The sequence below is a fragment of the Sinohyriopsis cumingii genome, chromosome 2 (genome assembly GCF_028554795.1).
Source record: "Sinohyriopsis cumingii isolate HCF-2022 chromosome 2, ASM2855479v2, whole genome shotgun sequence".
Lineage (NCBI taxonomy): Eukaryota > Metazoa > Mollusca > Bivalvia > Unionida > Unionidae > Sinohyriopsis > Sinohyriopsis cumingii.
In genome coordinates, this window is record NC_142962.1 from 168649651 (window position 1) to 168793829 (window position 144179).

At 34.8% G+C, this 144179-nt stretch overlaps 3 protein-coding genes across 3 annotated transcripts in view; 1 reads left to right on the forward strand and 2 right to left on the reverse strand.

The window, feature by feature from the left end:
- Positions 1-6329: 6329 nt before the first annotated feature.
- LOC149806271 (uncharacterized) lies at positions 6330-51553 on the reverse strand. The gene is made up of 4 exons (XM_089951221.1): positions 51449-51553; positions 49554-50547; positions 14598-14756; positions 6330-11358 (listed from the first exon to the last, which is right to left on the reverse strand). The coding sequence occupies exons 2-4, from the start codon at positions 50431-50433 to the stop codon at positions 10751-10753; spliced, it is 1647 nt and encodes a 548-aa protein (XP_089807347.1). The 5' UTR covers positions 50434-50547; positions 51449-51553; the 3' UTR covers positions 6330-10750.
- A 42-nt stretch (positions 51554-51595) lies between these two features.
- Positions 51596-115068, forward strand: LOC149806272 (cytokine receptor-like factor 3). The gene is made up of 8 exons (XM_089951222.1): positions 51596-51679; positions 60495-60639; positions 69604-69811; positions 81078-81165; positions 85593-85770; positions 91610-91853; positions 99473-99715; positions 104437-115068. Exons 2-8 carry the CDS (start codon positions 60526-60528, stop codon positions 104715-104717), a joined length of 1356 nt encoding a protein of 451 aa, XP_089807348.1. The 5' UTR covers positions 51596-51679; positions 60495-60525; the 3' UTR covers positions 104718-115068.
- An 11220-nt stretch (positions 115069-126288) lies between these two features.
- The window catches only part of LOC149806273 (bactericidal permeability-increasing protein-like), an 18311-nt gene continuing 420 nt past the window's right edge, over positions 126289-144179 (reverse strand). The window contains exons 2-7 of the mRNA XM_089937630.1: positions 136079-136627; positions 130030-130143; positions 128680-128902; positions 128228-128291; positions 127547-127642; positions 126289-126771 (exon numbers count right to left, since the gene is read on the reverse strand). Coding sequence (XP_089793756.1) covers positions 126701-126771; positions 127547-127642; positions 128228-128291; positions 128680-128902; positions 130030-130143; positions 136079-136164 — 654 coding nt within the window. The 5' untranslated portion in view covers positions 136165-136627 and the 3' untranslated portion in view covers positions 126289-126700. The remainder of the gene's footprint in view (positions 126772-127546; positions 127643-128227; positions 128292-128679; positions 128903-130029; positions 130144-136078; positions 136628-144179) is intronic.

Sequence of the window (144179 nt, forward strand, 5' to 3'; positions counted from 1 at the left end):
CTACTATCTTGAAAAAATCTTATATTCAGTTTACCTCTAATTTAGCTGTAAGTAATATTTTGTAAAAACATTACAGTGCAACAGCAGACACTAAAGAAATAGCTATATACCATCTGAGCAGCTCTGATTATTTCCATCACTACACTAATTTTGAGACCACTCCAGTGGCCTAGTGGTTAGAGTGTCCGCCTCGGATGCAGAAGGTTGTGGGTTCACCCCCCCCTCGGGTCATACCAAAGACTTTAAAAAATGGTACAAACAGCTAACTCGCTTGGCGCTCAGCATTAAGAGGTTAGTGTTAGGGCTGGTCAGCCTAGTGTCGGAATAATATGACTGGGTGGAACATCATGCTACATGTCTGTTAAAGCTATGTTAAAAATCCAAATCACACACACACACACACACACACACAAACACCAATTTTTATAACTGGCTGAGGAGTTGAGGTAAATAGCTAATTCAGAAAAGCCAGACTTAATTCAAGTATATAAAATGCCCATGGCATCAGACAACAAGACCGATATATGGCTGACTCAAAGTATGCTTCAACGTATAAAAAAAGTTATGGCATGAAGTTTCCATGGTCAAGTGTTCATAACAAATTTAACTTAATAAACCATTATTGAGTCTTATCTTTCTAAAATAAATTATTTATGGAAATCCTACCAAAAAAAGAGTTTTGTTAACTCCTTGAAAATAAGTCCAATATGCATTACACATGTCCTATCACTCACACCACAAAATGTATGTTTAATCTGCCAAAACTGGCCTAATAGTATTTTGGGTCATTTACTACTATTCTGAATCAGCTTAGCAAATCCATTTGCCACTGACATATCTATGATACATGTATATGAAGAGCAATTCAATGAAACACTTGCTTGACAGTATAACATCAAAGAACACTTACATTATTAGAAAGAATGTCTAATTTCATACAATCATAGCATTATGTACTCAAAGTATTGTATTACTGTAAATATTTTTCATGAGATATTTTATGAAATAAACTAATATATATTTGGGAAAGATATTTCCAAAGGGACATTGTCTATTGTCAGGGAACCATAACTTGTGGACCCAGGTTTGATTCTCAGTATGAAAAGAATTATAATTCTCAAACTGGAGAAAAGAATATTAAACTTAGTTTTTGTCATTTAGGATCAGTGCTTGATGTGGTTGTTGTTTTATCCATATGGACTAAATGTGTGTATGCATCTATAACGACCAGAAAATCACACTTTTTGTACATGATCTATGTTTAAATAATGGCAGTTAATGAAAATTGTATGGGAATAATATTACCTGAATTCACACTAAATATTGTTGGCAAAAAGCACATATAATGGCCTAACTGCTATTGTGGAAACACATACCTGCATTTAAAGATTTAAGGATGTTTTGGTGGTTTTCTGGTGAATAATTTCCTGCGATGCATCACTGATGCCACTAAAATGGACATTTGAGATGGAAACAACCACTTACATTTTTAAATTCTTTCCAGACCATTTATTCCCATTCTAACAAATTTTGTAACATTTCATAAACAAAAAATACCAAAATTCTCCATGGCACAACATTAGATTGATAATCATGACATCATCCTGGTGTCAAACTTTTAGAAAGTTTATCATGGATTTACTGCCACAAATTTTGACTTCTTTTCAATCAGAAATCGTGTCACATATATTTGTATTATCAAATGCAATATTTAGTAACTTTTTATCAAAAAACATGGTAACAGATAAAACATGATGAAATGGTGTGAAATACATTTTTTCAAAAATAAAATGACATCAAATTTCAAAATCTGTACAACTAAAACTTTAAGAAATGTTCATGAAAAAGTTGGCCATGATTTTTGGCTTTGGTTCACACTCTACCTTCTAATATCTTTATAATAATTATTGGTATGTATCCTGTACATTGTATTATACCATTACACATTAACATTCTTTCATAAGCTTTAAAAATTCAGACATAATAACAACACTGGAATGTTCATTTCTTGTATGATCACTACAAAATAAAACTGAAGTATCAACAAAACAACCAGATTATTTAACAACACTGATAAAGAACAAAACAAACTGGAATTACTTTTTTAAAAGTCTCATCTTTAGTTCCATAGCAATATATTTGTCCTTCTAATTCCATTCAAAACCATCGATGAAAAGAGTCAAATTTATTACATACCCACTCAATCTCACATGCATATAATGGCATTCAATAGATATTCAATCTGTATTTCAGTATCACACACCTACATTCAAATTACTTAGGTTTCATTTGACTCCAAAATCAATAAGATTCTTCCTTCAAGTGCAATCTATTAACCAAGTTTGGTTACTGTAGATGGCAATAATACTAATACTAATACTAATACTAATAATAATAATAATAATAATATCAATAATATTTATTTAAAGAGGGAACCACAATGAGTTGAAAAACTTATCTACCTTGCGGCCATCATACAAAGGAACTTAATTAAATACACACATGCATAAATATGTATATAAAACAATATATTCAAATCTTTACTTCTTTACTTTCTCTGTGCCACAGGGTCCCTCGGTGGAGAACTCAAGATATTGTGCAGCTTTTACTTATAGGGTTCTTACTTACCCCAAGTAAAAGCCGTACACAAAGTTTGGTAACTCCCTAATGTGGACAACTAAAGTTATTGTGTGGTAATAGATGAACATTACATAAAACAGCCTGGTCTAGGGTTGATAAATAAAATTCAGATCTACAGCAAAGTTTCATATTTCTCTATCCATAAATACATGCATATTTTTTAAAAATCAGAAAAAGTCTTGTGCTGAATGTTTCGGACAATACAAAAATCAAATATGAAATACAAGAAAAGTGTCAGCTCTACTAAAATACAATGGATACAAGTTTCCAGATCAGAATAATATTATTTACCATAATTTTTTGGTTATCTATATTCATATATATATATATATATATATATATATATATATATATATATATATATATATATATATATTGGTATGAATATTCATGTTGGAGGGGAAAAATAACTTCAAAATATATATATATATATATATATATATATATATATATATATATATATATATATATATATATATGTATGTATGTATGTATGTATATATATATATATTGGTATGTATATTCATGTTGGAGGGGAAAAATAACTTCAAAATCTGTGAAAACAGGTACTTCCAAACAAAAGTGAATTACAATAAACTAAGCTGTGCAAAATCCACTTCTATCGGGAAAACAGTAAAACATTCAACAGTAATGAACAACAAAACCTGTCAGAAGGATGTTGTCACCATTTCTTGAAATGCTGTTGCTTGAATAAGTTAACAACTGTTTCAAGGTTTCTGGGTTTTTTTGTGGTATCTTCATGAAAACTGAAGGTACATTGTTTATCCGTTACTGAAAGACTCATATGACAGGATGTTTTCTGCCACAGTTAGGAAAATTCTGCCTTTTCATGAAAAAAGTTATTTAAATGTTAAATGGTACCCATATCTGGTGGCAGATCTGCATTAACTGTATAAATCTAAGAGAACCTAATGCTGCAGAGCTGCAATCAAATTTAGTCCTGCTCAGTTCAGTGGTTTTTGAGAAAGAGTAATTTCAAATGTTTTTTTTTCATCACAGTGGCATTTGATAGAGTATTGGCATCATATGTATCAAATTAAAAGTTCTTAACAAAAAAAAGATAAATAGCTTAAAATATGAAATGCAGCCTTCAACTTTTGTGAAAATCTACTCCAAATGTCTGAACATCATGAAATTTATTAAAATAACTATGATATTTGATTCATGAGAATTTATAAGTACAGCCCTCCATCACTGTAACATGCTTTTTTAAAATGTGATTCTATCAACAGAATTATACCAGTACATAACAATATGGTTTGAAAGCATCAAGCTTAATGTTACACCTTTATTTTGTTTATAAAACATTATTATTTGACAAATTTCAATAATTTCCACTATATTGAGTATTGGTACATAACAGTCTTCACTATACGACAGTTCAATACATTATGTCTCATTTTACCACAGTTCAGTACATTATGCTGTTCTCGTGATACCACAGTTCAGTACATTATGCTGTTCTTGTTATACCACAGTTCAGTACATTATGCTGTTCTTGTTGCACCACAGTTCAGTACATTATGCTGTTCTCGTTATACCACAGTTCAGTACATTATGCTGTTCTTGTTATACCACAGTTCAGTACATTATGCTGTTCTCATTATACCACAGTTCAGTACATTATGCTGTTCTTGTTACACCACAGTTCAGAACATTATGCTGTTCTCATTATACCACAGTTCAGTACATTATGCTGTTCATGTTTATACCACAGTTCAGTACATTATGCTGTTCATGTTTATACCACAGTTCAGTACATTATGCTGTTCTCATTATAATGCTACTCTCTACATGATGCAGTAAATAGATATGGCCCACACTAATTCAAGACAATGAGGGAAAGCTGTACATGAGAAAATAGTTAATTATCAAGAATGAGATTTTCATATACCAATGACAGGAAAATTAGTATGAAACATTGGTCACATAAAATCCAATCAAATTGTTTAGCTTTTACTGTGTACATTAGAAGATTGCATATGGAAAATATCATACATAAAACAATAAATATATCAGTAATAGAGTACCAACCTAAATGAATATGTAAAATTTTGCATTGAGAATCAAGACTAGCTTTTGTAAATGTAAACATTAAATGTAAACATGCTAAAAGGTGGTCATCTTAATAACAAAGTAACTGATTCAAAGAAAATTTCGTAAATGTTCAAATAAAGCAAAATATTAGAATTTAAAAAAGATAAATAACTTTTTCTCAGGCACACAAAACAAATCATGTAAATCCCAAATGTGGAGTTCAATGTACGAGTCAATAAGCATATACACCAATAAAAGCCCAAAAGAAAAGCATGATGTCTGTAAAAAGGTTATATCACTGTATGTCCTTAATTGTAGAATAATTACAGGGACAGAGTTAATATTGCCAGTTCTTGCCTACCTAGCCTGGTACAATTATTCACTTGAAATATCCTGTATGTGAGTGTAACAAACCGAAGAGCATTCCAACTTAATGTTGTTACTACTGCCTAGTTTTAGAGAAACTTCACAGAGATAGTTATTAAGTTTTTATATATCTCGATATGTACCTGGATATCCTAGACTCAAAGATTAAGTCTTGATATGTACCTGGATATCCTAGACTCAAAGATTATGTCTTGATATGTACCTGGATATCCTAGACTAAATTAAATCTTTATATGTACCTGGATACCCTAGACTCAAAGATTAAGTCTTGGTATGTACCGCGATATCCTAGACTAAAAATTAAGTCTTGATAGGTACCTGGATATCCTAGACTCAAAGATTAAGTCTTGATATGTACCTGGATATCACAGACTCAAAGATTATGTCTTGATATGTACCTGGATATCCTTGACTCAAAGATTAAGTCTTGGTATGTACCGGGATATCCTAGACTAAAAATTAAATCTTGATATGTACCTGGATACCCTAGACTCAAAGATTAGGTCATCATACATACCCAGATATCCAAGACTCAAAGATTAAGTCTTGCATTTTTAAGAACATATATAAAAAAAAACATGCTTTCAAAATATGATGTGACTGTAACAATAATTAACAATTCCTCATTACTGCTAAGTTATATATGGATGTCTAAGCCAGTCTTTACAGATAAAGCATCAACTGTTAGGCAAATTACCATCTATACTCACTTATAAGTTGGGTCCCATGGCAAACAATACAGACTTTTACCTACCTTTCACATAATGCACCAGCAGATCAGTGTCTTTGCTGTTTGTTCAAAATGATTACTCCTAAAAACTTCAGAGACCCAAATCTAACAATGCATTATGTGATGGCAGATGTGGATCTATTAGACCTGCAGTTGGATCTGGCTTTTTATATGTGAAGACCATAACAGACCTTGAATAATACAAAAGCACCAACAATCCAAACATAAAAAGCAAAACTTTAATGACCGTGACAAACAGAATCATGGCTGTTAACAATGGAAGCATGGACCATGCTGTGCTGGACTTTCAATAAAGGAAATTGTACTGATGTTCAGAAACACAAATTTGATAATGGGCACTCAGAGGTCCTAACTGCTTCACATGAGGGCATGGATAATAATAATAATAATAATAATAATAAAAATAATGCTTTATTTATCAAGGGTGACTTATTAGTCAAGGACTATTATCCCTTGAGGCCCTTTTAAGGAGGGTATAACAATGCACATCATATGAAGATAGCAGTAATTTGTTTATTTAACATGTTTAGTATTAAAATAGTAAATTACATTTTCTATTAAAAACACATACATGCTCAAGATATCTCTTATTAAATACTCTAATATTTTCAGCAGATTTTACATGTAGTGGAAGCTTGTTCCACAGAGCTGTACTAGAGTACTGGAAGCTCTTTTTAAACTGCTCTGTTCTTGGTTTTGGTGGAAGAAGGTTTCCATGTGATATTGATCTCAACTGGTATTGTGTTGAAAAAAAGCCTGAATAAGTCCTGAAGATACTCTGGTACAGTTCCATGTAGACATTTATATAAAAGAACTGCCTTGTGAAAATCTATCCTGTCATATTGTGAACCATCCAAGTTCTGTAAATAATGCTTTTGAGAGATGATAATAGATGCATCTAAAATTATGTGTGCTGCTCATTTCTAAAGTTTTGAAATCCTGTCAAGCTCAGATTTAGCACAGTATCCCCATACATTTGAACAATAATCCATTGCTGGAAGAATATCTGACTTGTAGTATAGACTGCGAGTTTCCATAGGTAAATATTTCTTGATTCTGCTGAGTAGGGCAATTTTGGATGACAGTATTTTATAAAGCTTATCAATATGGTCATGGCTGGAAATTCAAATGATTCAAGGTTTCATTAATATAAAGGTGTAAGGAAAATCTGTTTGAAATCCAACATATAAGGTCATATCATCAGGAGCCACAACTCCTGAAAAGGATGCCACAGAATGTTTCACATTCAACTTATTCAATCCAAGGTCTCATCACTAAAAGGCTTAATGCCAAACTGGGTTGAAATCCATGCATTCTTGCTGCTGTAACCAAAGTCAGGAAGATAGACAATTAATGGGGACATAACTCCTGTAAACGAACTTGGAATGCTGGAAGTCATACTCATTAAAAGTCTTATTGCTATAGAGGTCCATACCAAATCTATCAAAGTCCAAAGGTCCATTCCAAGTCAATCAAAATCCAACTATAAAGGTCCATACCAAATCTATCAAAATCCAACTATAAAGGTCCATACCAAATCTATCAAAATCCAACAGACCTCAGTAAAGTTATGCTGCAGAAAGTCAGACCAATCAGACAAACACATAGTATGTCTGACAATTATACATAAAAGGCATGCCTGTCAGACAATACACATAAAAGGCATGCCTGTCAGACAATACACATAAAAGGCATGCCTGTCAGACAATACACATACCCATATTACATCTGAATATGCTGAATAGTTCCTGACCTGTTACACACATTTTCTATAATGGAGATTATTAACTGATGGAAAAAGTGCAATAACTACATTGAAACGGAAGCTAAAGTTACACAGAAAAAAAGCTCGTCTATGTGAAATAGGAAATTCACCTATCAAAATGCCATTCTTTTATGCGAAAGGGCTACAAGCTGTGGTGGTACAAAAAGGGTGAATTGATTCTCAGACAGACAGAAAGATGAATGGAAAAGTTGATTATTACAAGACTCCCACATCTTGATCCAGAACCCTACTTATGCCTTTATATTAAAAAATTAATATTAATATTAAAGAGAGAAAACAACGAATTTAAGTTGAATGCAACTCAGTTATTATATATAACATTCCATTTCCATAAGTGTTTCCTAACAATTAATTTATTATGTTTAACACCTAATTATCAATCAATCAATCAATCAATAATAATAATAATAATAATAATAATAATTACTTTACAGTGATTGACATTTTCCTTAAAGAAAATGAATCAAGGGAAAATAAAGTATATTACTGTAGAACCTTTACAGTACTTTAATAATTATCATCATCATTACAGTATACCCTGTCTTCAAAATAACTCTAGCAAATGAAATAATGATTTCTCATGAGAGCTGGTATCACAACAGAGGTCATCACAATATATAATAAAAATGTCAACACAAAATATAACAAAGTCGACAGAAAGCATATAGTCTTAAATGTCTCATTATTGTTATTATTATTATTACACGTGATTGATATTACAACTGCAGTTATTCTGTGGCATGGCTAACTGTTCCTCTGCATAAATGCAGTTACCATTAATAATGAACATGGCAAAAATACATTCATTCCTGCACTGGTAAGTAACTTACAAAAATCAGATACAAACATAACCATAAAGCATTACATGATATAGAGCACAAAAATATCACAAAACATGTATAGTTACTTATTCGAATTTAAATATGACATAATTTTTGTTTCCTGATGTTTGAACAAGGGATCTGAATGACATACACAACCAGGTAGTTATCTCACGATAGAAATGACATACACAACCAGGCAGTTATCTCACGATAGAAATGACATACACAACCAGGCAGTTATCTCACGATAGAAATGACTTACACAACCAGGCAGTTATCTCACAATAGAAATGACATACACAACCAGGTTGTTATCTCATGATAGAAATGACATACACAACCAGGTCGTTATCTCATGATAGAAATGACATACACAACCAGGTTGGTATCTTATGATAGAAATGACATACACAACCAGGTCGTTATCTCATGACAGAAATGACAAAGTGAATGCATTTAGGATTAAGATGTTAGTCACTGTGAAATTATATACTGTATATACTCCATTATAAGTCGCTGTGAAATTAAATATTGTATATACACATTATAAGTCACTGTGAAATTAAATACTGTATATACACATTATAAGTTGAGTCAAATTACAAAGCTCATGATCTTTTATTTACTGATTATTCCTAACTGCACAGACCAGATCTAAATATATCACAAACCTAAAACGTAGTTAGGTATGTTGTGTCTTCTGAAGAACTTTACCAAATTAGTTTTGTCTCAGTTAATATAATAATGTGCACGGAAAGGCTCAGTTAAACCTAGCACTATGGGTTTACTTTTAATTTCATAAATACTTATTTGTTAGTTGCAAAGTGTGCCAATATTTAAATTTTTAAATGAAAGTACTTTCATGGGTCGATGCTCTAATGACCAAACAGAATTTAAGGAACTCATCATATGTCTATTTCTTTCCTCCCATTATCTTGTTTTTAACTGATGCGTAGTGAAATCATCTCAGATCTTATTAAGAAACTTTAAATTAGGTAACAAGTATATTTTCAATTTGTCTGAATCAACATATTCAATTATTTTTGAATTAGCACACAGTTATGTTTAAATTAGCATATTCAGTCAAGTTTGAATTACCAATTTCACGTGATTTTTTGAGATATTTCAACAAACTGGCCCAATCCCAATAAAATCAAGATCTTCAACATAATAGAGGGATGATGGACAGTTGTCAGCCACTCGGGGCCCCGGATGATGGACAGATAAAATGTCATGTTCTGTTGACCTTTCAATCACCAATCAGACTAGAGCTTTCACATTTATGAAAGTGAGAAACTTCATTTTAAACTTACTATTTCTAATTACAACACACACCCCACACCCCAAAAATATACACATTTATTGTGCCTGTTACATCCATGTATTAGAAGTAAATCTTGGTTTTCATCAAACTTCAAACTTGGTTTGACAAAAATCCATTCATACTATTTGTGTTATCATGCTCAACAGCCATAACACATAAGCATAAACAATTAAGTCAAGACCTATGACCTCGAAATCAGTGTCAGAGTACGGACTCTATACTTGTTTATTGAAAAACAACTAGTAAGTCCATTACACTTGTATGTGAAAGTCACTGTGCTAATAAGATCCATACATACAAAACTGGAAGATGTGACCTTTGACTTGATGTCAAATCAGTACCATTTTCATTTAGAAGTCATAAAAGTCTTTTAGTGGAACTCCATGTTGATAGGGCCATCCATTTTGGAGTTACAAGACAGACTTTTAAGATAACCACCATGGCACCATCAATTCCTCAGAATGAAATGTTTTGTTTAGTTTCATGACTTTCCATCAAGTAAATGAGTAGCAAAAACTAACAACTGACAGATGAATGATGGATGGATTCATGCCTATAATATAATCAAAATCACTACTCAATGTAGAAGGTCACTTCAGTGTCAATGAAATCATCTTGTTAAGAGAACTGTATCACTTTATTTCTATTTAACTTGAATGGGACCATTGGTAATTATTATCATAATTCACACAAAGCCAGATACAACAATTAATAGACTGCATTATTTTAAAAAAATCCTGAATCACAACCAATCAAAACTACATGATATATAGCATAATTCAAATGAAGGTGCATATTTAATTTTCTGCATGTCAAAATGTGTACCTGTCACATTTATTTTGCAAGATGATTAACAACAGTGAATATTTGCAAATATCCAAGTAATAACAACATTACTAAGATCTGAGATTATATCAATATAAAGTTATAATTTTGATCTATTATTCGACATAATAAATAGAAATGCATTATTTTTTAATTCAGAGTGCTGTCTGCTCTTTCCAATGGTCTTCCCCATCAATATTAGGCTGGTTGCCTCCAGATGTCTCAGTCAATGAAGATATAGCTAAATTAGATCCAGCAAGATGAGATGTGTTTCTGCTGTGATCAATTGAGATGACAACAGTGTGAGAGGTTGTGGCTGGACTTTCCGCACTATCTACTGAAGTTTGATTATCTACAAAAACATCATCATTATCTGCCTCCACATCAACTGGTCCTGTGAATGCAACATCACTGGGTGCTGTGGGATCAACACTGTCCACCTCCTCCCGTGGGAGTGAGGGTCGGGGATGAGAGTGTCCCAGTGTGCTGATGTGAGAACGATATGTTGGGGGCCTGGAATTGGGATGTTCATTGTTTGGTGGGAAGGTGATTCGTATTCCTGTACGGAGAGTGCTGGAATGGGATCGGTAAGAGGGTGGGGGTGAGCTGGGTAGGCTGTAATCCTCCACGGGAAGGTTGTCAGGGTCATAGGATCCTGACTCATGCCGCTGTTGGGCAAGCATTAGCTGATGTTGGTACTCTTGCATTGAAGCACTATATGTCGGAGGTGGGCGCCGATACTGGAACTCTGGGTATAAAACACCTGAAAATATTAAAGACATATGACTAGTTCCATTCAAAGTTATATCTACAATTCAAACAAAAGTGTATGTGTGTACCAGTAAAACTAGGACCATTAGCTACTGGTGCATTTACTGAGAGTCCTGTTCACTACAATTTTAGATGAACTAGTGTTTGGAAAGTAAAGTAAGAAGAATAGGTACTTGGTTAAAATCCAATTATTCCCAGTAGGGTTAGCTTCTGAAAACCTAACTTTCAACAGACAGGCAAATAGAATGGATGTACAGACAGATTAAAGGCCATCATTACAAACAATTAGGCTTGAAGAATGTTATTCTTTCCCACTTTTCCAGCAGTGAACATATGTTTTACTTCTCCAGCAATAAATCAACTTACCCAGCAAATAAACAGCAATAAATCAACTTACCCAGCAAATAAACAGCAACATAATCAACTTGCCAAGCAAATAAACAGTAACATAATCAACTATCTTTGAATATAATCCTTTCTCAAAAATCATTAAAACCTAATCCATATATTCCCCAATTTTTTAAATGCAAAGTACAAATTATTAAATTATTTAAGATTTCATTTTGGAGGCACCAAATTCACATGATTTCCATAAATAAAATGTTAAAAAAGTGCAAATGTTTAGAGTTAATAAACAGGAAGTCTTCACATCTTACTTTCTTTGAGTTTGGTCCATTGTTGTTTTTATTATTATTATTATTATTATTATTATTATTATTATTATTAATGTAGTTGCTGTTGGCTGTTGTTTATCCATGAACTACTAACTAATAATTTTATACTTTTTGTTCTGCCACTTCTTGTCATCAACGAGTTCTTTTCATGGTTCCCAAAAAGCGTATATTTTGATATTTACATTAATTCTGTGGCTCAGAATTTAGTCCTTTTCAAAGTCTGAAGATCAACAATCAACATGTTAACAATGGACCATGCTGTGCTGGACTTTCAATAAAAGTAAATGGCATGTAAATATATTATTTTAAAAGCAGACCTGAAATTGCAATAAATCCATCTTGTTTACCTGGCCTAGCAGATGTAAAAAGACTTTTACAATATATCACCTTAAAGGGGAAATAATCAATCACAGACTATTATATTATTATATAAGCACATCATGGACATGCAAAAAGACACATTTCAAAATTAAATGAGTGATCAAAATATGTATAGTTATTGCATTTTTCTATGGATAAGACTGACTTATGTTTCTGACTTTAGGTTATTTTTAAAATCGCCTGTTTGGGATATTTGGAAAGGCCATTGATTTAACCCAAGATGTCACTTTCAAATGAATCTTGAAATCATTATATTAGGAATAAATATGCATAAGTAAATGCAGTGACTTAAATAAAACAAATCACTCAAATAAATATAGTACAGTGCCATAAAGTTAGACACTGAAAGTTGGCTCAGCAGGGTAATGACCTCTGTCATAATCAAGTGATTTTTAAAAATAGCCTAGTCTAAACAGCAAGACATTCACAATAGAATGATGTAGTTTATAGAGACAACAGTCGACTGATTTGAATGTTGATGCATTCAATATATACTGAAAGCAAACCTTTTCAGGTAAAATAATCTTTGAATAATTGATGAGAACTGATAGGATGCCAGTATATGTTCTAAGACAACAAAAACAATGCATCAGAATCAATTCTGTATACATAATCAGACAATACCTCAGGCAAACTGTGATCTCAGCTTTCAGATCATCCTTTTGATAAAGCTGTGATCATCAACATCGCTCAGGGTCTTAATTTCCTTTTCAACTAATGTCTGTGCCTTGATAGAGTGAGCACATGTTTTCAGCCAAACTAAATATTGCTTGAATAATGAATAAATCCCATGTTAGGCCATCTGGTACTGAGCTAATAATTAATTGTACACATGTACTTCACTTCATAAGGGTGACTAAGTTTTAGTATATTAATCTACCCTGAAGCCCTATCAATGAAAAAAATATTGTGAATAGAAGAAAATGTTGACAAAGAGTTCTTAAATATCAAGGATAAAATCACACTGTATATGTGATAGGCATTTAAAATATTGGACTCCATGAATTTCAGTATTAACAAAGAAATCTGTCTTTCAAAATAATGGTTATACAATTTTGTTTGGAACACATTTATATTTGTTTGCATATATTTTTGCAATATAGTAAGAAAATGGGGTCATATCTGAATTGAAAACCCCAGTAAAGTTGTGAATGATTTGGTAAAAATCTGAGATTAAATCAATATATTTATCACCAGACTTGATATGTTGCATTTAATCTTGCCACAGTGAATCCACACATTAGGCAGTAAAATAAATGCACTAGAAGGAGATCAATCAGCATGTGCATTATATAAGGTCCTCAATTTGCATTTATTTCCTTGTCCTAAAATGGAAGATAATCCCATCTCCATAATCCAAGAGTAGAGCAAAGAGGACATGGACCTTGTTCAATCATTTCCAGCAATGTTACCCAGCTAAATTTGTTGTTGTTGTTGTGGGGTTTAACAAAATTTTTCAGCCCATGATAGGCTATACATGGCGGCCAGTACTAATGGTAGAGGAAGAACCCCAGAAAGAACCACCGACCCATGAGAAGCTACTGGCAAGCTTTCTTACATACCCACATTAGCCAAATCCGTGACTCGAACCCACGCAGACAGAGGTGAGATGGCAGTGACCTGTAACGGAGAGTGCTTTAGACCACTCAGCCACTCAGGGCCCCTGCTAAATTTGTAAAGAAAGCTATTACAACCTATCCACTGAAACAAAAGACAAGGTCATTTCCATAACCTTTAACTAATCAACTGCTATGGCCTGACACTGGACCACTTTGTCCTTACAATTTTTAAAGATGTTTCATGTCCCAAGGAGAACTTCTGATAATGTCTGATACCAATAATCCATTGAATTGGAGACAAGTCCAAATACTTTTAACCATTAACCCTCCCCCAATTAGACAAGTACAGGTAGCCTCTGTGACCATGACCTTTTGTAACCTTCAATACTCAGGGTAAGTTTCCTGGCTCCTTTTTGCAGATTATGGTAATTCTGCTGATAAGCTACTTATGCAAACAGGAAGTACAGTCTTTTCAAAAACTTTAACCAAATAGGCAGACAAATGGATGAATAGATACCATGACAGATATTTCTCACCTGTTGCAAAACACTTTGCAAGTAATGTAAACATTGTGCAAAACAAAGTTTTCAAAATTGAAATTCAACATTTTAAGATACCTCCATGCCACTGTCCATCTCTACCTCTGTGCCCTCGATGGCGGCTATGCCCACGCCTTCTGAATTCCCCGATACCAAAGAGAGCATGCAGTGGCTCATGTCCACGGGGTGTACACTTCCACCCAACTCCAACTACAACCACTAGAAGAACTCCTAAACCTGAAATATACGGAAAATGCTGTAGCAGGACAAAATTACATAAAATTTCTTTTGGTTCAATTTTTAACTGATTAACATATCACTGAATTATTAACACTAAGATTCTGTGATCATTTTATTCAACAAACAAATATACAATTCCGTCATTTACAAAGAAACGATTTGGACTATACAGTGGAACCTGTCTTGAAAGATCACCTCCTCTGATAAGAAATAATGGTCTCCCAAGACAGGTGGTCTCTCATGACAGGTCAAAACACTAAATAACCAGTAAAGCTGCAAGGAGAATCTGGTCTCTCAAGACAGGTGGTCTTCCATAGCAGTGGTCTCACAAGACAGGTTGACTGTACTTGTAAATAGTTGTCTTTCAAGTCAATCTTCATTCCCTCCAGGCATTATGTAGCAAGGGATGATTCTAGTAAGTAAGAATTTAGGGTAATTAGGTTAAAATTTAGAAGAAATTGTCCCTCATAAATGTAAAAGTGAACAAAATGTGCAAAAAATGTTGACATTTCCACGTAAATGAAAACCCAGTAGGAGTAGTGATAACAAAATTTTCATAATGGCTGCTGTGGTGGCAATAATGGATTTCAGATCAGCACCATTTTCTTTTTAGACCAACTAGACATCACAAGAAGTCTTTCTGTGAAAAACCCATGTTGATATGACAATCCATTCTGGAGGAGTAGTGATAACAAAATTTTCAAGATGGATGTGTGAGCAGCATAATTTTCATCTTGGACCAGTAGACCAACATGCTATATATGCTTAATTTGTATTATTTGTTGGCTTTTCTAAATGATAATGATGTATAATCTGTATTTTGTACAAGACCTTGTCCAAAACAAAGTTCATGGTGTTCCTGATCAGTGACATTTATTTTGTAAACAACAGAATACATAGCTAGATATGTCACTGTGGATTAAATATTCAGATCATAACTAATGGTAAACATGTTTATAGTCTTGATTTTGACCTTTGAAACTTCTAGAAAGGAAGTTTCCACTGGGTGACAGAATATTTTCAGAAAATGGTAATTGTGACCTATGTCAATTGGAGGGTTATATAATATTTTTTACCTAAAAATTACACATACTTGCCATTACATCTTGAAGCACAACCAGTCGTATTGTTGTGTTCAGTTTAAAATCTGGGTGGATTTATTTATTCAAATTACTATTAACTGGAATTACAAAGCAATCACAAATATTCTTGGACAGAACATTAATTTGGAATTATAGTGAATTCAGACAAGGACATTTCTGGATTATATTATTGTGATATATCAAAAGACTGTTAGCACAGCACCACAGTCCAGGCACATTAATTGAGAGTACAAGCATATCAACACATTCAATATCAAAATGTACTGGAATACCACAGGAGTTTGATTGCAATTACAATTATTTGGACTTGTGATAGAACTATTAGTACTTTGGGGGCATTTAATTCACAATACTGTCAGTTCTTTTTAAATTTTCACTTTGTATTCTGGGGACATAAATTATTTGTTGAATTTTAAAACACTTGTTGGTTTTTGCTCTTTTCTGTTACTTAGTTTAAGAGTCATAACAATGGGATTAATGCCTGTCTCAAGTTTATGGCAATCCTTCAAGCAGTTTAGGAGGAGTAACAATAACAAACCTGTGCTAACTGATGGATGGACATCAGATGACAGACAATGGACAACAGACCAGCTCATTAATTCTTCTGGTCTATGACCAGTACAGCTAAAAATAGTTGAAATGCAATTAAAATTAGAAGAGTTAATGTGCTGAAATAAAAGTAGATAGATATGATAATCAAGGGTTATAACACTGCTAAACATTAATGTAGAACATGGACAATCAAACTCAACCAAGGTCCCATCAATATCATACAATACACCAAACTGAGTTGAAATCAAATAATTGTCAAGGTTTTACTGTATGGAAATGAAAGTGGATGGGTCCAACAATCAGAGTATACAACTAAACAATGACAAAATATTAATAATTCAACTCTGCCATGGTCTCATCAATATCTAGCTGCATACAAAATGGTTTAAATCCAAATATAATTAAGGGAGATTTTGTACACAAACCAAAGAGAGCAGATCTGATAATCAAACGTAGTCATGGTTTTATCAATATTCAGCAGCAAGCTTGGTTTACAAAAAAAATGTCATAATAATTGAGTTCTTGTGCTGAAACAAAAGTGGGTGTCTGATGATCATGGGATATAACTCTAATAAATGATGATGAAGAATTCTTACAACTGAACTCTGCTAAGGCCTTATCAATGATGTAGAATTCTGACAACTGAACTCCGCTAAGGCCTCATCAATGATGTAGAATTCTTACAACTGAACTCTGCTAAGGCCTTATCAATGATGTAGAATTCTGACAACTGAACTCCGCTAAGGCCTCATCAATGATGTAGAATTCTGACAATGATATGGCTGTATATCATATTTAGTTTAAATCAAATAAAGAAGTTCTTCTGCAGAAATAATAAAAGTAGGATGGGCATACAGGTAAGAAAGAATGGATGGAAAGGCTCATTTTATTGTCCTGCCACTCTCCCCATTTCTTTGCAAAATGGGAGACAAAAATCTAGACATGACAGCTGTACTTGTACTAATATGGAGTCTGTCATGGTACTGTGTGGTACAGATTGTATTATTTAAACACTTGTACTAGTATGGAGTCTCTCATGGTACTGTGTGGTACAGATTGTATTATTTAAACACTTGTACTAGTATGGAGTCTGTCATGGTACTGTGTGGGTGGTACAGATTGTATTATTTAAACACTTGTACTAATATAGAGTCTGTCATGGTACTGTGTGGGTGGTACAGATTGTATTATTTAAACACCTGTACTAATATAGAGTCTGTCATGGTACTGTGTGGTACAGATTGTATTATTTAAACACTTGTACTAGTATGGAGTCTGTCATGGTACTGTGTGGTACAGACTGTATTATTTAAACACTTGTACTAGTATGGAGTCTGTCATGGTACTGTGTGGTACAGATTGTATTATTTAAACACTTGTACTAGTATGGAGTCTGTCATGGTACTGTGTGGGTGGTACAGATTGTATTATTTAAACACTTGTACTAATATAGAGTCTGTCATGGTACTGTGTGGGTGGTACAGACTGTATTATTTAAACACTTGTACTAATATAGAGTCTGTCATGGTACTGTGTGGTACAGATTGTATTATTTAAACACTTGTACTAGTATGGAGTCTCTCATGGTACTGTGTGGTACAGATTGTATTATTTAAACGCTTGTACTAATATAGAGTCTGTCATGGTACTGTGTGGTACAGATTGTATTATTTAAACACCTGTACTAATATGGAGTCAGTGTCATGGTACTGTGTGGGTGGTACAGATTGTATTATTTAAACACCTGTACTAGTATGGAGTCTGTCATGGTACTGTGTGGGTGGTACAGATTGTATTATTTAAACACTTGTACTAATATAGAGTCTGTCATGGTACTGTGTGGTACAGATTGTATTATTTAAACACTTGTACTAGTATGGAGTCTGTCATGGTACTGTGTGGGTGGTACAGATTGTATTATTTAAACACTTGTACTAATATAGAGTCTGTCATGGTACTGTGTGGGTGGTACAGACTGTATTATTTAAACACTTGTACTAATATAGAGTCTGTCATGGTACTGTGTGGTACAGATTGTATTATTTAAACACTTGTACTAATATAGAGTCTGTCATGGTACTGAGTGGTACAGATTGTATTATTTAAACGCTTGTACTAATATAGAGTCTGTCATGGTACTGTGTGGTACAGATTGTATTATTTAAACACCTGTACTAATATGGAGTCAGTGTCATGGTACTGTGTGGGTGGTACAGATTGTATTATTTAAACACCTGTACTAATATGGAGTCAGTGTCATGGTACTGTGTGGGTGGTACAGATTGTATTATTTAAACACTTGTACTAGTATGGAGTCTGTCATGGTACTGTGTGGGTGGTACAGATTGTATTATTTAAACACTTGTACTAATATAGAGTCTGTCATGGTACTGTGTGTGTGGTACAGATTGTATTATTTAAACACTTGTACTAATATAGTCTGTCATGGTACTGTGTGGGTGGTACAGACTGTATTATTTAAACACTTGTACTAATATAGAGTCTGTCATGGTACTGTGTGTGTGGTACAGATTGTATTATTTAAACACTTGTATTTAAACACTTGTATTAGTATGGAATCTGTCATGGTACTGTGTGGTACAGACTGTATTATTTAAACACTTGTACTAGTATGGAGTCTGTCATGGTACTGTGTGGTACAGATTGTATTATTTAAACACTTGTACTAGTATGGAGTCTGTCATGGTACTGTGTGGTACAGACTGTATTATTTAAACACCTGTACTAATATGGAGTCAGTGTCATGGTACTGTGTGGGTGGTACAGATTGTATTATTTAAACACTTGTACTAGTATGGAGTCTGTCATGGTACTGTGTGGTACAGATTGTATTATTTAAACACTTGTACTAGTATGGAGTCTGTCATGGTACTGTGTGGTACAGATTGTATTATTTAAACACTTGTACTAGTATGGAGTCTGTCATGGTACTGTGTGGGTGGTACAGATTGTATTATTTAAACACTTGTACTAGTATGGAGTCTGTCATGGTACTGTGTGGTACAGACTGTATTATTTAAACACTTGTACTAGTATGGAGTCAGTGTCATGGTACTGTGTGGGTGGTACAGATTGTATTATTTAAACACTTGTACTAGTATGGAGTCTGTCATGGTACTGTGTGGTACAGACTGTATTATTTAAACACTTGTACTAGTATGGAGTCAGTGTCATGGTACTGTGTGGGTGGTACAGATTGTATTATTTAAACACTTGTACTAGTATGGAGTCTGTCATGGTACTGTGTGGTACAGACTGTATTATTTAAACACTTGTACTAGTATGGAGTCTGTCATGGTACTGTGTGGTACAGACTGTATTATTTAAACACTTGTACTAGTATGGAGTCTGTCATGGTACTGTGTGGTACAGACTGTATTATTTAAACACTTGTACTAGTATGGAGTCTGTCATGGTACTGTGTGGTACAGACTGTATTATTTAAACACTTGTACTAGTATGGAGTCTGTCATGGTACTGTGTGGTACAGACTGTATTATTTAAACCCTTGATCAATGTATACCATTACTGCTTGTCTACACTTTGATATTATTACTTTGGCAGGTATGGATTGTTTGCATCATTTCAACTTGAACTTGTTTTGAAACCATTTTATTTGACTCATTTTCAAGTTAAGGAATGATAATTTTCTGCATCACCAAAAGTTCTAAAGCAAACCCCAGTTATATCTTCTACATGTACATTATGAAGTCAGAAGTTAAAGTGTCCAAATTTTAGGTGTTTAAATATCAGAAATGTTCTTAACAAGACATAGCTTGACTCAACATACATATATCTAGTGATAATCAGCCAAGTTGGGTAGTGTGATCAGTTCACATACCCTACAGCTAAGATGGAGGTATAAAAATACAACTTTACACTGAATGACACACTCACAAACTGCTCCTAACCAGTATGTATGACTTTTATTTGTTGGTAAACCTGAATGATAACATTTTTTCACTTTTCCCAAAGTGCCTTAGGATAATATGAGATGATATTAGCCATGACAATCCAAACCTTGGGGTTACCCATTAACTGATAATTTGAAAGATGTGGGATTTATACCTGACAAAATTACAGAAATTCATTTTGTGCCTATCCTTCATATCACCCTCAATAATGAAAGCTGTTCTTGTTATTGTTATTATTATTACAGTATTATTATTGTGGTTGTTGTTTTTATTAATACTGTATAAATGTTAATGATACATAAACATTATAAAGTTATTTGATCAAATTCTAACCTTTTCTGTACAAGTTTATACATTTCATTTATGATATAAAATAAATTAGATTTGAACTGTTCAGAATGTAATTGCTGTCAGTCACAATTCAGAAACTATTAATGTTAACTGAAATAGCTTCATTACACTGAAGTTGTTAAAAACTACAACAAAGTCTGATCAGTGGTGTTTAGAGATATCAAACTTAAGTAGATGCATGTATTCAGCGTTAAATATATGACACATTAAGCCACATACATCTACAAAGTTCCAAGTCCCACAAATAGCATTTTATTTACATGTGATATTCAGGTGTAACCCATATTGCACCAACAGAAACATAAATGATTTTACAAAGTTTCAAATTACCTAAGTTCTCAGTATCATAGGTTTTGTGAAATTTTACTAATGTAAATGGACAAAGAATAAAACTGTACACATCATTCGTGTAATTATAAGTACCGTATATACTCATGTATAAGTTATATACAAGCAGCATAGACCCTGATCTGCTGTTGCATAATAGGCTGGAAGATCAGGGTCAGTGTTGTTCACTCTGCTGATTGGTTCTAACTGCAGACCCAAATTTTATATTACATTATTCAATGGCAGACTGGGGTCAATGCATTTGTAACTGACTTGTACATTTCATTTTGGACCAACTACCATATATAATCACTTATAAGTCAAGTCAAACTGCAAACAACAAAGATCCAGATCTGCAATAGCATAATGTATCTGTAGATCAGGGTATATGTTGCTTGTTCTACTGATTACTCCTAGCAAGCTGCACAGATCCAGATCTGCAGGCACATGAAGTAATTAAAGATCTTGGTTTGTGCAGTTTGTTCTTGGACTCATCCTATAAGTGAGTATAGATGGTAAGTATTATAAGAAATCTAGTGGTAAAAACTCAATGCTGTATTGCCATTCACTTGGGAGCAGAGAGAGAAGATATATTTGCTTGCCACAAGTGAATAATGGATATGTTTTATCAAAAGCTGCCTTTCAAGATAGACCTATAATGAATGGCAGATCAGCACCATTTTAACTTAGGATCAAGATAACATTCATAAGAAGACTTTCAGTAAAAACCTATCATGTGTTTCTAATAAATTATAATGGAATTTAGTATTTTAATATTAAACACTTTAAAATAAATAGTAATTACTAACATCTTTTAAAAAATGCACATTGTTATACTCTTCTTTAGAGGGCCTCAAGAGAGAATAGTCCCTGACTCACCCTCTATAAACAAATTATTATTATTATTATTATTATTATTATTATTATTATTATTATTCTGAATATGACTATTTATTCAGAAAAAGTGGTGATAACAAAGATTTTCAAGACAGTGACAGTGACATCCATATTAGATATCAGATCAGCATCATTTCATTTAGAACCAGCTAGACATCATAAAATAGAACCAGCTGGACATCATAAAATACCTTTCAGCAAAAACCTCATGTTGATACAACATCAATTTTAGTATAAATAACAATAATGAGATTTTCAAGAAGACTTGTGGAAACTATACTGAACATTACAATAGTACCATTTTCATTTAGGACCAATTACTAGATACCATAAGAAGTCTTTTAGTGATTTTAGATATAACCATCCAATCAGGAGTAGCAATAAGATTCTCAAAAGCGTTGCTGTGTGTCAGCAATACTGAAGTCAGATCAACACCATTTTTATTTAAGACCAGCTGGATGTAATATGAAGTCTTTTAGTGAAAACCCCACATCAATATGGCTTTTGGTTCAGGCTGAATTACTAAAAGAAGAGTGTCAAGGTGGCTGCCATGGTGGCTATGCAGAATGTTACATCAGCACCATTTTTATTAGGGACCAGCTAGACATCATAAGAAGTCTTTTAGTGACAACACTATGTTGATATGACTATCCAAACAGAAGAAGTAGTGATAAGATTTAAAAGATGGCCTTAATGGTGGCTATATGAATGTCAGAGGAGCACCATTTTCATTGAGGACCAACTAGACCATGGGATGAAAGTGTGTGCAATGTCTCAAGACAGGAGAAGTAGTAGTAACAAGCTTGTACCAAGGATGGACTGATGATGGACAATGTACCATTTAATAAGTAAGCCCTGCTGATCTATGTCCATTAAAACAATAAAAAAATGAATGTGGTTTAGATACCTTTTCTTGCATACTTGCCAGATACTTTTCAGTGTATAAGTGTGAAAGGGAACTCAAAGCTGATTATAATTCATGAAAGTTTGAATAAGTGCAACAAAATATAATAACAGGTGGACATAACTTCATAAGTCCAACAGCAGTCTGGATGCGTGATACAAAACTACAGATTAAACATTCCCACTGAGTGCTAGATCAATTAGGTTACAGATTAAACATACATACTGAGTGCTAGATCAATCTGGTTAAAGATAAAACATTCTTACTGAGTGCTAGATCAATCAGGTCACAGATTAAACATTCATAGTGAGTGATATATCAATCAGGTCACAGATTAAACATTCATAGTGAGTGCTAGATCAATTGGTTACAGATAAAACACTCATACTGAGTGCTAGATCAATCAGGTTAAAGATTTAACATTCATACTGAGTGCTAGATCAATCAGGTTAAAGATAAAACATTCATACTGAGTGCTAGATCAATCAGGTTACAGATTAAACACTCTTACTGAGTGATAGATCAATAAGTTACAGATAAAACATTCATACTGAGTGCTAGATCAATCAGGTTAAATATAAAACATTCTTACTGAGTGCTAGATCAATCAGGTTAAAGATAAAACATTCATACTGAGTGCTAGATCAATCAGGTTAAAGATTAAACACTCATACTGAGTGATAGATCAATCGGTTAAAGATAAAACATTCTTACTGAGTGCTAGATCAATCAGGTTAAATATAAAATATTCTTACTGAGTGCTAGATCAATCAGGGTAAAGATAAAACATTCATATAGAGTGCTAGATCAATCAGGTTATGGATTAAACACTCATACTGCATGATAGATCAATTAGGTTACAGATTAAACACTCTTACTGAGTGCTAGATCAATCAGGTTAAAGATAAACCATTCATCGTTTTTGGTACATCTACCACATTTCAATGGATGTGCATTTCAATGGATGTGCATTTCAATGCCTTAATCCTATTGGAATACAAGCACATCTGAATGCCACATGCCATCTGCATGGATACATATTTCAATGGCATCAGTAAACACTGGCCAATATTAGCTGGTTTTCAAAGCACCACCTTTTGGGAAATTCACCCTACACTAGGCACAAAGGAAATAACCATGGTGTTGATATTTAACATAAAGTCAGAACACTTCCCAAATCAAAATGCGTGCTTACGACAAGCTTGCAGCAAGCTTACAACAAGCTAGCGGAGGTTGTACAAGCTAGCAAGGGTGCTTGCACAAGCTTGTAAAAGGAATTTTTCGATGTCTGCAAGCTTGCAGAATTTAATGTTTAAGCTTGTTCAAGCTTGCAAAATCTAAAATACTTGATGTAAGCTTGCAATAATCAGTCGTGAAAGTTGAAAGTTGGCAGTTCTGCATGAGATCAGTACTTCCTGAAATGTTGAAGAATATATGTTGTGACTAGATTGTGCTCAATATAAGAAACTACACTATCAAATTAAAAGATGTTACCGGTAATGTTGTTTTTATTTATAGAATCTGATAATGCACTTGAGTTAAATAATATACATTTTCAATGTTGCAAAATGCCAAGAACTTGAATTACTTAGCTGATACATAAATAAAATATATTATTCCAACATTTCACTATGTTTAAATTAACTATGAACATAATTAATATATTTCAAAATAAACTGAATTATATTTCTTGACCAAGACAAGTTATGAAATTTTATTTTCCACAAATGTCTTTTTTCTCATTTTCAAATTTGTACAAATAGTATACATGTTAGAGAAACAATTGAGTTTTTTTTTGCATAAAAGAAATTCTTTAAGTGACTGTACACTCAATTAGCTATGCAGTCATTTATCTGGGAATGGAAGACTGAATAAAGAATTCCATTTAGTAAAATCCTATAAAATTGATAGTAATTGCTGATTGCAAAGTTATTTACAGACTGACTTAATGCAGCAAGATATCTGATGTCAAGTACTTGTAAACACTATTTACCAACAATGTATGCACCATATGCATGCACCATCAAATATAGTCTAAGTAACTCTTGTAATATTAACTTCTGGCATTAAGTTTTTGAAAGAATTGTCATATATCTGTTTCAATGAAAATCTGGTGCCAGAAGAAGAAAAAAAAATTGTCAGTTATTTACTTAATAAAAATTAAAAAACATATACAATTTTTGTTTTTCTTTGAGAGAGAGAGATGCAGCCCATTCTGTCAACATTCTATAAAGAATTGAGCTTTGTGAATTTTGCTTGTTTAAAAAGAAATCAAATAAAAGCATACTTTAATCACATATTTTACATATGTCACATATGCGACAGAGACTTAATTTGACATCGAGTCTTTAAAGGTGGTTATTTCCCCCATTTACAGTCAGCAGACTGGTTTACGAACCCTAAATATGCACACAACATATTTGAGTCTCAAGAAGACAAAGCAACCATTGTAGCCTCGTGTTAAAAAATTAGGCGCAATTTTCAAAGTTGAACTATCACAATTTAACTTGTTCATTCTGTAAATTTAATTGCCCACAGAAGCAATATATGTGCATTAACTGATCCTATAACCCGAGAGATACTTTGAAGTCATGGAGTTATCATGTTGGTGAGTAAACTCAAGAGTGTGTTGTATTTTGCCAGTTTTCGGGACTGTAGATTGGCGGTAGCATTCTGTTTCACTTTTATGATTTAAATATGTCAACAAATTACTTTGTAATGTTGCTTCACCCAATGATTGAGATCATTATTATTTATTGTTGCATTTGCTTGTTTTCACCTAATGTTTTATCATTTTGACAGATGAGAGAGGGAACCTAACCATTTGACACCAGCCTCCCCCAAATGGATTTCTACATGGAAGTAAATGAGTAGAACATTTCTAAAGCAATAGAGAACAAAAGTATAAAGAGTTTCCTCACACAGATTCATATGCTCTTATATTTTTATCTGATTAAATATTAAATGATCTGATGACTTCATTCTTTTCTTTCATTGTTAAGATCTCATGCTAATTAATGTTCACCATATATTAACATTTTCATTTAATTAATATTTGATACTACATACTTTTCGCACATCAAGAGCTAGAAAAATGTAGGTATGTGACCATGTATGGAATAATTTAATCAATGCCATATCAGTTCTTCTGATGCAGCTAGCTAGGTCAGCTTCATTTGCAAGCTTGTACAAGCTTGTAATTAGTAAGCTTGCACAAGCTTGTAATTAGCAAGCTTGCTGCAAGCTTACATGACAAGCTTGCTGCAACTTAAAAAATAAACTTGTGATTTTGGTTTGGGTTAACTGGGATGGAATTCCACCAATTCAAAATACAGGCCACAGCACTTTTGAAAGTTTGGATAAATAAAATTCTGACTATAAAAGCTTCAGTTAGTCAGGCATAGGCTCAGGTTCTTTAACCTTTCACCAGATAATGAATATGTATAAAAAGGGCAAAACAATTCAAATTTAGATTCCTTTAGTGAATATGTTTTATTTATAACACACTGTACTCAATGATTTGGCACAGCCTGGAGAGCGACAGGTGCTATAGAGGGAAATAAGAAGCAGTACAGTGTACATATCAAAGAGACAGTGACTATGAATAAGACTTTTTGTAATAAAAAAATATTTTATTTACATGTGATTATGTTAAAAGTAAAGATAATTTTACACTTAAAGAAAAACCCAGACTCAAAGGTTTTATATTATGTTTTTTTAATTATATTATGCACCTAATCATGTGCAAATCTTATTTTCACTGTTAATCTGTATTCAATATATATATATATATATATATATATATATATATATATATAAATGAAAAATATGGCAAATATATAGTCATGTAAATACATGTACATGAACATGTACACATTCACAGAGACAAAGAGAGTGGAGAAAAGTGATGTTTTTGATCAATTTTATTTCCTTTCTGCATATGAATGTAGTCACAATACAAATGTTTTCAGTTTGATATGTTCTATTTGACATTACAGACAATTTGGTGTGACTATAACCTAAATCAGATGACAAGTTAATGGTACATCAAAATATTTGTTTGAATAGTAATGTTTAAAAAGCATCAGGAGTTCAAGAAAACAGCCCCAGTGAATGATTAATGTCATTTACACACTGTATATTACAGATGTTGATTGGTCTTGCTGAGGTCAACATACAGTTTTCCTGACAACTGTCTTCATAAATAATTTTTTACAAGCATTCTCAATGTTTATCAGTTCCTTGTTTATTGGGGTTCACACCTAAGATTAGATGTCACAATAAAATGCCAAACAAGAGACATAATTTACCAAATGTACAAGCTTATATGTATTCATGAAGCAGTTCATCTGACAAACTTTAGTGGGTTTTGTTGGGAACTTTTACTGAAAACTTTGATTCTCACTAAAATATACAAATTTCCTAACCCGAATATGAAAGTTCTGGTGCAAAGTTATGTCTTAAGAATGGTAAGTAAAACAAAAACGTTAAAGTGCAAAGCCAATGTTTGTTTAGGGAGATGTCGGTCAGGAAATGGGCACACGAATTAAGGAGGCCATTGTTTCATAAATCAGAATATAAAATATAACCTTGACCCTCAAGTCAAAATAGTTTTCTGACAGTGGGCTGAGAAAATATTTGCTGACTAAACCACCCTTACAGTAGGATCACTTATGTATGCAATGGGAATCCATGGTCATAAATGTACCCCCTTACATTAAGATCACTTACATGAGATGGGAATCCATGGCCATAAATGTACCCCCCCCCCTTACAGTATGATCACTTACATATGAGATGGGAATCCATGGTCATAAATGTACCCCCTCACAGTAAGATTACTTATATACGCAATGGGAATCCATGGCCATAAATGTACCCCCCCCCTTACAGTATGATCACTTACATATGAGATGGGAATCCACGGCCATAAATGTACCCCCCCCCCGGTAAAGTATGATCACTTACATACGAGATGGGAATCCATGGCCATAAATGTACCCCCTCACAGTAAGATTACTTATATACGCAATGGGAATCCATGGCCATAAATGTACATCTGTTTAGGCAAACTAATAGCATCTGCTAGTCATGCAAAATAAGCCAGTTTCAATTGGAATACACAAACTAAGCACACAAATTACTAACAGACACAAACAGAAGTAATTTTTTTTATCTCCCCACTCTACACAGAATGTTATATAGTACATTCAGTAAATTAAAAAAATTAATTTCAGACATTCTACGTCCTGGGTTCAGGAAAACCACTCATCCTCTTGTGCTGACTGGGTAAAAATGGACCCGTTCGAGTAAAACTTTAGTATTTACTCCAACTGAATTGAGTAGCAGCTGCAGATTGACACCTTGAGAATAAACCTGGGAGTATTTTCCAGCCTTAATAAGTACCAGAGTTAGGCACTGCTTAATATCCAATGTGCATCAATAATATTTACTTTTGCCTAATTTGCTCTACATGTGTTGAGTCTGAAACTAGTCGCAAAGAAAAATAAAAGCCTACTTAATTTTGCATAAGTACCCTAGCAAGCTTGATATTAAAATGGGTAAAATTCATGAAAATATAACTACTGGTAATTTTATTTGCATTTTACATACTTCAACCATGCATTACTTATCATGTGCTGAAAAATGGCATTAAATCCACAAAAACCAAACTGATAAAAAAACTACCAGAACTCAAAACCATTTCTCCTTTATAAATGACGAATGTTGAAAACCATTTTTGATATTCTTGATAGATAAGATTCTCAAATTAGCTACTGTAGCTGCCATATCTGATCGTTAAGATTGGTACCATCTTCATTAGTTGTCTGGTGTAACGCATCACTGATATGACTTTTGACTAAGACGGGGAAAACAATAACAACGTTACAAGACTTTCAATATGGCTGCTATGTTGGCCATACTGGATGTCAGAATAGCGCCAATTTCATTTAGTACATTTTCATTTAGTACCAAACGGACATCACAAAAAGCCTTCTGGTGAAAATAGAATGTTCATATAGCCTTATCACTAGAAAAAGTAATGACAAGATTTTCAAGATATGGTGGCCATATTGGAAATCAGATCAGTACCATTCTCATTCAGGGCCAACTTGATATTAAAAGGATCATAAGAAGTCTTTCAGTGAAAACTCCATGTTAATATGATCATCCATTCAGGAAAACTGATGACAAATTTTCAAGATGGTTGTTGTGGTGGCCATATTGGGATGTCTTAGCAGCACCATTTTCAGCTAGGACCAACTAGATTTGGGATGAATGTGTGTGTGTGTGTACAGTTTCATGACAATCCTCCAAGTAGTATACCAGAAAAACTTGTGCTAATAGTAAGAAGGATTTCAAATAATGGATGAAAGACAATAGGTCATCTCAAAAGCTCCTCTGGTATATAAATAAAATTGTTTTGGTACAAAGACTTCTTTTTATAAACCAGTTACTTAATTTCTTACAGCTTAATCTACATGTACAATACATTTTGTAATTCCATCATTTGAAATGCCTGAACAGAATCATTTATAATATTAAAAATGTGCTAGGCCTCGTCATGATAATAAAACAGGAAGTAAGTAAGACTAAGCTCTTGGGCCCTTGGGGCCATTTCAGTTTCTGGGAAAACTTCACATTCTAGGATCGGTGATGACACCTAGTGTACAATTCCCTTGGCAAATGTCAATCCAGGTGTAACAAATGTTAATGAAAAATGTTCATTACCAGCCAGCTCTAGCTGGCAGCACTGTAATTAATCAAGTGTCTCCTGTATTTGCCCAACAGTATAAATGGTAATAGCAATGAGGAAAATGATATAAAGGTCACCATGATCTGCTATGGATATACCCTAAAGTAACTTGAGAGTTTTCCTCAAACCTGAAAAATACCACATCTATCATGCTCTAAGTATGCTGTAAAATGTATCTACATAACATACTGGATGTATGTATGTATTGTATATGCACTATGTATCTATGTAACATACTGAATGTATGTATCTATGTAACATACTGGATGGATGTATGTATGTATGTATGTATATATGCAATCTGTATCTATGTAACATACTGGATGGATGTATGTATGTATGTATGGATGTATGTATGTATGTATGTAAGTGTATGTATGTATATGCACTCTGTAGTGATGTAACATACTGAATGCATGTATGCACTCTGTATCTATGTAACATAATGGATGCATGTATGCACTTTGTATCTATGTAACATACTGAATGTATATGCACTTTGTAACAATGTAACATACTAAATGCATATGCACTCTGTCTCTATGTAACATACTGAATGCATACACTGTATCTATGTAACATACTGGATGCATTTATGTATATACTCTCTGTGTCTATGCAACATACTGAATGCATATGCATTCTGTATCTATGTAACATACTGAATGCATACACTGTATCTATGTAACATACTGGATGCATTTATGTATATGCACTCTATGTAACATACTGGATGCATGTATGTATATGCACTATGTATCTATGTAACATACTGAATGCATATGCATTCTGTATCTATGTAACATAGTGGATGCTTGTATGTATATGCACTCTGTATCGATGTAACATACTGAATGCATGTATGTATATGCACTCTATGTAACATACTGGATGCATTTATGTATATGCACTCTGTGAAAGGTATGTATATAAATTACTGGATGCATGTATGTATATGCACTCTGTGAAAGCTATGTATATAACATCCTGGCTGTATGTATATGCATTCTCGTAAAAATATATCTCCATAACAATAACTCTATAAAATATATATATGTAACATACTTGATGTTTGTATGTATATGCTCTCCATGTAATGTATCTATGTAACATGATGGATGAATGTTTGCATATACATTCTGTATCAATGGTACAGTGTAATATACTGGATGCATGCAAGTATATGTAATCTGTATCTATATAACATACTTGATGCATGTATGTATATACACTCTGTATCGATGTAACATTATAACTGGATGTATGTATGTATATGCACTCTCAGTTGTGTAATATATCTATAACATACTGAATGAAAGTATGTATATATACTCTGTATCTATGTACATTGTAACATACTGGATCCATGTATGTACATGCAATCTGTATACTCATACAGAACTTTTAAGGGTTTACTATACACAAATAAATATACAATGTAAAACCTGCCTTCAAGAACTACTGTATATAAAGAATGCATAATGAAAAAGCATGGTTTTTCTCTCAAAACTTCTTATTTCCTTGTTATAAAGAAATCTCCTTAACGCTGACATTTCCAGGCACCTGTCTCTTACTGCACATAAAGAATAGTGTAACAAGGACCTTTTAGCAAAGTGAAGACTAAACATCCATGCACAGGTTTTGATTTGGTGTGTACCAATAATTACCTGTTCATGAATCAATAATTTCATTGTATGCTTAAGGTCTGGGTGAAGGAGTTCATTCATTTTATTCATTTTCTCTGTAAAGGTACATTTTGATTATGAGTACATTTTACCTTGCGCTTCTAAAAGAAAGTAATATTAGTCATTATTCACATGTACAAACAGAAACCAGTTTCTGGATACAAGTTCTATACTTTAATAAGGAACACATATGTATAATGAACACAGGTGTACCTTTCTTTGCCAATCACATATAGGTCTCACAGCATACTGCAAACCAATCTGGTAGCCTAGTGATTAGAGCATTCGCTTGAGATGCGGGAGGTAGCAGGTTCGAACTCTGGCTGAGTCATACCAAAGACTTATAAAAATGGTACTGTACTAACAGTTGCCTTGCTTGGTTTGGTGCTCAGCATTAAGAGGTCAGTGTTAGGATTGGTCACCTGTTGGCAGGATGAGACTAGGTGGGACATGATGCTACATGTCTGGGGCATGATGCCAGTGCTAGACATTACTAAAAACTGCCACACACTGCAGACATCATTGCGATATGACTGAAAAAGTTTTAAATCCACATTAAAAATCAAAATCACACACATGCATACTGCAAGAAAATTATGATTAGGATTAGGCCCAAATAGGCTTGATGTTGCTCATCTGGCTTACATAACAGTTGACCATTTCACTAAGCAGGCATCAGTAGTAACCTAAGAACATATCATATGTAAATTATCTCAAACTTTATATCAGGTTGATTTTACCCATTTTACTAAATCCTAATAAAACTTTTTCTAAGGATGAAGGCATGATTACTATGCTCATAATCAAAGTTATCCAACAGTTTGACCCAACAGATTACAGTTATGGCTTCCAGAGTATCCAACAGTTTGACCCAACAGATTACAGTTATGGCTTCCAGAGTATCCAACAGTTTGACCCAACAGATTACAGTTATGGCTTCCAGAGTATCCAACAGTTTGACCCAACAGATTACAATTATGGCTTCCAGAGTATCCAACAGTTTGACCCAACAGATTACAGTTATGGCTTCCAGAGTATCCAACAGTTTGACCCAACAGATTACAGTTATGGCTTCCAGAGTATCCAACAGTTTGACCCAACAGATTACAGTTATGGCTTCCAGAGTATCCAACAGTTTGACCCAACAGATTACAATTATGGCTTCCAGAGTATCCAACAGTTTGACCCAACAGATTACAATTATGGCTTCCAGAGTATCCAACAGTTTGACCCAACAGATTACAATTATGGCTTCCAGAGTATCCAACAGTTTGACCCAATAGATTACAATTATGGCTTCCAGAGTAATGAGCTTGTTATTGCTCAGGAAGCCATAATTGTGATGTATTGAGCATCTATAGATCTCCTCCATTACGCCTTTTTTAGATTACAATTATGGCTTCCAGAGTAATGAGCTTGTTATTGCTCAGGAAGCCATAATTGTGATGTATTGAGCATCTATAGATCTCCTCCATTATGCCTTTTTTATATATATTACAATGGACCCTACAATAAAAGTCTTACCTTTGTGTAGCAATATGAAGTAATAGAAAGCAAAACATTTTGTCTGATATCTTCATTTAATTAGCAAAACACCATTATTTATAACATTTTGATAGTGACTGCTATACCAGGGTTCAGTACATTATGATAATGTCAAGAAAAATGGTTTTGCAGATATCACAGGTCTCAATATAAACGCAGACTGGTACATACATGTAACGTGATTATGGACTCCGACTACAACTGTACATCATGAAGGAGAACTGTATATGCAAAGACCTCACTCATTATCAAACAAATTACAAATTCTGATGATATAAGCCTATTTTTAAATTCAATCAAAATTGGATCAGCAATATTGTTTTCAAAATCGTAACAAGGTCAGCCAATCAGATGAAACTCATTAATATGCATAAATCTCATTTATTTGCGAATTTCTACAAAATCTTCATACATGTATATGCTTATATTCCAAGTGTGTTCAAAATTAGATCTTAAGTATAGCCTTCAGATGGGTAATAAGCCCAGCCAATCAGATACCTCATTAAGCCTTCAGATGGGTAATTAGACCAGCCAATCAGATACCTCATTAAGCCTTCAGATGGGTAATTAGCCCAGCAAATCAGATACCTCATTAAGCCTTCAGATGGGTAATTAGCCCAGCAAATCAGATACCTCATTAAGCCTTCAGATGGGTAATAAGCCCAGCCAATCAGATACCTCGTTAAGCCTTCAGATGGGTAACAAGCCCAGCCAATCAGATACCTCATTAAGCCTTCAGATGGGTAATAAGCCCAGCCAATCAGATACCTCGTTAAGCCTTCAGATGTGTAATAAGCCCAGCCAATCAGATACCTCGTTAAGCCTTCAGATGGGTAATAAGCCCAGCCAATCTGATACCATGTTAACATTGTGCATCTTGCTAGTTATCAAACCCATCCAAGATCTAGATGACAAGCTTTTATACCAAGTTTAATCAAAATCTGATCACAAATCTCATTAAAAGTAAGTGTTGATCTAAAACCATCTGAGAGCTTGACAATATAAGCTTATATTTTAATTTTCATAAAAATCTGATAAAAATTATGGTCTCCAAAAATGGTAACAAGCTCGAACAACTGGCTGATTCTCTCTTTATGTGCATGGATAACACTCATCATTGAATTCATCCAAGACCTTTGTGATACAATCCTTTATTGCAACTTTTATAAAAAGATATCAGAGATGGCATACAGATTCGAAAGAGGTAACAAACTCTGCCAACCAGATGCAAGATCACATAATACTAGACATCGATCTCACTCATTATTGAACTCTTCCATGATTTCAATGATATAAGACTATCTTACAAGTTTGATCAAAATAGGATTAGAAATGTGGCCTCCAGAGCAATAACAAACTCGTCCAATAATAATAATAATAATAATAATAATAATAATGACTTTATGTATGGAGGGTAACTCGGTTAGTTACAACACAGAACTAATCTACCTTCAGGCCCCAGAAGATGTATTAACAGATATACACAAAGTGCAATCAATTACAACCCATCTCACACGTACATTCACATACATTAGTCATGTACATAGAAAGTACAGACCCTGACTAGTGAATTTTACATATAAAATGTAAACACACTAACAGATGAAGTTACATCAGTGTTCACTACTTAACACATACTTACAAATATTAAGTAGCTGGAGCAGGTGGATAGGCCATGACGTATTAATTAAGATTTAAATCTCATCCATTTAATGTACCTATGGTGAAAAACAAAAATGATTTTGTAAAAAAATTTCTTCTGGGATATTATTTCCATGTAATGCACCCAGAGTATTGAAAACCTTTTAACTAGCCTTTTCTTTGGTTTTGGAATTGGGAAGTTTTTGGCTATCACTGATCTGAAGTTCTAAGGGTACTGCTGCATGATTTCAAGTTCTAAGGGTACTGCTGCATGATTTCTCTGCATTTCAAATTTTGTCTCAAGTAAACTGTGGCAGTAGTTCTTGGAAAGGAAGGATGTTTAAAATATCCATTGTCTTGATGATGTTTCCTTGGCGCCCACATAGTTTTATTAAACAGGCTTGTTTATGCAGTAGAAATATTTCCATAACATCAGACGTATTTCACCACATCATATTACTATAGTCAATATTAGGCTGAATATAGCTTTTGAAGGACAAAAAAAAGCATTATTTTAAAATTGAATATTTTATTTTCTTAATAGCCAATGATTGGAGTTTGTTTTCTCTGTAATAAGACTTGTATGATCAGATCAAAGTAAATTACTGTAAGCAAGAATATCAAGATTTTAGTTCTTGGAAACCACTTTCAGTTTTCTTTATTAAAGAAGAGTCATCTGTTTTACATTTACTCTTTATTTAGATGTAATATCACCTAATATTTCACTCATTATCGAACTCAGCTGAGATCCTAATGATGTAAGCATATATTCCAAGTCTGATCAAAATCAAATCAGAATTATGGCCTCCGGAGTGCTAACAATCAAATGCAAGATCAAATGATTACAGTACTATCCATGGATCTTGATCATTATCTACATGTACAAGACTGATGATATAAACCCATGTTCCTAGTCTAATTGCATCAGAAATACAAACTCTAGCACAGTACATCTAACAAGCAATATTTGATGGACCAATGAACAACAGATGATAGATGATGGACGCAGGGCCATACCATAACTCCCTTGGATTTAGAAAAAGCAGAAAGCCTAAGTTGTATCAGTCAAGTCCAACAGTTAAATTTTATCTGCTTAGATTCTAAAAAAGTGTTAGAGGTGATAGTAAAGGTCAGTTTAGCTGTGGTTATCTTTTCTTGTTTTTAATTATAGCATAGGTTATGTTTATTAAATGGTAACAGATTTGATATGCACTGACACTGCCACACAATAACTATGGGCCTACAAGAAAATGCAGGCTAAAAAGTTGCCAGTATGCAAACTGGGATCTTGCTGAAAAACAAACTTGCAGATGTGACCCTCTGCTAAATACCTAACTTATTAATTATCAATTCACCTATAGTGCATAATGAAAACATCTCACCACAATGATTCTGAGCAGGTTTGCACAATTATCACTCAGAGGTGACTACTGAAAAAAGATTACGGTTTTCACATTCAGTATGGATGATATCACAGCACTAAATGGGTGGGTGACAAAAGAAAATGAAGTTGTGAAGAACAGTTTGGAATATATCAAACTAATTAAAAAGCAACATAGTTTCCTATACATGAATATGGAAAAAGTACCTTACGATTCTTTAGCATAGAAGAAAATTTTAATAAAAATTTTCCTAATTGTGTGTGTGTGTGTTGGATTTTTTTATGTAGCTTTAACAATTTTCCAGTCATATCACTACGATGTCGGCATTATGGCAGTTTATAGTGATGTCTAGCACTGGGGCATCATGCTGCAGACATGAAGCATCATGTCCCACCCAGTCACATTATCCTAACACCAGATGAACCAGATCTATCACTAATCTCTTAATGCTGAACACTAAGCAAGGCATCTGCAAGTACCATTGTTATAAGTTTTTGGTATAACTTGGCCAGGCCAAGGCTGATACTCAAACCACTAGACCACCAGAGCTGTCTCATGTGAAGCTGTTGAAAATACATGCATATTAAAATATCTTGATTTTAATAAGCACGGAAAAATAAAAGTATATTTTATGTTTCATCTTAATTCTATCTGATCAATCCAAATTAGAATCAAATTATTGGTCAAAATGAGATGTCTTCATTTAGTTAATTATCAACTTACACCACACAGAAATTAAGTTTCACACTGAGCCCTATCTTTTCACTAATGCTGATAAGCATTACATTTATTACAAACAGACTGAATTACAGATGAAAATACATTTTCCCATACTTGTTTAACGGCATCATAATGATACATGTATTTTAATTGATATTCATAATTTCACTATACCAAGAATGAGAGTTAGGGGAAGACACGGTACAAAACATAAAATGCATTTTATTCCCATACGTGCTTTGTATAAGAATATGAGACAATCCTTGAATCTGCACTATCTAGTAACATGAGACAAGTTTGCTGACGTTTGACTTGATATAATTATTGTCAAGCAAAAGTTTAATAATAATAAAGAATCAACATTCATTACTTAGCAGAGATTTGTTATAATCATACTACTCTCTTATTCAGTACTAAACTCCTCTGATACTGGATAAGCATTTTGCTAATGGTAAGTGGGCCACTAGATAAGCATTTTCCTAATGGTAAGTGGGCCACTAGATAAGCATTTGCTAATGGTAAGTGGGCCACTAGATAAGCTTTTGCTAATGGTAAGTGGGCCACTAGATAGGCATTTGCTAATGGTTAGTGGGCCACTAGATAAGCATTTTTCTAATGGTAAGTGGGTCACTAGATAGGCATTTGCTAATGGTAAGTGGGCCACTATATAAGCATTTGCTAATGGTAAGTGGGCCACTAGATAGGCATTTGCTAATGGTTAGTGGGCCACTAGATAAGCATTTTGCTAATGGTAAGTGGGTCACTAGATAGGCATTTGCTAATGGTAAGTGGGCCACTAGATAAGCATTTGCTAATGGTAAGTGGGCCACTAGACAAGCATTTGCTAATGGTAAGTGGGCCACATATAATCAAGCTATTTTAGACATTGTTTCACCATTTTCAACTCCACCCATTGTTTGTTTCTAGTGTGCAATGTCTCAATGTTTTATGTACAAGTGATATTTTTATGTACACTATAGCTTTGTTCCTCTTTAACATTAAATATTATTATCATTATCATTATTATTATTATCAGCGATCTAACATCAGCAAAACACTGTTTATCTGGAACCACTATGGGACACAGGCTTTGTCCAATAATCAGATGTATGGATGATCAAAATTTTAGTGAAAAGAACCCTAAATGAAAACATCTGGACAAAATGGTTCCAGTATTTGTTATGTTTAACTGTATCAGTGACTATGAAAACATTCACATTTTGTAGACATCTGACATATTTCAGTGAAAAAAAGTTTTAAAAATTAGTAACATACTTGATATAAATATTAAAATTCTTGATAAAATTAAACATTTGTACATTAAACCTATAAGAGAACTACCTAGATTCTCCATCACTGAAAGATGTTGGTTTGATGGATGACCATTTTGTGTGTGGTCCTGTGAAGACATGTTTGAAAGCTTTGACCAATAAATCTCAGCTGATATGGATCCATTTCACATCAATGCCAGTTAGTTACTAACTTTTATCACCTATTGCATCACCACAGACAGGTGATTATGCAGAATTGGATGCCCTTACTTAGACCAGTATGACTCTTTAATGATACATGATAAGCTTGGCATTTCTGTATTACAAATTACACGTTTTTAGTGACACTCAGTGACAAACATGTGTAAGAAGAAAGAATCTCCATCCTGCCGCCATTCTCTCATATTTAGATTTATTTTTAAAAAAGATAATCTGGTTATTTATAATACCATTATAATTCTAACTGTATGAGCGTTGATTGTATTTGTTTCTTATTTCTGTCACTCCTTTCAATGCCAGCACTGAGGTTAACAAATTAGTTTCATTTATTGATATAAGTACATTTTAATATATTAAAAAAATGGTGAGACATGACAGTAGCTGGTAAAAGAAAATAATATGGATAATCAGTGATTAGATAATTGATATTTTAGTACCATCTTAAATTTATGACCAAGCAGACAGCATCAGAAATTCTTCAGTTAAAACCATGTCAGGCCATCCAATAAGCTCTGTTGATCGTAAAAAGAAAAACAAGTTCAAATTTCACCCAACTGCTCATGCATGGGCGAAGCTGATCTGTAACAATGTTTTTAACATACCTAAGCATCTAACACTACAAAAGTCTCACTGAATCAGATGTACCTAAATGAAACCTGAAGTAACAAGAAAATCTAGTCTACTCCCTCCACCTATGGTAAAAATTAAAAAGATTCACTGTGTTAATGGCAAACAAATAAACAAAGTTCAATGTGTTATGTGATACAAATAGACAAGATTCAATGTGTTAAAGCAAAAAAATGGGACAGGGTTCAGTGTATTAAGGCAAACAAAACAGGACAGGGTTCAGTGTCTTAAGGCAAACAAAATGGGACAAGGCTCAATGTGTTAAGGCAAACAAAACAGGACAGGGTTCAGTGTCTTAAGGCAAACAAAATGGGACAAGGCTCAATGTGTTAAGGCAAATAAATGGGACAAGGCTCAATATGTTATGATATCAAAATAGGGTGGGGTTCAACAAGTTAATGCAAACAAATTAAAAAGATTCAATGTGTTAAGGCAAACAAATAGGACAAGGTTCATCACATGTGCTTTAACATGAACACGTCTTAACAGAGTTCAGTGATGTTTCCCCGAGTACATATCCCAGATGAGCCCCCAATATCTGTTATGACTCTATATTCATAAACTAAACAGAGAGAAACAAAACCCAAAAGGTTTTGTAAAACTTAACAAATAATTTAATTATCAAAGTTATACATGAAAATGTGAGAGGAACTTACAGTATGAAGTGAATCAAAAATAATCCTGAAAGTGTTATATTAAAATCAGAAAGAATGAAAAATTCCATATAAACCTCAGAACCAGAAATGTAATGGTCCCCCAAGAATCATGATGTTGTCAAAATGGCACTGTCAATAACTCTTCTGAATAATTCTCAATAGTTCCAAACTAATATTATAGTCCAACTGAGCACTTTCTATTTCCACTAAACAGTTCAAACAAATGTTTTTCTTTTCAAATATCTAAGGACAACATAAAATATGTCTGCAGACTTAATGTTATGACTGGAACACAAGAAATAAGAATGACTTGAAAATAGGAATGAATCTGATTGCTCAGTTCTCTACTTATATACATCTTCAATTATGACTATATTTCACAACATACCACCATGTGACATATCAAGCTACTCAAAAAATATTTTGAACTACCTATTAATGTAACCTAGCCCATCCAGTGGGAAAGTACTTAATTCTTCTAGAGCCATCCAAACCCCACTAGCCAATGAGAAATTGAACCAAAGTCAACCTGTCTTAAGATTATTATTAGTAACTGTCAGCACATATTTAAGCGTATATTTATATATCCTATGTAATTTTTATGCTCTTAATATTCCTAAAACAGACCCTAGTCATGTAGAAAAAAAATGACCTAAAAATAATCCTTAAAATTTACAGCCTGTGAATAATAAATTTAAAAATTGGATAAAATCATGTACCAAGAGTTAAAAAAATATTGATATGCATAACACAAAATATGATTTTCAAAAATCAGCTGGAAAATCATAATAGTGTTTTGTGAAGTCTTTGAACTGTGGAGAAAATCAAGCTTCAATCAAGAAACATACCATACAACTTGAGTAAAATACATTGCCCAAGGACACACCATAGAGTGATTATATCATTGGCAGTCAAATTGGAGTCAAATCAGTTTGCCACAACAGAGATGACTTATGACCATGAAGGCCTATTGTTTGCATAAATGATCTTATGACCATGTACAGTGTACACCCATCAATTACATCAATGATCTTTTGACCATGAAGGCCCATCAGTTACATAAGCGACTTTATGACAATGAATGCACATCATTTACATAAATGATCTTTTTTGTTTTAAAAGGGGTCTTTAGCAGGCAAATCTTGCCCAGCTGAGTGTCAGACAATGCAGCAGATGTTTGACTAGATGGTCAAGGTTATAGCCTGTGTTTTGATTTGTAGTTTGACTAGATGGTCAAGGTTATAGCCTGTGTTTTGATTTGTAGTTTGACCAGATGGTCAAGGTTATAGCCTGTGTTTTGATTTGTAGTTTGACCAGATGGTCAAGGTTATAGCCTGTGTTTTGATTTGTAGTTTGACTAGACAATCAAGGTTATAGCCTGTGTTTTGATTTGTAGTTTGACCAGATGGTCAAGGTTATAGCCTGTGTTCCAAGTTGTAGTTTGACCAGATGGTCAAGGTTATAGCCTGTGTTTTGATTTGTAGTTTGACTAGACAGTAAAGGTTATAGCCTGTGCTCTGATTTTGTAGTTTGACTAGACAGTCAAGATTATAGCCTGTATTTTGATTTGTAGTTTGACCAGATGGTCAAGGTTATAACCTGTGTTTTGATTTGTAGTTTGACCAGATGGTCAAGGTTATAGCCTGTGTTTTGATTTGTAGTTTGACTAGATGGTCAAGGTTATAGCCTGTGTTTTGATTTGTAGTTTGACTAGACAGTCAATGTTATAGCCTGTGATTTGATTTGACTAAACAGTCATGGTTACAGCCTGTGTTTTGATTTGACTAGACGGTCAAGGTTACAGCCTGTGTTTTGATTTTTAACATGCAAGGCATACTCAGTGCAAATTAATTCACCAACTAAAGTGTTACTGAGTAGAAACCTGAGATCTTTATATACAGGGTTAAACAAATAACATATAGACTTCTAACAAAAATACCCCAGGGTAACATCAATATTTGTTTTTTAAAGAGCCACAAGGGTATCTGTCTACAGCTTTACAAAGCCTTTTCACAGAGAAGGCAAAACAGGAAGTGGTGATTTATTGTCTATGACAAAATTGGTTTGGCTGTAAGTAGATTAAGACAGGATTTAGAATGTAATGATGTTGACCTGATATGCTTCAATTAAAGCCTACAAATACAAAACCATACATGTATCTAGTTGCTCTGTAAACAGGAATCATCCATCCTGAGACAGCTGGAATAAAGATTCTTATATTCAGCTTGATAAAGTCTTAGAAGAAAGGTTGGAGATTTCATATTTTAGGTGACTTCAACAAAGATTTACTCAATAGTCAAATCAGAAACCAATGGATTGTTTTAATGGAAACACTTGGGTTTTCACTTGTTAATACAGAGTGATGTCTACTTTACAAACTTTCACTGAACATACCTGTACATTATCTATGACAAACTCACCTGAGAATGTCCCCAAACTTAGTAAAAGTGAACACTTTCCAGTTTTCCCATAAGAAAACATCTAGATCTTTCAAAAACTCTAATGATGAGTCTTTTAAACAATCTTGAAGGCATGAATGATGTGTGAAGTACTTTGTCCAAACTATTTCTTGATGCTGATGACAGACATGCTCTAGCAATGGGTTGTTTTCAGACATCACAATAGTGTACGCAAATACCCACAATGCAATGTGCATGCATCTTATACTGCTATTTTGAGTCCCTAACAAACATATGTTCAAGAAACAAATCTGGTTTAATTGTCGATAAGGACATTTACTTCACTGAAATGATACATATATTATACTTGAAGTGCCCCTAAATCACAAAAGTAAAAAAAAAAGGTGGAAGTTCCCTGGCTTATATTGAAAGACAGAATAGTGATGTTGAACTGTAATCATGCATATTGCTATCAAATAGAAATGCAGTTATTTCTCAGACAGACAATATTGATAATTATTAAAAATATTTGTACAATGTCCCTAAGATTGTCATCCTGAAAGTGTATTTCCAGACAATGATCTTCAGGATACAATATCAGTTACTGAATTAAAATTTCATAGAATGTGTACTATACCAGAACTTTTATGTACAAATATTTTTTGCAAAAAGAAGTGTTTGTGCCAAGACAGCTGACAAACCAAATTAAAATTACTACAGTCAAATATTGTATTTGTGGTGGAGATGATGGACATAGGATGATACTGAATGAAAATGAGAACCATTCAAAGAAGTTTTATCTTCAGTGTCTTAAAATGAAACATGACTTGGTGCCTAATGTCAAGACCGAGTTTTCTTTAATGCTTTAAGAAATATCAAATTATATATTAACATTTGGCTTTTTAATCTGAATGATAACCAAATGATTGATTTCAGCCTATGAAAATTGAAAATCATTACATGTTTTTACTTACTTGTGTATCCATTGGTTTATTTTTTATTTCTTAGAGTAAAAATGATTGGTTTTCATCAGGGTCACACTGGGTAAACGTGATCTGTAACAAGTATTTCCTTCTATAAACTTCCAGAAGATGATCATGTGACCCTTGTTTACATTTTAGAAAGCCCACATAACCCATGTTTTTGAGAATTAATTGGAGTAGAAGTTGGGCCGTTAAACTGTTGTATGTTGTGCTGTTTGGAGTTATTTCAAATTACTTGGTTTGGAGTTATTTCAAATTACTTGGATTCAAAAGGATTAATTACGTTATTTCTCTGGAAAATACTTGTGCTCATGTAATATTGTGGAACAAGCAGTTTTTTTATATAAAAATTTATTCAGCTATCAGAAACCGGAGAGATAATTCTTGTTTCTACAAGGAACTGTAGACTTCAACACTACAGATTGCAGCATATGTCATCGTCTTCCATCTTGGATTCTTCGTCGTGATTCAAAGTCAGTGGAACATTTTGTTATTAGGACTACTAAAATTTTATTCTCAAATTATGTTTTGGATCTGATTCTATAAAACTGTAAGTTCATTTTTTTAATACATTTTTACAGAATTTTTCCAGGGAAATAAATTATTGTATTTTTAAAAGCTTGTTGTTTTCACTCTTTTTTGTGTCACTGTTTATTCGAGCCTAAACAAGTGACATAAAACACACACACACAAATGTCATTGTAGAAGGCCTCATGAAAGTTTGGTCAGTGACCAAATGAGCTTCTTCTTTAAAAAGTCATTATTGTTATTATTATTATTATTCAGGTCATGCAGGCAAAACTAAGTAAAGATATTCTGTACATCTGACAGCCATGAATAAAAATTATACAAAGGAGAAAAAATCATGAACCAAGAGTTACAAAATGTCTGTATATTGTTTCATTATCAGTTCAAGTGTGTAGACACTGGTAAAAATGTGATGTATATTTCTGTATGGGCATTGTTTACAAGTGAATGTATCATTGGTAATGCATATAATTTGTGTAAAAAGTGTACACATTATGGTCTCAGGGTATAGTAGATTAGTTCTTTATAACCAAGTCTCCCTCTTAAAATAGATCCATTATTATTATTATTATTATTATAAATTTCAAAGAATGTTTAAGGACTCAATAAACAATAACATCATATATTACTAGCAGAAATGAAGAGGCCATGCCAGGACCTTACCAATATGTCTACAGATTCAAAATGAGACTTTACAGTATCAATATTTTGTTGCTGAGCAAAATTTATATCACAAATCCCAGAGCGCAAGAGAAATATTTAACTAAATATGACACTCAACAGTTTCATACTTTGCATTGGGTTTAATTGTTAAAAAAAGAACTTCCAACGTTTTCCTCGCTGGTTATCCTGGCTATTTAAAAAAGACCTTGTAAATCTTGGTTACTTTTAAAAGAACATTTAATTCCCTTTATTTTGGTTATGACTGATGTGTGTAACTTGGGTTATAGAGTATACAGCTTTACCTTCAGAGTGCACCATTAAGAAAAAACTGCTAATTCTTCTTGTTATAGAAAAAAATTAGCTGATAACTTTATTTAATAAATTTTATATATTGTTACGTGTTTAGGCTCTTACGAGACGTAACAGAAAAGAAGACGTAACAAAAAAGAGTGAAGACAACAAGCTTTGTAAAATTCAACAAATAATTTATTTCCCAAGAAAAGGAAGGTAAAAATGAGAAAAAGAACTTACGGTTTTATGAATCAAATCCAAAATTAATACAACAATTAAAAAATAGAAGTCCTATTATTAAAAAGACCTAAATGAAACTGAGTTTGAATCCTGATAAAAATGGAAGACAATGACATATGTTGTAACCTGTGAAGTGCTGCAGTGTCAACAGTCAATTGTTGAATCACAGAAAATATTATTCCAGTTTTTGAAATCTATAAAAATTTTGATAAATGTCTTGTCCAAGAAATCATTTAGAGCACTAGCATTTTCAGGGAAAACATTTACTCAAAATCCAAATAATTTGAATAAAATAAAATAGGCACAATTAGCCCAAAACTGGTCACAACACAAAACAACTTGACTTCTCAAGTGTTAAGGCACGACTGCCTATTCTTTCTCAAAACAACAGTAATAAGTCAAACTACAACGCAAAACAGATTCCTGGATGGAGATCAAGAGTTCATCCTAATGGGAAAACCAATAGTTTGTAACAATAAACACATTATTTGTCATGTACTCCAGGTATGCATACATGCCAACCCCTGGCAAGGAAAAAGTGTAATCAAAGTGGACAAAAATTCAACGAGCATATGTACAAAATGATTAATTTATCCCTCTGGACTTTTAACATCAATTACTGCTTCAAGTTTTCATACAGAACACTTTGAGCTCTAAAAAGCAACCAACTCTCATGTTACATGTATATTTCAAAACACTTTTACCTGCTGAGATTATGAATGTTTTGCACACCAGCAAAGCACTAAGTGCTGGGTTAGAGAGCCTGGATCTGAATTCAGTTTTATTTTTGTGAACAATACTGAACAATCTCTCAGTCAGCATTAGAATGGTAAAGAACCAATATTCTTTTCATAACCTGATAAAGAAGAGGAAATTTATATTTTACAGTTAATGGGTATTTTAGCTGGGAAATAAGATGACAAAATCAACTCTATTCGTATGAAGTACACTGTCAGGTAGAGTGGAGTGTCAACTTGATACTTCAGGAGTTCTTCTAATTTATTAGCAGCTTTTCCTGCAACATGGTGCTTCATATGACAGAGACAACATGATATGAACAATGATGGAGACATTTTTCAAAATATATAATGCAACTCCTTTATGAATTCCAGTCATCATTGATGTGATATCAGCTTAAAACCCTCTACAATTATGCCAACTTAAGTTTATTCAAAGTATTATCAAGCAAATAAATAAAATGTTTTCTTCAGTGAAATCTACTGTTAATTTTGGAAAGAAGAGCACTGTGACTTTGACTCTGCAATTTTGGAATCAGGAAACACCTGTCTGAACAAAGGACCAATGTAGTCTTCTACTGCTAGAGGTTGTCCATGTTTTATTAAGAACTCGGTAGATGACGCATCTGCATTTACAAAATTCATGTCCACAATTTAGTTCTGCTGTATAAAAAGAAGTTACCTCAGTACTTGAGTAGTAAAGGAGCTAATTCAAGATTTCTTGTTTTACCACCATGACCAATATTAAAATCCTTTCCACGCAGACTGCAAGGGGCATGAAGATCCCTAGAATAGAATGCTGTATTGTGTAATTCATGTATTCATCTCTGAATTGGTTTTTTGTCTTTTCCTAATCCATCTTTGAAATTATTTGAAAAATATTTTTGCTCTAACATGCATCGACTAAAATAAATCTGACTTGTCTTTTAGCGCCAAATACCTACAGACTGGTTCTGTTCTGAATTAGAACAAAGAATCTGCGAGCAAAGATTAAAGTTAGAAAACCAGCCTGTTCTCTCCTAACTAAGCCATACAGTTGCTATAAATAGAAACCCAGGTCAAAAGCTGAAACCAGCATGTTTCTTGAAATAGGGCAACTGCTATAAATAGAACATGCTACTGTTAGGAAAGTGCATGCAAGTCTTCGGATAAGCGTACTCTTTATGTTGTAGTTACATAGAAGCCATCTTTTCAAGAATAAGGTCTGTGGGATTAATGGGATGTTAATAAAAATTAGAAAATAAATTATTAATTTTTTTTGGAGGGGGATATATCGAAAACGCGTAATCCGAATACAGTTATGCATAATGCGTAATTTGGTGAAAAAAGCGTAATGGTTGGCATGTATGAGTATGGCCTTGATTCCACTTTATGAATCTTACTCTGAGAAAAATTAAAAAAATGAACTCTATTCTGGACAATATCAAATCCAGAAAATCAAGTTACATTACAGTAGCATGTAATAGAATTTAAAAAAAAAAAATAACAATGAAACAATTAAATTAAAATCAAATATAAATCAAATCAAATATACATAACAATATTTTGCTATTCATTAAATGAACTTTCAGAAGATGGTACAAGTTTCCTATTCTGGCAAAATTTGTTTTCCCAGTTTAAATACCTGCTAATATTAGTGTACTTTGGACTAATTCAGACTTATTTTTCAAGGATAGGAGCAGTCATTTTTATCAGATGTGTACTTAGATAAAGCACGATTTCCACAACAATAACATGTAAAGAAAATTCAGCCAAAGTATATAAAAGTAGTATAGAGGTGTGCCAACATAAAAGAAATGTCCATGTTACTGATACAAGCAATATAACCTTACATCTGCCACTCTGTCAGAAGTAGGAAATATCTGTGAAGTACCCCCACAAAAAAGTAAATGATGCAAACACAACTACCAAATTCCATACATAAGCAGTCTAGATAAAAAAATGACATCAATTCAGAATTCATACTAACAAAAGTTTTCTCTTGAAATAAATATGAAACGATGGGGGACAATATTTGATTCATGCATTAGTTAAATCAGGTGGTGGTGGAGAGAGATGCAGGGACACAATCCTCCCCCCTCCTGCATGAGTTTCTCTCTCTCTCTCTCTCTCTCTCTCTCTCTCTCTCTCTCTCTCTATATATATATATATATATATATATATATATATGAACTTACAATGGCTCTTACCAGACATTTTCCTGAAATATAAGGAGCTAAAACAAGTTGTTGCAAGCTAGAAGGACTCAAGGTAGAGTAGTTTTGTAACTAACTGAGTTACCTTCTCTAAATAAAGTCATTATTATTATTATTATTATTATTTACTTAAATGTACTGGAAAGTGTCATATCTGGTTCTGGGTTCGTTCTTGCTTTCAGCCATAATATTATTCTTCCATGTTTCAATAGCTTTCTCTCAGACAATTTATTTATAAAAATAATTTTGTCTTCTCATTTTCAGCCAAGAACAGTATCATATCCCATTATACTGCTTTTAAAAATTAATGAAAAATTGACAACAAGCAGGGTTACTAACTAAACAACGTATAACACTTATCTGATAGGCATTTTGGCTCAGTGCTGAAGGTCCCCAAATAAATAATGGAGGATGACAATAAAAGTTTGCTGTTGCAAGTACATTTTTTCTTTGTAATTTGGTCCTTGGTTACACATCTATTGTTCTAAAGGTCAGATAAGTGCTGACACACCACCACACAAAGAACATGGTGTCAGGGACTGATATATAATTGTACAGTTACAGATACCTGTTGACACTTCTGCACATAATATATGGTAGTTTTATGGTGTCAGGGTATGGTATAATTTCTAAGGTACATATACTTGCCAACACACCATCACACATAGTTAAACAACACATGATATCAGAAACTGACATAATATAGTTAAAAAGCACATAGTGTCCGGGACTGATTAATTTCAATAAATACTGAAGAAATCATTAAATTATAGGGTTCTGAGACAGTCCAAAATATAAATTTTCACACCTCTACTGTCTTGAGCTTTGGTGCTTGTATGTGTATAGTGCTGAAACAAAGAGTAATTCTTGTTGTAGGGTTTAACGCCATTTTTTAACACACAATAGGCTATACATGGCAGCCAGTATTAATGGTGGAGGAAGAACCCGGGAAATCTCTAGAAAGAACCACCGACCCTCGAGAAGCTACTGGTAAGCTTTCTCACATACCCACATTGGCCGAATCCGACAAAGAGTAATATCCAAACAGATGGAGGGGATAAATATATGCACCTTATTTCCAAAATGTCCAGTCTGCAAATTGTCATTCAAGTTCCATCGTAGGTCATGTCCTGTAATTTCACACACACACACACATACATATATATATATATATATATATATATATATATATATATATATATATATATATATATATATATACACACACACACACACGGGTAAAAAATTTAATATATTGAACTTTTTGCAATATTGACACCCACACTGGTAAAAGAGGTTAAAAATTTACACAACACAGCATTATCATATACAAGATAATGTAATCATCAGCAGTTGCAAATAATTATTAGTCATTTGCCATTTTATTCTTTAAATTGAGACAGTCCTAGCAGGCACGTCTGTTGGAAATCTGTTGAAATTTCTTGATCAATCATCGGTTACACTAACAGATCATTGATTGTTTAAATATGGCTGATGCATCACAGAAATAATCAAAGCAGTGTCAGATTTAGTTAGGATCTAATTGGTATATAGTTATGGTACTACTACTAGGGCTGAATTATTTAGGTTTGTTGTTTGTTATATTTTCTTTAAATAACACCCATCTATATCCAGCTATTTTTATTTCTTTATTCCTGTCTTGTTTCTTTACCAAAATGTATATATGCTGTCATATCACAGAGATACACACACAGACATGCTATTCTTGGTTATGATCACTATTCTGGAGTTAAGTAAGGGGGTGGGGGTTGTATGGAATTAAAGTATGCTGATGTGCAATTGATACAGCTGTAATTATGTTTCAACAATTTCTGAGGCCAACAAGTACCAAAATTTTATGGTAAATTTACTTAAAAACTGGATATCAGCTTCCTCAAAAATGCCATGATAAGTTACTTAAAAGAAAGTTTAACAACAAGAGTGCCTTGACACTTTCTATATACGACTCTGCTGCAATACACTGCAAAAACTAATCAGAAAATACTATTATGTTTGGAAAGGTAATTAGGACATGATACCTAATGAGCTTCCACTGTTGCACTGTCATATAATTCATTACTACATTTTTTTTTACCATACAAATAAATATTTTTAAAAAATTAATATTCAATTATAAACAGCAAATGACTTCAGATCTATTCAAGTGATAATGTAAAAATACTCACCTATAAACATAATTGCGAGGAAAAGGAAGCTATTTCCAGCAGCATGAAGTGCTGCCAGCACAATTCCAGTAACAACACAACACACTCCTAACAGGGACAGTACCACAAGAATCCAACGAAAAGCAGTTAATGCTGCCACACATTTACAACATGAGTCTTTACAAGTATGTGATCGATGTTGAGAATGTCTTCGTGAGCGGCGCCGAGATCTGCCATTTTGCCCTGATCGAGAATGAACACCATGTTCCCAATTTGAAGGCCTATGATGTTGAGTTACTTGGGAGGAGGGGACCACAGGAGGGATCTGGGCAACTGGATGGCGGGATGTTTGTGAATGGGGCTGTATGATCCTGGAGTGGGCCAATAAATCTGGAAGAGCACTGGTCCTTGTTGAATTCAGGTAAGATAAAACAATCCCACTCCCAACATTCTGAGTTCGAATGAGTCTACTATCAGCGGGTTGCTGGAACATCTGACCATGTGTTTCTCCTGAGGTATCTGAGGAAGAAATACAGGAGATCTGAGGAACAGTTCTGAAACTTGAAGGCACTGGTTGTGTGGTGTGGGTGGAAGTCACTGATCCAGAGCTCCTGGAGGTAGAATAATATGATTCTATGGATTGTGGTGAATCATGCGAACCTGATGGATTAGGATGACTTATTCCCCTGGAACCAGTATCAACATTTTGCTCATTGTCCAGTAGGTTCACTTGACTCGCTGAGTTGACGTAACGCATGTTTTCATCCACGACATCTGGGAAGTTTCCTGGTCCAGGTGAGCTACCAGGATGTGGGATTGTGTTCTGTGGCATTGTGACTTTCTGGGTTGCTACTGGTCTGCTGGTTTTCTGGCTGCCTGCAACAACACCAATGGAAGCCATGGCAACAAACTGCAAATTTCAATCTAAGTCATAGCCACATTACATCCATTTTATTGAATGTTGTACTGATTGGTGACCCAGGTAAAATTCAATGAAGCACTGAAGGCTTTTCATCTGGGAAAATGAGGAAAAAAATGTCTATTATACAGTGTAAATACAATCTGGCTCCTGTATCCTATGTAAGCTTGATAGAAGATGGAAAATAAAATTTATTTCTAGATTTATATAAATTAAGTGCGTATAAGAAGGTAAGGTAAGAAAACATTGCAGATCCTGTGGTTCCAAAACCTATTCCTGATTTTCATGTAAACCCCTTAAATTATTTTATTTTTCCTGATCATGATTATTTTCTTGCTACATCAAAGAGACATTAATGCACTGACAATATAGACTAAATTATAATAGTAACGTCTTACTTAATTAACATTAATGCATCACACACTGTCAACTCTTTAGGTCCATAAAAATGAACTTAACCAATTTGAAAAGGTATCAATTTCATTTTCCTACTATTTAGTACACTGTCATTGGTAAAACAAAAGTCTAATTCGTTCTTGAAGGGAGAAAGTCTAAAATTATAATGATAAGTTCAAATATGAGGTATTTAGTAAACATACTCGTGCTACTTCCACAAGTTCATTTCAATTTGAAACAGCTGGGAAATTTTAACAGCTTTCTCAAACTTTTGTTAAGAACAAAAATAGAGTCCCCTTTAACCCGTTCTTTAATCAACATCAGTTTTGTGACTTACGATCAGAAAGCATGGTGTATACTCATAATTGGCTGGTACAAATCTGGCTGCTCGGTCATCATGTAATACTAGTCAGTTCCCAAACTTAAAGTGTACAAAAATACGTCTGATTAAACCTAAGAAAGCTCATTTTTCCACATTTTTCTGGGCAAAAATGACAATACAGACTAAATTATAATAGTAATGTCTTACTATTTGCATTGTTGCCTATTTCTTAAATGTGAAGTTTCCAATTCAGATCCTCTAGACTGACGAGTGTCTTACCTTCAAATTTTGATCTCGAAATATTATGAAATGTGGGTGAAAATAGCCGAGTATGTACATAACAAGCACCGCTACCTCTTTGTTGCGCGATTTGGTTCACCGGAAATTGTGAACTTTGACGCATGCTCCCTGAACTCATCGTTAATGGCCGCCTCCATGATTACAGCACTTTAAAGTTTAGGCAGTCTCGCAGATGATGAGAAGTGATACTTTGTATGCAGCATCTTTCTAGTATGCACTTGTTATTTATTCGTTCTATGCATTTAATCATACTTTCCATCAAATTATAATATTTTTAATTAAACTTTGCATGCTTTAGTCACAAATATTTTCGATGAAAATGTGGAAGCTAATTGCTTCCAATTGTCGATAACAAATCTGCCTGCTGGGTATTTTACTTAAGTATTTACTTTCTTATTTTGGAATGACTTTTGGCCTGTCCTTAAATTTTCTTTTTTTTTAATTGTCCTACAATCTAAGAGGTAAGAAAACCGCCAACGATACAGTATAAGCATTGCGAATATTGGATTTCTCACTGCATACCTAGTTCTACAATGTAAGACAATACCCCTGATATTTATGTTTCGGGTTGCGAGATTTTTTTAGTCATGTGACTAGGAATGCAAATGGTGATAACCAGGCCAAATTTCAGGAACGCTGTCAGCGGATTATAGATATAACAAATGCTATGCTCGCAGTTTGAGAAAATAAATCATATTCCTTTCGATTTCATGCAGGTATATCTCAATGAGATGTCGTTCAAGTTCGCTAGGTCGGCTAATAAGTGGCTACCCAATGCCGATACCAAACTGTGTCAGCAAATTCCAACTTTTTGATAGGCAATGGACTCTGACACTACACACCGACATAGACGTCCAAATTTTAAAAATGGGGTGTCAAGGATCAGAGGAAATTAGGATATTGGTTGGAATGCAAAGAAGCTGGGAATACCAAAATCAGTTAAAAGGATAATTAGTATTTTAAATAAAATGAAGCTATCTAAACACTTTCTTCAATATTAATATTTTTTTATTCCTTTCATTAAAGAAACATACTTTGACTTAATCTGACAATGGACAATTTTAGCCATGAAAATTTTAAACATTTAAGAGGGAAAATGACAACATAAAACTTTATCAACATGTTAATCTATTAGAAAATTAGGGCAAAACTGGATGGAATAATCAGACAAATATGCTGACTGCAGACTATACCAGAAAGTGTATGTATAAATGTGTACGAATGTGCAACTAAAAATAAATGAATACTTTATCAGTTAATAATTTCCATTATGTACTGTTTTTCTATTCTCAGTGAATTGGTGCCAGTTGCTTTTCTGGATTAAAAAAACATATATTGATTGATAATTTCCAATTTTACTGAAATGGAGAATGAAGATTGCAGAGAGATGCTGATTAGATTGCTGGAATACAAGCACTTTATTTTTTAGAAACATAAGATACAAGATGAATTAACTCTTTTCCAGCCCAGTTTGGTTTGTTTTTCTTTCAGTGTTTTGTTGCCCAGTTTAGTGTATTGTTCATTATTTTAAAAAATTTTGCAAGTTGAATCAGCAAGGAAACAGTTTCAAACAGTCATTTTGGCTGCTGGCTGGTTCTTAATGAAAACCCTGCAAATGGTGTTAATTTTGTACCCTTACCAGTGCAAACTACAGAAGTAACATTGCCAGTGGTGTACATCAATGACGGAATGAGATGTACATTTTAAATTTTAAATTTCTTGAATATTTCCTAACCATAGTCCCACAGCGTAAGATGTTGACCTAGATATTTTTGTTGGGAATGGACATTGTCTTACTAGCATCACATGCAGTGCTGCGTAGCATGTTGCAAGGTCATTTGTCTTCACAACTGAAGGTCAAAATTTTAAGAATATCTCACATACTTGGCAGTGCATATAGACATTGCAGTACAGCTTAGAGTGGAATTGCTTTAGCCAGATTAAACTTACTCTGATGCCTTTTCCCTAATGGAATCAAATTTTAGCAGTGACAGCCAGTTAATGCTGAATTGGGTTGAAGTAGGGGTAAGTTTCTTTAATGCAGTGAATCTCGTTAGCATCATTTGGTACTACAGATTAAACAGATTCATTAGCTTCCCACCTTTTTTTGTCAACAGCATAAGTCGGGAAGTCAGTCAGACCTGTCCACAGTAGCCACCCATGAGAAGAGTCCAAATTGGCCTTGTAGACAGATGGCGCCTAAGGGCAATTTCAGCTCACAAAATTGGTTCATGACAAATGCATGTACTACCAAATAATACCAGCAGTATTATTATTAGTGTTATCATTATCATTATTTTGCAGTATTAACAATAGTAGTATGCTATCAGGATGCACATATTTAGTTTAGCTATTTAGCGAGAACAAAAATAACAAAATATAATTAAGAATCCACACAATATTACTCTATCCTCACTCTAATCAGTCATGTACATTACATCATCACCGAGTCCGATATCAATGTCACATGTGTCAAAAATTGGATCAATTTTTAGAAGATTCTTTAATTTGCATGCAAACTTTACCTATGATTGGGAAACACTGGAATGACTTTTTGTTAGGCCAGCTGGTGTAATTAGGCATGAAAACAGGTGTTCACACTCGAAACAAAATGTTGATGCTGCATTTTATTGTAAACTAAGTAAGTAACCTGTTGCTTTTGTATTTGAACAAGAATTTATGTTGTTGTTGTTGTGGGGTTTATTGCCATTTTTCAGCACATGATAGGCTATACATGACGGTCAGTATTAATGGTTGAGGAAGAACCTGGGAAAGAACCACTGACCCATGAGAAGCTATTGGCAAGCTTTCTCACATACCCACATTGGTCAAATCTGAGACTCGAACCCACGCAGACAAAGAATTTATGTAATTATGTTTTTATTATTCTGCTATTATCTGTGCTTTTCTTATTTTTCTATAATTTCTTGTGAGGTTATATAGTACAACTTGTTTATAATTGCAGAAATTCAATAGACTAAGAGTTGAATGAGCTGAAATAATCAAGTGACAACACTATAATTAATATATAAGGTTCACAGTGTACATGAGATGATTTGAATTAACATTCTATGAATTCAAAACCTATTCCACCTTCAGGCTAGAGTAGATCTATAAAGAAGTTCTACCAGGGATATGTGTTTTTAAAACCATTAAAAAATATGAAGCCACATATTAATAACAACTGATGAAATTAGAGATAAATTTTATACTATTGTCACAAACAAATGGCTTAGCAATATCCAGTGATGTGTTGATACATATCATGTTAAGCTTTTGTATAATATATTAAGAGTTGCACAAAGATGCTAAAATCAATAAGCGTGCAAGTTTAATGCTTCCAAAAACATTTAAGTCATTAGACTTTTTCATCACTTTGATCTTAACATTATACTTCTTAAATGATGATACCAGCAATCATAAGTTTTTCATAGCTCTTGGAAAAACAGTACAGCAGAGTATGCCTAGTAGAGTGCATAAAAAACAGTAGGTTTATGGTAAAAGTTAACATAAGCCAATTTTGCTCCTATGTTATTGGGATAATAGTCAGTCTCCTGCATCCTAATCTTCCAGGTCACCATGTTTTGTATATTTGATTTAATTTATATTTGATTTAATTTAATTATTTGTTTGTTAGTTTTTAATTTTTTTAATTCCAATACATGCTATTGTAAATGTAACTTTATTTACTGGATTTTACATTTTCTAGAAATTAGTTTGACCCGACTTTTTTCGTAAACACCTAATAATAGAAACTTTGTATCTAAAGCTGACCTAGTTCCTGATCTTGATTCAGAATCAGGGAGAGTGAATTAAACAACTTTTTTTCTTTTTTCTTTCTTAGCTTAGATTTATAAAATGAAATTGAGGCCATACTTGGAGTATGTGATGTTAGGCATGTAAAAGCTTCTATGTTGATCTAGAAACATGATCATGTGACCCTCATAGGGAAATCTTTTTTGCATCTTAAATTAGTGTCTTTTCTTTAGAGAATTTAACCAGTAAGGCGTTGAACCATTGACACTCAAAGGTGTTTTGTTGTGACCAGTTTGAGTTGAATTTTTTATTTTTCTTCAAATTATTTGGATTCCAAGAGATTATTTTCCCCTGGATATATTTTTGCTCTAAAGTAATTCTTGGACAAGAACAGTTATCAAAATTTATGAAGAATTAAAATACTGGAATATTATTTTCTGTGATTCAACAAAGAACTGTTGACACATCAGTATGGCCCTGACCACAGCATACATCATTGCCTTCCATTTTGGATTTCATCGGGATTCGAACTTAGTTTCATTAGGACTTTTTATTCCTGGGACTTCTATTTTTTAATTCTTGGATTATTTTTGGATTTGAAACCGTAAGAACTTTCCTCATTTTTCCTTGTTTTTCTAGGGAAATAACTTAAATTTTAAATTTTACAAAGCTTGTTTTCTTTACTCATTTTTTTGATGCATTTTGTAAAGCCTAAATGTAACAACCAAGAAAGCAGAAAGTGGATGAATTAGGACAGGTTTCTGACTGGTATCCTCCAACGTGCTCCTGACTGCCCCACTCCTATCAGTTTACCTATGTCCATTTAGAACAAGGCAGTTTTATCCTCCAGTTTCACTGGACCATGGATGGATCATCCGTTTGCACCAGCAATTTAGAAATCAAGCCCATATTTAGTACATTACAAGAGTGCATCAACAGAGAAATGGTTGATATATCATGGTCCCTTCTAGCCATATATCCATCACATTATATATCCATCATGAAGGCTCCTTCATTTTAAATTGAGGTCTAGAACCTTCTCCATTGGGTAACCTTGGAGGACATTGCACCTCTAGTCTGCCTAAATCTTGGCAAGAAGAATGGCATAGCGGACAGTCTGTCCAAGTCACCACAAATTTGTCTTCACAGAATTTTCTCTGCACCATTCCATAATAGTCCCATTTTACACTTTTTGGAAAGACTCTGGTGGATGTGTTTGTGCCCACCCTTAACAACAGACTTTCATTTACATCTTTCCAGTCTCAAACCAGAGGGCATGGTCAGTGGATTTGTTCAGCTTTTGGTAGGATTATCTGTTTATGTACCTACCAGTTCTTACCATTGCAAGTGTTGTCAGAGTTCTACCATATCAAAACATCCACTGCCTAAATCATCTTCATAGCTGCATTGTGGCCCCAACAATGATCTGATAGACCAGCCCAGGTCCTTATCCCAAAGGAGGTATCTTCTGTTGCAACAAAGAGGCTTCCTCCTACAAACAACCCTCACATTCACCACCTTCCCATATGTCTCATTTCAAGTGACCTCTCAACCAAAAACAATTTTTCAGGCAGGTGGAGACTGTGTATGAGTCCTGTCGCTGAACTCCTTTTGTTTCTTTTTTGAGAACAAAGAATATTTCTGTATCGACTGTCACCTTTGAGTGAGACTTCCTTGCAGGACCTTATACTCAGGACTGTGATTTAGCTCATCTTACCATCTATGAGAAGACAGCGAGCTTCTTAGCATATCATTGACATTTTTCCTTACCGATAGAGGCCTTCTTTATGAAATTATAACCCATGAGCGATTGATGCCTCATGGGATGACTGAAATGATTCTTCTTTAGAGGACATCATGAAGGCGGTGATCTGCCAGTACTCATAGCCCAATGATACACGAACATTAAAAATAGTGGATCTCACCCTCAAATGGTGAGTACTTTCCATTTCTGTGGTGTTTTTTTAGTTTTAATGCATCAGCCTACCCATCTAACTGACAAATTCAGCTATGCAAAAGCAACAGGTAAGATATTGCTGCTATTAAATAGTATTTTTTGTAAAAGGGGGAAACTACTTTTAATTATACAAACTCTACCCATCACTATTGCTGAATGCCCTCCTCCTGCCCTGCTCAGATGTCATGGTGTAATTGTCGTTTATGGAAAAGATGACTGTTCTGCCATGAGCGTGTGAGGTGCATGAGTGGATCACATCTTATTTACAATTCACCACTCCATGTTTGGATGCATTCACATCAAACAGATAGTAATACAATAGCAATATGTAAATACTGCATAATTAGAATTAGTTTTACAACCCTCCCCAAAGAAAACTGTATATCCAAGTAATGTCTGTGTCTACCCTTAAATAATTACATTGCAGTCACTGAGGGTAGTAAAACTTATTTTGTGTTCATTGTGAGCCATAATGCAGATATCCACAGTGACTAATGTATCTTGTCGGTGATGGACAACAGATTAGATGGAATAATTCCAGCTGTAGAAACATGGATTCGCAATGTGTGTACTGTATTGGTGGCGGGGTGGGTGTGTCTTAATGCCATAAAATTTCATCTTGCAGCTTTGGTCATTACACCATGTACGATCAGGGCAAAATCTGCACATTGTAATAAGTCTCACTGCAGGTATTACCTAGAGTGCATTAAGTTGATGACAAATTTGTAAAAGTATTTAATAAACTCCCACTAAAACAAAAAATCCTTTTATTTTTAGTTCCTATAACTGTACCAAAAATCAAAAGTCCAAAACATTGAAATGTAGACATTTGAACTGGCATCCTAAACATTGCACTGTAAAGTTGAGGTTTTATTGTTAAGATGAATTCTGTAGATATGAAAATGATGTCATTGATATAAACAATTTATTCATGACAAAATTAAGTCAGCAATTTTAGATTCATTGCAAAGTACCACAAAAGACATAACAAAGAGACAGTTTGGCTTTCACAATACTAAAATTAAAACTTTGTTGAAAAATAAAATTGTTTGGAATAATGACATAATATAAGACATAATGCTACCAAGATTTTGATGGCCTCACAATAACCTTTGATGACGATAAAATTGTAAGAAGATTTGATTTGCTGATAATAAAATTTAGTTTTCCACAGTGCCCATTATGTCATTATAAACTTAGTTTTTCCACAGTGCCCATTATGTCATTATAAACTTAGTTTTCAGCAGTGCCCATTATGTCTTTTAGTCTACAAGTACAGGACTATCAGTCCAGTGTTGCACACTGAGTGAATCGTCATGGGTTTCCTGCAACCTTTTGCATAAGGTGGCGCTCTACAGTTTTGTATTTTCCATAGGGTTAGGATTTTAAAGAAAAAGAATTTCCCCAGCTTTCCTCACTGGTTATACTGGCTATTTAAAAAAGACCTTGTATATTTTAGGTATAATTAAAAGAACCTTTAATTCCCTTTATTTTGGTGTATGATTGATGGGTGTACTATGTGTTATAGAGTATACAGCTTGGCCTTACTTCAAATGTGCACCTTTCAAAAAAGTACTAGCTCTACTTGGTCATTTTCACTTCCTGAACTTAAGAGGTAAATTGTATAAAAAAGAGCCGATAACTTTTTTTACATTTTATATATTTGGTAATTCATTCATTGCACTTTCAGAAGCTGGTATTGTCTAGTCTGGCAAAATTCATTTTCCCTATTTTAATAGCTGCTATGTATGGTGTACTTTAGACTAATTCAGGCTGATTTTTGAACACAAGGGAGCAGTCATTTTAGTTAGCATTGTGCTTAAATGATGTAAAATTTCCAAAAGTACAATATCCAAAGAAATATCATCCACATTACATTACTGCAGCACATAGGTATGCCAACATTCTCTCCATTGTGCATGTTTTAAATGTGAACTACTTCACCTTACATACATCACTCTCTCTAAAGTACATATTAATTGGTGAGTGCCCCCTAATATGATGGCCATGTGCATGCTTTTTTGTTGAGAAGTAATTGGAAACTACACTTACAACTTTTCTTTAGTACACATCCATCCTCAATTACATTGGTTGCTATAGCAATGGCCAGTTAACAAAGTTGATGAAAACTGTAAAAAGGTAATCTGTATTAAAACAACATATTTGGCAAAGCCATACATTAAGCTGTTGTGTTAGTCTGCCAAGTTGCAATGTAAAAAGTCAGTGTAACATACTTTCAAGGTTGAATTAATGTCATAAAGGACTAAATGTATGCATTGACACAAATTGTCATTTAATCAATGAACTCTTAATTTGAAAAGAAAAATAATTCAGAAAAAAATGGGAATTATTTTGGTAGAAAATTATTGATTAAATTTAAATGAGTGCAAGATCCAGAATGGAAGATGGAAGATTTCATGGTAAAGCTCATTTCAGGTTGTAAGTGTCCAGGGAAAAGATAATACGTGTAGTCTACAGTGTTATGGGAGGAGAATTATTGAAGGAAATAAGAATATATAATTGAACTATTGAAGGAAATAAGAATATATAATTGAACTATTGAAGGAAATAAGAATGTGTATTAAAAATAATTGAACTATTGAAGGAAATAATATGTTTTTTAAAAAATTGAATAACACTACTGGTGCTTTAAGAACAGTGTACTAATTTTGTCCCTTTAAAATGTTTGACCTAGATTTGGGAAATGGGGGACATTGTCCTTTTATAATGTTTGATCTAGATTTGGAGGATGGGGGACACTGTCCCCTGCCCATTACTAATTTTGTCCATTTAAAATGTTTGACCTAGATTTGAAGGATGGGGGACACTGTTCCCTGCCCATTCACTGGATTACAGGAGCAACACTGTTGTTCTCAAATTTGAAGTCCATATGTCATTGAAATTCAGTGACTGAATCGTACATGCTTCGTCCTAATCAATACCCAGATTATGGTCAGAAGTAGCTTTAATTGTTTTCATTTTAATGATAAAACAAAGCTACTAAAGATTCATAAAATTTGTTTCCCATTGTTCTGTTTGAAATACTGTGACTAAATTGTTGGTTGGAGTTAACAGATTGTTCAAAATGTTATCGGTTTATCATTTAGACAGTTAACACATATGGATATACTAAACATGCTGTAATGGTATCATATTGGTCTTGCATTTAACTGATTCTCTAGCATTTAACCAGCATAATATTTAAACAAAACAGGATTTAATGCAATAAAATAGATGCTTGAAGCTAAATAAAAGAAAAGGAGATGACAGGTTTTTCATAAGATCAGAGATAAAGTAGTTGTTCTTTTTCAGAATGTGAAAAGGAAGGGGATAGGATGTCAAAATGAGTGAAGAAGAGGAACTAGTACAGAATCTAATTGACACACTGGACAATGCTCACAGTCAGAGGTTGCAGCTGACAGAACTTCTCTCATCCTTGCAGGAGGCTAAAGACCAGGTGGACCACTCAGTTATCAGTGTTGTTTTTAAAAATTGTTGCTGTGTTATTTTAACTTGCTCAGTTGCTATAAAACCACTGTATATTAAAAGACAGATTCAGAGCCTTGGAAAACAAGCACATGTCATATTTATCACCCAGGAAAAAGCCAGCTTAAATTTAAAAAAAAAAACAAAAAAACATGCATATTAACTAAAAGAGTTTATGACTTTTTGCTGGATTTCAGTCCTTCAATATCAGTGGTACAGTGTCTATTCTGTTTTATCAGATATAGTTTGTTTTACTAACAATAGTAATAAACTGTATGATATTACTATAATTAGTAACAGGGGCCCTGGTTGGCTGAGTGGACTAAGGCACTCACCTTTACAGATCACAGACCTCTCACCTCTCCGTGTTGGTTTGAGTCTTAGGTTCGGCCAGCATGGGTAGATGAGAAAGCTTGCCAGTAGTTTTCCTGTAGTTTGGTGGCTTCTCCTGGGATTTTTCAAGGTTTTTCCTCCACCATATATACTGGCTGCCATCAAGTGCTGAAAAATGGCATTAACCCAAACTACAATAAAATTAGTAGCAAAGTTTTGATTCTCTTGTCTTTCATGCTAATTTTGTATGTCAAGAGACACAACCCAAATTAACAAGATAATGAGACCTGATAGTGGTTATTTCCCATAGATGTGGTGCCACTTGGTAGCAGAAAATGCTTTTAAATGGAAATCACAGCAACGTTTCAAATTCTATTATAAATTCTCACATGAAATATTTTTAAAAAATGCTAAAGATTATTTAGTGCATCATGTTTTTGATAGCAAAAGGGCCATCAGTATTAGTGTTTTTGAAGTTGTTTTCTTTTCTCTGTATGTAAATTAATATCACTTCATTATTCCAAACCATCAGTATTCTCAATTCTTCGAGTGCTTAATTCACTAAGTGAACCATACTTAAATAGGGCTTTCCATTAGATTTATAGTTGGAGGGTGAGGTGCCAAAGTAGGCAGGGGGTTTGGGAGACTTCCCCCAGCTGGGACATAGGATTTTTTTAAAAAGTAGTCAGGACTGGTGTAAAATAAATGTAACTAGGTAAATCACCCAGCTCCCAGCTGATAAGGAATGTCCTGCTTAAAGGCAGAGTGCGAAAGTCTCCCAGTGAGATGTACTTAAATGTTGAGTGGTAAATTCTCTCAGTGAACCATACTTGAAGTCCGAGTGTTGAATTCTGTCTGTGAGTCATACTTATAATCTGATTGCTAAATTCTCTCAGTGAGCTGTACTTAAAAAATGGTGATAAATTATTTCAATAAGCCATACTTAAATGCTGAGTTCTAAATAATCTCAGGGAGCTGTACATTAGTGCTGAGTTCCAAATTATCTCAGTGAGCTGTACATTAATGCTGAGTTCTAAATTATCTCAGTGAGCTGTACATTAATGCTGAGTTCTAAATTATCTCAGTGAGCTGTACATTAATGCTGAGTTCTAAATTATCTCAGTGAGCTGTACATTAATGCTGAGTTCTAAATTATCTCAGTGAGATGTACATAAATGCTGAGTTCTAAATTATCTCAGTGAGATGTGCATTAATGCTGAGTTCTAAATTATCTCAGTGAGCTGTGCATGAATGCTGAGTTCTAAATTATCTCAGTGAGCTGTACATGAATGCTGAGTTCTAAATTATCTCAGTGAGATGTACATTAATGCTGAGTTCTAAATTATCTCAGTGAGCTGTACATTAATGCTGAGTTCTAAATTATCTCAGTGAGCTGTACATTAATGCTGAGTTCTAAATTATCTCAGTGAGCTGTACATTAATGCTGAGTTCTAAATTATCTCAGTGAGCTGTACATAAATGTTGAGTTCTAAATTATCTCAGTGAGCTGTACATTAATGCTGAGTTCTAAATTATCTCAGTGAGCTGTACATTAATGCTGAGTTCTGAATTATCTCATTGAGCTGTACATTAATGCTGAGTTCTAAATTATCTCAGTGAGCTGTATATAAATGCTGAGTTCTAAATTATCTCAGTGAGCTGTATATAAATGCTGAGATCTAAATTATCTCAGTGAACTGTACATTAATGCTGAGTTCTAAATTATCTCAGGAGTTGTACATCAGTGCTGAGTTCTAAATTATCTCAGTGTGCTATACATAAATGCCGAGTTCTAAATTATCTCAGTGAGCTGTACATAAATGCCGAGTTCTAAATTATCTCAGTGAGGGGTACTTAAATGCTGAGTGCTGAATTTTCTCTGTGAGCCATGCTTAAAGGCCTAGATCTTCATCAAAGCAGCTTCTGAAATTTACTGAGCAAGCAAACTTTTATGTACTGAATTTTTATGTCAATCTATGAATGAAAATTACTGATGTAGATAGAATTTATGAAAGACTCCACTTTGGAGAAGTATATAATTTTAGGATTTTCCCAATCTACTACTTGAAGTGTTATAACAATATTTATCTTTTTGTTAAAGTGTTTGTCATATATTAAGTGATAAACAGCTCACACAATGGAGATTGGATGCAGCCAGTCATCAGAGTTAATAATTCAACTTTTCATCACAAACAGCTCACACAACGGAAATCACATCAAAGATTAGATGCAGCCAGTCATCAGAGTCAATAATTCAACTTTTCATCACTTGGAATACACTGTACCTCACTTACAGAGGTTGACAAGCATTACCGTAGTATCATTTATTTTTGTGTTTAAGAAATAAATTTCTCATGGGTACTTAAATTTATGGTTTTGCCTGTTAAAGTTTGCATATTTGTTAGTAATTAATTTAATTGATTAACCTCAACAGATACCTAAAAAAAACAATACAAAAGAAAATTACACTGGAAACAACAGATGGTCATTGTTTCAGTGGTTAAAATTGTAGTCCTTTTTTTTTTAGCACAAATCCATCACCTGTCAAAATAAATCACTTCACTCAACACCAAAGGGAGTTGATGCAGCCAACAACACTAAGCTACTTTTGGTTATCAAAGTACATGTGCATGATCTCTTACATGAAATACTGTCCATAAAGGTTCACTTTTTGTGGCATTGGCACAGGTGATTTTAAGGTGGTAAAAGTCAACTTAGATCTCCAACAGTTTGAATAATGTATCAAAGTGTGAAGTTCCAACTAAACTGAAAAACAATGGAATCATTCCTTTATTTGAGTCAGCCTTATGTACAAACCAACTTCAACCAACTAGACTTTACTTTAAAAAGTCATCATTAGAGTCAGTTCTGAATGGATAATTGCATCTGACACAAAAATTTGTGAAAGATTTGACCTACTTTGAGAGTATTGGACTTGTTTATTCAACAATTTCAGGATAATTTACCTGACAAACATTTGTGTATACCAGCCGACTTGAGTGTCATGATGTTGCGCCATTGGTTTTGTCTGAAAAGCAGTGAAGTTTGAGTTCTAGTTTTCTACCGTAATTAATATTGATACACAGTGTGGTTGTTGTATTATTTTACAGTCCTTCTGTTTATACAGTGTGGTAGATGTATTATTTTACAGTCCTTCTGTTTATACACAGTGTGGTAGTTGTGTTATTTTACAGTCCTTCTGTTTATACACAGTGTGTTAGTTGCATTATTTTACAGTCCTTCTGTTTATACACAGTGTGGTAGTTGTATTATTTTACAGTCCTTCTGTTTATACACAGTGTGGTAGTTGTATTATTTTACAGTCCTTCTGTTTATACACAGTGTGGTAGTTGTATTATTTTACAGTCCTTCTGTTTATACACAGTGTGGTAGTTGTGTTATTTTACAATCCTTCTGTTTATATACAGTGTGGTAGTTGTATTATTTTACAGTCCTTCTGTTTATACACAGTGTGGTAGTTGTATTACTTTGCAGTCCTTCTGTTTATACACAGTGTGGTAGTTGTATTATTTTGCAGTCCTTCTGTTTATACACAGTGTGGTCATTGTATTATTTTACAGTCCTTCTGTTTATACAGTGTGGTAGTTGTATTATTTTACAGTCCTTCTGTTTATACACAGTGTGGTAGTTGTATTATTTTACAGTCCTTCTGTTTATACACAGTGTGGTAGTTGTGTTATTTTACAGTCCTTCTGTTTATACACAGTGTGGTAGATGTATTATTTTACAGTCCTTCTGTTTATACACAGTGTGTTAGTTGTATTGTTTTACAGTCCTTCTGTTTATACACAGTGTGGTAGTTGTATTATTTTACAGTCCTTCTATTTATACACAGTGTGGTAGTTGTATTATTTTACAGTCCTTCTGTTTATACACAGTGTGGTAGTTGTGTTATTTTACAGTCCTTCTGTTTATACACAGTGTGGTAGATGTATTATTTTACAGTCCTTCTGTTTATACACAGTGTGTTAGTTGTATTGTTTTACAGTCCTTCTGTTTATACACAGTGTGGTAGTTGTATTATTTTACAGTCCTTCTATTTATACACAGTGTGGTAGTTGTATTATTTTACAGTCCTTCTGTTTATACACAGTGTGGTAGTTGTGTTATTTTACAGTCCTTCTGTTTATATACAGTGTGGTAGTTGTATTATTTTACAGTCCTTCTGTTTATACACAGTGTGGTAGTTGTATTACTTTACAGTCCTTCTGTTTATACACAGTGTGGTAGTTGTATTATTTTGCAGTCCTTCTGTTTATACACAGTGTGGTCATTGTATTATTTTACAGTCCTTCTGTTTATACAGTGTGGTAGTTGTATTATTTTACAGTCCTTCTGTTTATACACAGTGTGGTAGTTGTGTTATTTTACAGTCCTTCTGTCTATACACAGTGTGGTAGTTGTGTTATTTTACAGTCCTTCTGTTTATACACAGTGTGGTAGATGTATTATTTTACAGTCCTTCTGTTTATACACAGTGTGTTAGTTGTATTATTTTACAGTCCTTCTGTTTATACACAGTGTGGTAGTTGTATTATTTTACAGTCCTTCTATTTATACACAGTGTGGTAGTTGTATTATTTTACAGTCCTTCTGTTTATACACAGTGTGGTAGTTGTGTTATTTTACAGTCCTTCTGTTTATATACAGTGTGGTAGTTGTATTATTTTACAGTCCTTCTGTTTATACACAGTGATGTAGTTGTATTACTTTACAGTCCTTCTGTTTATACACAGTGTGGTAGTTGTATTATTTTGCAGTCCTTCTGTTTATACACAGTGTGGTCATTGTATTATTTTACAGTCCTTCTGTTTATACAGTGTGGTAGTTGTATTATTTTACAGTCCTTCTGTTTATACACAGTGTGGTAGTTGTATTATTTTACAGTCCTTCTGTTTATACACAGTGTGGTAGTTGTATTATTTTACAGTCCTTCTGTCTATACACAGTGTGGTAGTTGTGTTATTTTACAGTCCTTCTGTTTATACACAGTGTGGTAGATGTATTATTTTACAGTCCTTCTGTTTATACACAGTGTGTTAGTTGTATTATTTTACAGTCCTTCTGTTTATACACAGTGTGGTAGTTGTATTATTTTACAGTCCTTCTATTTATACACAGTGTGGTAGTTGTATTATTTTACAGTCCTTCTGTTTATACACAGTGTGGTAGTTGTATTATTTTACAGTCCTTCTGTTTATACACAGTGTGGTAGTTGTATTATTTTACAGTCCTTCTGTTTATACACAGTGATGTAGTTGTATTACTTTACAGTCCTTCTGTTTATACACAGTGTGGTAGTTGTATTATTTTGCAGTCCTTCTGTTTATACACAGTGTGGTCATTGTATTATTTTACAGTCCTTCTGTTTATACAGTGTGGTAGTTGTATTATTTTACAGTCCTTCTGTTTATACACAGTGTGGTAGTTGTATTATTTTACAGTCCTTCTGTTTATACACAGTGTGGTAGTTGTATTATTTTACAGTCCTTCTGTCTATACACAGTGTGGTAGTTGTGTTATTTTACAGTCCTTCTGTTTATACACAGTGTGGTAGATGTATTATTTTACAGTCCTTCTGTTTATACACAGTGTGGTAGTTGTGTTATTTTACAGTCCTTCTGTTTATACACAATGTGTTAGTTGTATTATTTTACAGTCCTTCTGTTTATACACAGTGTGGTAGTTGTATTATTTTACAGTCCTTCTGTTTATACACAGTGTGGTAGTTGTATTATTTTACAGTCCTTCTGTTTATACGCAGTGTGGTAGTTGTATTATTTTACTGTCCTTCTGTCTATACACAGTGTGATAGTTGTATTAATTTAAAGTCCTTCTGTTCAGTTTGATTAAGCATTGATGGTTAAAATGAGATGTGCATTCACAAAGACTTAAAAATTTTGGATTCTTGAACAAGCTGATTTGAATAGTGATTAAATTAATTTTCATGAATAGTGCAGGGCTTGAATTTAACACAAATTTCTTTGTAGCCAGAAGTACTAGTATATTGAGAAATTTACTAGTCCTGCCAAATCTTTATTTGTCCTGTTCACTAAACAATGTCACACAGCTTTCATGTATGTTTACCGATTCAATTTTAAAGTCTGAAAAACCCGCAACAAAACTGGATATTTTCTGTGTGTATGTTTTTGCAAATTGCATACACCAGTTACACCACATAACGTTCCTTTCCTCGTCATAATTCAGCCATTCCCTGTCTTTTGTCCATTTCTTCTGAAATTTTCCATTACTCTTTTCCCTATCATAAGAATTATTCCTCATCATTCTTATTCAACTTTTGCTTTTTTTTCCAGTGGCTGAACACCTTCTGTCAAATGCCACATTTTGCCTGTCTTATAAGGAGGGAATTGTGCCTTGTTTTGAAACACGAGATATAGTATAGCTGATGCGAATTATTTAAAGCAAGAAAGGGAATGGCACAGTGTCCTTTATATAAGAAAGTCAGAGCAAGAAACACGTTTCAAAACACGTGTCTTTGCCCCCTCCCACAATTAAATGGCCTCTCCCTGACAAAGACTTAACTTCAGCGGATGTTCTGCATGATCAAAGCAGTGGCTATTGTAAACACTGTTATAAAATATTAGCATCAGAAGATAGTGTTAGTTTCAGCTTGGAAAAGGTGTGTTCCCATCAAATGAAGCCATCTGACACTCTGTGCGTTGTATTTAACAGCTCCAATTACAGTATCATAAGTTGTAAGTTTGGTAATTGTTCCTAATTAATCGAACCTCAATGTATTTTTGAAATTAATAATAAGGCAGAAAATTTTCAAATCTTAGATGCCCATGCTCAGAGATTTTAATTCCCAACAAATGGATGGCATTCTGCTTGGATATCTCCACGTGTATTCAATTATTTTTTCATTCTTGTAAGGGAAAAATAGAAAAACTATTCTTATCATCATAGAAAAAATAGTTGTATGGAAAGGATGTGTCAATAACATAATGGTAATGAATTGATCTAATTCTTATAATTATTTTGATGGAAATGTAAAATATGTAGTTTCCTGTTTGTGACTGATGGAGCGTTTGGGTAGCGAACAAAAAAAAAACTTAAATGAAAAAACATGCAAGCTAATTTCATTGAATAGTTTTTGCCATGTTCTTTTGTGTGGTATACCGCTTTGTAGTTTGTTACTGTGGTCGAGTGAATAAAGTGTGATCCCACATCATTTTTTCATTTAATTCGTTATCAGATTAATTAGGATCAATTACCAAACGTCCGTTGTTAACGACTGGACCATAATTTGCGCTGTTAACTGAAATGCACAAAATCGGATGGATTCTTTCCGAGGCAGAAATTGACTTCATCTTCTCATGCTAATATTTTATGACTGTTTACAATGGCCACTGCTTTGATTCTACAGAACATCTGCTAAGTCAAGTCTTTATTAGGGAATGGTGTAAACAAACGCTGACTATTGATAACCGAAACTTACTAGCCCATCGGACTATTAACATTATGAACGTTTCTAGTCTGACAGGAAATCTGCTAGCCTTGGGATAGCGAACTACCGCTAATTTCTTGCCCTGTAGTGTCATTTCATATTCTTTCCTTCATTTTATGTAATACCAGTGTTTTTGAATACCTTTGAAATTTTCTCGTTCTCTCTCTCCCTTTTTATCTCACAACATATGGATTTAAGGCAGCGTGTGAAAATAACGGCTACTTGATACTGCATAGTTTCATGTGCAGTGAGGGGCCCTGAGTGGCCGAGTGGTCTAAAGTGCTCTCCGTTGCGGATCACTGCCATCTCACCTCTGTCTGTGTGGGTTCGAGTCTCGGATTCAGCCTATGTGGGTATGTGAGAAAGCTTGCCAGTAGCTTCTGGTGGGTTGGTGGTTCTTCCCGGGTTTTTCCCGGGTTCTTCCTCCACCATTAATACTGGCCGCCATGTATAGCACATCGTGTGCTGAAAAATGGCGTTAAACCCTACAGCAACAATAATCATGTGCAGTGAAACAATAAAAAATGTTTTCTTAAATGGTGAAACTAAAACAGACACGTGTAAAAGGTAATATTTTTAGCCAGATTACAGAAATAACATTGATTTTTCAAATGGCTTTATTGAACTCTAAGAATGAAACAGGAATGGGGGGGGGGGCAAGTGGGCTCTTTATCATATATTACTAATGTTTTGATGGTCTTTAAATTCGTGGTTCGTGCATCTGCCAGATATTTAACTCCATTAAAATGAGTAATTCTATATTTACAACACAGCATGTAGGTGAAAATGTTTTCCAGTTATCTAGACATGGGAATTTGCAAATATTGCTGCATATACTTACATAAAGTCACATTTGATGGCAAAGAACTTGGACCTAATCATTTTAGTACAAATAAGTAACACAGGTATTATATGCATTATTGAGCATTGATCAGTGTCTGTGTTTGTTTTCAATGGGACCAGACATGTATTCCAATATATACAGTAAATGAGATGTCAAGCTAGATATACTTGTATGCCCTAATCATTTTTATTTAAAAAGAAAAGATGTTTTAATGGTTTGATGGTAACATGTTCATGAATTGCTTACTTGACAAGTCATTATTTACACAGGTGTGTGAAAGTGCTGCTGTGTCAAGAAAGATGTTGCAGGAACATTTTACTCAGCTGAGGGAATCCTTTGAAAACGCACTTAATAAGAGGTTGGGGGAGCTTATGGTGGAAATAGATGCAATAGAACAGAGAGCACTCCAACCATTGGATGCCTGTGGTGAAGTTATCAATCATGGCATTGATGCAGCAGCTCACATCATGGAAGAAGGTAGGTACATCACTAGGGAAAATAACAAAATTGACATTTTATCCATAGCTGATCAGCTATTACACCACTCCCTCGAAAACGTAAGCACATCGGGGTCCAGAAACATCGACCGCACTATAAGTGAGGCGCAAGTTATCGAGGGACCTATAAAATAAGCCCAGAACCAATAAAGTGATTGACGACATAACTGAGAAATAAGGGGGGGGGGGTAGGCAGATTATACTGTTGAATACTCACTTTATAATTGTTCTGAGATTAAATGTTAATAAATATCTCTTCATAATGGTGTACTTTATTATTTCCTCATAGGACAACATTAATTTCAGGATAAATTACAGTATATTGAGGCGATCATCGAAAACATTATTCCACGTGGTTTCCGTTCGCTTAACATGTGTACCACTTCACACATTGTGTACTACGTCACTAATTTTTATGTTGAATTGGATACATTCTAGTTTTATTGTTTGATCCAAATTAGACGTTTTTTTATATACAAAAGATCGACTCTTTTCGAGAAACAGTGTCGATCGAACGATAGATAGATAAATATTTTTGAATGTGATAGAAGTAAAATGGAAAACAAAAAAACAAGGGTTAATCAGTACAGACGTATTTAATTGGTCTACAAATTTAAAACAACGTAAATTAGAACAAGTTAATACTTGCCGTTTGTGCCATGCTTGACAAATATCAATTCACTGTTTGAAAAAATCAGTTATTTTTTTTTGTGTGTGTGTTACTCCTTGGTTTCTCTGCCGCCGAGCAAAATCCCTCAGATTTCTCAACTGCATGAGCTTTACGTAGTCAACATTTTGGGTCTCCAGCCACCTTATGGCAATATCAAAATATTTGATTGCTTCCTGTGCAGAGGGGTGGAGGGTGCAACATCTGCGTCTGCATCACTTTCAACACTTGTGTTACTCCAGTTAGAATCGTCTTCTGCTGCAAATTTTTTCGCTATAGAAATAATTATAGTTTCATCTGACATGTATTCGGCTGTGGGACAATCATTGTCGGTACAAATCCACTCTTCCATATCATCAAGAGAAACGCCCGTCACAGGACCATGAGTCTGTACGAATTTCTCCCAAACAGCCTCGGCATTAATGACATCAGTTTCACTGAAACATTCGAAGTCACTATCATCGTCGTTGTCCCTGTTACTGTTTTGCTTTACGTCAAAGGCAGCTCCAAGACCCTTAATCCAGCACCCGAGGTCTCTTGTAATCGATTTTTTTTTAATTCAACAAACACTTCCCCAAGTTGTTGATCAAAACAAAGCCGGCATGTACATGTAATTAGGTTCTCACAGAAGTACTCACAGGTTTCGATGTGACGGTCGATTGACTCTTTTCATGTTTTCAATGAACAGAATATGTTGTGATTATAATGTTTACACTGAAACGGAATTAAAGGATTAGAACGTGACTTTCACACAGGAAGACGTTTAATTGGTGTTTATTTCATTCTCTGTTGCCACCTGTTAGCATTTACCAGAAGTTTTCATTGATCGCTATTTCACCAGACTGTTTATTTACAGTATACTGACAACTATTTATCATAAAAACTTACATAATATATGATATCTTTAAACAGAGGACTCGCTAGGATTTTAAAACTGGGTCTTTCTGCCTCTGAAGTCAATCACTAAATATCAGTACATTTTCTCACTCGGCCGCTAGTCAAAGCCTTTGAACTAGCCGCCTAGCTGTTGCATCATGTTCTTTTTTTTTTTAATGTACTCTTATAAAATGGCAACAGTACATCAAAAAGTCTTTCAGTCACTGAATTCTGTCATTGTAAATATCAGCACAGTTAACTGGTCAACACATTTTCCCACAAAGCAGGTGACTGAAACAGGACCACAAATCTTTGAATTTTCCCGCACACCTTTTACATGCGTACGGAGGACTCCCGCCTCAGTGATTTTCTGCGTCCCAGATCAAAAATTGGCGTCCAAATACGCGTAATTAAGCATTTTCGAGATCTCTGAAATTAATTCTTCTTTAGAACTTGCAAATTTCAAAATATGGATTATATTTTTATGGGCATTAATCACCATTTTCGATGATAAAACGAGCAATATATCAAGGTTTAATTTATCAATTCTTATCGTAATTATTTCATGTTCAGCATATTTTAAAGATATTTTAAATACATTTTCTCTGGAAAAAATCGGGAGCCAAGATGGACACCGCGTTATAAGCGGGATGGCGAGTTATCTGGGCACGAGTTATCGAGGGAGCAGTGTACTATGAACATAGCTGCCAACCCTCATGAATTTGGTGTGAATTTCACAACTTTTTCAGCGATTCAGGGGATCACGTCGCAAGCCAAAAATTCATGAATTTTCCAATTATCAATTATTTTAAATCTTTAATAAAATAACCAATTTATTGTTAAGCGCTAGTCATGATATTCGCAGGTGCCGAAATGGTCGGGTACTGCTGGTTGCAATATTAGTAGATCTACAGATTAGTACAGTTGGCCCAGTAGCAAGCATTTTAGCCTATTTTAATCTATATGTATAAGAGTAGTTTTACAAATGCTTTTGAGAGAAACGGAGGCCTAACTGGAATTTTTCTCCATGCATCCGTCACCATCACTGATTTGAGTTACCGGTCAGCATCGCATGTAAGATCTTGAAAATGTCTTCACCACCAAGGAAAAAGAAATGTATTGCTCAAAAAGTGAAGTTTAATTTGGAATATATCAAAAATTGGCCGTGCATTCTGCCATTAAACATTGATCTTCATCATGCTTTTTGCACTCAGTGTGCCATCACAGAGATGATGTGAGGAAGCACATCCGTTGCAAAAAACACGTAAAAGTTGGGAAAATTAAGAATTCGCAGATTTCAGCTCTGAAATATTTTAAGCCATCAGCGGAAGACCTGCAAGCTACCAACACTGAAGCATTATTTGTGAGTTTTCTTGTCGAACACAATCTACCTTTATCAGCTGGAGACCATGCTAAACATTTGTTCCGACAAATGTTCCCAGACTCGAAAATTGCTTCCAAATTTTCCTGTGGAAGAACCAGAAGTGCTGCAGCTCCTGCGCATTCCTCACAGCAACAGTGACAGTGAAAGAGTATTTTCTCTAGTGTGGAAAAATAAGACAGACTTTAGGGCCTCCTTAGCTGCAGAACATTTGTCAGCAATTTTAGTCACCCAGATCAACCAGCAGGCAAGAAGTCTGAACTGTTTAGAAAACAAATTTATGATCAAGCAGTTGAGGAAGTTCAAGTCTGCCACAGTATCATGTCTTGATAAATAAATATTTTTGCATATATGTAGTGTTTTAGTTTTATATTGTGATCTTGATATAGTGTAGTATTGACGGTCAGAGTGGATGGAGTTATTGTCATGGTATTTTTCACTAATTCATGTCCAAAGTAACGACTTTTTATCCTTATTTTCACTAATTGTGAGCCTGGAAGGTTGGCAGCTATGTATGAATTCTCAATAATAAATAAACAAATCTATCAGGCATCAGTTGGGGTAAGACAAATTCAAAATCAGATGGTAGCCCAACAGCTTAACAGGAGAATAATATAGCTTCTCAGTTTCAGTTAATTAGCCCAAAACAAACCAAATAGACCTTCAGAAAAAAGCACATAGATATGAAACTTTAGCTCATGCAGTGTACAAACTTGCCAAGAAATCCTGGAATCCAACAGGACCAATAACCTGTAAATGCTACTGGTTCTGTCCATAACCAACTTGTCTGAGATTTCATCATACAAGAAGACAATTGTTGTTGTAGGGTTTAACGCCATTTGTTCAGCACACAATAGGCTATACATGGCGACCAGTATTAATGGTGGAGGAAGAACCCGGGAAAAACCCCGGAAAGAACCACTGATCCACGAGAAGCTACTGGCAAGCTTTCTCACATACCCACATTGGCTGAATCTGAGACTTGAACCCACGCAGACAGAGCTGAGATGGCAGTGATTCGTCATATACAAGAAGTCAAAATATAGTCTATGATTCAATGGTAAATGCAGGTAGAAATGAATATGATCCCTTAGTAATGTCATCAATGCAATAAAACGAGAAAAAATAAAGAAAAACATAAAATAAGATGTTTATATCACCTAGCCATATATATACTATATTAGATTAACTTCCATACATCACCACATTGACTCAGAAAATGCGTCCACTGTCTGAATGATCCAGATCTATGCATACCTCATCTAGAGGCAGTTGTACCAATAAAAAAAACTTTCAGAATGTGATCCATTTCAATAAATATGATATATTTTGCAATATTGGGAAGTGTGCTGTTGTCTATGGAACTTTCACCACTTTGTAGTCACTGACATTTGTTAATGTAACATATTTTCAAGGATATATAGCTGATTTTAGGGACTAAATTGCAAAAGAACAATAGTTAATAATTTATAATGGCTAGGTTGAATTGGAGCCTATGTGGAAATTTACTTATTGAAGCCATTTTATGGTGCACTAAATGATTGAATGTGTCTTTTTTTTTGAGAAAAATATAGCTACCATTTGGGAAATTCAAGCACCAACCTAAAGAATAATTTATGGTAACTTGCACCCAATATTCTGGTATCCCAATGAATCACCTGACTTCAACATATGGTAGCCCAGATCCAATATTCTGGTAGGTGACTGGGTTTTCTGATTCATATTGTAGCCCAAACTCACTATTCTGATAACCCACAGGGGTATATGTAACCCGTCTTCAACATGTGGTAGCTCAGACTCATTATTCTGGTAGCCCACTGAATTATCTGACTTCACTATATAGTAGCCCAAACCCAGTACTCTGGTTGTGCTTGTGAGATGTTGATTATCTCAAATTATACTAAAATGTCCAGTTCTGTCAGAGAATGAATGTTTCCTGTCCACATGTACATAACTATCCCATAAGACATTGGCTTGTGTTCATACAATTACAAAATGTGAAATGGCTATAATGATAAATTACAACTAAACTATTTTTTTCATGCATCCAACTGATTCTCGAACTGTTGAAAGGTTGGGTTTGGTTTTTTTGTTTGTAAATGGTATAGCAGTTGCTTACCATTGTTGCCCTTCAACAGATACCTCTTCATCTATAAATTGTTTCTCCTTCAAAAAATTCTATGATCACATTAACATTGTGGATATAATCCTGCTACCTTCTGAATTCAGACATATTATCACTTTGAGACAAAGAACAATAACTCGTGCCGATTACCACCACCACCACCCCCGCCACAACAATGTGTTGCTAGTTTTTACGTTTATATAAAAAGATAGCTTTTTGTCAAAAGGAATGACATCGCTTTTTTGTTAACACTTACATAATCATACACCTGCATCCTCAAAACACTTTTTGAGTATTAACACCATTCCCAGCATTGTTTGGAAATATGGCATGTGTGCTTCCCTTCTGTGCTATCAACTTCATACATGATACCTTCCAACATTCCATGCCATTATGAGTCAAAATTGGCCACCCACCCATGAATTTGGATTTATTGTATATATTAATCATTCCTCTACAGGATGTATAAATATTTTTTCAATTTTGGGTGAATTTTGTCACATTCTATATGTATATTTCGACCATATGTACAACATGCTATTGTTGAATGCATGTTGTCATTCACTGTTTGTTAGTAATGGGTGCTGTATTAGTGACCTCTTAACATGCTGAATGGTTAATTTATGCTTGTGTTATTTCAGTAAAATATGTCAAACAAATGCAAGAGTTTTAAAGCAAGGCAAGATACACATAAGTCTTGTGTAGCAAATGTACTGCATCTGTTCCCTGCATCGTGTGCGCTATATGGTTTGAAGAAATCTGGACTGCTGTTTTACAGAAATCTGCCAAAGGGAAAGACAAAAGAAAGCAATCTCACAAAGATAATGTTGATATCTTAAGCATACTTCCCAAATCAGCATCTCTTGCAGGCCTAGTGGGGGATCTTAGTAACAGATCCATCTTTCTCATTGCACCTTCAGTGACATACCCATATTATGCCAGATATTTTATTGAAAAATCCATCCATCTAGCAGTGCCCTCTTCGCAACCTTTACCGGTGATGGCTGGGAACACCTTCCACATGGCCAGTAACTGCTGACTTTACTACCAGCAAAGCAGTGCGCTATTCCTGTATGATACATTTGTTTAGCTGATGCGGCTTACTATATGTTCACAGCTTATCTGCAGGGGAGGGCTTGTGACTTATACATAGATGACAGCATTACATCATCTGTGCCACCATGGATTGCAACGGTAATTTTTTCTGCTAGGTACCACTGATGTTCTCATGTTGGTGGTATAAAACCCTATCTGATGCCTTCCAGACTGACCTCCTAGCTCTGAATGAAAATCTAGCAGCAGACCGCTTCTCACCCCTGCTGTTTTTTTAAAATGGACAAAAATGTATTCCATGCTACTTAAAGCTGGTTGAGAAAGTTATTGCCACATTTCTTGATTTGATTTCGTTGGTGATTTCCTGACATGCATAAAATCAGGTAACAAACATGCCACTAAGATGATGGCTCAGGACAATAACAGGGCAGCTTACCTTGCCATGACTAATGCACCGACTGCCTCTGCCAATCTTGACCTGTTATGACATGATGCAGGTCTGCACTCCACATTGCTCAGGCAACATCATACCCTGATATAATGAATGACATACCCTGACATTATGAATGACATACCCTGACATGAACGACCCTACTTGGCTCATCATTGCTATTTAGGGACAAAATAAAAGTTCAGAGGCAGGCAGTCAAGGAACTGCCCCTAAAATTCACTGACAACCTGCACAGCCTTTTAAGACCAATCCATCTCAGCCACAGTAGAGGGACAATAGACAGGTTAGAGACAAGGAATGTTTCAGGCAAATGTTCAGTTTAGATCCCAGCCTTATGCCAGAGGTAGCAACCTCCCCAGTTTAGGAGGCAAACTTCAAAGGGAGACAACAAACCAATTTCTCTGCCTCAAAGCCTCCTAACTCTAGACATTGACCAACCAGCCTGACTCCTGTAATTCCAGTCTCGCTAGAATGAATGGCTGTTGCAGATCATTTCTGATGGACTTCAGATTTCATTTATCCAACCGCTTCTTTCCCCTCTCTTTTTTATGGATGTTTCGCCAGATGAGGAGAAGGATGCTTCTTTGCAACAGGAGATATGGTTTCTCGTCGACATATGAGTGGTGGAAATTGTACAAAACCACAGTCTCCCATGTTTTATCCAGATGTCAAACGGCAAGTTGAGACTGAATATTGCCCCTAGTCTCCTCAACCAATATATTTGACCGCCAATGATGGATACATCTCTCCATCAGAAATGATGGGTATGCCATCAGTCTCAGTCTGACTGAAGCATACTATTATGTCCCTATCTTGGGAATATCTCCAGTTTGCTTACCATGACATGGTTTATCTGTTTTAAGTCATACCCTTTGACCTAAGCATCAGCCCTGGGCTTTTACCAAAATCATGGACTGCATTGTTACCCTGTTCCAGTTGACGTAATCTACAATGACGGCGGTGTACTCGGATAACATCCTCTAAAACATAAAAATTCTGTTCTCAAGGGCAGAAACATGCTAGTGAACAGGAAATATTCTTCATTAATCCCAGCATTTTATCCACCTGGGATATGGAGTTTCTCATCAAGATCAGTCTGGTATTGCTTCCTCACATTAGTATAGCCTGGATTGTCAAACTCATCATGTCCAAGAGTTCTTGCAGTTTCTCAGATTAACCAATGCAGCAGTGGACTTGATCACACTTTGCCTTCATTTTGATGCATCAGTGATGGATCTTTTTACAACAAGGTGGAATCACAAGATGCCCACCATTGTCTTATCATGGGTCATAAATGGACTGTCAATCACTTAGGAGGGATTGTGGGCCTTTGCCAACGCTCCCACTGTCTTAGTACTCAAAATAATCCAGAAGTTGCAGGGTTTGAACTGCAAGATGATTCTCAGATTGGATAAATCCTGGGTCCCCAGTCTACTAAATCAAACGATAGATCTGCCAGGAAGAGCTGTCCAAGCCAAATCTTCTCAAACAACTGTGGTCACAGCTGTTCCACCCTTCACAAACCATCTTCTTCACACTTGGCTCTTTCCAGGACAGCCTTGTGAGAGAAAGAATTTAAACCTTTGATTATGGAGAGAATCTCACAAGCAAGAATTCCCTCCACTCTGAAGGCATATTAGGAACAGTGGCTGGTTTTCAGATATTGGTGCAGAATCGATAAAATAGTCCCTTTGAAGGCTTCAGTCCCTCAACTGGCTGACTTTTTTCTCTGGCGATATAAAGAGTAACAGTTGGCCCCAATTGCCATCAATGGCTGCCACTCCATGATAGCTGATGCATTCTGGCATCAGATGCAATATCAGTTATGATAAAGATCTGTCATACCTTTTAGCCAACTTTGATCAGAATCAACCAAAACTCACCCTGTTTCTAAAATGGAATCTGCTAGATTGTAACCTGGCTCAAATCAGATAAATCCAAGCCTGAAGCTACTATCCTACAGAACATGATTCCTGATTGCATCGATATGAAAGGTGAGCGAGTTATATGTGATTTCCATGGATCCAAACTGTACTAAGTTCAGATAGGATGGTTTAGTGGTCCTCTTGATGCGGCCAGGCAATCATTGTCATATTTGAATCCCTCTCTTACATAGACACTTTGATGGCAGCAGTCATTTAAGACCCAGTTTGCATGCATAGGCGCTACATAAAGTGCACAGAGGCACATCTTGGCACAAGCAAAGTTACTTTTTCTCTCAGTAAAAAGCAGGGAAGCAGGGTATCATCCCTCAGTCCATATCTTAATGGCTGAAGTGGACTTATGCACTCACCTTACTCTGAGGTCTCAAAAGATCATACTAGTGTCATGAAGATTTTTGCTCATGAAATTAGAGCGATTTCAAAGCCTTACATTCAAATGTAACATTTCAGTCTGAGACATAATAGAAGCTGTTGGCAGTCATGCAGAGTCAGCTTTCTCCACTTTTTTCTCTCAGAGATTTAGCTTCACAGCAACAAACTTTGAATCTTGTGGATTCAGTTGTGGTGGCACAAATAACAACCAGACCCATTTAAAAGTCAACACAACCTATTAACTTTGCTGTATTCGTCAGTGAAGATTTCACTAATTATGTGCTTCACCGGATACGAGTGTCACAGATCAGGTGACCCTAGGCTGTGTTACTTATCAGATTAGAAGAATGGATTAATGTTTGGAGGGAAATCCAGCTGTTATTTCCTAGAAGGATACTCAAGATACATGTCAGATGCTCAGCATTGCCTTTTCCTGTTACATTTTTCCGTTAACATTAATATGATCATTGAACGTACTTGAAGTACAAGCAAATTTTTAAGAATTAGGTTTCTGAGAGAATATTCACATTACTTAAAAACCCTCCCAACCAACCTGCCATACAAACATCCTCATTAGCATATTGCTCGGCTAAAAAACTAGCAACACCTGGTGTTGGCAAGGGTAGATAATGTGCAAGAGTTATTGCTCTTTATCTGTTTCAGATAGACATAATGGTAGGATTTGGGAGGTAACATGTCCCAAACATTAATGTGATCATGTAAGTATTCTCAGAGAAGTATTATTTACTTAACAATTTGATATCTCCTTTTAGATGCTGCCTCTGATGGTCAATAATCTTCCATCCCTTGGCATTCAGTTTTAGAGAGAAATCACTGTACTTGAATTGCATTCCTCCTGAGTAAAGAATTCACTAATACAAGCTATTTAAACCATTGAACTGCATAATATCAGTTACCATATTATTAAGATAATTTGACACAGCATTCGATCATCATGAATCATTTAAAAAAATGTATTACAGAACACAAAATTGAAAAAATGGGAGTCTTCCTCAAGATAAAAAATAAAGAAAGAAGTGAGAGAGTTTGAGGAAGAAATGAAGTATACACGTGCAGATTACACAGACAGTGTAGTGACAGTGAGTTACACTCCTCATTGCTGGGAATAATCTATGAATAATGGAAATTGTTGTCACTGACCTGGTCAGTGAAATGGGTAATTGCCATGAAGTGAAAACAGTCTTGAAACTACATTAATCTCCATCTACAACAGATATTCTGTATGAAGGACACTTTTTTGTCAGCATAGCTCATTTTACTGAGTGAAACCTAATGATGCCAAAGTCAGATCGCACAGCCATATGAACTGGATTTATTAATAGGTGTTTGAAGACATTAAGTTCTTGTTTTCTTGTTTTTGCTGCAGTTTGTTTTATTTCAGCAGATGCATTGGTTCATGTATTGTTTTAAATATTTGCTACCTGACATGGGAGAAGAAAATATAGCACCTTGATTGTGTACATTTGCACATGTTATCGGCTTATAAAACTTTTCATGATGATATCCGGTCAGGAGCATTGTGTCCTTTTTTCTCTTTCTCCGCTCAGTCCTTTAATCATCCTTACATTGTGAATGAGTTATTGGATATCCATTAGTGTTAACTCTCAGGCATTAGACATTGTGAATGAGTAATTGGATATCCATTAGTGTTAACTCTCAGGTATTAGGCATTGTGAATGAGTAATTGGATATCCATTAGTGTTAACTATCAGGCATTAGGCATTGTGAATGAGTAATTGGGTATCCATTAGTGTTAACTCTCAGGCATTAGACATTGTGAATGAGTAATTGGATATCCATTAGTGTTAACTCTCAGGTATTAGGCATTGTGAATGAGTAATTGGATATCCATTCATGTTAACTCTCAGGCATTAGGCATTGTGAATGAGTAATTGGAGATCCATTAGCTTTCCAGCACAAAACAGTAACAGTATATTTTTATGTAATATTACTTAGGTTCGATAATTTTGATCATTTCTGATCATATTGAACATTCCAGTCAGTGGTTTTATACAGTTTATTGTCAGGTATGTTCAAATTAAATATTATGATTTTTCATGAATGATCATGGAATACACATATTGCTTTTATTTACATGTAATTTATTATGAGTGCAATGGAAATAAATGAAATTGGAATCAACATTTAGAAGTTTCATATTCAATTATGAAAAGTACAGTTAGAATCAGCATTTAGAATTTTCATATTCAGTTATGAAAAGTACAGTTAAATAAAATTGACAAAATTGCATGTTCTACTGTAGATCTATAGTTCTAGGTTTTTATGTTTATTTTTAGCAATGATGCAATATATTTTAAATGGTATTTTATATGAGTAATACCTTGTCTGTTTGGCAGGAAAACATATTTTAGCGAATAATCCAGGGAAAGATATAGAGAGATTGAAGAGATTTAAGGACAAACCAGAGGCGGGAAATCTCAGTAGGTGAGTCCTAGCAGACAAGCAGATTTAGAAGAAGAAAAAATATATTTAAATATGTAATTTACTTAATTTCTTGCATTTTAAAAGTGCCTTAATAACTTTGATGTTTCCTTTGGCACTGACAGCCATGCATTCATTCACAACCCTTGTATGATAAATGATTAACCTAACATTAGCCATTGCAGGACTCAATACCCCTCACATTATTGCAGAAAGAAACCTGTCACTTGTAAGAGGCCATTCTTTTCACTTCATGATTATGGCTGATGAAGACCAGTTTTTATTTTATGCATATTAATTAGGTGACATGCCATCAGATTGATAAAGCTGTTTACTTACAGAAAGGTTACATTTCCAGGGCCTGAATTTTTTTTCTTCTGAATCACTGGTCCAGGACCAATTGGACTTTTAGACTGCCCAGGTCCACACAGTCTAGTACTGGTCCAACTTTAGATTGCCAGGTCCACACAGTCTAGTACTGGTCCAACAGAGTCCGATAGGTGACTATTTACTACAGTGCATTAACATAAATGAAAGAAAGGAAAATAACAAAATAAATACAAACTCAAAATTCCGACAAAACTTTATGGCTTATTTCATCATATAATTATCTTAGTAACCTTGACATTTTAAAATTTTCAAATCACATGATCATGCCTTTTATTGGTGGATCGTCTTTGAATCTCAGTGCTGTAATTAAGTAAAGTTCAAGGCTAAAAAGTTCTCAGCATCAGATAAAAATACCCAAATAATGCCATTCAAACCTTGTTCAGTGAAACGATGGGAAAACAACCCATTAGTCAGTTTATATAGTTATTGGTTCCAAAATTAACGATTCACTTAGGTGATAATTCAACTTTTCTCTGATCTTTCCCACATAATTTTAGATATTTTAACATTTTTGTGGTCAAAATATCCAAAATGAGTTAGGAAAGGTCAGAGGAAATACAGACTGCTAGTTAGATGAACTTTGTCTTGGGTCTTTATGTGTCAGATGCTGTTTTTTTTCAGAAGAAAGGCATTATGCAGTGGACAGAAATCAGCTTGTTCTGGTCCCTCTGACATGGTGAATAATTGGTTGTGCATTCAGTTTTGTAAATACTTAGGCAGTCAGGCTCTTGATGATTGAGAAGGGTATGTTTTATTTACCAGCAATAATCTATCTGATATCTAATTTAACAAGCTGGTAACGGGTCAGGTTCAATTATAATATTGGATGTGACTTTCAATAAGACATTTGATAAGTTGACTGATCTGGGCATGCCATACATGTTGAACAAAATATAAACAAACTCTTTTCATTATACTCAGCCCATGGATCCAGTCCTAATACCTTTATTTGTATCATGATACCATTCCTTTTTTAACTTGGACCATTTTAATCCCATCAGTGTAACACATCTTGTAGCAGACAAATTCTCTGTGGTTGCTTGCCCTTCACCAGTAAATCCATACTGAAATGAATTTGTAGCATATCTAGAACTATTCCAAGTTTCTTCTGACCCTTCCTACCCTATTTTTTATATTTGGACATTTATGTTGGGGTGTAGGGTCAGAGTCATTTGCCTATTGAAAAGTTGCAATTCTCCATCTACATATGGTGGCTTCATAGCGTAGCTGCTTACCAGTGGGCCTAGAAAATGTAAACGAGGTATAAATATTAAATGAGAGTCATATACTGTTTGTAAGAAAGCAAAAGGACACATAATAATCAATAATTCTTTTCCTAGAACAGTGATCAGATACCTGTTACTGTCGCAGCAACTTGGGGAAAGTCAGTTTGATCATGAATAGAGCAGGGGTCCATGATAGTTTTGTTGTATCATGTGACTACCACTCTGACTGCTCTCTGCTTGATGAATCTGTCTTGTCAAGCTTGCTGTGGCAGCAACAGGTTTCTTATCGATTTTCAATGTTCTAGGAAAAAATAAGTTGAGAATTTTGTGTCTTTCATATCTTTTATGAACAGTATGTGGCCTTCATTTAATATTTTCAAATTTTGCACAAGAATGTTTATTGTTGATATTACGTGACTGCCTATGACCTCTGATGTCATAGACCTGTAGGTTGTGAGATTTATTTACTCATGTGACTTGCATTGCAAATAGCGAGTACCAGGTCATATTTCATAAGGGGGCACTCACCAGTTAATATGTACTTTTGAGAGAGTGACGTATGTAAGGTGAAGTAGTTTGCATTGAAAACATGCACAATGAAGAGAATGTTGGCATACCTCTATGCTATATTAATGTAATGTGGATGATATTTCTTTTGATATTGTACTTTTGGAAATTTTACACAATTTAAGCACACTGCTAACTAAAATGACTGCTCCCTTGTGTTAAAAAATCAGCCTGAATTAGTCTAAAGTATACTATACATAGCAGCTATTAAAATAGGGAAAATGAATTTTGCCAGACTAGACAATACCAGCTTCTGAAAGTGCAATGAATGAATTACCAAATATATAAGATGTAAAAAAAAAAGTTATCAGCTCTCTTTTTATACAATCCTCCTCTGAAGTTCAGGAAGTGAAAATGACTAAGTAGAGCTAGCACTTTTTTGAAAGGTGCACATCTGAAGTAAGGCCAAGCTGTATACTCTATAACTCATAGTACACCCATCAATCATACACCAAAATAAAGGGAATTAAAGGTTCTTTGCATTATACCTAAGATATACAAGGTCTTTAAATAGCCAGTATAACCAGTGAGGAAAGCCAGGGAAATTCTTTTTCTTTAAAATCCTAACCCTATGCAAAATACGAAACTGTAGAGTGCCACCTAAACACTGTACTTTCATCTTGTCTGTCTTCAGATTAAAGACATAATAATTATAATACTAACAATTTCTCCAAAAATAAATCATTTTCCTATCGATTTGATGAAGGTGTGACTTAATGTAACCTTAAGTTTCCTAGGCCCACTGGTAGGTGTCTACCCTATGCCACAACTTCACAATGGCAATGAATTCAAACATTTTGGTAGGCAATAGACTCTGACCCTGTTCCCCAACATAAATGTCCAACTATGAAAAGTGGGTTGGGAACTGTCAGAGGAAACTCTGACTACTCTAGAAATTAGAATAAACCAATACTATTGATGCTTAATTTTATCTATGGTTGAGAACAGACAAACATTGGATTGATGAAGATCAAGCTTAGACTGGTGATCATTCATTGCATGCAAAATTTACAAATATTTAGTAATATTGTACACCACTGATCTCACACTATCGATCGACTTCCACTTGCATCAGTGCTATTTTACAACTCTTTGCAGATGTTTTCAAGGTTTAAAAAAATGCACTTTCTTCAATTTATAGAAACAAATAAGAAATAATAAAGGTCCAGTGTGCTAGTGCTGCTTACATATAACTGGTAAGTGGATTATAAGAATTGGTCCTTGACCTCGGACCACCAGAATTTTCAGGCCCTGATTTCTGCTCACATTTTGAAGAGACTTGTTACATGAATCATATCATTATGATCTAGGATAACTTGTTATGTGAATTATATCATTAAGATCTAGGATGACTTGTTATGTGAATCATGTCATTAAAAATCTAGGATGACTTGTTATGTGAATCATATCATTAAAATGTAGGATGACTTGGTATGTGAATCATATCATTAAAATGTAGGATGACTTGGTATGTGATTCATATCATTAAGATCTGTAATGACTTATGTAAACCATATTGTTAAAATCTATGATAACTTGTTATGTGAATGATATTAAAATCTTGGATGACTTGTTATGTGGATCATGTCTTTAAAATCTAGGATGACTTGTTATGTGAATCATATCATTAAGAATCTAGGATGACTTGTTATGTGAATCATATCATTAAAATGTAGGATGACTTGGTATGTGAATCATATCATTAAAATGTAGGATGACTTGGTATGTGAATCATATCATTAAGATCTTTGATGAATTATGTAAATCATTGTTAAAATCTATGATAACTTGTTATGTGAATCATATTTAAAATCTTGGATGACTTGTTTTGTGAATCATGTCTTTAAAATCTAGGATGACTTGTTATGTGCATCATATCTTTAAAATCTAGGATGACTCGTTATGTGAACCATATCATTAAGATCTAGGATGTATTTGCATTATTAGTGGCATATTGGCACTATTTATGAATTAAGGTTTTGATCAGGTGCAGTAGATTAATGGAACTTTTCCTGTGTATATGTATGTATGTATGTATGTGTGTATATATATATATATATATATATATATATATATATATATATATATATATATATATATATATATATAGATATTTATTTATTTATTTATTTATTTATTTATTTATTTTAATACTGTAAAAGAATGCCAAATGATTTATTTACTTTTAATAACATAAGGCAGATAAGCCTCATCAGGCCCACTTAGCCTTGTATTTTAAAATTTCAGTTTACCAGAGATACCCTGTCTATGTGATGTAGCTCAGCTGACTGTGAAGGTTTCTAATGGTCTACCAGATCAGCTGTGTCTGCTTCTGCAAAAGGAGGGTAGAATAATTGAACGGGCACCTGTCCAGATCAGTGATGTAGAACCCATGCCAGGCAGTCTTTTAATCAGATGGGCAGAGGTGAGGAGACACACAACAAACATGGGGACATAGCTTTTGTTGTTGTTGAGTTAATTATAGTGGCATGGTGATTAAAGGTCTGTCTTGAAGAAAAGAAGTGAATCTTTTGTATCTTTCACTTGAATCATATTAATCATCCATACAATGTAAAGCTAGAGATGGAAGTCTTCACAATGGTCCACTCTGTTGTTATTTTTTACTCATCCACCATTCTTCCCTCCCAGTCCACCAAGGCTTCCCTCCCTGCCCAACAAGACTTCATTCTTTAGAATTTTCAAATTTATCTTGTCATCAGTTCATCCTTGTGAAATATTATACCAGATCTGATCATCATATCATCTACTCTGATGTAACCTGATTTGTCATATGGTTACCCTAATTCACTCAATTTAGATGGAGTTAAGAATTGCTACTCTGAATAATTGATCTAGTTAAGCTTTGGTTACTCTCAGTCAACCAAGCTATCAGCTGATTCAATTTCAATATTAAGTTTGGTTATAACTTAGTACTAAACCTTTTCTGCTGTTTTAGACTTTGGGCTTATTAAAAAATAGCCCAGGCTTTGATATAATATATACAAATGAATAGATTCTTAATCAGTCAACACTTGGTTGAATAAACTAATTGCTTATGAAATGTTTTTGAATTTCCAATATTAGAGTTCATGTTACAAGGAGAATGGTGTGGCTGATGCATGCATGTATAAACCCATGGACAGATGGATGGATGGACAGACATAAAGACATCCCATAATATATGCAAAAGTGTGGATATAATTATGCACTGAATATGGCATCAGTGTAGACATAATTATGCACTGAATATGACATTAGTGTGGACATAATTATGCACTAAATATGACATAAGTGTGGACATAATTATGCACTGAATATGACATTAATGTGGACATAATTATGCACTAAATATGACATCAGTGTGGACATAATTATACACTGAATATGACAGTGTGGATATAGTTATGCACAAAATATGACATCAGTGTGGACGTCATTATGCACTGAATATGACATCAGTGTGGACATGATTATACACTGAATATGACAGTGTGGATATAGTTATGCACTAAATATGACATCAGTGTGGACATGATTATACACTGAATATGACAGTGTGGATATAGTTATGCACTAAATATGACATCAGTGTGGACATCCTGATGCACTAAATATGACATCAGTTTGGATATAATTATGCACTAAATATGACATCAGTGTTGACATAATTATGCACTGAATATGACATTAGTGTGGACATAATTATGCACTGAATATGACATCAGTGTGGACATAATTATGCACTGAATATGACATCAGTGTGGACATAATTATGCACTAAATTTGGCATCAGTGTGGACATAATTATGCACTGAACATGACATCAGTGTGGACATAATTATGCACTGAATATGACATCAGTATGGACGTAATTATGCACTGAATATGACATCAGTGTGGATATAATTATGCAGTGAATATGACATAAATATGGATACAATTTTGCACTGAATATGACATCATTGTGGATATAATTTTGCACTGAATATGACATCAGTGTGGATATAATTATGCACTGAATATGACATCAGTGTGGACATAATTATGCACTAAATATGACATCAGCATGGATATAATTATGCACTGAATTTGACTGTGGATATAATTATGCACTAAATATGACATCAATGTGGACATAATTATGCACTAAATATGACATCAGTGTGGACATAATTATGCACTAAATATGACATCAGTGTGGATATAATTATGCACTGAATTTGACTGTGGATATAATTATGCACTAAATATGATATCAGTGTGGACATAATTATGCACTAAATATGACATCAGTGTTGACATAATTATGCACTGAATATGACATCAGTGTGGATATAATTATGCACTGAATATGACAGTGTGGACATAATTACGCAGTGTATATGACATTTTGGATATAACTATGCACTAAATATGACATCAGTGTGGACATAATTATGCCTAAATATGACATCAGTGTGGATATAATTATGCACTAAATATGACATCACAAAAGCAGAGATACTAAATATGAAAACACAAAAGTGTGGATACCACTATACATGAAATATGACCACAACAGGGTGGATACACTAAGCTAAAAGTGTGGATGTAATTAAACACTAAATGTGACATCACAAAAGTGAGGGTATAATTAAGCATTATATATGAATCACAAATGTGAGGACAATCAATGCAGTAAATGTGACATCACAAAAGTGAGGATATAATTAAGCATTATATGTGAATCACAAATGTGAGGACAATCTATGCACCTAATATGATATCACAAAAGAGAGGATATAATTAAGGATTATATATGAATCACAAATGTGAGGACAATCAATGCAGTAAATGTGACATCAAAAAAGTGAGGATATAATTAAGCATTATATATGAATCGCAAACGTGAGGACAATCAATGCAGTAAATGTGACATCAAAAAAGTGAGGATATAATTAAGCATTATATATGAATTGCAAATGTGAGGACAATCAATGCAGTAAATGTGACATCACAAAAGTGAGGATATAATTAAGCACTAGATATGAATCACAAATGTGAGGACAATCAATACAGTAAATGTGACATCACAAAAGTGAGGATATAATTAAGCATTATATATGAATCACAAATGTGAGGACAATCTATGCACTTAATATGATATCATCAAAGTGTGGATGCACATTGCATAATGTGCATATGAATAGTATCATATATGCTTACAAACAGCTGAGGAAAATTTGTCAAAAGTTATAAATAAACCCTCAATTTATTTAGAGCTTTAATGACCATGCTGAATCCATTATTTAATGGTATTTTACATTAACTGTCCAATAAATATATAAAATCTGTTGAGAAAGACTATCCTTGGAAATTTGGCTTTTATACAGATAGATGGTCTCTACAGACATGTACATATGTATTTATTTATAGTATAAATAGGATCTACTGCATGATACCTTTAGAGAAAGGTGGTTGTAATATCCAGGTGGTAGCTGGAATAGATTTGACTATATACAAAATAGATCTCACTTTTCTAAGTCATTTATAACTTTGAACAGTTATTAAAAATGGTTAATACTGACACGAAACATTTATAAAATCTTAACAGCTGTGCAGCTAAGTGTAAATCTGAAATTAAGGTCAGTTGTAAGCTGTGATATTCTATTTTGCTTTCATTATCAACAGCAAGTGATGTTGATTTCCAGATAAAAATTGTTGCATTAAGTATATTATTCACTAGTTCTCCTTTCTTGATCACATTAATGTTAGGGATTTAAGCCTGCTACATTCCAAATCAGTTTTGTCTAGCTCAATTAAACAAAGGGCATTAATTCTTGACCATTATCTAACCTTGCCACCAACAGTTTTGCTAGTTTTTAAGCTTTGCTTTAATACAACATCATCATTTGAAATCCTTCCTATTAATCCAAAGCCAAATTTGTGTTAAATTCAAACCATCCATACAGAATTTTGAATTTATTTGGATTAATATTCATTCCTAAACAGGTGGTAAATACTATTTTTTGAATTTTGTCAGTATTTTCTGAAATCTTTACACTTTCTCAGACTTGCCACTTTTTAGACTGCATGGTGCATCACACTGTCATTGATGCGTGCTTTTGTTCAGCTTCATGCACACTGACTAATCTTCACTGTCTTGCAGTTTCATTGAACATGTTGGGAAAGTGTAATAAATGCAACACGTTCATGGCAAAAAAGATGTGCATGAGTCTTCCCTTGTGTGTGCAAAATGTATTTTGTCAGTACTATGTAGTGTGTGCTCTTTATGAGAGTGCAAAGAATATGGTTTGGCAAAAGTCAACCAAGGGAAGGAGAGTTATGATGACACAAATTTAAAATTTCTACAAGTGATTATGACACATTGGGATAGTACACACTCATTTTTCAGTGGCCCAGGTGGCATAAGTCCTCCCACAACCCTAAGCATGGCCTCTGACCTGTAAGTCTGGGCACATGGGGTTTGTAATGAATTGAACCAGATCTGTCCTTTACTGCCATATTGACATTCAAAGCCATCCATGGTCATCCAGCCAGCTGAGTTTGCCATCCAGCCATGTCATTCAGGGGATCTTACTTAAACATCCATCCATGTCACCAGGCCTGCAGTTTCATCTTAGACACTTATGGATATTTTAAAGCGAGATTTTGTATTCTAACATCTCTATGGCTACATGCAATTACAATTACATGGACCATTATGTTAGATCCATCCATCTAACCTGGTGTTCAGCTTCATCTCTCTTCAGTCTCTCCACAGTTGTAAAGATGGACTTGGATTTTATTTATCCAAACTCCTACTCTTTCTTTATATCCCCTTATAATGGATGTACCATCAGATCTGGAGAAGTATGAAATTCTTCAGCAGGAGGTACAGGTGCTCATTGATAAAATGGCATAGAGATTGTACAAAAACCACACACTGGGTTCTATTCATGGCTGTTCCATACCAAAAAAGGTAGACGGCAAGTTGACACCTATCATACACTTTGGTTGCCTCTGTTAATTCTTCTGCCGAGGTTCAAGATAGAAGCGGTGAGTAATCTATGTCTCTCCATCAAAAGGGACAAGTATGCCATCAGTCCCGATGTGACAGATTCTTTCTGTTCACCTGGCATCGTGAAAGTTTCATTTGTTTGCTTACTGCTCATTTACCAATTTTGAGACCTTCTATTGAGTCTAAGTATCAATTCCTAGATCTTTGCTAAATGATGCATTGCATTCTCACCCAGTTCTGGTCAACTGCCTCTATGGCAACAACGGCATATATTGACGATCTCCTCCGAAAAATATGCTAAGTTCTATTCTTGTCAAAGTCAAAAGCGATCTCTTGTCCCATCTGAATCTTCTTGGTTTTCTCATGAATCCTGAAAAATCCAACCTTCACCCATCCCAGTGTTTTATCCACAGTTGGCTCATGGCAAGAATTCTTGTAAAAAAGCCCCAGCTAGAAGTGATGGTATGTGCACATGCCAGGACATATGGATGTGGAGCCACTTAAGATATGGTCAGCAGTAAATGAGGACTGGGGAAACTGCCTTTCTGCGACAAGTCAGTCCTGATAATGTTAAATCACCCAACGTATGCGTGCTGGTTTGACAGTTTCTGCATCAGTGCTGCCAATACAAGAGATCAACATACAAACACATTCATAGCAGATTCAGTATCCTGGCCAACATTCTGTTGTGAAAGGGTCAGGTTCTCTATATAGACTGGTCCCTTCATATATCAGATTTGTGCACTTTGGGGGGTGTCCAATGATCGACCTCTTGAAACAAGATGGAACCACAAAAGGGCCAATAGGAGAGCAGGTTATCATTCACGTAGAGAATCCAATCTTCCCTTGAAGGATACATGAGGTGTAAGTAGGATGATCAGCATTCTCTACTCTATTTATTCTCCTGATGTTAATGTGACTGGGAAACGTATTTGAATAAGAATGCAACTTTTACAGTAAATTATGTTTCGCTGAGAATACTATCTGATCGTATTACCCAAAAACCCTCTGAATGACCTCACCATGCAAGCATCCATGTTGTATTGTTCAGCTCAAAAAAAAAAAGCAACACTTGGTTTGGTAATGCTAGGTAAATGGCAAGAGTTATTGCCCTCTGTCAATTTGAGATAGAAAAGACAAATTTTTTCATCTTTTCATTGGGGCTGGATTCAAGAGGTAGCTGGCTTATAACTCTAATGTTAATGTTATTGGGTAAGTATTCTCAGGGAATCTTTTTATATAACAATTTACTTCTAAATTGTAGGTTACTGAAGAAGCAGAAATAACCCAGTTCTGTCTGCAGTACTGCTATGGCTCAGTGAAGCATATGACAGATGCCAGTGTCACATTCCACACAGCTTATGTCGGACCACATAACTCATGCCTAGTGAAACATCTACGAACCAATACTTCCTATACACTTAGGGTGAGAGGTCGCAGTGATGCAGATAGTGACTGGAGTCCTTGGAGTGTACCAAGAGTTGCTATGACAACCATTCCTCATTATAGTAAGTAATTTTAAAACAAACAAAAATATTTCAATTAAAATTTTTATTTGGACCACAGATTTGTGTAAAATGTTAATTTTAATCTTACAAACTGTGATAAAATAATCTGTTTATCTTGATTTTGTTTTCTTGCCAAAATGTATGTCATGGGGAAAAAAATATCCTACCTGCACATTTTTTTTATTTGGGTCATTAGCTTTGTCTCACACTTTCTGCATAGTCAAATGTAACTACTGAAGTACAGGACAACTATTGCTCTACCCCCATTATCGGCACCCACCCTTTGATATAAACCATGTCAGTATGTACAGACTTGCTGTATCTAAACCATTCTTTCTTCCATGGTCCGAGGCAACCGTTCTGGGTGGGTTTCAGTGTTCCTACTCCATAGCAAGGGTGTGGGGGGGCATTATATGTACATTCTTGATTAAGCTTATGCATTTAGTCCATGACCACACAGGGTGTGTACATCTTGTATACGTACGTTTATACCTGGAATCAAAAAAATTTGTAAGGGGATGCATCTTGATGAGTACTAAATTTACATCACAAAAGTAGGTAGCCATGACCTATATTGCATACTTCACTGACCTAAGTTATGTTTTGTGTTTTATTTTTCAAGCAGAGTGACCCAACTTAGGTTAAGTTTAGTGTGTATCTCATGACCACATAGTTTTTTGAATGTCCTGCATCCTATCAAGAATGATGAAACTTGGCACGGGAATGCATATTTGCTTTTTACTTCACACTCTGCCAAAGATGGTTATTTATCCAATTTTGCTTAACAAAGATTGCTTAAATTTTGTTTTAAGTTATTTCTCAAGTACTGTTGATGCTACTTGAACTACATGATTATATGCGTCTCTGCGTGTGACCTTCCATTCACTTTCAGCTGGCTTAGCTCATTTAAGTTTGTCCATTTAGCTTATGACTATACATATTACAAATTGAGGGCTCTCTGACCTGTATTGCATGCTTCAGTGTCATGAAATTTAATGTTTGAAGTTCATTTATTGGATGCTTTGTTTATTTGATTTGGTGCATCTCTCTTTGGACTTCACCCTTGAAACCAAAGAAGGTCAGTGTGACCTGTATTTTATGATTTACTAAGATTGTTGTGTTTCTCTGGTGAATTTTGCATGCTGTATAGATCCAAAATGACCAGTGCATTTTGGAACCATGAGCTGTTTGTTTAGATGCCAGCTTTCTGTATTACTAGGAGTATATTTTGTGTTTTAATGAGTAATATTAGAAGAGTAGGCTGCTTGCATGTCATGTGATGTTCAGATGTAATGGCCAGTGACGGTAATGATTGATGCATGCACTATGTTTGTAACAGTGCTAATGATGCCTGTCACTCCAAGGTTACTGAAAGCTTGTGATTTCTATCAGTGAAATCTGGCTTCTATTGGACAGTGATAAAAGCTTTTAAAATAAACTTTGTGAACAATGATTTGAACAGCAACAGAAAACTACTGTAATTCACTACACCAGTTTTAATGCATTTCATGGTCGCTGCAGTCCACAAACTTAATGACCCACCAGGTGAAACATTAGAGCCTATTCCCTAAACAACCAATTTAATCACCCACCAGGTGAAACATTGGGGCCCCGAGTGGTCTAAAGCGCTCACCATTCTGGATCACTGCCATCTCACCTCTGTCTGCGTGGGTTTGAGTCTCAGGCTCGGCTAATGTGAGTAAGTGAGAAAGCCTGCCAGTAGCTTCTCGTGGGTCAGTGGTTCTTCCCTGGGTTTTCCAGGTTCTTTCTTTACCAGTTATACTGGCCACCTTGTATAGCCTATCTCGTGTGTGTGATTTGGATTTTTAATGTAACTTTAACAATTTTTCAGTCATGTCGCTATGATATTTGTAGTGTGGCAGTTTATAGTGATGTCTAGCACTGGTGCATCATGCCGCAGACATATAGCATGATGTCCCACCCAGTCACATTATCCTGACACCAGGCTGACTAGTCCTAACACTAACCTCATAATGCTGAGCACCTAGCGAGACAGCTGTTGGTACCATTTTTGTAAGTCTTTGGTATGACTTGGCTGGGGTTCGAACCCACAACCTCCCGCTTCCAAGGCAGACTATCTAACCACTAGGCCACCAGAACGGTACTTTCATCCAGAAAATTTAAAACAAAAATCTGAGATTGTTGAGGTATAGTTTGATGTTGCAGTAATGCAACATTTACATCAGGTATATCAAGGGAAGAGATAATCTGATTGCAGATGCACTTTCATAATTATAGAAGTATTATATTGCTTTATTATGTATCATTCATAAGACATCATCCTGTGTAAATTATTTGCGTATTCGATTAATATGTAAAAGAAAGCTTTATTGTATAAATCTTTTTTTATGAGGGGAGGTGTTATGTATATCTCTGTTGTGTATTTAACTTTTGTCCATGATTGTAGATTGTAAAGGTCACTGTAAATAACATAGCTTCTAGAATGAATATTGTTACCTGCTCCAGCTATTTATGGTTAATGAACATAAATAGATACCTTTCTGTTGGAAACAAATTCATGACTTTAGGCCTTTTCACAAGACCTTCATCAGATGAATGAAGTCTGGACTGGAGTCTCATGACTGCCAGTATGTTGATCATTGGACAGAATCCTTCTGAACACTGGTGGAAGTTCCAAAGTACATTTTGGTGTTTCCTGAAGAGAAATGGTGAATGGATGTGCAGCTAAAGGAGAAAGGAAAGACGTTGTAACTGTCCTGTTACCATATATTAGTCAACTGTGCGAGAAATAAAAAAAATCTTCCAAAAACATATAGCTAATGTGATCCACAGACCCTTTAACGCCATCGGTTCAATTGGTGTACATCCAAAATATCAAATACCTTTGAATAAGAAGTTCTTAGTCATCTATCAACTCCAGTGAAATAATTGCGGAAAAAAAAGATTTACATTGGCGAAACCACTAGAAACCTTGAGAGTTAAAGAACATTTATACACCAACAAAAAATCCCTGACGGCATTTGGTAAACATTGCAAACAATCAGGGAACACTGTTTCTTGGGATAACATCAGAGTACTCAGTAGAGAAAATGATATCCAGAGGAGGAAAATAAGGAAATTATTTAAATCATGGAGGGGAGAGCCAGTGTTGAAACATGATTCTGTTTTGGAACTTATGCCAGTGTATAGAAGGATTATGTCACATGGTGAACATATTGGTGATCATGTGACTTTAGTCTAGACTTCATACCTTTGTTGAAAGCCTTGTGATTGAGGTAGAAAGCTAAGGAGTCATCAATTTGTTTGCTTCAGAAAGGTATCTATTCTTACTATATTACATGGCTAATCTTTGTCCATAATTGTAGATTATACTTTAAATAATATCTTTGAAAAAATATTTGATCAGAGTTTTTAGTTGTGTTCAGTTATAATTTTGGAGGAATCTTTTATTTAAATTATCCATTGGACCTACAGATTACTCCTTGACTTTTTGGACGAAAACACTACATGTACTTTGGGATTATTATGAATTCATGTAAAGACATTCTGGATTGTATTATTGGGATACATCAAGGCTATTGGTAACTGGGGGTGATTCAAAACTATTGTTGCATCAGCACATTCAGGACTTGGAATTCATTTGAAATATTCTATACTTTTGGACTTGCGATGGAACATTTATGATTTTTGGGATTTGATTCACAATACTGCAAGTTCCTTTTAATTTTCACTTTGTATTCTAGGCAAATAAATTATTTGTTGAATTTTAAAAAAACGTGTTGGGTCTGCTTTTTCTGTGATTTAATTTAAGACAATAGAGTTGTAACAGGTGTCTGATTGGTCCTGAATATAATAATAGTAATAATAATAATAATAATAATAAAGACTTTATTTAGGGAAGGTAACTCAGTTAGTTACAGAACTAATCTACCATGAGGTCTTCTATCTGTTATGTACAATGTATACAGTATATACAACATGATGTGAAGAATCTGGCTTAACACTAAATAATTGAGTAATTTTAAAATTCAAATTAACAAGCCTGGAACACATTCACAGGCATCTGTGAAAACATAAACATATATAAAAATTAAAATATCATCTTGCATTGAAAAATTCAACTATCAAAATGATGCAAAATGACAGAAAATCAGGTGGTAATTTTTGTACTAGAACTGTTAAATTTTCTGAAGATTTCATTCACTTAAGACATTGATTATGAAAAGGAGAAATGCTAGGAGCCTGCCTTATGTCACTGAGAATATTGTTCCATACCAGTGGACCAGTATATTGAAAACTTATTTTAAACAATTCCTTCTTTGGCCTTGGTATAATGTAATTTTTACTTCTTACAGACCTTAAATTTGGAGTGCCATCAGCATCTCTTTTGGTGAAAGACATTGCCTAGATAGACAGGAATGGCTTCTCTGGATACTTTATACATCAATTGGCCATTCTAAGAAATATTCATTCATGTATTGTTAAAACCTTTATATTATTCATTGCATCCTGAAAAATGTCTATACATTGATCTAGATTTAAATGGCAAGCCCTCTTTTGGAGTCTTAAAAGTGTTGCTATGTTTGAATTAGAGGTTTTACCCCAAATTACGTTACAGTAGTCCAGATATGGCTGAATATAACTTTTATAAAAGATGACCCTATACTGAAGAGGAATGATGTTTGATTTTCCTCAGTAGCCAAAGATAAGAATTAACCTTTTTTGAAACATATTTAATGTGAATAGACCAGGTAAGATTGTTATCAACGAATACACCAAGATTTCTATCTTGAGAGGTCATATTTGTCTCACATTGTCGAATAGTACCTGGAGTTTGTCGCTATCTAGCTTTGCTCATTTTTGTTGTGTTGAAAATAGAAGGGCTTTCATTTTTTTTCTGTATTTATGATCATACTGTTTTCCTTGCACCATACTTGAAGTCTGTTGAGAACATCTTGTAAGTTATTTTCAAGTACCATTTTGGTTTTGCCCATCTCAGACAGTGTAGTATCATCTGCATAGACGTTAGTGAAAGAAATTGAAGTTCCAATCTTAAGAGGTAAATCGTTGATAAATAGAATGAATAACAGAGGTCCAAGGATAGAGCCCAATTAAAAATTTTACTTTCAGAAAGTTGATCATTTAAAGATGCTTTTTGCACTCCATCGGTTAAGTAAGAAGTAAACTAGTTTCACTGCATTGATAGATTTTTAGTTTTTCAAGAAACATTTCATGGTCTACAAGATCAATAGCTTTATAAAAATCAACCATAATAGTGCCTACCATTTCTCCTTGATCTAATGCTTTCAGCCATTTATCAATCAAAGATACAAGTGCAGTTTCACAGGAGTGATTCTTTTGAAAACCAGACTGATTATCAGGTCACAATAAAATCATAAGTGTTCAAATAGTTGAGAAAAGAATCATGTACATGTTTTTCTAGTAATTTGGAGAGACAAGGAAGGATAGAGATGGGTCTGTAGTTATTTACATCATCTTTTGTTCCTGCTTTATGCAATGGTATAACCTTAGCAATTTTGCATGTTTGTGGAAATTTATTAGACCTAATACTTTCATTGCAAATGAAAGCTATACTCTCTACAATTGCAGGTGCATCTACCTTTAGTAGGTTTGGTCCAATCATATTAAGTCCTGTAGTTTATAATCATCCATTTTTTAAAATATATTTCAACACAGATTCTGGACTCATTTCAGGAATTTCATACTATATATTGTTTGGTAGATTTTTAAGCACAAAAATGTTTGAGTTCCAGATGATCAGATGAAGTTCTCGATTCAGCAATTTAAACAAAAATTTGAACAAAAAAGTTGTTAAAAATATTTGAGTTATCAGTTGGATTATCAGTATAAATGCCCTCATGATTGAGGGACAAAATTTCAGTTTTACTCTTACATTTGCCTGCACCAAACCCTGTAAACACTTTCCAGATAGCTTTCGGGTTTTTGGTTTTCATCCAGCACTTTGTGGTGTGCTTGTTTGGCTTGATGTATCATTTTATTAACTTTATTCCTCCAAACTCTATATTCAGTTTAATTTCCTACTGATTTTAGTTGGTCTCTTTGCTTTATTGCTTCTAAAATTACTGGGGAGATCTAGCCTGGCTGGTGGTCTTTCTTTATCCTGTGTGTTTTTAATGGGGCATGTTTGTTCACTATACTGATGAACAGATCTGCCCAAGTATTTAAAACATCATCAATATCTTCAAAGATTTGGACTGTATTCCATGGAATCTGTTTCAGATCTTCTATGAATTTAACAGTATCAAAGTTTTGGAAAGATCTATAAGTAATGGCTTTATGGATATTATTTTTTGTTGATTTGCCATTGACTTTATGTGTTAGATAAATTGCAATATGGTCACTTATACCAATCTTTGGAACCATTACTTCCAAAACATTTTCTTTTGTATTGGTATAAATATGATTTATAAGTGTTTTAAAGGGTATAAATGATGCCAATCTGAATTTCAATTTGGCCAACATGAAAATCCTGTTATCACGTATTTTACAGAATTTATGGTCATTTCAAGATAGTAATTTCACCAAAGGACTTATGATTTCTGGTTGGTTCACATGGGTTTGAGTGAAAAAGCTTTCCAATAGCTCCTGGTAGGTCAGTTGTTCTTCTTGGGTTCTTCCCAGGTTCTTCATCCACCAAAAATACTGGCTACCATGTATATCCTGTCATGTGCTGAAAATGGTGTTAAACCCCACAAAACAAAACAAAACAAAACCATACCTTTATTCTAGTCACAGTAATTCATTTTCAAACTTAATGCAATACACCCACATGTAAGAAAATCAAACAAATTATTATACATGAGCATGATGTTTTTAGCGCATTTTTTGGGATGCCACATGTAATGAATGTTAGTGACTGTCATTTAGATGTTTTCAAGTCATCCTCATGTTCTGTTTTTCTTTTTCAAACATGATCACTTCCTAAAAGTGATATTTTTTTCTGTTACTCAATATTTTTGGTACTTTGGAATAATAAGAAATTTGTTCAACAAATATAAAATATTAGTATCAGCCAACCTTTTTCATTATGAGAAATGGAATATATCATTAGCACCCAACCTAATTCATTACAACAAAGGTAATATATCATTAGTGCCCAACCTAATTCATTACAACAAAGGTAATATATCATTAGCACCCAACCTAATTCATTCCAACAAAGATAATATATCATTAGTGCCCAACCTAATTCATTCCAGCAAAGGTATTATATCATTAGTGCCCAACCTAATTCATTCCAACAAAGGTAATATATCATTAGTGCCCAACCTAATTCATTCCAACAAAGATAATATATCATTAGTGCCCAACCTAATTCATTCCAGCAAAGGTATTATATCATTAGTGCCCAACCTAATTCATTCCAACAAAGGTAATATATCATTAGTGCCCAACCTAATTCATTCCAACAAAGATAATATATCATTAGTGCCCAACCTAATTCATTCCAACAAAGGTAATATATCATTAGTACCCAACCTAATTCATTCCAACAAAGGTAATATATCATTAGCACCCAATGGTAATATATCATTAGTGCCCAACCTAATTCATTCCAACAACGGTAATATATGATGCCATTTTTCCTTACACAGAATGGAGTAGTAATACAGAGGGCTATAGTTGTAGTAATGAAAACAAGACAGCCACCAGGACATCAGAAGGAATCAGTCAGGTTCTTTACTCAGATGGACCCATTTACTCTACTGGTCAGCCAATCGCCTTCCGAGTGATGGATACTGGGGAGAAATCACCAATGGACAGTATTGGACTTACCCTAACCAGTAATGTCACAGATACTCTAAAGAGACCAGAGGCAGTGTGTGTAACAATGGATGGTAATTAATATGAGCTTTTTATTCATTCTTTCTTTCTTTCTTTCTTTCTTTCTTTCTTTCTCTCACTATCCTTTATAAAAAAAAATTCACAGAATCACAAATAATAATGGCTTTGTACAGGAGCCATGTCTCTGTTCAGTACTGGTTAAAAACTATGATAGGTCATGCACACCTAGGGAAGTGTTAATGGTCACCTGCTTGTTATGTCAGCATCACTTAGTCCTATCGCTTTGTGCTCTAGAAATGCCCTTTGTAAGGCAGTCAAATGCTGTCAGTGGTCACCATTATAAGTGGTCCCCAAAACGTATTGAAATTTTACTTGAAACTTGTGGCTTTAGTACTTGTTCATTAAACCAAGTAAAACATTGAGAGCCTAACCTGGTTTATTGAACAGCTTAAAATGTACTAATTTCCTGTGAAACCCTAATAAATAAAACTATTTTCCTTTATGTTTTAAAATACTGCATTTACTTTATCTAATTCCTGCATTCTTTCTATCAGTTATATATCAGGTCTCAAGTTAGATGACCTTTGTATAAAGGTCACCAGTCTGTAAAAGTTGTATTTGTCAAATACTACACAGGCTTAACTAAATTCTTTCTGGATTATTAAAGATTTATGTATTTGTATGTGCACTTCAGTTTCAATATCTACTTCAGAAACTTCAAAACACAGCTGCTTAGATCATCTATAGGGTACCACAAACTGAGCATCCACCACACTCCTGTTCTGTACCCACCACTGGTTCTTGATTCACTTCAGATTCAAAACACAAAATCTGTATTCCAGTCTATTCCAAAACACCTCTCTGATCTATCTGACCTCACCCATGTGTACACCATTTTAGATACATATGTTCTTCTTCTGACACTTGTATTTTCATTATTGCCACTGTCAAAAACAAGTCCTGCAGACAGTATTATTTGTGTACCAGGACACAGTTAGCTGGAATGAATTGCATGTCAAATATAGACACCATGACAATGTGATCTCATTCTAGAGTGCTCTTAAACCTCACCGATTTTGACTTAAAGAACAAACTTGAGTTTTCACAATGTTTCCTTGCAGCTTGCATGCTTTAAGGGAAGAATGGAAGTTACATTGCAAGATTGTTCCTGCTTTAAGGGAGGAATGAAATAATTATACCAAAAGATTGTTCATGTTTTCAGGGCAGAATAAACAGCTACATTTTAAGTTTTCCCATGATTCACCATTCTTTCAGGGCAGAATGAAACTGTTACATCTAAAAAGTGCTCATGCTTTCAAGGCAGAATGATGTTGTTGTTGTTGTTGTTGTGGGGTTTAATGCCATTTTTCAGTACACGATAGGCTATGTATGGCGGCCAGTATTAATGGTGGAGGAAGAACCCCGGGAAGAACCACCGACCCACGAGAAGCTACTGGCAAGCTTTCTCACATACCCACATTGGTCAAATCCTAGACTCAAACCCACGCAGACAGAGGTGAGATGGAAGTGATCTGTAACGGAAAGCGCTTTAGACCACTCGGCCACTCAGGGCCCCCAAAGCAGAATGAAACTGCTACATTTAAATAATGCCCATGCTTTCAGGGCAGAATGAAACATTTTTGTAAAAAGATTATCCATGTTCTAAATATCTGTACTTTTCTTTCATCTGTGACAGTAGAATATCACCTGTATTTGTTGTTTACATTATTTATATTGCTGATCATTACCTTGACAAACTCTTGTCTGGGTCATAGATAGTGCTGAAAATTAACATTTATTTGATAGATTTAGTAAACCCTCAAAGCACCTCTAATGTCTTAGTTGTCCCCTGTACTTTTGAAAAAAGTGGAGAACATATTTTTTGCATTTCCATCCATCCGTCTGTATGGAGATGCAGTGGTTCATGGTTAAGGCACTGCACTCATAATCAGAAGGTTGCTAGTTTAATTCCTACCATTAGATCAGTCTGAAATGTATACAGTGATGTGTTCATGGGAAAGACACTTGCCTCTGCTTGCCTCAGTTCTGTATAACCTTTAATATACAGCAAAACACAATACAAACTCGCTATCTATTCATCCGTCCAACCATCATGCTTTCTTTTCTGCTTTTTAACTTTTACACTGTTTGAGAGTAAAGAATAAAATTTGGTGTGTCATAAGGAGTGGAGCTATTTTCAAAGTTAGGGTCATCCTCTATCACACTTTCTGTCACGTAACTTAAGAAAGAATTGTTTGAGATGGAGAGATGAAACTTGGTATACACATACATCGTTAGAACGTGTGTTGTCCATCATGACAGAGTCCTTTCTTCAGTGCTGTTGTCAAAGATTATTATTTGGGATTTTTGTCACATTTTCCGTTCCACTCTATAGCTTTAGAACAACTTGAGATAAAGGGATGAAATTGGTATATTTACATTTCATCGTGAGATGGTATATTACAAACCATATCATGAGATGGTGTGTTTCATGCCCTATCATGAGATGGTATGTAGCATACCTTATTGCAGGTGATGGTGTGTTGCATACCTTATTGCAGGTGATGGTGTGTTTCATGCCCTATCATGAGATGGTATGTTGCATACCTTATTGCAGGTGATGGTATGTAGCATACCTTATTGCAGGTGATGGTGTGTTGCATACCTTATTGCAGGTGATAGTGTGTTTCATGCCCTATCATGAGATGGGATGTTGCATACCTTATTGCAGGTGATGGTGTGTAGCATACCTTATTGCAGGTGATGGTGTGTTGCATACCTTATTGCAGGTGATAGTGTGTTTCATGCCCTATCATGAGATGGGATGTTGCATACCTTATTGCAGGTGATGGTATGTAGCATACCTTATTGCAGGTGATGGTGTGTTGCATACCTTATTGCAGGTGATAGTGTGTTTCATGCCCTATCATGAGATGGTATGTTGCATACCTTATTGCAGGTGATGGTATGTTGCATACCTTATTGCAGGTGCTATCATCAAGGACATAGTCCTAGATTAATATTTTAAGTTTTTGGTCACACCTGCTCTTCCAGTCTATAACGTTAGAGCAGTTTGAGAAAAAAAGAGATAACATTTTTAGGTTTGTCATAGCTGTATCTGGGATGTTGTCTTAAGGTCAATATCACAGGTCAGTATTTTTCCTCCCATGTTCCATTCCACTCTATAACTTTAGATTCATTTAAATGAGGGGATGACATTTTTTCACCTCTCTTATTTGTGGTGCTTTATGGTCAAGCTCTTGGGTAAATATCTTATGTTTTCCATCACACCGTCCTTTCTGTTCTTTAACATCAGAGTCATGCAGGACTTGGGAAATGAAACTTGGTATACTCCTGCATCATCATTACAAGGTAAATCATGTATAACTTACAGGATTTTATCGTCATTATCATGGTGATACATTAATATATGTGTTTTGAAGTTTTGCGACACAATTTTGTTTGGCTGTATAAGTTTAAAGATATTTTAGATTAAGTGATAAAAGCTTGGAACCCTTACATATCACTAGAAGTTGTGTTGCATACCTTGCTTAGTCTCCAGTCTTCAAGGTCAAAGTCATTTATCAGTTTTTTAAGCCATTTGTTTTCCAGAACATTGTATTGTGACACAGGTCAAGTGATATATGTATAAAGAGAGGTTTGATAAACAATTATTCAGTCATGTTTCATATCAATCTTTGGGAATCTATGATCAGGGTTTGCCCTTATGTTCTGATATAATTTGAGAGGATTTATTTTTTTAAATTATTCATTGGAATTACAAATGCTTTTAGACTTTTTTGGACCAAAACACTTGATTTCGGATTACTGAGAACTTCAAAAATATTCTGGATTGTATCATTGTGTTACATGAGGACATTCAAGTCTGTTGGAATTCATTTAGAGCATTCTTTGCTTTTGGATTTGTGATTGGACATTTAGGATTATTTGGGATTTAATTCACAATGCTGTAAGTGTCTCTTAAATTTTCACTTTGTAACTTGTTGGTTTTGCATCTTTCTGTTACATGTAGTTTAAGACCTAGAGTTTTCAAATGGCATCTATTGTCAGGGTCATATATTCACGGCCAAGGTCACTGAAATGTATTCTCTTTGCTGCATTTTCAAACACCTTTTGAGTTAAGTTATTGAAACTTCATTACTTTCCATGCATGCCTAGTAACTGTTGTATATACTTGCTTATAAGACAAGTCCAACTGCAAATTGCACAAACCTAGATCTGCCATTGTATAATATGCAAACAGATCTGGGTTTGTGCAGTTTGTTAGGAGTAATCAGTAGAAGAAACACCATAGACCCTGATCTGTGGGTGCATTATGATATGGCAGATAAGGACCTATGTTGATTGCTGTTGGATTTGATTTGTAAGCAAATACATACAGTATACATCCTTGAATCAGATATCACAGATTTCATCATATTATACTCTTGGCACCAGGATGAGTGTGAAAACAAAACAGTCACTAATTTGTACTCTTTTTTTAATGTAGCCTAATAATGTGCCAAGTTATCCAGAGAAAATTCTTCCCTACTCATATAAATTAATAGATATTAAGTTTTCCACTGAAATCATACTTCTGTCTTTGATTCTGGAGATTTTCTTTTCAGGAACCTTGGTCTTATTAAATACATCATTATTGACTTGGGCACCCACAGAGAAAATTGTCAATTTTGCTTATGTTCATTAAAAAGTTTTTAAATTCTTTAGAAAAATTGCTAGTTCATTCTAAAAAGAATTTATTTCCTTTATACAGGCTCTGTATTTGTTGATGGTCAGGAGATGAAGACAAAACTTCCAGCCCTTAGCAGAAACTCGTTGCTCACATTTGAAACAGAATCCCTGCCCAATGGCAAGGTGCGTGTCAGTGTGCAGGTGGAGGAGAAAGACGTGACATTTGATTGGAGGATAGGACAGTCAGATGGAACTCGGGGATTGTTATCTGGCCTGGCAATGTTAGAGGGAGAAACAGCCTCAAAAAATCTGTATTTTGCTATGATGTTTAGTCATGAGGACTGGAAGGTTGGTGTTGAGTAATGTATGGATAACAAATATTTGATGCTAAAATTCAGGGCATTTTTATGTTTGAAAGTTTATGTTTGTCCATAGATAGAAAAATATTTTATAGTGCCACTGATATAACATGCAAAGAGCCAGTAGGCATATTGCCATATTGACTTTTCATGCATTTTGGAATTTCAAGGTTATAACTGGATTCAAGTCAGTTTTATCACATGATCTATTAATTAATGTATCATAATACCAAAAAGGTTTTAGAGTATTCTGAGAATGTATTTAACACGTTTAAAACACATATTTAACATGTAACTTGGTATTCTTACTCAGGGTTGTACCACATGGATAGCCACAGATCTGAGACTGGTACATCGTTCTTATATCTAGCATCCATCAGTTAATGTGTAACTCTGTTTTCTTACTCAGGAATGTACAATTTGGATAACCTGATACAGGTGACTACTACCATTTTTTGCTGTACAAATGCCTGATGAGCCTAGTCCCGTACATGTGCAATTTTAAAAACAAATCAGTCCCATATTCATTACATGATTTCTTAATGCTTTCATAGTTCTACCAGTCATAGACCAGAAGAACTTGGTCTTTCATCTGTTGCTAATCATATATCCATTAGCAAAAGTATCTTATCACTACTTTGCCTAGACTTCTTAGAGAATTGCCATGACATTTTACACACACATTCATCTCCTGTTCTAGTTGATCCTAAATGAAAATGGTGCTGCTAGGACAAATAATATGACTGTAACAGTGGCCAGCTTGAAAATCTTGTTATTGCTACTTGTCCTGAATGGATGGTTACATCAGCACAGGATTTTCACCAGTAGGCTTCTTATGATGTCTAGGTTGTCCTAAATGAAAAAAAATGTACTGCTCTGCTGTCCAATGTTGCCACAGTAGTGGTCATCTTGAAATTATTGTTATAACAACTCCAGAAAGTCAGAATTACATGGGGTTTTCACCAAAAGATTTCTTATAATGGCTAGTTAGTTTTGATTGGAAATAGTGACATTCAGTATCGCTGCCATAGAGTGGCCATCTTGTTACTACAACTTCTTCTGGATGGAAAATCATACTGATATGGTGTTTTCACAGGAAGACTTCCCATGGTGTCTTGTTCGTCCTAAATGAATCTGCATCTAGTCTAATGTCTAATATGTCTGCCACAGTGGCCAGCTTGAAATTGTTGTCATGACTACTCCTACATGAATGCTGCTCTAGTATATGGTTTTCACTAAATAACTTCTTATAATGTTTTGTTGATCCTAAATTTAAATGGTATTGATCTGACATCTGGTATGTAACCATCTGTATAATCTTAATTTTGGTTCTCCTCTTAGTCATGTGGACACATCATTTTCATCAGAATGGTTCTTACTGTGTTTAGTTGGTCCTAAATGAAAATGACTAACCCTCAATATGGTCACCATGGTGGCTATCTTGAAAATATTGTTTACTTACTCAAATGGTCGGCTATATCAGCATGGGGTGTTCGCCAAAAGACTTTTTATGATACCTGACTGGTCCTAAATGAAAATAGGATATGGTCTCCTTTTCCATGTTTTACTTCCAGTTTTGTATAGTGAATCCAAAACCACTTGTCAGACATATTGGTATTTATAAGTAGATGATCTAATTAGAATTTCAGACCGTCACAATTATTTCTCAGTTTATAATGAACAACAGTGCTGTTTGGCTTATTTTCTTTGACAGGTAGTAAAATGGATTTGCTTACTAAAATGGTACTGCAGTAGAAAGAAAGTTATCATGTAAAGATTAAGACGTATCCAGTAAATGAATGCACAATAAATGTTAAAACGAAATGCCATCAAAATGAGTGATGATTAATGTACTGCAGAAAAAGATGTTTATTAGCTTTCTGAGTTAATTGTGCTCTTGTCGGGTCTCTTTAAGCTTATGGCATTATACTTATCATTTGTAAGTACAAGCTGTAAAATGCTACTTTTGATTTCTACACAGTTGTTATGGGAATATGTACCAGATGATTTTTTGGAATAATTTGTTTTAAATCACATGTCCTTGTAATTGTCTTTCATGTAAAACCTGTTGATTGTTTTGACCATTTGCTCATCAGATGTCGTTCATGTAAAATCTGATGGCAGTTTGACTTTGCTCATCAGATGTCGTTCATGTAAAATCTGATGGCATTTTGACTGTTTGCTCATTGGATGTTGTTCATGTAAAACTGTTGATCGCATTCACCATTTGCTTCCTAGATGCCATTCATATAAAACCTGATGATCACTTTTTCCATTTGCTAGTTAGATTTTATTCATGTTGATGCTAGTTTTGGCCATTTGCTCATTAGATGTATTGGGATTCCGGGTGGGCAAGTGGTCTAAAATGCTTGCCTTTACTGATCATTGCCATCTCACCTGTGTCCATGTGGATTCAAGTTTCAGGCTCGGCAAATATAGGTCTATGAGAAAGCTTGCCAATAGCTTTCCATGGGTCAATGGTTCTTACCAGGATTTTCCAGGTTCTTCCCCCACTAGTCATACTGGCTGCCATGTGTAGCCTTTCTTGTGCTGTAAAATGGACTTAAACCCCAAAGAACAACAACAGCATTAGATGTCATTCATGTAAAACCTGATGATCACTTTGACCATTTGCTCATCAGATGTTTAATGTAAAAAATTAAAAAAAGGAACTGTTAAGAGTTTTGACCATTTGCTCATCATATGTTGTTCATACAAAACCTTTCTGTCATATGTATACAAGTCTTGCAGTTTTAAAAGAAAGAGCACCTAATAAAAATGTTGGTGACAGTGTAATTGGAGTATTGATTTATCCAACCTTTTGACAGAATTTGACTAAATATAAACCATATTGAAAACGCTAAAATCATCTGTTTTTTCCATCATTTCCAGTTCCAATATCATCTTCTTTGCCCAGATTTCATTTGGTATGGAGTTGACAGGCTGGCTTTTAAAAAGTTGTTGCCATAAAATTGCCAACCTCACTATTTTAGTTGCCAATTTTAAAAAAATGTCACCATTTTCATAATACATTACTATCGTTTACCTGAACGTCATTGGGACCAAGGTAATATTGTTGACATAAGCAGATGTTTAGATAAGGGGGGGGGGGGCTGAAAATAATTGAAATTTTGAATACAAGTGAAATTTTTAAGAGATGATCTGTCGTCAGTGACTAGGATTTATGCAGAGAGAAAAAAATGGAAATTTAGATTAAATGAAGACAACTAGGCCTAATCTGAAATACTTGTATATTGACAGCATACATTTGTGTAGTACACTCCACAACATGTTAAATAATACACATGCATATGAAAAATCCATGAATTCAAGTATTAGATCCTATGTTAGAAAATTCATGTATCAGTCTAATCCCATTAGAAAACACAAGTAAAACATATTTATATAAAAAATGGTTGTCCTCGTTTGATCAATATCCCATTGTCAACAAACAATTCACTCTGATATATATTATCCTAGTAGCACATGGCTGTATAGTTGTTTATATGCTACATTTACATGTACTTAAATTGACCTAGATTTTGGTCAGCCAGAAACAACTACCATGATGCCGAGGCTACCAAGGGGATGAAGCTATTTATAGAGAAATGAAAACATATGAACAAATTAAAATGTTTAACATTCATGCGAGATGTACCACCTTCATTTAACTCGATGGCCAGATATCTATTATTTCAAAATATTGGGACTTTAATTGGTGTTTTAAACCTCCATTGGTAGAAATTGTAAGCATGAACTTTTTTGTTGCAAATAGGAAACGTTCATGGCACAATAAATATGTTGCAATCACTACAAAAAATGAAAGTGTGCTTTTAATTCAGTTTGTTGCCGACTTTCTTTGATCAAAATTCTTGTTTTGATGAAGGTTCATGTGTTATTGAAGGCGCTGCTAAAGGCCCTCTCTGAAGGACCAGACAAATGCCTGTTTATCATTGCTGTGTCAAAATCAAATAATTGTACAACATTGACAGACCGAATTTTTTTTTCATTTGCTTAGTATATTATATTAGAGAACGATCAATGGTTCAAAGATAATCAGTTTAAGTTTCAGCAAAACTTTTTTTCTTTTAAATGTTTCAAAAAGGAAAAAACCTGCCATCATCTGGTAGATTGTAGTTATTCCTGTTCCTGATTTCAGAGGTGATCGATTGTGGCTAGTCAGGTAGCATGGCTATTAGAGTTATATTACAGCACACAAGTACTAAGGTCCGACATCAGCATAAATGGATTAATATAACAATGCCGTGTTAGGGTGGTTTGTCAATATAAACAAAGGATTTGTTTATGTAACAATAGGTTCCAGTGCAATTTTATATCCAAGTTTGGGGCTTCCTATCATGGTGACTTTCAGTTTCTCAACTCCAAACCCAAGACTGTATATAAAATTTTTAACAACCAAAAATGTTGTCACTAAAAAGATGCCAGATGTTATATTTTATTGCCAATAAGGAAACATATCGCAATTTGCAACATTGGCGAAGCCACGAGTGATCCCTGAGTTTATTTTGTTTTGGTTTATTAAAATTATGTAAATATAGTAACATTTTTTCACATTTGGCTGCAAACTATCAAAGTAGGTAGGATAGAGGAATGTAGTTGTAGATTAAGTCCAGAACTCTATGCTAGCTACCACTGTCTGTTGTGACTCAACATGATTAGCTTTTAACTGGAATTTTATTGAGCAATGGTTCTGATAAAGACAAAGCAGATTTACTTGCTTGTTTTCAATTGTACCAGTGTTTCAGCAATTTATATCATAACCTTTGGGGCCATTATTGTTATAGTTGATCTTAGTGTTCCTGATATCATTCCTGAGCAGGGTGGAGAATATGTGCCTGATATCATTCCTGAGAAGGGTGGAAAATGTGTGCCTATCGACCAACTGTCATAATGCATCAGTTAGCCTTGTTTATCATCACATTAATTACTTATCAACAAGCAACATGTCTTGTACCTGTCTAATAAATCATGCCCCCAAATCTGTGTTGATACCAATGGACAATTTGTAGGTATGGCATCACCTGTTCATTAAAATGTGCAATTTGGCTGCATGCAACTCTCTCTGGAACACCTGCATACAGTTTAGACCAGGGGTCTCAAACTTGAATCACCACAAGGACCACATGAGGAATAGTACATTGGCATTACTAAAGAAAAAAATTGCATGAGTAATTAATTTACAAATGATTGCTGTCATTGCAGGCCACAGGAAACAACTCCATTTGCTTTATGTTTGAGACCTCTGATTCTGACACTTACTGGTATTTGGTAACAGCCATATCTAGCACGAATCACAAAATGGCCACAGGAGACAGGGTTGTGCTATTCTACCTGGACTTACAAGTTGTCACACATAGGATCTGTTCCGGAAGTATCATGTGCATATCACTAAAAGAACGCTTCAGCTGACAGTAACTCAAGAAATGTGAGAAGTATCATTAAGTGTCTAAAATGTACACTGATATGTTGTGGACAGACTTGTCTGCAAATAGTTGCACATTTTAATGAACAGGTGACATCTTACCCACAAATCATCCATCAGTATCAACACAGATTTGGGGGTCTGATTTATCAAGCCAGTGTTATACCACAGCTACATACAAATAAATTGCTTATCAAACAACTAGTGTTATGCCATACAAATTGTTGCTTATAAAGTCTAATTAGATTTTGTATGGCTTAGTAAGTAAATTTGAAAACTTAATACATGTACTGCATGTAATATTCCCATGGAAATGTAATACATGTACTGCATGTAGTATTCCTATGGAAATGTAATACATGTACTGTATTTAGTATTCCCACAGAATTGTAATACATGTACTGTATATAGTATTCCTATGGAAATGTAATACATGTACTATATGTAGTATTCCCATGGAAATGTAATACATGTACTGTATCAAGTATTCCCATGGAAATGTAATACATGTACTGTATGTAGTATTCCCATGGAAATGTAATACATGTACTGTATGTAGTATTCCCATGGAAATGAAGTATCATATACATGGTAAATGTCCTGAATATATGACTACACATTTTATTCGAGAGTCGATGCTTTGTATGATGAAGTAACACCATGTATTAACTGCATTCTGTGACAACTGATAAATCTCATCCAGACTGTGTGTACCAGTAATATGCCAGCATCATTTGTTTGACGTGTTTTAGATGCTTAAACTTTGTCCCCTGCAAAATATTGTTTTGTCTCTTTAAAATTTCCTTTTAAAAAACATGGCATTTTTTTCTCATTATCCATATAAATATGCTAAAGTTGGGAGGTCAGTTTGTACTTTCAAACAAAAAAGAAATATATATCTTTTTTATGATCCCCTCCATTAAGTTTCTTAAGATAAATAACACCAATTGCATAATCCAGCAGAAGTTTTTAAATTGATTGGCATTTCATTATACAGACTCTGCATATTTTAAAATTTTTAAGCAACATGTGTTAAGATCACAATTATAGAAAATGATTTAAGGTTTTGGTTTACCTGAATGCCCGATTGAATTTCTTCATATTTGGGATGAACCATTATAAAACTATGATAATTCAATTCTGCAACTTGGTTGCTGTCCTCTTGACCGTGAGATCAGGGTAACAGTGATAGAAAATTTGACTTCAGGTTTTCTCATACACTTATGTTTCCACCTCTTGTTGGATACTTAGTGACTCTCTTAGCGACTCAGCTCATTGTGCAAATGACAGGGCTATCTTGGTGACTCAAATGGTCAGTGTCCTTATTGGACATATTTTAAGTAACATCTTTCAGATTTTGCCAAAAGATTGCCAATGTCTTTCTGCTGATATTTGTAAGTATTTCATGTTAACATACTTGTAGAATGACAGAATAGGACCGCCAAAGCATTCACTTCTGTAATGACAATATAGGACTGCCAAAGCATTCACTTCTGTAACGACAATATAGGACTGCCAAAGCATTCACTTCTGTAACGACAATATAGGACTGCCAAAGCATTCACCTCTGCAAAATAGCAATCTGCACGAGCTATTTTCAACAATGAAGGTCAAATTGGGTTCATGACATAATGGACTTGGAGATGACAAAAACATGATGTCATGAACTTAATTCCAACTATGTTTTCATATGAAACAACAAAAACAACAACGAATGGGATAGAATATCTTAATATATCACAAATACAGCAAATAATTTTTAATATTTTAAAAAATTGATATATATTTTATCAGCAAGGACTTTTATGCTTGCGATCAATGGTTTTAAAAAGTTTGATGACTGTAGATGGACTTGACTGTACCATAATGACTCTAGATGAGTCTGTACTGTGATGAGTGTGGACAGGTCAGATTGTATCATGATGACTATAGATGGGTTTGAATGTACCATGATGACTATTGATGGGTCTGACTGTACCAATACAGATAAAATGGACTTGTGACTGTAGATAGGCATGACTGTACCATGATGACTATTGATGGGTTTGACTGTAGCAATACATATAAGGACTGGTGACTGTAGATGGGCATGACTGTACCATGATAGCATTGATGGGTTTGACTGTAACAATACATATAAGGACTGGTGACTGTAGATGGGCATGACTGTACCATGATAACTATTGATGGGTTTGACTGTAGCAATACATATAAGGACTGGTGACTGTAGATGGGCATGACTGTACCATGATAGCATTGATGGGTTTGACTGTAGCAATACATATAAGGACTGGTGACTGTAGATGGGCATGACTGTACCATGATAACTATTGATGGGTTTGACTGTAGCAATACATATAAGGACTGGTGACTGTAGATGGGCATGACTGTACCATGATAGCATTGATGGGTTTGACTGTACCAAGCTGGTCAGCCTAAATTATGAAAACAGATTGGCAAGATTCCAGCAAACTTGTGGTACATGTTTTCTTGTGTCTTAGCACATCTAGAATATACAGTATGTGTTTTTTGATAAGTATTACTTTGTTTCCACACACCACCTTCTCCACATCCCTGATTCTCATCTATGAATTATTGTAGTCATGTTCTTCATAGATGCTACTGTATATAAATAATGCATGATATTTTGTCCCTTATAGCAACCATCAGGTTTTCATGGCAGCCAGCGTTTAAGATTTATTTTCTACATTTCTGTGGAGTTTTCATACCTAAATTAACTAGTCAGGTAACATATCATTTCAGCTGGTATCTTACATTTCACATATCAGTTTTTCTTTAATTTTCTGTTTGCGTTTGTTTTACTGCTCTTTATCTCACCCAAGCCTCTGTATCTTGGTCATTTCATCTCAACGCAAGCATTTGCCTCTAGCATAAAAACATTTTATCCTTAAACATTAGCTGTAAATTAATTGTACAGGAATTCCCACCTTGATTTGTCATATATGTAAGCCATGTACAGTGTTTTATGTCTTCCTTAAACTATGTGATTAATAATTTGCATGTACCAAAGGGTTTAAGTAATGCCAACTCTACTTCTGCAGTATATTTCTGTTTACTTATGAAAGAAGTGTTTCAGCGGGAATTGTGATGTAATATATGTCACCATGGAACAAAAGATGATTTGTTCACAGCATGCTTTTCTATTAGAATGATAAATCATGGTGATCTTTAGTTGGTTCATATATATAAATATAAATATATATATTTTTAATCATTTAGAAAAGAATGTGCTCATCTATTTTACACAATTTTTGTATAATGTTTAAGTGTTCCCAAAGTTAAAGTGCTTGAAACATCCCTATCATAAATGTTCATTTTAGTTGAATAAAGACCAGTATTGACATTTTCCCTTAAAAGTAGTTATTGCAGTTATTTTATTCTAAACTAGTATAGATGTGACATTGACCCAAATTACTTACTTTACTTGCCCCCACTATTATTGTAGTTGGAGCAAGTACTTTAAAACCTGTCTTTCCATCTGTCTAGTTATCCCCAAACTTTTTAAAATGTGTCTAGGATATTGTGATGTCCTCCTTCTGTCATTCAAATTGTCTGGTTATATCCAAACTTTTTAAAATGTGTCTAGGATATTGTGATGTCCTCCTTCTGTCATTCAAATTGTCTGGTTATATCCAAACTTTTTAAAATGTGTCTAGGATATTGTGATGTCCTCCTTCTGTCATTCAAATTGTCTGGTTATATCCAAACTTTTTAAAATGTGTCTAGGATATTGTGATGTCCTCCTTCTGTTATTCAAATTGTCTGGTTATATCCAAACTTTTTAAAATGTGTCTAGGATATTGTGATGTCCTCCTGCTGTCATTCAAATTGTCTGGTTATATCCAGACTTTTTAAAATGTGTCAGGGATATTGTGATGTCCTCCGTCTGTCATTCAAATTGTCTGGTTATATCCAAACTTTTTAAAATGTGTCTAGGATATTGCGATACCCTCCTTCTGTCTGTCCATTACCACATTTACAAAACAGCGGAGCATAATTTCATAAAGGTTTTGGCTGTTATGTCCCTGTGGTGATGTCTTGTGTGAGTTATAATTCTTGGCCATCGCCCATGGGGCACCTTTGATGGGGTCAAAGGTCATATGTACAAGATTTAAAATTCTTTTAGCTCAACTTTATATGTGCAATAAAAACAAAGAATTTTAATGTATATGACATCCATTGTGACCCTTGTTGTACTGTTCTGTTGGACTAGACTTGGTCTTGGAATGCATGGGGATTTGTAATTTATCAAGCTGTTTGGTGGCACATTTGCATTTCATGAATACATTTACATTTATGAGACATGCACTTCAACATACAGATGCCCTCAGGATGAATACAGAATGACCATTATGTACCCAAGTTAAATTTATCACAGAATGACCATTATATGCCCAAGTTAAATTTATTTTAAAACTGTTTTAAACTTAAACCGTAGTATTGTTTATAAACTGTTCTCACTTAATTAGGGGCATAAACTCTTGTGTAATTCTTTATTTTCAGCTGGAATTTAACAATTTTATGCAGTTATAATGAGTTTTTGTATTCTACATACATTTACTTTGACAGGAAGTTACAATTTATTGTTCATGTAATTATGTAACAACTTTGTTAAGTCTGCACAAATAGTTTTGCTATTGGCTTGTAGCAGATGATAAAAATCCTGCTTTAAATTTTGCTTCCAGATATTTTTCTGCATTTATATTTTTAGATGTAGCTGAATACATGTTTTATGTTAAGCTATTTTATTACATCATGGTGGCTGTGCTGATAAACATCAAGTAATTATGTCTTAGTAGACTTGTCCATAATTTGTAAGCAGAATGTCACATGCTATTTAGTTGGTGCTTTCTCCTTTAAAGAAAAATGAAATAAATCTTGTTGAACTTTTTTCTTTATTCATGCCCTTTCTTTTTTAATATTATAATTCTTTGCATATTCATGACATAAAGTTCAACCTCTATCCATCTATTCATTTTTCTTCCATTCACAGTCAGAAACTTGTCACATGTCAAATCTTGATTAAGCAGGAGCTTTTGATCAGCTTTAGCCATGTGTTCATGAAACTCTAACTCCAGTCCGAAATCACAGCCTCTGATACAATATAGTAATAGGCCATTAAGACCGCTTCGGTGGCCTAGTGGTTAGAGCATCTGCCTTGGATGTGGCAGACCACTGGTTTGAATGTTGTCTGAATCATACTAAAGACTGATAAAATTGGTACTAGCAGCTGCCTCGCTAGGTGCTCAGCAGTAAGAGGTTAGTGTTAGGACTGATCGGCCTGGTGTAAGAATAAAGTGACTGGGTGGGACATCATGCTACATGTCTGCAGCACGATGCCCCAGCAATAGACATCACTATAAACTGACACTCTGCAGACATTATAGTGATGTAACTGAAAAATTGTTAAAGCTATGTTTAAAAAAAAAATTGAAATCCAAATCCAAATAAGCCATTAAAATGTAACTAGAGGAATAAAAGAACAGATACATCAGTAAGTGCAGTGCCTGACTGCATGTGTGTTTCTTCTGCCGAGTTGCACTGTATACGCTACATTTACAAGATACAGACTTCTTGTTTGGGAAAGGGGAAGGGGGCAACTTCATTATTCTGTGTCAAAAAGTGTATGCATCCTTGTCACATGTTGTTGCAAGTGTTCGGTTTTTTTCATCTTGGGACAATAACTGAAGCAGGCTGGTTGACCAAAGCAATTATTAATTCATTTAGTACATGTGTTGGTAATATTCATTATCGTAAAATTACAGAAGTTGTATTTGTCATTGTGTCAGTCTTAATAATCGTACCAGCTTTCTTATAAATCCATCAAATGGTTCTGGACAAGTCATACAGACTTCACATACTGACAGGAGTGATAACATTATAGACTTCCCATATGACAGGGGTGATCACATTATAGACTTCACATAGAGAAAGGAATGGTTACATTATAGACTTCACATAGCAATAGGAGTGATTACTTCATAGACTTCACATAGAGAAAGGAATGATTACATTATAGACTTCACATAGAGAAGGAGTGATTATATTATAGACTTCACATAACAACAGGAGTGATTACATTATAGACTTCACATAGAGAAAGGAATGGTTACATTATAGACTTCACATAGCGATAGGAGTGATTACTTCATAGACTTCACATAGAGAAAGGAATGATTACATTATAGACTTTACATAGAGAAAGGAGTGATTACATTATAGACTTCACATAGAGAAAGGAGTGATTACATTATAGACTTCACATAGTGACAGGAGTGATTACATTATAGACTTTACATAGAGAAAGGAGTGATTATATTATAGACTTCACATAGAGAAAGGAGTGATTACATTATAGACTTCACATAGCGATAGGAGTGATTACATTATAGACTTTACATAGAGAAAGGAGTGATGACATTATAGACTTCACATAGAGAAAGGAGTGATTACATTATAGACTTCACATAGCGATAGGAGTGATTACATTATAAACCTAATATAGTGACAGGAGTGATTACATTATAAACCTAATATAGTGACAGGAGTGATTACATTATAGACTTCACATAGAGAAAGGAATGGTTACATTATAGACTTCACATAGCAATAGGAGTGATTACTTCATAGACTTCACATAGAGAAAGGAATGATTACATTATAGACTTTACATAGAGAAAGGAGTGATTACATTATAGACTTCACATAGAGAAAGGAGTGATTATATTATAGACTTCACATAGAGAAAGGAGTGATTACATTATAGACTTCACATAGTGACAGGAGTGATTACATTATAGACTTTACATAGAGAAAGGAGTGATTACATTATAGACTTCACATAGAGAAAGGAGTGATTATTGTATAGACTTTACATAGAGAAAGGAGTGATTATATTATAGACTTCACATAGACAAAGGAGTGATTACTTCATAGACTTCACATAGAGAAAGGAATGATTACATTATAGACTTCACATAACAACAGGAGTGATTACATTATAGACTTTACATAGAGAAAGGAGTGATTATATTATAGACTTCACATAGCGATAGAAGTGATTACATTATAGACTTCACATAGAGAAATGACTGATTACATTATAGACTTCACATAGCGATACAAGTTATTATTTTATAGACTTTACATAGAGAAAAGAGTGATTACATTTTAGACTTCACACAGCGATAGGAGTGATTATTGTATAGACTTCGCATAGAGAAAGGAGTGATTATATTATAGACTTCACATAGAGAAAGGAATGATTACATTATAGACTTTACATAGCGATAGGAGTGATTATTTTACAGACTTCACATAGCAACAGGAGTGATTGTATTATAGACTTCACAATAGCACCAGGAGTGATTACATTATAGTGTCATGTATATTTAAATTAATTGTTTGTATGTTAGTTTTAAAATATTTTTTATTCCATTACATATTAGTTCTGTTTGACCTGATTGATTCTTTAAAATATTTTTTAGCATTTATTTCATAGCTGTAAATAACTAATAATAGAAACATTGTATCTAGTTTCTGGCCTTAAAATCAGTCACAGTTTTGGTAAACACCTTTTTCTGATTTTTTAAAATTCTTTCTCAGAATAAGAATCATTAAGTTGAGTCAAGGTCATAACTGGACTATGTGATTTGAAGCATGTGGCAATTATTAAACTAACTTTTATTTTTTTCAAGAAGGATGAACTATTGACTTCATCCGGGAATCTGTTTTGCATCTTAATTAGTCTTATAACTGATGTTTTTTTGATAAAGGTTAGTCAGCTGTGCTTTAACATCTGACACGTTGTATTATGTTGTGACCAGTTTGAGCTGAATTTTTATTTTCCTTAAATTATTGAATTCAAAAGATTTTTTCCCCTGGAAATACAGTAGTGCTCTGATATAATACTTGGACAAAGATATTTACTGGATTTTATACGGAATTCAAAACTGGAATAATATTTTCTGTGATTCAACTAGAGACTGTTGACACATCAGTACAGTGCTAACTATTACAGACGTCATCGCCTTTCATCTTGAATTTCATCGGGATTTGAATTGAGATTCACTTAGAACTTTTCATTGATAGGACTTGTGTTTTTTAATTCTTGGATTTTTTTTGGATTTAATTCGTCAAACTTTAAAGTTCTTTTTTCTCATTTTTTTGCTTTATATTCTAGGGAAATAAATTATTTGTTAAATTTTACAAAGCTTGTTGTCTTCACTCTTTTCTGTTACTTAAAGAGCACATACTCTAACAATAGACTTCACATAGCAAAAGGAGTGATTAAATTGTGGACTTCACATATCAACAGGAGTGATTACATTATAGACTTCACATAGGTCAGAAGTGATTACAAAACTAATTCTACATTATGGGTAACGGGAACATCTCTAAACTTGTGATTTCTTATTTCATTCTGAGGAATTTGTGCTTTCTGTGTGTTTTCAGCTTCAAAACATTCAAGAATAAGGGGTTTGGTTATAATTACTCCATGTCTCAGTCTTTCAGTGAGGTCTCATAATTTCTTTAATGTATTACTTTAAAATCTAAATAAGAAGAAAATATTTTTTTTTCTTCAAATGTGACTATGATATATACCTCAGTTAATATCTGTGCTTGTAAAGTCTCATTGTGTATATTTACAAAAATCTTCAGCATTGTACCGACGAAGCATTCACTAAAGAAAGTAAAGATATCCGAAGTCAAAAAAGAAGCAGAAACAGAACTAAAAGTATATTGACGAATAGTCAGTCTGATGTGTTAAAGTGTATGTCAACGTGATCATGTATGCTCAAATATTAATTGTTGTTCTAAATGTTACTAATATAGTTGAACCAAAGTGTATTCAGTCCTTATTACTGAATTATCTGCACCTTAAATATGATCAAAATATTTCCAGATGAAAATTATTGATCATGATGGACTTTTATAATGCTGTCTAGGTACTAAATTTGGTCAAGAGAAGTGTATGTTTGGTACTAAACTAGGTCAAGAGAAGTGTATGTTTGGTACTAAACTAGGTCAAGAGAAGTGTATGTTTGGTACTAAACTACGTCAAGAGAAGTGTATGTTTGGTACTAAACTAGGTCAAGAGAAGTGTATGTTTGGTACTAAACTAGGTCAAGAGAAGTGTATGTTTGGTACTAAACTACGTCAAGAGAAGTGTATGTTTGGTACTAAACTAGGTCAAGAGAAGTGTATGTTTGGTACTAAACTAGGTCAAGAGAAGTGTATGTTTGGTGCTAAACTAGGTCAAGAGAAGTGTATGTTTGGTACTAAACTAGGTCAAGAGAAGTGTATGTTTGGTTTATTTTAAAAAATAACTGGGTTATATGAATGTTTTTCAACATGCACAGCTGTTATTGCTGACATAAATTCATGCAATGTTCAATCCAGCTTGTATTGGATCAAACCTTTATCATTGCTTTTGCCACATATATTTATTGGGGTTTGTAAATAATGACCTCACAAAGGAATATGGATGTATGAGGATCCAAATAACGTGAATTAGTTAGTTTTGCCCGTCACCCCTATGGTCGACTTGGCGGTTCTCCAGGTCTCTGCTCCATACAGCAGGACTGACTTCACGTTGGAGTTGAACAGTGTGATATTGGTAGTCAAGGAAATTTCTTTGGAGTTCCAGATATTCTTGAGCTCTATGAAAGCTGCACTTGCCTTTCTGATCCTTGCCTAAACGTCTGCGTCTGTGCCATACTGCTGGTTGATAATGCTGCCCAGGTACGTGAAGGACTCCACTTCATCCAGGGGACTTGCATGTAGTGTGACTTAGTTATTACTGACATAAATGATCTTGAGGATCTTAGTCTTGTCTTTGTGGATGTTGAGGCCAACCTGTGCTGATGTGACTGCCAGTACGTCGGTCTTGTCCTGCATTTGCTGATGACTGTGGGACAAGAGCACTAGGTCATCGGCAAAATCTAGGTCCTTAAGTTGACTCCACAATGTTCAATGGATCCCATTTCTCCGCTCATTGGTGGACGTCATAATCCATTCGATTGCGAGAAGGAAGAGAAACGGCGACAGCAAGCAGCCTTGCCTCACGCCAGTCCGCACTAGGAAGCTGTCTGCGTGCTGTCCTGCATCAATGACTCGGCAGGACATTCCGTTGTAAGCGTTCTTGATCAGGTTCACCAGCTTGGTTGGGATGCCGTAGTGGCGAAAAAGTTTCTAGAGTGTCTCTCGGTCCACGCTGTCGAATGCCTTTTCATAATCGACAAACTTGATGTCGAGCGTAGAGTTCCACTCCAACAATTGCTCGACTATAATGCGAAGAGTAACTATTTGGTCCGTACACAATCTGTTCTGCCGGAAGCCTCCTTGCTCGTCTCGTAACTGTGGGTCGACTGCCTCCTTCATCCTTTCCAAGAGGACCCGGTTGAAGACTTTCTCTGGTACTGACATGAGTGTGATTCCGTGTGTTTGTTGGATCAATTGCTGAGGTCGCCTTTCTTGGGGATCTTGATGAGGTATCCCTCCTTCTTGTCAGTCGGTATTTCTTCTTCCTCCCAGATCTTCTCAAAGCGGGATATAATATTTCCACTGAAGCCTCTAGGTCTGCTCTGAGGGCTTCTGCTGAGATGTCATCAGGTCCAGCTGCTTTGTCGTTCTTCAGCTGGATGATGGCTTTCCTGATCTCGTCTTTGGTGGGATTGTCACAGCGTATGCGATCTGCGTTGGCTTGGTGGATTTCTGGGGGCTTCAGTTATGGCGGCCTGTTCAACAGTTCTTCAAAATGTTCTGCCCATCTAGATATTTGGTGTCCTGTACTTGCTATGGTCTTTCCCTGCTTGTCCTTTACGGGTCTCTCTGTTTTGCTGTACTTGGCGAACAGCTTCTTGGTGATGTCGTACATCTTCTTGTTTCCACTTCCGACCGCTTCTTCTGCCTCTGCTGCCAGTCCTTCAACGTAGTTTCTCTTGTCTATCTTTATGCTTATTTTCACTTCTCTGTGGGCGTCAGTGTACTCTTTTTGTACCTTTACTTTTGTAGCTCTTGTTCTACTGCTATTTATTGTTGCTTTCTTCTGTTTCCGCTCCTGGATTTTGCGCAATGTTTCGGCTGAAATCCATTCTTTCTGCTTGTGTTTCATGGGACCTTCTTGGCATGATGATTTTACTGCCTCCTTAACTTTCTGCCATCTGTTATTCTCACTGTCTTCCTCATCTTAGTTCTTGTAGCACTTGGTACTTGTTGTTAAGCGTCAGCCTGTATTCTTCTTTAGTTTTGCATCTTTCAACAGGCTGATGTTATACTTTGCTTTCTTCTCTTTTGTGCCCATCCACTTCTTCTTCAGTTTAAGTTTCAAATGAAGTGAATAATTGCCACCTAAAGGTATGTGTAATCAGATTCCGAAAAATGACTCCCACTGCTGAAATATATAGTACTGAATGCCTGCATGACATGTATTACTTGCACTATAATTAGGATTAGAAGTCAATATACTTCTAATCAGTCTAGTCAGTTGGTTCAGATCAGAAGTAAATAGATTTAATGAGCAATCAAATCACATGGATCAGATGTTAATAGACTATTAGTTGATCTAATCACTTGGATCAGATGTTAATAGACTAATAGTTGATCTAATCACTTGGATCAGATGTTAATATACTATTAGTTGATCTAATCACTTGGATCAGATGTTAATAGACTAACAGTTGATCTAATCACTTGGGATCGGAATAATTATCAGCCGAGGAAATTCATTGTGTTGGATTTACAGTAGTTTTACACACAAATAGGGGCCCTGGGTGGCCAAGTAGTCTAAAGCACTTGCCTTTACTGATTACTGCCATCTCTGTGTGGGTTTGAGTCTCAGGCTTGGCTAGTGTGGGTATGTAAGAAACAAACCAGTAGCCTCAAGTATGGCTGCTGTCATAAAAATCTTGTCTTCACTACACCTCCTATGTCGTCTAGAATTGTTGACGACATAGGATTTTCAGGAACATACATCGTATCGTAGCTAGTTGCCTCTTAATAAAAACGGTGCCTCACAGTCATACAATATGGCTTCCACGTTGAATAAAATGAATGAATGGGATTTACACCAAACTTATTCCAGTGGTGTCTGGTTTGAACTCCAAAAAACCAGCATCGATCTCAATTCAATCAGGCCACCGCAGTGGCTAAAGTTGAAGATAATTAAAAAAAAACATCGCTCAAGAATATCACAGTTGGCTTCAACACCCTGCAGGTACAAAGAATAAATGGTCTTACCTTTAATTCCTAACAATTATTTTCGGACAATAGAGCGCCAGTCTCTTCAAAGGATTTGTTAATCTAAGATTTTTTTCTGTAATAGGCTGAAGTCTCAAATTTTACTATGGTTCAGAACAGCAGCTTAGACTTGAAATGTCGCGATAAAAACGAGTCAGCTTACGACGACAGCTTTGAATTAAACCCATTGAGTGTAAAAATGATGAATTGACTGAATCATGTCGTAAAATGATCTCTTTAATTAATATCATTTTCTCCTTGCAGTATTATACGTACGATATTAAAATATGGTAATTCTAGCGAACACATAAATAGACCATTGCATAGGCCCCAACAGTAACAATACAAACTATTTGTAACCTAGGAAGTACCAACTATAGTGAATTCATTTACATTTATGTCTTTATATTAATAGTGAAATGCACGTTTCACATATGTTCTTTAATAACAGGGGGGCCCCAAGTGGCCGAGTGGTCTAAAGCGTTCTCCGTTACGGATCACTGCCATCTCACCTGTTTGCGTGGGTTCGAGTCTCGGATTCAGCCAATGTGGGTATGTGAGAAAGCTTGCTAGTAGCTTCTCGTGGGTCGGTGGTTCTTTCTGGGGTTTTCCCGGGTTCTTCCTCCACCATTAATACTGGCCGCCATGTATAACCTATCGTGTGCTGAAAAATGGCGTTAAACCCTACAAAAACAACAACAACTTTAACAACAGTAAAGAGCATTTACACATAATCAGTACAAACTGTAAATGTATTGGCAATCAAAGCAATAAATCAGTGCGACCAAGTTTAGTGTAAAACTGCGGAAAACTTCCTTTTTGATTTGTTGAAACAGAGTTCTTACAAAAAAACCTCAACATATGTATGAATTATTTTAATTTTTTATCAGCGAAAAGTAGAGTTGTATTGATTTATGCATATGTTTGGCTGATTATTCTCAGATTGTATGGGTCTCTTCATATATTGATTAAACAATATACTGTTAATCGATATTATTACCTTTGGGCGTGAATCTGATGTTAGAATGTCATATCGTTTCAAGCTCAATAAGTTCTTTATCAGGGAAATAAATATCTTCCATGCACAAAGCAAACACTAAACAAAACCTACGGAAACAAAACTATACAACTACATGTTAGAATCACTAGGGCAATAAGAGATTTAAAAATATTTTTTCTTTTAAAGTTGGTACAGTAATTAAGGATCTGAATGCTGTGTCTATCACAATAAGAACCACTTGTTTTGATCTAATATCAAGCTACGCACAAAGGAAGGAAACAGCGTTATGAGAAATCAACACCAACTAATCGATTTGGTAAAGAAATTACATCCGGGTATGAGTTATGAATCAAGGTTATACAGGAAAGACATGAGAGAATTGTTTATTTATAATAATAAATGCATTTACATAGTTAAATATTGTTGCAATATTTGCGTACGGGTGAAAAACTGATGGCTGGCTGTAATTTTGACTGCAACGGCATGATTAGATTTTGCATTAGACCGAACTCTCCATGCGTTTTTAATTGTAGTATCCAGTACCGTTCCTTGCATGTGTGTTCTATGTCGATCCACCTCAGATTTGATGCGATCGGTAGCATATAGAAGGACTCTGAATGTCCAGTTGAGTTGCAGTGGTTGGCGACTTTCACGTTGATTTTATTGCGAATTTGGCTTTTGTGATTAGGCCTATTCAAAGGCTTCGCCAACAGTGTGTGTGTGTGTGTGTGTACACATTATCATACATGTTAGAGGATATTTTTAATTCATTCCTTATCGAGACTTTAACCGGGGTAGGCGGGTTAAGGCAACAATTGCCTTGCCAGCACGCATTAACTCAAAACCCCCCAAAAGATGCATTGTCACTGGTATAAGCATTTTGCATAATTGACACACCCGCATGACGACCCAGCAATTAGTTATCGAGGGTGCATTATATTTATATATAATCAATGAGAAATAAAAGATAAAAGACACCATCGTACAAGGTACATCAGTAAGATCAAGCCATAAAAGCAAATTTTCAAAATATATTAGCAGCATATTTCTAAAGATATGATTGAGGTAGCCATGGTGGCACAGTTGTTAGCATGCCAGATTCGCGACGGTAAGAATCCTGCCTAGACCAGACCAGACCAGTTCAGCCACTGGAGAAGATAGTTTACTAAAATTACCTGCCAGGTCAAGCTCCGTAAAGTATCGCTGGAGACGACAGTTTACTAAATTTACCTAGGTGGATATAACCTTGCACGTGTTAATGTGCCATTAACATTGGGGAGGGGGAGGAGGCAACTTTATCTCTACCGATATCTGAGGGTGTACACCGGTTTGAGTGCACTTTTAAAGCACGCTGTTACTTCAGTGTGTGTGTGTGGAGAGGGTCCACAGGTGCTCGACGCGAGCATGATGTTGAGAAAAGAAAAACAATAATCTGAAGGAAAAAATCACACAGAGTGACAAAAATACCTTAGATTACCTCCATGACCCGTTCTGATATAGGACCCTCTCTTATCTTACTATATAAGAGAGAAGGTACGTAACTTCCAAATACCTCGTTCCACCCATGACCCTCGATTTCCTTCTGCTATTTCTGTCTTTAAAGGCACACGACCATACTCTATGGCTTGTTTTACTCCTGAGATATTTTTTTTTTATTCATCAAGCCATATTGACTTTTCTGCATTCTGCCAAATGTAAGTTACGGGCTCCGAAACGTGCGATTTTCGCGAATTTTTATTATTGAGACAAGTCCGAGCTCATGTGACAACCGGTGAAAAGAGCTACATGTACCATGTTTGCGACTCTACGATACATCCTTTCTTTAATTAAAAAACAATGGTAGATTCGCAAATAAGTTCTTATTTACCAATAACTAGATTCAACTTTAGGAATCCTGTTCCATGGAAGAATTAGACATTGTCTTCTTCACTGCACATACATCGTATACAAGCGACTATATTTTAAAAATAGGTAAACTATGTGGCACACACGTCAACGCCGAAATATGATTGGTTCAAAAGGTTATACTTATTGTCACATTTATTTGTATACATTTACTATATGTGATTCTGCTTGTGTATGGTGCTCCATTAACCGGGTTTCCGTTCAAATATATTTTGCCTGTTTAAAAATCAAGGCAACACTAACCACGGTCTTGTCAATTAATAGCAATCAAGGCCCCGCTATCCAAGGTCTTGTTGTCATTCAATAGCATTCAAGGAAACACTATCCGCGGTCTTGTTGTCATTGAATAGCAATCAAGGCAACACTATCCATCGTCCTGTTGTCATTTAATAGCATTCATGGTTTCACTATCCACAGCTTTGTTGTCATTGAATATCTAATATTTATTACTAAGACCAGGTTATGAATTCAAAATCTCAAACCAAATTTGTATTTAAAAATTGTTGTATAAAATATGTTTCTTAGAATCTAAATCATATCAATGCTAATTTATTTGCCTAATTAATAAGACTTGACGACTGGCAAACACAAACTAGAGCTGTTTGAAGATGACAAAGTTCATGCTTTCTTAAAAAGTGTATTAACTACAAATTCTGATATATTTTTAAAATGTTATTCAGTCCCTAACCTTACGTCTTAAAGTTCATCTGAGCTTTAGATTGACTACTGGTGGGTTTTATGACGTGTGCTGACCACCTTTTTCAAGTTAATCTGCCAATCTGCACATGAAAATCGTGGTCTATGCATAAGCGTAGGTCGGATGGAATCTGAGATATTGAGTGCATAACAAACCAAGGGCTGATCGGAAGAGGGGAAGCAGAACCAGCCCCCTCCCCCCACCAAAAAGCCCCCACCCCCACCCCCGCACCAAAGCATGACTGCGTGAAGCTACTGGAATTTTTCCTATAGCAAGCTTTCGTTACAGTTAGATGGTTAAAATTATGCTCTGGAAACGCTTAGAATGCAGGAGCTTTCAGTAGCTTCAACCTTGGGCCCACACTGAAGGTTTATCTCGCTCCCACCCCATCCCCACCCATGGGACACTTCTGGCTGCGCTCCTGTTGGTGAGAGGATAATAAATCTGCCAACATTTTTTCAAATCGATATTCACCATTGCTCACCTACGTGACAGTGTATCAGTACTTGAATCAAAAATTAAACAAAGCTTCTCCTTTCCATCAAACTTCGTAACTTTGGCGGAGGGCGTTTCCAAGCTTTTCTGAAGATACCACTGATGAACATTTACGCCCACGATAGATCAATAATGTTCTGACTTGACAATGGGTCAATAATGTTCCGACATGATAATGAGTGGTCATCACAAATTGATTTGACTTCTTATCCTGCTGAAAAACCTCTGAAAGCGATTCCTTGGTGGGGAACATTCAGCTGGAAAATAAAGGTTTTCGTGAATTCCTTTCTGCATTACAAATGATCTAAAATTCATTTTTACAATTAAGACATATCACATACAGAGTATCTATAAATACAGTTATTATATTTCTGTAAATTTATCACATTATCAAACACTGATCTAAGCAACAATTTCTGGAGTATAACTTCATCGACTTTACGTTCTGAAGCATTAACAAGATCTCTCCGATTTCTTTCTGCGTGAAAATTATACAGTAGGTTAGCACATCACGAAACACACATCTATACCAATAGTTATCGAACTTAATGTATGCCGAACGTCTGAAATTCAATACTTCGTAAAGGCTATGGTGAAGCCGATATAGTGATTGAAGCAAGCAGCGAGGTCACGCATTTAGCACTGAAAATAATCCCTCTAAGGGAACTAAATACATGACCTGTGACCGTTGTGCGGCCATTACAGTCGCTCATGTTTTATAGTCACTACGATACCAAGTATACTATATTCAACTTCCATTTTACACCTTTTTGCCATCTTTTTTTAAATATAAGTTGTCTTTACCCAACGGTCTGAGGAGGACAAGCCGTATGTGGGCATCTGCCTTCTGTTAGGCCTCTAATGATACAACCGCATACAGGATAGCCCACAACGTATGCTACCTCAAACAGTAGGGGCTTTTATGTATTTTGTCGCTGGAGTTAGAACTGAACAGCGTATTCTTACAGTAGGGTCATAGATGTTGTATACTCTGTAATCATGGGTTTGTTTTAGAGATGTGATGTCCTTTACCTGACTGCTCCTGCTCCTGCTGACGCTGTCGATTGCTTTCTGGATTGGGGTTTTCACTCTCCTCGCCATTTTGCCTACTGTTGATGGCTGCCATCACTAAAAGGAAACAAAGTAAAAGAGAGAAACAAAAAGGCAGCCTTACTGATAGCATCCTTTTTAACATTGCATGACTTTGTTGCTTCGTTTAATATACGCGGTTGGAAAAAATAGTACTAGACGGGCGTTTCATTTCGTTCTTTTAACATATGTAAAGAGGAAGGATTATATTCATTTGCGAGTGTTCTTAAGTCTAATTGACATCCCAATTATCAATCTTCTTTCGGTGAAATTAATAGATAAAACTATATTTAATGAAAGGTGTTCGTCAAGGATTACACGCGTTACGCTGATCTTGAAACGCTGAAAGCGCTTGGTGCTTACAAGTAAATAGAGGTTATTAGGCATCAAACGTTTTGTGGCGCTAGAAAAAAAAAACACTTCCTCGTGATTTCTCTGTAACAGTACTCTGCTCTGACTAAAACAAACACTATCAGGGAAGATCGAGATTTATGCTACTTTTAGGTAGTTACACGGCAGATGTTTATTCTTGGACTTTATTTTACGTAACATTTCAAGGTTTGGGTCAATATGAATAAATTAATAATTGGAAATGTTCACGGGGATAAGGGTGACTGAGAATACCTGTCAAGGCTGATACCACCAAGTGTTGCTCCCTGGATATCGTTTCTTGAAACACTTCGGACATCTGTAAGAAAGCAATACTAGGGCGAATTCAAGCAAACAATTCAGAATAATGAGTGTCAATTTTATACAAACTCAAAAGCTTAACACAATAATTTACCAATTAATACAAAATGGCATAAGGATTCACACTATTAACCCTGAACTATAAAAGTATTCCTATAATTGAACAAGTATATATTTCTATATGCACATGTTCGAACACAACAAAGTAAATTGGAGTACAATCTAACTCTATTACAAATGGATTTGGAACTATCCATTTTTTTAATACAATTAAATACTGCCAAGTTTAATATTAAACAGATAATAATTATCATAATCTATACGATTACGATGCTCTCTCTTTCTCTTTCTTTCTCTCTTTCTCTCTCTTCAACCCCAGTATGTACCTGACGTTCCAGATGGTGGTGGTACATTCGAATGTACAAGGAAGTCAATAGTTGACACAAAAAGGCAGCTCCCCCGTGAAACTTTATCTTAATGCGACCCACGCTGCACGTGACGTGGACGGGCCCATTGCTGGCCCCCTCTCGAGTATGCTGATTCGTCGTTAGAGTCAAATGAATCCCGTCTATATCAAAACTGAAGTTACCATTTTTCGTGTATCCTAACCTAAAATCGGAAATCTTACTGACGTCAAGATTTCTAAAGTGGAAATCAACCATGGACAATGGTAATATCATTTTCTAGAATAATGATATAATTCCGCGTATTTTAGTTTATTATATTCCAGTTAAACATGTCTCAGTATTTAATGATTAAAACAAAACATAGCTCAAAAAGTTACCATGCTTTACCAACCTGAGTATTTCTTTCTACATACCATGAAGCAAAATTTCCATTCTAAATTAATCCAAGATTATCACATATACAATGCTGAGTGTTTCTTCTGTATCTTACATTAAAGTAGGATTTCCATCAACTATAATCCAAAACATCACATATACAATGTCTTCTTTGTATATACTCTTGAATATTTCCATTCAAAACTAATCCAAAACTATACAATTTACAAAGCTCAATTTGCTTTCTAGATATCATTAAAATGAGATTTCTATTTGAAATTAGTTCAAGACTATCAAATTTACAATGCTGAGTATTTCTTTGTACTTGCCAAGAAAGTTAAATTTCCATCAAACATTAGTACAAGACTATAAAATGTACAATACTGAATATTTATGTTGAGTATATCTATCAAGATACAGACGAATTAAGAATTCCGTTACAAATTAGTCCCAAACTATCAAATGTATAAACCTGTGTATTTCTTTCCATATGCCTATAAAGTAAGAATTCCATTAAAACTTAGTCCAATACTGGAAAGTTTACAATGCTAAGTATTTCTTTCTTCATACCAATTAAGTAAAATTTCCATTAAAACTTTGTCCAATACTGCAAAGTTTACAATGCTAAGTATTTCTTTCTTCATACCAATTAAGTAAAATTTCTATTCAAAATTGGTCAAAGAGTATCAAATACATCCACAATGACGGTTATAAAAAGGATAATGTAATAAGGAAGAAAGTTAATTATTATGTGAAATTAAAATCATGATATTGTTTACAGGATTTAAAAAAGTGCATCGCATAGGTCGACACGTTTGTTATTGTTTTCAAGAGCTTGTTTTGAAAGCGTACCTGCGTGAAAACACCTGGACATAGAACACCTTTTCAGAAGCTATAAGGGTTTAGTTGGATATTTAATGTAATAATCATAGTAATAATGAAAATTACACTCGCCTTCCTGGCTTATGAAGCTGGTATTGACCTTCTATCCTTAGCGCACCATTAGAAGCCAAAAACTTTCCGCTGATGTTGGATACCCGCGGCCAATGAACCTGCACAATCCTCATCCTGCACAGTGGCGAACATAGAACTATCAATTAGTTTACAAAATATTATGTTCATTCTGGAAATATTTCAGGAAGCTTTTGCTGCCGTAATATATTGGTACTGTGTATGTAGCTGACACAGCTGTGTTCTTTTTCATGGTTTGCGATATAAGGTAAACATTAACAACATTTTTAATAAAGAAATATAAGCACTAGTATTCGAGAATAGCCGACAATCACACGACAAGATATCATTCAACACCGCTGTATCAATACCATTAATCAACTAATGTCATGATTTCTTTCGTTGTCATATGATCTGAATGCTTCTTCTCTATAGCAAAAGTTATTGGACTTGACTATTGCCACTTAAAACTAATTTTTTACTATCTTAAAAACACATAGCAGTCATTCATGTAAATAGAATTCCATAGAATGCAGCGTCTCTCCTGCGTTGCTGGTGCATTGTGTAAGATTTAAATAGAAAAACTGAGTTAAAATTAAAAAAATAACGTAATCGATGGAACGTTAAAAGTAAATAGTTGTGAGCTCTCTTTGAGCAGTACACTTCACATTTAATAATCACGCCAAGTTTCATGACTCTACCATACAAACAACAACAAAAATGAGCCCAATACAAAAACGTACTGTTGATGGATAAATATTGTGACAAGATGGCCGCTATCGCTTAACCGGCTTGAAGCAGCTGTTCCGTTTTTTACTGCCGTTTTCATGATATTTGTGCTTGTTGCCTTATTTCATCTTCGTTATTGTGTTCATTATGCATTGGCTGTTAAATTAGTATGTGTTTCTTCATCTCCTTGTTTTGGAAACGATAATAATTAGACTTTTTCTCAGCTGTCTTGCTCCACTGTTTTTGAACAAACCGCCATCACGTGATACTCGCCAGTCAACCCGTTTATGCTACGATGGACCCTCATTAAATGATGCTTTAAATGATCACTCCTTGGCTCTCCACACTACATTTGCTCTAGACTAAACGAACTGGGACTACATTCATCATTACCTAAATGTAAAAGAAGCGAAAAAAGAAACGTTGTTTCAAAGCTGGCCGGCGTAGAACAGGAAGAAGAATTCCAGTTATCTGCCTCATTTCGGCACAACTATTTAAAAAAAATTCGACCGTTAATTTAGATAACCTAATTCAAATTCCAATTAATTCGTCAACCTTTATGTCAACTATCCAAGAAATACCTCTGTGCATTGTATTATTCAATGCCCAGTCAGTAGGACCACCGGAAAAGCGCACAGAAATCGTAAATTTTATCAACGACCAAAATGTTGACATATTTTTCTTGACAGAAACATGGCTAAAAACATCAGGCGATGAGCCCAAGTGTGCGGATCTAACACCCACTGGTTACTCCATCAAGTCGTTCCCCCGTAATTCTCGCGGAGGTGCAATTGCTGTCATCACAAAGAACTCCATGATAAAACGTCTTAACTACACCACAACATTCAATTTCGACCACACATCGTTTGATCTAGTCCAAACCACACTCACACTGGAGCAGAGGTCAGTCCATTTTTCGGCCTATACCGCCCTCCTCCTAGTAGAAAAAACAAGCTGGCTGACTCTCTCTTTTTGGAGCAGTTTCCGAATCTGCTGGACTATGGAAATTCGATAGGTGGCAACCTGATTATTCTTGGAGATTTCAACTTTCACTTTGGCTGTCTCGGAAACTCAAATACATCAAAACTCAAAGATTCTATTAATGTTTTCAACCTCAAACAGTCAGTTAACCAACCCACCCATAAACATGGTCACATTTTAGACTGGATTCTTCACAGACCTGATGATAACATTCTACGGTCCTCCCTGGTATCCCATGACCTTGCATCAGATCACCTCTGCATTATGTGCCATCTTGACGTATCAGTCCCTAACCCTCCACATTTATCTGCTACTAAGAGAAACTTCCGTATGATAAATAGAACCAAACTAATGCACGACATCCAAGCTAACCTAACAACTTGCTTACCTCCTACCGCAGAACAACTCGATAACTGTCTGCGTTCACTACTTGACAAACATGCCCCAGCTACCAAGTGCAGAGTATCAATTCAAAAGTGTTCTCCATGGTATAGCAGTGTTAGGGACCAGCTTCGCACTGCTATAAGAGACCGCCGTAAAGCTGAGAGGCTCTGGCTTTCCACCAGACTCACTATTCATAAGCAAATCTATGAAGTCGCTAAGAAGAATGTCACAAATATAGTCCATGCAGCGAAATCAGCCCACTACACTACTAAGATCATGGAAAGTTCCAGCTGCAAAGAGCTCTTCGAGATTACTAACAAGCTAATGTCAAGGAACCAATCAACACCACTTACAACTACTTTCTCTCCAGTCGACCATCCGGACATGTTTGCAAATTTCTTCCGTGACAAAGTACAAACCATTAGAGATAAGCTTGACACCACAATTTCAATTGACTCGTCGTCACCATGCAGTTAGGATACATAATTTGAACGGCAACCATTAGCAGCATTTGAACCTGTTTCTATGGATTTCGTACGTACAATCGTGATGAAGAGCGCACCAAAGTCATGTGAACTTGATCCAATTCCAACATCACTGCTGCTTGAGTGCTTAGATCCAGTATTGTTTTCACTAACTGATGTTATTAATACCTCTCTCTCATTTGTGGAATTCCCATCATTTTTCAAAACTGCCATTGTAAAGCCTCTGCTGAAGAAACCAACACTAGACCACAACGATTTAAAGAACTGCCGCCCAGTTTCTAATCTCCCATTCATTTCAAAAATCTTAGAAAAGGTTGTTCTATCCGAGCTTGTATCTCATCTAAATTCAAACAGTCTTTTTAGCAATGTACAATCTGCATATCGCCCTTGCCACAGTACTGAAACTACTCTTCTAAAAGTAGTTAATGACATTCTGTCTGCTTTGGATAGCGGAAAGATTACAGTCCTCACCCTCCTTGATTTGTCTGCAGCATTTGACACAATAGACCATGATATATTACTTCACCGTCTCCAGCATGCATCTGGCATTCATGATACAGCCTTACTGTGGTTCAAGTCCTACTTGGTCAACAGGACACAAATTGTATCTGCAAATGGAATACACTCCAGCCCAGTTCATCTATGTTCTGGTGTTCCACAGGGGGTCTGTTCTTGGACCTGTTCTCTTCATTCTGTACACTCAGTTGCTCTCAACTGTCATAGATCATCATCCAGTGTCTCACCAATTGTACGCTGATGACACCCAAATATGCAAATCTAGCCACCCATCTGAAGTTGATGCTACCATCCAAGGTGTAGAGAGGTGCATTTCTGATATGAAATCATGGATGACTTGTAACAAGCTGCAGTACTCTCACATTGCACCAACATGTCATGAACATATGCAAGGCTGCATATCTGAGGTGATACGCATCAGCTCAGTTCGCAAATATCTTTCAGTTGATGCCACTAAAACACTTGTGTGTTCATTAGTACTTTCAAGACTGGACAATTGTAACTCAATTCTGTCTGGTTCATCTCAATATCTACTCCAGAAACTTCAAAAAGTTCAAAACACAGCTGCTCGGATCATACTTAGAGTACCACGATCAGAGCACACCTCCCCGCTGCTCTGTACCCTACACTGGCTCTCCATTCGATCCAGAATCAAACACAAAATTTGTTCTCTGTGCTACATTTCACTGTCGGACTCTAGTCCAACATACCTATCTGACCTCACCCATGTGTACACACCAGCAAGATACTTAATCTCCTCTTCTGACAATCGTATACTCGTTATTCCCACTATGAAAACAACGTCATATGGACGGACAGCGTTCTTTTGCATACCAGGGCCCAGCAACGTGGAATGAATTGCCAACTGAACTTAGACACAAAGACACAGTGATCACATTCAAGAAGGCTCTCAAAACTCACTTATTTCAACTGCAAGGACAAACCTAAAGACCTAATAATGTTTCCTACCTGAAATATTTTCAGCATGTTTTTTATTTTTTAATGTTTTTCTAATTTCATGTTGTTTGTTTTTATAATAATATTATTATATTTTTTATTTTGTAGGTGTTGTCTAATGTTGTAAAGCGCTTAGAGCTTCTAAAGATTAGGCGCTATACAAAGTCTTCATTATTATTATTATTATTATTATTATACTCCAAAAACAACGGCAACGCCATGTGATACGTATGTCGCGTTTTATGATTCTGAAGTGAGACAAATATTTGCGAGATTTTGCTTTGTTTTCTTTATTTAAAAGTCTTTCGCTGGTACCCATGCATCATATTGTATTGTAATGCTGAAACCTTAGATTATGTAAAACTATAGTTCACACAATGAAATTTAACACCACTATCTCCATGCCAAATTGTAAGGACCCCATCAGTAGGCGGTATAGCTGTAAATAGAGCCAGCACTTTCCAACCTTCAATTTATCTTTGCCTCCAAGTTATAGTTTTTTATTCTTTGATTTAGCGTTTCTGCGAATTTCTATATTTTACTTTTAATTTATTTTAAGACGTAAAACCTACACATAGACAAATTCTTCAGCAACATCAATTTTATTCAGAAACTTTGATCTATCAAATAACATTGATCGCTTTAGCGTACCAATAGAATCCAAATTGCTATACTAAAAGTGGTGTTTAGTTTTTGTTTTCTTTCTTTTCTTTTCTTTTCTCCTCTTTTATTAAGTCTCTTAAAAGCCAAACATTTAGCACTGAAAATATTGATGATGCATGTAACAAGTACAAATTATATATTTTTGTGATGATAAAAATGATGTCTTGTTTCTTTTTATATTTCCACTTGAATTTTTTCTCCACGTTCTTGGTTGGGTGCGAATTTGAAATTCGTGTAAATGTGTTTAATTGACAGCCAATAAGATTAACATATTATTTTTGTCTCTAAAAATCTACATTCCTATTATCAAGATGGATGAACAAAAATACGATGAAACTTATTTAATTTTTGTCACCCACTCTGTCCACTCTTTTGAAGTCATTTTGGACTTGATATATGGATCTTACCTTTCCAGAATAAGAAACCTATATAAACGAAAATGATTGGAATGTATATCTTGTTATGAGAGTGATGAAATGATTAATATTTTATAAGGAGATGTGGCAAGAACAACATGACAGTGAGAATTTGGCAGGAATGTTGTAGAAAACTATACAGAACTCTAGCAACTTCAGCGTCGCTAACTATAGGTGATAATCCGCTACGGTATTTTATCACCGAGGTTTGCTGTGCTGAGATTTCCTTTTTTCACGAGTATGCATAAATAAAAATATGGAACCAACAACACTATATAAGAACCTCCTATATATCAATAAAAGTGCCCGTTTAATCGATCGATATGTGACTGTACGTGGAAAAGAAACTTTGATTGGGTCATTCAAACAGCGTGAAAGGCAATGTTGAGTTATAATGGCGAGACAAATTTATTCGCGCTGGCAGTGATTGGTTAAGCAGGATTACACATATGCACGAGAAACAAGATCTCTAGACAGACGAGGAAATCTCAGAATTGGTGACTACGGGTGATAAAGGAGCGCAGCGGATTATAGCCCGTGTCTTGCGACGATGGCGTAGTTTTAGGACAGACAGCAACAGAAACACACAAGGCACACATTGTGCACTTTCTACCAAATAAGAGCACAGCCAGAAAACAGCCGGAAAATAAATAAAGACTACAGTTACATACTTAAATTTTGTGTCGACACAAGCCTCTCGAAGTGACATTTTATTAAAAGTTAACAATCATCTATATTTCCGTATACATACCAAATCAATGTTTCAAATAATTGCGATAACCATGAAGCGTCCCCAAAAAATGGGGAGATTCGCTTTTTACGTCTCATGCGCTTTACATTTACCCGAAATAATGAATGTGCTGCCACCCAACACACACACACACGCACACACACACACACACAGTGAGTCAATATACTTACTCCGAGAATTTGTAGCAGACGTTGCCGACGTTACCCTCCTGCTCAGGTATTACGTGCTCCAGTAGCCTGTCCTGAATCCCGTCCATGTCTTATTGTGATTAGTTCAAAACACGGATTTGTGTGTCGGGATAAGTGGCAATAGTTAATGATCACTTTACTGAGATATATCAAGAGTCATCATTGTTCGTGACAAGGTAGCTTCCAGCACGGTAAAAATTATCGTGAATATAGTATCCACAAAATGTTATTACCTGGCCTTTGTTTCCAACTATCTGTCTACAAAGGATGCATTCTGATTAATTAGTGCAAGCTACAGGCTTACATAGTACATGCTGGACTGATAACAGTCGGCTTTTGATAGTAGCATCACCTATTTACGATTCAGAATGTACAGTTCATGATACATTATCAGATATCTATTTACACAGACATGAAATTCTGTTTTAGTGAACGCTGAGGGCGTGTCTACGATGAATTTCTTCCATTTCTTTTAAATGCTATTACATGTACATTACCTTTACATTTCTGATAAAGGAACACGTGCGATTTCTGAAAAAGAAAGAAAGAAATAATAGTATTATGTCGTTGTTAGAAATGGACATAATTTTTTTCTTTATAAAGACATATCATGGATCATACCGGTGAGTGTCGTAGAATAAACGAAAAAGCCCAGATTGCAATGTGTAGTACATAAGCCTTTCATTAGATGTGCCGAAAAGGGTTCAGATTATAATACAGTACAAGTCATCTTGGTCACGTGGACGTCCAGTACAAACTATTTCAGCTTCAGGTGTCTTCTTTGATAATTTGCTTACACGTACTTTTAAATGGCAAATATTTATTTCATTTTGCTGCTTTTCAAACAATATTCTTTCCAAAATCATGATAAATCTCCCCTGGAAATATGCGATAAAACGAGTAAGTATGCTGACATTGTTAGACGAAGCGACTAAGAGGTGTGGTCCAGTGTATAGTGGATTGAATGCCACAATGTAGATCAAACGATCAAGCGGTGTGGTCCAGCGTAAAGTGGATTGAATGCTACACTGTAGGTGAGGCGATCAAGAGGTGTGGTCCAGTGTAAAGTGAATTGAATGCCACACTGTAGACGAGGCGATCAAGAGGTCTGGTCCAGTGTAAACTGGACTGATTGCCACACTGCCATGTCACAATGAAAAAGCAGCGTATTTTACATGTTCCCCTACATCACCACCTGACCGGTTATATGGAGCATTACCTTAAACTGTTTTGCAACCTGGTTTTTATGATAAAACATAATTATATAATACGTGGGATTTGGGATATTTAATGCCAAACATGATGTGTAGATAACAGTTTTGCAAGGAAAATTCGGCAGATAATACGATTATAAAAGTTGTTATTTCCGATAAAACATCTTTACATGTAACTCTAAAATTTGGATTCTAAGTTTAGAGCCATTGCATCAGTAATTCCCCAAAGTGTTCAGCAATTGAACCGTGATAGAATTAAGTGCCCAGATTGAGATATTTCCCCTTGCAGGGGCCCCGAGTGGCCGAGTGGTCTAAAGCGCTCACCGTTACGGATCACTGCCATCTCACCTCTGTCTGCATCGGTTCGAGTCCAAGGCTCGGCTAGCGTGGGTACGTGGGAAAGCCTGCCAGTAGCTTCTCGTGTGTCGGTGGTTCTTCCCTGGGTTTTCCAGGGTTCTTCCTCCACCAGTTATACTGGCCGCCATGTATAGCCTATCTTGTGCTGAAAAATGGCGTTAAACCCTAAAACAACAACAACAACAATCCCCCTTGCAAAAATGCATTTGTCATTATCACTTAAATCATTTTTTTCTTCAATTACTCGTTTGCGGTCATCTTTCTATAATTTAAAGCTAATCATCAGTTTCGTATTTTTTATACAGAGTTTAGCCAGAAGAAAACAGTTTGTCCATTCATCTACACCATATTCTAACCGCCTGGACCAATTTTACAATATGGCCGATGTATTTTACTACTTAACAGATCTTTTATACATAAACGTATTATTTTATCTTACCCGAATGTAGTGAAGATTTGTCGAAAACTACATGAAAACTATTCTACTTTCAACAAAACACTTTACATTTTTTTCACTCGGATCTTTGAGAAATGAGCAAAGTATGAAATAATTGATTTTGTGTTTCGTTTTTATTTTAAAAAAATTTATAAGAGACCATTCTGCATCACAAATATGTTGAATAAGTTCCACACAGTTTAATCTCAACATTGTTTTTGATTCAAAACTATCTATAGTAACTAAATTAAAAATATATTGAGCCAAGTAGATCATTCATTTTTCCATTGTTATGAAGGTGAAATAATATCATACCGAAATTATTTAAATTGCTTTAGAGATGATTTTAAATTAATTCTTTCCTAATTTAAATAACGATGTACCTCCAAAGTTTTCAAATATTTGCTCAGAAACCAGTTTTTGCCGTAACCATCTTCTTTGTAGTAAAACGTCCCCTTTCACTACTGACGCACCATCCAGTAAAGTTTTATATAACACAGCAATGAGTGCAAGTGAATCATATTTAACCCCGTTCCTTTGAAGAAGCTACAAAAGTGTCTTTTTTAACCCTTTCATTTTCACCACCCCAAATGAACTGGAAAAAATAATCTATTCAGTTAATTGTATCTATGGGGTGGAGGATTTGTTAGAGCTGCAAAAATGAATGAATTAAGACACTCTCAAAGATTTTAGGAAATAATTTTTTCCACATAAATTTCGTCTTCTCCACCAGCCAAGCAGCTTCTTCTTTCCACTTCGTCAAATAATTAAGTCCTACCACATCCTCCAAGTTCAAAGACAAATCTACTATAAGTAATTTAGAAAAAGGACCTTGACCGATTAATATAAATTTCTGCATATATTTTTCATCATTTTCTTTACTGCCAATGCAAATAGCTTTTACTTTAGAAACATTGCCGTACAGGCCTGATAGCAAAGTAAAGTCATTTTGAAATCTTCATGGATGTTTTCAAGGACAAAGGAGAACCATCTAATTATAGAAAAGCATCAACAGCATACTGCCCAAATTTGAAATTCATTTCATTATAGAAAAACATTGAAATATTTTGGTATTATTTTAGCTCTATTGCAAGAAGTTCAATTTCTATTATAAATAAATAGGGTGATATAGGGTCACCCTGGTGACAACTTGTTTCGAAATTAAATTATGGAGCTAAATGTTCATTATCAACGACATCTCTTCTTTGGTTGACTTCAAACTCTTTGAACCAGTCACAAATGGATTGTTTAAAAAATTATAGGATTTCAAAGTATTTTCCAAAGAGTCCTATTAAACCGAGTCGAAAATGATTTCATGGTCTATTACATGATTAGACTTGATTATTTTTTCCCTCAAGATAGTGCATCAGGTCATACAAGTATTGTCATCAATAAATCTCCCTTTCATAGTCTTTTAAGCTGTCTCTACTGATAAAAGATATACTTTCCTCGCCTTATTAGCAATAGATAACGAAGCAGTCTTTTAATATACACTAATTAGTGTTAATATCTTGAATACATGTCCTTGCATATAGTAAACAGCGTTTAGAAACATCAAGATAAAACCGTCTGGATCTCTTCCAGAAGAATTTGCAGAATTCAAGAGTAAATCCATTATAATCAGGGCTTGTTTCATTTTTGATATATGTTCAGTGATATTCCGCATTCCTCAAACGTTGATTTATATTCAAACCATCGTCTTTCAAAATTTGATTTTTATCATGGGCAAAAACTGGTTATGAGTTTGCAAATTGACGTTATTTTTACTTTTGTATATTTTTTTCCTAATTTTTTTTCTGTTTATTGAATACCTTTATTTGACATGTTTCCACTATTCCGTCTTCCTTAATTAATTCTTTTATTGTTTTATTTGTTAATTTCTCTTTTCAAAATTAAGAAAATATTTTGAATTTTTTTATCTTAATACTTAAACCATCATGCTTTTGATCTTAACATTACACCTTCCACCTCTATATTTCCTCTGTTGTACTAAATCGGGTTCTTTTTCTTTTGTTCAGCTCTTTATTAATAGCTGGGTTATTATTTTTATTCACTAAAGAATGTAAGCTATGAAGTTCAGCTTCAATTTTTCTGAAATTTTTTTCTCTCCTGTTTTGCGTTATCTTGTGAATACCTAATTCATTCTGATTATATTCGACATTTTAAGGATTTTTTTTAAAAAAATGATCCATGCAAATTGGTTTCACGTCAAGTGAGTTTTTCGTATCACTTATACAATAGTAATCTTTAACTGTATTGGCTATACATTATTTTACCAATAGAATATAGTAATTTTGCTTTAATAGCCTTGAATTGAATTTCCGGTACCCAGAATCTCTAGGTTATGCAAATATAAACATGTTTAGTGTTATTTGCTGACTGCTATGTTTTATAGCCAGGAATCATATACGAGTCCATGCAATCTGAAAACACGTCCTCATAGAGTACAAAATAATCCTGTCTACTGTTTCAGAGGAGTGGCCTGTTGCCAAGGAAACACTCCGTCATGATTGTCTGTTCTCCATTGATCCAGTATGTCCAGATGATTTGTGATATCCTGGACTGCTGGTCGGACAAGATAGTGTTTATCATGCAAAATACTATAAGAGTAAAGCTCTATGTTTTGAATAACATTCTAGTCACCAGGAATAATAACAGGTGATTGTCAAAATTTATCATATCCTTATTCACATTGCTACCCTTATCATTATTATGACCGTATTGATTCACTAGCTTAAATTTTCTTAACATTAACTGCTAAGTCTAAAAGAATGTATCAGCCCCGGCAATCACATCTGTTTTTGTGAATAAGAAATCCAAAATCATTTCTGAACAGGATAGCAGCATCAGCACTACTGTTCGATGTATGGCTAAATACACGCTTATAATCCTATTCTTCATTTCAGTTCTTTTTAATCACACCCGTTCTTTGTCTCTCATGATGGAAAAAAGTAGGTTCTTCTCCCTGTGTTGATAATGATTAAACTAAATGACTGCTTTCTCAAACCAATTTCATGTCCGGCTACCATTTATAACAGTCCATGGCGATCGATAATTTTCGTCAGGATGTTTTGTGATGCCATCTAAGGTACGGTTCCCTCAATAATCAGGAATGAATAAACATTCATAAAACAAGATCAATATAAAAATTTTGAACAACATTTATAAATTTATTTAAGATCAATAAAGGTACCCACGTGACCACGTTGACAAACTTTTCTCAGTCATACTCTTTACGGTGCTGTAGCTCCCCTTCATTGGATACAATCATTGACAGAATTATATTAATAAAACGGCACTTGGAGAAAACCGTACTTGTTGATAACTTTAATAAAATAATTTAGTATTGACTCTTGTATGTTTGCAGTACAGAATCGGAAAATTTTGTATAATACGCCAGATGTAATGGACACAATGTCAATGACACAGTAGCACGTGAGCAAACGTCATACCATTCAAATAACCTCTGAACTTAAAGTGTCTGAGCCGAAATATTTAGTCCGGACTTTTGCCATCTTTCAAACTAGAATTCAATATATGCTCAAGGATAGTAGTAGAAACCAGTCAGCTTTTCGTACACTTATAAATGGCAACAATAAATCAAAGTTTGGAGGACTTGGGGGGGGGGGGGCCATCCATAAATGACGTAACGCGATTTTGGCCGATTTTTGACCCCTACCCACCCTCGTCACACATTTTTTAAACAAATTCATTCCCCTCGTCACACATCGTCACGAATGTGTGACCCCCCTCCCCCCCCCAGGTGCGTGACGTCATTTATGGACGGTCCCTAGGGTAAAAACATTGTTACGACAGCGATATAATTTGAAAGAGTATGAGCTGTGAGGATCGAATGAAATATTATCTGGAATTTTAGGTTTTTAAAAATAGTTTAAGTTTGACTAGTTTTCCCTTACCGTAGTTGTAACCCTGCTCTTTCTAACAAAGTTAGATGGATTGAAGACAAACACAGCTAACGGCGGAATAAGATGTCACAACACTAATTTCAGAATAGGACATTATGTATTCATGATTTTGTTTTTAAGTTCATAAGTTAGGTTGCGTAAACTATCAGTCACAAATTGACGCATATCAAGATCCCATATTAAATAGCTCTTTGTCTCCACACTGTAGATATCAAAATTATTAATTGTGTTAAAAATCACAGATTTATGTCGAACCGTTCCAACTGGTCCCTTGAGGATTCTTTTCTTGTCCGAGTGTCAAAATCACTGCAGGTTCTGAAGAAGACATTTGGGAAACATGTTTGCATCTGACTAATTTTGAGGTTGGTATAAGGTCTGCTTTGGAAAACCGAGTATTATTACTGGACATGACATTTTTCTCACAAGCTGTTTTTGTTTTAAAAGTTCCGCTTGCTTTCTGCGCAGCTTTATCCCAAATTGAAAAGGCGCTCTGGTCAGTGGTGACGTGATCATGTAAAACTTCTTATAGCTTGTATGACATTGTTGCGATAAAGGCGATGTTTTCCAAATTGCTGCAATATGACTTTTACAATTACATAAATGAAATCACAAATTAAATTGTGAAAAGCAGCATAAATTCAGAGAATCATATCCAGTTCTGACACGACCATCACTTGTGGCCACCAGTGCAGAGATCTCTTTTCACACAAATATGCATATCCCTGTTTCTGGCAATGGTAACCAACATGACATTTCACGTGTTTGAATGACCCAGTCAACGTTGCATGCACGGTCAGTTAATAAAAAGGACACATCGAATGATAGGTGGAACATTGTAACATTGTATTGTTGATGATGATTTTGCCAACAATGAAATCTCAGCACAGTCAGTCACGGACGATAAATGAGCTTAGCGGGTTAAATACATTTGCTTGCGACAATGCGATTCTATCTGACTTTCATTTTGGTGGGGTATAAATTTCGACGATGCGATTCTATCTGACTTTCATTACGGTGGGGTATCAATTTCAGATCAAGTACACATACATTTCATCAATAATTTCTTTAGAACCTGCAAAGAGATTTTGGCAAATGGTGAACAATAACAATTCAATAACAAAAATAATACCGCGTCGCAAGAGTTTTGTTCCCATATTCTAATAATAGGAACCAAGTTTGTAAATAGCTTGGCGATTATCGAACTGGCAGTGGATATATTGATCAGACAAGACAATACTTTTTACAAGCAGGTTGTAAGGTTGATATGTTACTCTAAATGAGGTATATAAGAAAAAGAACATGAATATATGTGTGTATATATAACGTGTGATGGTATTACAAAAATGCTTATTTGGAAAACAGAATCTAAAAACCTGCAAATATTTTTTAAGGGTTGTGCGTTACCTGTATTCATTTAATTGATTTTGTTTATAAACGTTAGTACTCGAAGTGTAAAAACGAGGTATAAATTTTCATCTGTCATCTTGAAAATAAGAACGTGACAGAAGATAGTGATAATGATATTCATCCCCTATTTCTTGAGACTGACACAGTGTTCAATATCTTTCGTTGTATTAGCTCACCTATCAGTTTCAAAGGGAAACCTATTATTTGCAGTTCTAAACTTAATTAAATTTGTAGAAAAAACTTTATAATGAGAAATAGACCTTTTCTAAATTCAAACTAGTTTTAACTAACCTGTACTTTAGACCTTTAGATAATGTATTGATGTTAGCTGCCCACGCTTGTGTGAATCGATCTTTTAGTCGTTGTTGTACCGAATTTGTTAACGATTTAACTGATACACTGTACAAGGACTAGTCAATCGCACGATCAAGAAAAATTTGTATACTAAAGAATGCAGTTACAGATCTACAGCAGGCCGTTATCACGAATCTTCCCATTACGTTCTGAATATCCACAACTTAAAATATTAAAATATGTCGTTAATGGTGTTAATAGAGAGGATAGTTATGCTTCAGTTTCCGGACATTGTATCCCCCACACAGTCTTCTTCAGGTATTTTCGATTATTTTAATGAAGGGTTGGCTTCTTCCTCCAATCCAAACCAATATAAATAATCTAGTGAAACCGGTAAACGCCTTTCTAAGTTTCGATTGACATTTGTCGGCATCAGCTCTTAGATTCGC

What these genes read in the sequence shown, in the direction of transcription:
- LOC149806271 (XM_089951221.1), bottom strand. Translation starts at nt 50,433, where the DNA reads ATGGCTTCCATTGGTGTTGTTGCAGGCAGCCAGAAAACCAGCAGACCA. An exon ending in CCTCGCAATTATGTTTATAG is followed by an intron (nt 14,757 to 49,553) that starts GTGAGTATTTTT and finishes CGTATATTTCAG; the next exon opens with GTTTAGGAGTTCTTCTAGTG. An exon ending in AGATGGACAGTGGCATGGAG is followed by an intron (nt 11,359 to 14,597) that starts GTATCTTAAAAT and finishes TAATATTTTCAG; the next exon opens with GTGTTTTATACCCAGAGTTC.
- LOC149806272 (XM_089951222.1), top strand. Translation starts at nt 60,526, where the DNA reads ATGAGTGAAGAAGAGGAACTAGTACAGAATCTAATTGACACACTGGAC. An exon ending in TGCAGGAGGCTAAAGACCAG is followed by an intron (nt 60,640 to 69,603) that starts GTGGACCACTCA and finishes TTATTTACACAG; the next exon opens with GTGTGTGAAAGTGCTGCTGT. An exon ending in TTTTAATCAGATGGGCAGAG is followed by an intron (nt 85,771 to 91,609) that starts GTGAGGAGACAC and finishes TCTAAATTGTAG; the next exon opens with GTTACTGAAGAAGCAGAAAT.